This window comes from Sus scrofa, chromosome 15 (assembly GCF_000003025.6).
Source record: "Sus scrofa isolate TJ Tabasco breed Duroc chromosome 15, Sscrofa11.1, whole genome shotgun sequence".
Lineage (NCBI taxonomy): Eukaryota > Metazoa > Chordata > Mammalia > Artiodactyla > Suidae > Sus > Sus scrofa.
Window position 1 is genome coordinate 117,022,608 of NC_010457.5, and position 123,020 is coordinate 117,145,627.

Consider the following 123,020-nt stretch of genomic DNA (forward strand, 5'->3'; position numbering starts at 1 on the left):
CAGGGATTGACTCAAGCCACAGCAGTGGCAATGCCAGATCCTTAACCCACTGAGCCACCAGGGAAGTCTGGGATTTTAAATGAATACCAGGAACAATGGTATACCAAAAAATTAGATAACCTGGAGTTAGTGTGTTTTACTACAGAAATGAAAGGCTCTTGCAATAAATTAAAATCTATCTATGTGATACATGAAATTAATAGAACAAAGCATACAAACTGGGTGATCATCTCGATAGATAAAGAAAAAAATGTTGGACAAAATCCAAAATCTTTACATTATGAAAACACTGAGCAAACTAGGAAGAGATGGGAATTTCATCAGTTTGATTAAGAACATCTATAAAAAAAACCACTAGTATCATACTTAATGGTGAAAGACTGAATGCTTCCTCTCTAAGATCAAGATAAGGAAGTCTGCTCTTGCCATTTCAATTCAACTCTACTGGAGGTTCTAGCCGAGACAACAGGCAAAAAAAAAAAAGAAATAAAAAGCATCCAGACAGAAAGGAATAAGTAAAACTACCTCTATGCATATATATAATCTTATATGTAGAAAATCATGAGAGATCCACAGAAAAACTATTAAAGCTAATAAACAAGTTCAGCAAGGTTACAGGATATAAGATCAACATAAGAGCAGTTAGTTTTATTCTACAACAAACAATAAAAAAATCACAAAATGAGGTTAAGAAAATGCCATTCATAATAGCCTCAGAAAGAATAAAGTATAAAAAAACTTTAAAAAAATCATTGAAATAAATTAAAGAACTAAATAAATGAAAGACACACAACCCATGTTTATGAACTAGAAGACTTAATTGGTTAGGATGGCAAAACTTTCCAAATTAATCTACAGATTCCATACATTACCTATCAAAATTCCAGCTGCCTTTTTTCCAGAGACAACATGATCCTCAAATTAATATGGAAATGTAAGAAACACAGAACAGCCAAAGCAATCTTGAAAAGGAACAAAGTTGGAGACCTCATACTTCCCAACTTCCAAATTTACCACGAGTTTACAGTAAATCAAGGGAGACGGGATTAAGACGGCGGAATAGAAGGACTGGAGCTCAACTTCTCTCCTAAAAACAGCAAAATTCACAACTAAAGACTGAGCAATCTTCAACCAAATGGACTAGAAACCTTAAAAAAGATATCTTACTCCAGAAGAAAAAGAGGAGGCCACATCAAGAGGTAGGAGGGGCGATTTCGTGATATAAACAACCCCATACCTCCTGGGTGCAAAGCCCCACAGACTGGAAACTAACTGGTTCACAGAGAGAAACTCACCTACAGGAGTGAGAGTTCTGAGCCCACATCAAACTCTCACGTGCAGGGATCTGGCACAGGGAGAAAGAGCCCTCGGAGCATCTGGCAGTGAAGGCCAGCGGGGCTTGTGCGCAGGAGCTCCATAGGACTGGGGGAAACGGAGACCCCATTCTTAAAAGGCGCACACAGACTTTCACGTGCACTGGGTCCCAGGGCAAAGCAAAGTCTCCAAGGGAATCTGGGTCAAACCTGACCGCAGTTCTTGGAGGACATCCTGGGAAAACAGGGGTGAATGGGGCTTGTTGTGAAGGAGGGACATTGAAAGCAAAGCTCTCAGGAATATTCAGCAGCTGCCTTTCTCTGGAGGGGGCCATTTTGGGAAAACCTGGCCCCACCCATCAGTCAGTGCTGAGAAGCCCCAGGGCAAACAACAACCCAGGTGGGATCACAGCCCCGCCCCTCAGTAAACAGGCCACCTAAAGACCCTCAGGCACACAGCTGCCTCTAATCCCATCCAGAGACTAAGCCCCACCCACCAGAGGGATTAGAATCAGCTCCATCTACCAGGGGGCAGGCATCAGACCCTCCCATCAGGAAGCCTACACCAAGCCCCCATACTGACTTCAGCCACAGGGGGGCAGACACCAGAAGTAAGAGAGGCTACAACTCTATTATCTGTAAGAAGGTCACCACACCAAAAATCTATAAAAATGAAAAGACAGAGGACTATAACTCAGATGAGGGAGAAAGAAAAAACCCCAGTAAAACAGCTAAGCCATGAGGAGATTCTCAGCCTCCAGGAAAAAGACTTTAGACTGTTGATGCTGAAGAAGATGCAAGACATTGGAAATAAACTGGAGGCAAAGATGGATAACTTATAGGAAACACTGACCAAAGACATACAAGATATAAAACTTAAACAAGAAGAGATGCAAAATACAATAACTGAAATAAAAAATTCACTAGAAGCAGCTAACAGCAGAATACAGTAAATCAAGAAAGTGTGGTACTAACATAAGGCTAGTCTTATAGACTAAGGAATAAAATTGAGACCCCAGGGATAAACTTTTACATTTATGATCAACAGATTTTTGACAAGGGTGCCAACGATTCAATGGGAAAAGAACAATCTTCTCAACAGTTGGTGCTGGGATAACTGGATATTCACATGCAAAAAAAAATCAAGCAGGACACCTCACTAACACTATATATAAAAATTAACTAAAAACAGAGCATAGACCTAAATATAAGAGCAAAACTATAAAACCTCTAAATGGTAACAAAGGAGTAAATCTTCATGACCTCTGATTAGGTAATGGTTTATCAGATATAACAGTAAAACCACAAGTGACAAAAGAAAAATAAATAGATAAATCAGATATCAAAATTAAAAAAAGGATTTCTTTCAAAAGAAAGTGAAAAGACAATTCACAGAATTGGAGAAAATATTTGTAAATTGTATATTTGATAAGGGACTTTTATCTAGAAGATGTAAATAAATCTTACAGCTCAATAATAGAAAGACAAATAACCCAATTAAAAAATGGGTAACTAGAGATTATTATATTAAGTGAAGTATGTAAGAAAGACAAATATCTCATATTACTTATATTTGGAATCTAAAGTATGGCACAAATGAACCTATCTACAAAACAGAAAGACTCAGAGACATAGAGAACAGACTTGTGGTTATCAAGGGGGAAGGAGGAAGGAGTGGGATGGCCTGGGAGTTTGGGGGTTAGTAGATGCAAACTATTATATTTAGAATGTATAAGCAGTGACGTCCTGCTGTATAGCACAGGGAACTATATCCAGTCTCTTGGATAGACCATAATGGAAAATAATATAAGAATGGGATTGTATATTTATATGTATGACTGGGTCAGTTTGCTGTAAGCAGAAATTGGCACAACCATGTAAATCAACTATACTTTAAGAAATATATTTTAAAAATGGGCAAAGGAGATGAACAGACATTTCTCCAAAGACGATATACAAAATAGACAATAAGCGCAGTAAAAGATGTTTGACATCATTAGTCATCAGGGAAATACAGATCAAAACCAAAATGAGATGCCACCTCACACCCTCTAGGATGTCTAGAATCAAAAAGTCAGATAACACCTCCAAGGGTTGTGGAAGATGCGAAGTTATCGGAGCTCTCATATACTGCTGCTGGTAATGTAAAACGGTGCCAGCTCTTTGGGAAACATTCTGCACTTCCAAAAATGGTTAAACATGGAGTACCATATTACCCAGCAATTCCACTCTTAGGTATAGATCCAAGAGAAATGAAAATACATGTCCACACAAAAACCTGAACACAAAAGTTTAGAGCAGAATTTTTCATAATAGCCAAAAGCTGGAAACAACTCAAATATCCATCTACTGACGAATGGGTAAACAAAACGTGTTATATACATACAATGGAAATTATTCAGCCATTGAAAGGAATGAAGTACTGATAAATATATGGATGAACCTTGAAAGCATTATGCAAAGTGAAAGAAGCCAGTCACGAAAGACCACATATAATTCTATTTATGGAAAATGAACAGAATAAGCAAATTCATAGAAATGGAAAGTAGATTACTGTTTTCCAGGGGCAGGAGATAGGGCTAAAATAGATAATGAGTAAATAAGTTTTCTTCTAAGATAATGAAATGTTTTGAAATTTTATGGTGAGGATGATGGTTACATAACTCTGGATAAACTTTAAGAGAGGAAATTTTATAATATGTGAATTTTATTTCAGTAAAGCTGTTATTTTTTCAAGTAGTGAGCACCATAGGCATAAATACACAATTCGAATGAAGAAAATAAATTTTCAGAGCTATATTTAAATATTTCTATTTACATCAAATTGTTCATAATTTCTTTGCATCAACTATTAATCATGTTACACCAATATAAAATGTTTTAACTTTCTATGTTATTTTAACTTTCTATGTTATTTTAATTAGACTTAATGGTTTTCTGCTTGGAACCCTCAGTAGTGCTCTGATAACTAAAGCAAGAAATTTTGGTGTAGTCTTTGACCAATTACGACTTGGCAAACAACAACCAGAATTATTATTTGAGGCCAGCTTTAAAGTTTCCTTAATTTTCTTTGCATGAAAATGACCACATGAATACACTGTTTCTTTCACTGAGGTCACCAAACAAGTGCCAGGCCAAAAAGACAACCAACAAAACAAGAGTTCTGTTTAATGCATCATCCATAGAGAAGACAGCTATCAACTCTGACTATATTTTCATTAAATTTAAGTCCAGAACAGAGGACTAGCTTAGCAGGTGAATCAAGTTAAATTAAACTTGTATTCTTAACAACCAAAATAAAAAATCCACAATAATAACCTCTATAAAATACAAGTTTATCTCTCTCACATAAAAGAAATCTCAAGGTTGCAGCCTTGGATTGGTATAGTCTCTCCACAATGTCATCAGGAAACCAGATTTTTTTCAGCTTCCCACTCCATGATGTCTGGGTGTTATACTTGCCCACAAATCTATCCATTTTCAACAGTAAAATGAAAGAAGATAAGAAGGGTTCATCCAACATTTCTTGTGACTTATCATTGGTGCTTAATCACACAACAATCTGCAAAGGACACTTGGAAATGTAATCTTTGGGTTAGTATAGAAAGATCATCATTCTATACTAACAAAAGGGGAGAATGATTAATAAGAGGCAACCCCTAGAAATCTCTGCTGTGAAGAGTATGTGTCACAATGATCAAAATTTGGCAGCTCACCAAATCTAATCAAACAATAAGCATAAATAGTTTAGGTTTTTTCTTCCATTTTTATGTGCCGATAGTAATTATTCTTTAGCCATTTACAAATATATATTTTTCTAAAACTGTGTACCAGATCAAAAAGTCAGAATGTTCTCTGTATACAATGAGCTGTTTTGAATCATTAGGCCATGGGGAAGGATGTTTAGAAAAAACAAGTAACCATCTAAGTAATGGCAGAATCTGAAATAATTTATAGGATGCCATGACAATTTCTCACCAAACATGGAGACTCCCCCAACCCCTTCCTGGACTGAAGATGGTTGTAAATTCTTCCGTCCCTCCTTCAATTGAGATTTGGGCTCTATTTTCCCTCCCCTGCACCTGGGCTGGCCCTAGTATGTGCTTCTATCAATAGAATGCAGGAAAAGTGATGCTATAACTGCTAAGAGTAGGCCTCAAGAGATTTCTTTCATCCCTGCTTGACTACTACTTTCTTGGAAAGCCAGGTGACATAGTCTTAGAAGTCTAAGCCAAGACTAACTTGAGAGGCCATGTAGAGAAGAACCAAGACCCAAAGAGTTTGTGCAGCCAACGTGAGTGACCCAAACTGAATGGTCCAACCCAGTCCAAACTACAGATGTCTGCAGTCCCAGCTGACAGCATGTAGAACAGAACCATCCACGGGAGTCCAGTCAAGACACAGGTTCATGAAGTATGATACATTTTTGAAGCTATTAAGTCTTTCTCTGTAGTAATATGTAACTGACACATGTACCTTGCTGTGTTAGACTAGTGATAAAATACGATTTGTTTTCATCTGACTTATATTTCAAAAATGTGTTGTCTTTTTAAAATAATGATTCTTGGAGTTCTCCGGTGGCTCAGCAGGTCAAGGACCTGGTGCTGTCACTGCTAGGCCAGTGCTGTGGTGTAGGTTTGATCTCTGGCCTGGGAAATTCTGTATGCCACTGGTACGGCCAAAAAATAATAATAATATAATGATTCTTAAACTTGTTAAATCAGAAGGAAAAGACAATTTCTCCTCATGAATCAAAAACTATGCCTTCTCATCTTTAAATCCATATTGTCTTGGCCAATAGTACATTGGTCATCATGTAAATATTTATATAAGAAATGATGCATTTCAAGAGATACATATTTCTAATGTCAAAAGTAAATGGGGTATAAAGAAGGAAGACATTTTGAGAAGCAGCATAAAATATCAATAAAAGACATTCTTTTGGAAATTATTTTGAGCATTTTAAGGAGAATGACATCTATAGATGGAATGGTTTCCTTCCAAAAAAAAACCAATAAAAAGGAAAAAAGAAAATAATTTTTAATAATCTGTTAGTCATATTGAAATGACCTTTGGTTTCTGACTACTTTTGAGAACATGTTTTCTGTAAGGTTATGTAGAATTTTGCAAGTTTTAAAGTTCAGAGCCAAATTTCAAATCCACATGTTTTCACTTCTCTGTAAATAATAAAAATACATGCATTTTCTTTAGATACTTCTCTTGTGATTACTTTATGAATCCAATAGTCTTTATATTATTAAAGTTCCCCCTTTTCAATTCTTGAAGGTGATATTGAATCTATGCATGACTGAGAATCCAGTGTAAAGATTAATCTTGATTGCAATTTATGATTCTCTGATACCAGTAAGCATATATGATTATGAGGAACAGCTCAGGAACATATTCTTTATATTCTGTTGAGGTTAAGAAAAATATGAGGATTAGGAATAAAATGTTTTCATCTAAGAATATCTCCTTACTTAAGAACATAAATAGCCTCTTCAAGAAATAACTCACTACCTTATATGAAGGAAGGATAACAAATAATCTGAATTACTATCAGAACTGCATAATTGTTGTATCTTGGTATACAATAAAAGTACCGATGATTTAGATAGTCTAAAGCACTTTTTTAAAAATATCATTGATTTTATTTACCTTTAGTTACATGACTTCTATAAAATATTTCAAATTGAGATAGGTGGCTGATATTCTGACAATAATATTACAATTATTGCAATTCATTATCTTAAAACTAGAGAGCTTCTTCAGAAGTTATCCATCTCTAAAACATACCTATTCGATGTCAAAAACCCTTCCTGACAGCCAATAACTTCGTCTGCCTTAATCAGTGATTTTCTTCCCTTGATAAAAAAAACTGAAATTAGAAAGGCTAGTATGGTGTTAAAAGCCTCCTAAATTTTAATTCCTTTATAAAGGACCTAACAATTTGCACATGCATTATTATTTGATGTACAAACAACCCCATGAAATAGCCAAAGATGATTATTTTTGTGATACAGGTCAAGAAAAGATGACTGTGAAAAGCCTTGTCCAAGTCGACAGTTAGTAAATGGCCCGGTGGGAACTCTTTCCTAAACATCCAAGCTCCTGGTCTAATGCACTTGCTGCTACATCACGCCATTTCAGATCACGCAATATACTTTAACTTGAGGGATTGATGGCAGAACATACAACCACTGACTTAAAAAGGGAAGTGTGAATTTATTTTATGTGGTATTAGAAATTACAGAATATTGTAAAGGACAGGAACATAAAGTGTGGTTATTGTCAAAAAGAGCCTTTGCAAACACAGCGCCTCAGAAGAACATATATTTCCTTCCCATGTGTCTTTTGATTCACGTTTGCTTAGCTTACTCAGAAAAAAATAAATTTTTTACTACCACCTCCTCTGCAGAACCAGAATTGCTACAGAAGAGCAAAATGCATGCTATTCTTCCTCATAAATCAAAAATATAGCTGGCTAAATCCTGATTTCAGAGTCACCATTTTTGGCAATGATATATAACCCCAAAGAAATTTTCTTTTGTTACAAAAAGTGGATTCAGTGCTATGTTCTTAATATATAAAAATAAAAATAAATATTTGGCAAAATGTTACATTTGAACCCTGTTTGAGATACTTGAATTTGTTCTAATAGAGACAGAAATAATTGAAATCTTAAGTCATGGGTGTGAGAGCATGTTCTGATCTAAGAGTGGCAGTCATAGATCTTATTATCAGGAGATGGTGATTTAATTTCATAAATCCTTGACTTTTATGTGGCAGAAATATGTAGCAAAGCTCCAAGAAATTGAGAAACATTGCACTGGCCCAATCATGCCTAGCAATGATTTGAAATTAGATAAAGTAGAATCCTTCAAGCCACAGAGAATACCCTCTACATAAATATCAGGAGCTTCTGTATGATTGCATCAGCTCTTACCTTTATAATGGCAAAAACCTAGCAACTAAAGCCAGCAAATTCCATCAATGCCACAATGAAACTGGCTTGACTCATAACTACAGGATACAAATACGCCTATCTTCCTCCAAGGACAATGGAAACTCTTAAACCAGCAACAGTAAAGGCTGTTCCAGATTTTTTGGTGAAATCCAAAGACAGCCCAGCACTTAAACATTTCTCCAATTTTTTAAATGTTCTTTTTTCACTAAATGGGACAAAGTTTCCTCTTTTTCTCATTCTTTTGTTACTAGAACATTTTGCCTAATGAGCAAGAATCTTATCTGAAATGGCCTATCTTCTGAAGGGGTAAAAGGGAAATTTATCAGATCATAGGCAAAAGAAATATGTACAGGTCACTGTCCTTTCTCAAATGCAAGCATATTAAAATCATATTACCTTCATAGTTTAAAGCAGGTAGGGGAAAAACCAGAGTTACCTTTTTCAGCCAGGCTGTTTCCTAGCATTATAAGAAATTCACCATTAGTATAAACTTGGACATTATTCTTCATGGTTTATATGTCTGTTCTATCCATCTTGCAGTGGCACTCTTGAAGTTTCCTTTATTTCATCCATTAATTATATGGCTAAAAAATGTATGTACCCATTGTTTATCATCTTAGCTATAGTGCCATTTGAACTTTTTGAACAAAAATCGATATCATCAAAATTACCCTGTTTTAGAGTTACCATTTCCTTGTTTTAAATCAACCTCAGAAATGTGCTTGGCATAAATTTATCTGCATTTATCCTCAGATGAACTCAAGCTCTGTCAAATGAAAAGACACCAAAATGCCATCTGAATATAAGCTGAACATGCATCCAAGGTTAAATTAACCTTTGATTACATAATTGAGCAATGAAGCCTGGGCATTGAAAGTCCTTATTTTTCACTACATATCGATAAGGCTAATGAATTTGACTTTGCAGGGCAAATGTCAAGTAATCTACTGGATCATCTTGGCAAGGAGACTTCCAATTTGAAAAGTTCACTCCAAAAAAGAAGCAAGTGTGCAGTGGCCTGATGACAAGGGGACCCCTTCTGATGGCCACAAAGCCCCAAAGCACACAAGCCTTCCATCCTCTTGTCCTTGAGAGCAAAGATGATGCTATCAGTTCATTATCTACTAAATGGATGTTTTGTGGCTTATGTTTGCTTTCCCCATGGAAGTGAAGATAAACTGAAAAAACATTCGCATTCATTATTGTCTGGACTCAACTCATTTATGAGAAGGTTGGCCAAGGATAGATGATAAGCAGGCAGGTAATTCATTTCTCTGGCATTCAGGCCTAATATGGAGTCTTTGTTATTATTAATTCTGCTTAACCAACTAAAATAACTTAAGACCTGCATGTGACCTGTTTATATGTATGTATGTATGTGTGTGTATATATATATATACATATATATACACACACATATATATAATGTCATTTGCATACCATTCCTTTTTTTTTTTTTTTTTTTTTTTTTTGTGGCCGTGCCCACAGCACATGGAAGTTCCTGGGCTAGGAATCAAACCTGCACCACAGCAGTGACAAGACGGAGTCTTTAACTGTTAGGCTTCCAAGGAACACCTGCACACCATTCTTTTGCAAGGGTAAAGCTTATTTTTTTCCTTTTTTTTTTAGAGTCGTACCTGCGGCATATGGAAGTTCCCTGGCTAGGAGTCTAATAGGAGCTACAGTTGCCAGCCTATACCACAGCCACAGCAACATGGAATCTGAGCTCTGTCTGTGACCTGACCTACACCACAGCTCACAGCTATGCCAGACCGTTAACCCACTGAGCACGGCCAGGAATCAAACCGCATCCTCATGGATACTAGTTGGATTTGTTTCCACTGTGCCACAAGGGGATCTCCCAAGCTCATTTTTTCTATCTTAATATTTTAATGTAGCAGGAACATCAGTTTGTTCCCCTTTTTATATATATAATGATTTTTTCTCCATTATAGCTGGTTTACAGTATTCTGTCAATTTTCTACTGTACAGCATGGTGACCTAGTTACACATACATGTATACATTCTTTTTCTCACATTATCATGCTCCACTATAAGTGACCAGACATAGTTCCCTGTGCTACACAGCAGGATCTCATTGCTAATCCATTCCAAAGGCAATAGTCTACATCTATTAACCACAAGCTCCCCATCCATCCCACTCCCTCCCCTTCCCCCTTGGCTCTTTTCATCTTATTTCCCTTGACTTCTACTAAGTGTTGCTGCTCCTTAGGTTTTGCTGTTGGCTTTAGCTACTATTGCTCCAATTCTTCCCTAGTTTTGTGGTAGTTTGTTCTTTCTGCTGTGGCTTCTGCGACATGAGAAAACAGGCTTGAAACATTCAAGTTCTTTCACCAAAGCCATACAGATAGTTTCAGTCCTGTCGGGTTGAATCCAGATAATCTGACCAAAGGGTATGAATTTTATGTACTAACTCGGGCCTCCACAACATCGCTGAACCCAGAAAAGTGTTTGGTGCAAAGAATCAATCCCTGAGCTCACTGAAGCAACAACTCTAAGGAGAATAAACTTTGAAAAGCAGTGTGGGAATTCCTATTGTGGCTCAGTGGTTACGAACCTGACAAGCATCCTGCAGGTTCAATCCCTGGCCTTGCTCAGTGAGTTAAGGATCCAGTGTTGCCATGAGCTGTGGTGTAGGTTATAGATGAGGCTCGATCCTGCATTGCTGTGGCATAAAATGGGACAAAAATAATACTGAGGAAATGAAAGCTGTTGCAAGACTTGCTTAACACATATAAACCAATGAAAATGGTGTCTGATCATGGTAAGCATGCCACAAGAAAGCATTCACTGCTTTGATTACTATATAGTCCTGACTTTAAGGAGCTTATACAAGTGAGAACATGGTGTCTTTAATAAGAGTCAGAGGACCACTGTCTTTCACTAGTAAGTGGAAGTAAAGGGTTTGGTAATTTTCTGACAGCTACACTGAGTAAATGTTGAAGTAAAGCCCAAATTCTGGAGAGAAGCAGAGAGAGAGAAATTTTAAAAAGCTAATAATCCATAAGGTGAAAAAATAGCATTGCAATATATTAAAGTAGGTGAAACTGCTCACTTCATAAAAGTAGACAATTCCGAGAATCCTGTGAAACATATTTTGTTTGTTTGTTTGTTTCCCCCTCTTGGATGAAAAAGCTAGAAAATAACTGGGGAACATCAAAGCTCGGAATTTTTGAGACTGAATCCCATTGAACAGTCAATGAGGGGTAAAATACAGAGAAAGCAGGAGAATGGTGATATGGGTGGAATGGATGCAAAAAAAAAAGTTAGACAATGCAATTAGTCTTCTGTTAGGGTATAGGCCAGGGATAGAGGCAGAGACCTTTCTATTAAGGAAGACTATCAGAAATATCTAATGACAACATGCCGGAGGATAATGTGAGAAAAAGAATGTATATATGTGTGTGATTGGGTCACTGCTGTACAGTAGAAAATGACAGAACACTGTAAACTATAATGAAAAAAATAAAAATCATTATAAAAATTTTTAATAAAAAATAAATAAATAAAAATATCTAGTGACAGAATTGGTAAGAAGAAAACATTCAAACATAAAATAGTGAAAAATGACCAAAAAGAAAACCCTGAGGTCTAGTTCTGTAGCCTTTTAGTTTCCATGTGACATAACATTTTAAACAAGAAGACAACTGAAGCAATATGCTATTTTTAGCAATCCTTAGCATTACCTACACATGGAAATGATTTATAACAGAACAAAAATTTGGAAAAGGTTCAAAACAGGAGAAGGAAATGGCTCAGGATCAAGATGCTAATTCACAATTTCCTGACACTTGACACAAGCTGACAATGTTACTAGGGACGATCCCATCAAGGATGTGCTGAACTCTGGATTTTTTTGATGTTGTTCTACTGATTTTTTCCTTCAAAAATTTTTATATAATATTAAGATATTCCCCAGAGATAAATGCCTGATTATGAAATATCTATGGATTATTTACCATCCAAAGCGGGATAAAAGGTTAACTGCCCTTAACTCCAACAATGTACAGATACATTGAGAACTGAATGATTCTATTTTCCTACAGCTGAAAAGCCATAAAACCACAAGCTTACCTTTGAATGAAGATGTATAGCTTACCTACCAATTCTTAAGAAATTATGGTATAATATAAAAATGACATAAAGCAATTAGCATTAAGCTTCATTTTGCTAATTTTTTTCTTCTTCTTTCCTCAACCATGGTCCTAGGGAGACTGACAGACTCCCTATTTCATATTCTACCCTCCAAAATGTCCAGTTGGTCATCATCAATTGGCCTTATCTTTTTGCATCACTAACTGACAGTTTTCTCTTCTTACGCCCTTTTTTAAATCTCCATCACTTTCCCTATACCTGGATGGCTTTCATTTCATCTTAGGAGATCTCCCATGAATACTCCCTTTACTTTTTTTAGGCTCTAAGATTTACTAATGAAAGAAAAATGCGCCTGGGTGCAAAACATTCAGAAGGCTTACTGCTAAAAAGATTACCCATGAATATCACGGCAGTTTGTATATAAAATACTACAGATGGAATCAGTGAGCTTTTCTAGTCAAAGAATGATTCAGCCATTTAAAATCATCATTCAGGAGTTCCCGTCGTGGCGCAGTGGTTAACGAATCCGACTAGGAACCACGAGGTTGCGGGTTCGGTCCCTGCCCTTGCTCAGTGGGTTAACGATCCAGCGTTGCCGTGAGCTGTGGTGTAGGTTGCAGACGCGGCTCGGATCCCGCGTTGCTGTGGCTCTGGCGTAGGCCGGTGGCTACAGCTCCGATTCAACCCCTAGCCTGGGAACCTCCATATGCCGCGGGAGCAGCCCAAGAAATAGCAACAACAACAACAACAGACAAAAAGACAAATAAAATAAAATAAAATAAAATAAAATAAAATAAAATAAAATAAAATAAAATAAAATAAAATAAAATAAAATCATCATTCAAGGGCCCAAATCTCATTTGGGCAAGAAACTGTTTAACTAAGCTTGGTTAGCAAGTTGCTCCAAGTTCCAAATGACTAACCTGCCTTATTTTGTCAAACATTTCTTTCAAAGGACCAGACTAACTTTTGGCTTGGCCAGTAATTCTTAGGTGGCAATTGTTTTCCCTCAGAGTGGGGTTAAGGGGTGAATCCGTGTCTTCCTTCTTGTCTGTGTTCCCTCTGCAGGCACTGGGGTTCTACCCTCCTCCCGTCTACAAAGTCATTTCTGCTTTGAGGGTTACATTGGATTTTTTCAGTGTGATTTTCAGGCAGAGAAAGGGGCAGGCAATGGAGCAATGTCATTAACATATGTACTCATTCTTCTGAAACCCAGAAATTTTTCAAACATTACTCTAAAAGGGTCAGATCTTACCAGGTTCATCATGGAGAAAAATTATATTGTGAGTAGTTTTTCAAAGATGCCATAAAGTAGTGGGAGACGTAGGTTCAAACATTGGGATATAAATTTTAAAAACTAATAAAAATTCAAGAAAAATAAAAAGGGTAACGAAAAAGTAAATGCACCCACTGCAAATAAATTTGTGAGGGCAAGGAATATTTCCACAGCCATCATGGTGAAAACACTGAAAAGAGATTTAAGTTACCTATTAGGAAGATTTGAAGAAGAAAGGACATGGACTCTCAAACCATCTACCATAAGAGGAAATCAATAGATGTCGAGAATGGATGAATCAAGAGAATGCAGTGCATACACACTTACTAATGGAGAAGACAAATTCCAAAGTAAACTGCTGAAAGAGTGCAAAGTGATTGTTGCTGAGGAGAGACTGAGATAGAGGTTCAGGAGACCGATGCTTTTTTGCCTAAATCTTTTAGAACTATTTGACTTTTTAAACTATGTGCACAAATTACTTGGCTACAAAATGGAAACATTTTTTAAATGTCAACAATCCATTTATAAAGCCTTTCTTACGTTAAAAAAATAAAACCTTCTAACCACTACATCTGAATTCATAGAAAGCCAGCATGAATATTAAAAACATGCCTTTTTGGAGTTCCTGTTGTGGCGCAGTGGTTAACGAATCCGACTAGGAACCATGAGGTTGCGGGTTCGGTCCCTGCCCTTGCTCAGTGGGTTAACGATCCGGCGTTGCCGTGAGCTGTGGTGTAGGTTACAGACGCGGCTCGGATCCCGCGTTGCTGTGGCTCTGGCGTAGGCCGGTGGCTACAGCTCTGATTCGACCCCTAGCCTGGGAACCTCCATATGCCGCGGGAGCGGCCCAAGAAATAGCAACAACAACAACAACAAAGACAAAAAGGCCAAAAAAAAAAACCATGACTTTTTTTGAAAAGAAAAGATAGATGAAATAAATCTGGATAGCTTTAACTACTGTTTAAATCATCTTGAGATTAAATTTGCTAACTTAGCAAATTAAATACTGATAGCAAAAAGACAAAACAAAACAACAAAAAACAAACAAAAAACGTTATTTCCTATTCATGACTTCAGCAAGCTGCATTTCCTATTTCTGACTTTCTAACTAAAGGGGAAAAAAAACCTTCTAATAAAACATTGATAAAATGTCATTCTCTTAGAAGTATCACTCAGGGGGTATCAAAAATGTTTAGTGACTATCATGGGGAATATAATAAATTCATCTGATCCTAAGAGTGAATCCTAGAAAATTTTTAAAACATAATCTGTGTGTCCACAGCAAACACTGGTTGCTTCTTCTGCCAAGTCAGTTACCTGTGGCTGCGTGCAAGGTAGACTTCTGGATGTCCTGATACAGAAATGCCCACTAGGGTACAGATCTCTACCAAGGTGTTCTTCCTGAACAGGTAACGGGGCCCTGCCTTGCCAGATACAATACCTGTGCCATCATCTGTTTACTTGTTTGGCTCTCCCATTGGCGTATGAGCCCCTTGAGGGCTGTGGCCATGTCTTATTCACCTTAGCTTCTTCAAGAGAGCTACAAAGGCTGATATCCATAGTTTCCCCATAAATGGTTGATGAATTCATGCACAAATTAGCTAGTGAATCAGTATCAAACTCTCGTTCAACTTCCCTTGAAAATGTAAACCAGACCTATATTTTTAAAAATGAAAAGGATAAAATGCATATGTATAATTGCTAGTGAGTCTTTGCATAGCACTTTCAACAAGAGGATACGTAGTGAAAAAGTCAATTGCCTGCCCTTTGTGCTTCTGTCACATATCTGCAAAAGAAAGGTTAATAGAAAATAGCTTCAGACTTCGTTTACTTTTCAGAATATATTAATTTCTTTTTAAAATAAATTAAACTTCATACTTGTTAATTATTACTTCCATAGCCCAGAAAAATAATGTGAATTTACCACCAGGTGTCAGAACGTCAGCACTCAGAGAAAAAGGAAATAATTATTGTAGTGAGAAAAGTGATAATTTTAAGGCACATGCATCAACCATATTCTATAGCAAATTCTACATCCATGCTTTAAAAATGCATGTCTTGAGGAATCATATATATTATATAATTTTATATATATATATAAAGTTACATTTAGTTAAATATATACATGCACATTTTGCATTGCAATAGGTGCCTGAATCAGATTATAATTTCTAAATGGTGTGACTATATCAAAAATAAATTTCCAACAATAAATGGTGCCAAAGCTATAGCTTACAACTGTGGGAAGTGCAGGCATAAAAATCACCTCGAGAACTTTTCAAATGATATTCCTTCTTCCCACTTTCTCCTTGTCTGTGAGCTTTTTTTGGCCCCTTCAAGCCCCAGCTAGGAAGGCATGGCCTTCCAGTTGAGAAAAACTTCTACACTGAGCCCCAATTGTTGACCTGAATATGTCCTATACTTCCATATGCTGTGGGGAAAGCAACATACATATAAAGATTACTTACATTTTTCAGGCATGGTTCAGTTTAGTGATGGGAAGTACATCCAGATAAACCAACTTGACCAGTTGGTTGTGGCTGCTTGAAACAAGAACTGAGAAAAATTTTAAGGCTGTTTTTGGTCTTAAAAACAGATGTAGGGATTAGTAATGTCTGCTGAAGTAGAGGTGGGGCTGCAGCAGGAATGTGGCAGATGCCACCTCCCCTTTGAGATGTTCTAGACCAACTTAAATTAATTCAAGTGCAAGTCAGATTACAGGCTCCATAATAGCATGCTTTGGTCTTCTTAAAGAAGCAGCATACCCTGGAAGACAATGTGGGAGAAGTATTAGAATACATGTTTTATCAAATTTATTAATTAATTTAGTCTTTTTAGGGCCACACCTATAGCATATGGAACCTCCCAGACTAGAGGTCACATTGGAGCTGCAGCTGCAGGCCTACACCACAGCCACAGCAATGCAGGATCCGAGCCATGCCTATGACCTACACCACAGCTCACAGCAACGCCAGATCCTTAACTCACTGAGCAAGGCCAGGGCTCAAACCCGCATCCTCATGGATGTTAGTCAGGTTTGTTACTACTGCGCCACCATGGGAACTCCAAGGAAACATGCTTTTAATCTGGGTCCTGTGGATAACTAGCTACGTGATCCAAAGTTCTCCAGCCCATTCCCTCATCTTAATCCAAGAGTTCCTCACTGGAAAGATGACCCATAAGGCCTTTACTAAGAGACCTAAAACTCCTTTTCATCTTTTTTTTCCCTAATTAGTTTCTAACCATAAGAGTTGGAATGTTTTGAACCTTACATGTAAAGCCTCATCTCATGAAAATCATAGCAATCAAATGAGACTCATTTTCTATTTTTTTTTTAATTTTAAGCATAACTATAGGTCTTAATTTAAATATGTAGGGTGTGCACTGCATTTTATAAAGATGGTAATGATAGATGGTGACTTAGCTTGACATTTTAAAGAAAATCTCTCCCTTCTCCCAGGAACAAAATGTATTAAAAAGGTGTTTATACAGCTGGAATGAAAATAACCCAAATATTCAATAGCAAGAACGTGATAAATTATAATACATGATGTTGATAGGCTACTATAGAATGACAGGAAATTACATACAAGAATATTTGATTACATGGAAAAATATGGAAAGAAAAGTATAATCAGGGTTTAAATCCTTAGTTATAAAAGCAATGTGTGTGTGTGTGTGTGTGTGTGTGTGCGCGCGCTTGAATAGGAGAAAAGAATGTTAATAGTTGTTCTGATTGTGGATTAATTCAGTATTCCAAAGCCCAAGTAAATGAATAAAATTGAAGAGGGGAAAGAAGTGCTGGGCACTGTGGGAAACTGAAGCACACACATCTTTTCAATAGCATTTGATTGATTTTTTTTTTACACTCTGACAACCAAAATCAATTTGTCATTTTATTGTCACTGAATCTTGGGACTATTTGTACTTTGCAAATTTTCTACAGTAATTACATAATACTTCTGTACCAAGAGTTATTTAAAAATTCAAAGATAATCATACTGGTAAAATTCGGAAAAATATTCACATAAAAGTCTAGACCTGTATGTTTCATTGATGGAAGAATATTTTGGCAATATTATTTTAGCCAGCAGGCAATGGGGGGGCGATTTTGAGAAACATGTAGTATTAATAATAAAAATATAAGAATTTCGAAAATTATGAACTAAAGGTCGAAAAGTAATGTGTAAAGTAAGGTTATCCCAAAGTCATAGAGCAGAAGGGCCGAAGCGCCCAGAGGGAACTGTGATGCCTGCTGAGTGAAGCTTGGCCAGTTCTTTCTAAGGCTGATATATTAAGAGTGGAGGCCCAAGCAGTCATGGTACCCAAAGTAAATGCATTTAGGGAGGAAAGCTAAAGAAAATCTTAACTGATGAATAGGAGAGTCTACATAATTGGAGAAACGTCACTCATAGCTGGGGAGAGAATTCGGAGGTGAGAAATTACTCAGTCAGGTCCTAGATGTTAAGCTAACACCAGTAGAGTGAAGACAGGACAGCAGCCAGGACAATTCAGGACCAAGATGATCTGTGCTACTAAAAGGCACCTTTCAACGAGCTGCTTTTAGAGAGGCCTCTGATCCATCCTACTCTTACAGGTATTGGAAACTTCCTGTGAGGGCCTGTAAGGTGCTTCAGGGCTTTTATCCATCTTTACATGTGAGATGGATAGTATTTTCCCAACTTTATAATGGTAGACACAGGAGTTCCCGTCGTGGTGCAGTGGTTAACGAATCCGACTAGGAACCATGAGGTTGCGGGTTCGGTCCCTGCCCTTGCTTAGTGGGTCAACGATCCGGCGTTGCCGTGAGCTGTGGTGTAGGTTGCAGACGCGGCTCGGATCCCGAGTTGCTGTGGCTCTGGTGTAGGCCGGTGGCTACAGCTCCAATTCAACCCCTAGCCTGGGAACCTCCATATGCCGCAGGAGCGGCCCAAGAAATAGCAACAACAACAACAACAACAAAAATACAAAAGACAAAAAAAAATAATAATAATAATAATGGTAGACACAGTTAACTAAAGTAGTAAAGAGACGATAAAAAAATTCCTGGTCCAAGTGACTTCAAAGCATGTGCAACAGGTATGCCTTTCCTGGGTCTTTACTCCAATCTCCAAGCCTGAGATTAGTATTACTGACATTCTGAGTGGCCTGCACAGGCAAGCTGGAATATGGAGGCCAAGGGATTTCTTATCAGAGCTCGGGTATTAGTCACTAACCCTTTAAGCCAGGTCAGAGTCAGAACAATCTAGCACTTTCCTCACTTCTCCCACATTACCATTCTAATAAAAACTTGCAGGTATCAAAAGGTGCACACTATGCCTTAGAAAGCTACACAAATAATCAATAATTGAATATGCAGCTAAGTAGCCAAACATAGTACATATCAGTTGATGAGGAAAAATTTCAGAACTGCTTAGTTTTCAGGTATTAGTTGCTTTGATGTGTGTATCTTTGAAAAGGGTTTACTTATAATAAAGATATACATTAAGTTCACAATTTGTAATTCAGTTCCTCCTCACACAAAATAGTAGCTTATGATTATTAAATAAAAACAGCCTTATTTCCTGCCATATATAGAGACTAGAATAGACATTTGTGACTATAATGAGGCCCACAAACTTTTAGATTTTCTACCCCAAATCATGGAGGCAGTACAAGCTAATGTGTAATGTGGTCCCTGCTCTCTGCACCTTATTTCCACAGGAAACATCAAACCTTCCAAAACACAGTCATCATCTATGCAAAGATCATTTGATTGCTGAATTCACAAAGGAGGCTCAAAAGAAATCAAGACAAATGAAGTAAATAATAAGTATTATCTATGAAAATTTAAAGTACCTAACTCTTAGGTGAATCACTAACACTCTCACCCAGTGTTTATCCCTATGTCATCCATAATTCTAATATAATTCCTTTCTGGTTTCCTTTCCTCAACAAGTCAAAAAATTTTAAAAAATAGATAAGGTAAACTATTAATGGAAATAGATACATAAGTAGCAGCTGACAAGGGAAAAAGGAGAAAATAGCAAAACAAGTAGAACTAGAACTAGCAAACAGCCATGCATAACACTGTAGAAAAGCTACTAACCATCTGACTTCAACGGAACCATGAGAAGTCCCCGAGTGAGATGGTTCAAGATGGTGCTATAGGAAGAGGCTGAACTCACTTCCTCCCACAATACACAACATTTGGATCAATTCTGAGTAGAACCTGAGAAAAACTGAACATGTGCTCCACAACAAAAGATTAAAAGTACATCGAGATGAGTATGAGTGCAGAAAAACTCTCTTGCCAAAAACCTCACCCCACATATGGAGGCACACGACCAGGACGAATCTCACCAGGTAGGCATTTATCTTGGAGGAGCACAGGGTTGGAACCCCACATCAGGCACCCCAGCCTCTAGGAGCTAAACCAGAGAGATGAGCCCCCATAACATCCTGTTTGGGGAAAAAAAAAAAAAATGTGACTACATCCAAGGGTTACAAAGTGCTAGAGGAGACCAAGACGCCCCTTTAAGTAAAGGGTGAGACCGAGCTGAATAACAGCAGTTTGAAAAGTGCTGAGAGTATAGGTGAGAGATATCTGCAAATCTGAAAGCATCAGCTAGAGGGGCCAGGACAATGGAAACACTACCCAGAGATGGAGGTTTTGGCAGATGCCACTGTTGCACTACCCACCTAATGGAACTAGAGATAGTAGACTGAAATACAACCTGTCTTCCTTGTGAAAGATTTTTTTACCTAACTTGGAGCTTGAGGGCAGGATTCTCACACATGTAGAGATTAAAGAGGCGCTCACAGGGAATGTGCACAGGGAGATACCACCCTTGATCTCCTTACAGCTCAATAACATTCCCCATAAAAGAGCTTACACACTCATCAGGAGCCCTAATTTTTGCAACTGTTACCCAAGGAACTCCTCTAAATCCCTTTGGAACACTGACAGATATTGGCACACCCTCAACAACAGAGGGATATTAAAAATAAATCAGGCAGTGTAGAAACCATAAAGACTCCAGAGATAACCAAGAGCTAGAGCAGAGTTGAATGAGAAGAATTAGCTCTATATGAAGCCACTCCAAGACCAAGATAAGTAGTTTTGCCTAATACATAAAACAAACACAGGCATGAAAAGTGAGGAAGTAGGGAAATATGTTCCAACAGGACAAACAAGACAAGACCTCAGAAAAAGATCTTAATGATACAAAAATAATCTACCTGAAAAAAAAATACATAAAAGTAATGGTCATAAAGAGGCTCACTGAACTGAGGAAAATGAATGAACACACGGATAACTTCAGCAAAGAATTGGAAAATATGAGAGCCTATCACACTTGAAGAATACCATAAGTGAAATTAAAAATGCACCAAAAGGATTCACAGATTAGATGATAGAGAAGAACAGATCAGCAAAAGGCATCAGACAAAAAGCATAAAGAAAAGAATTTTTTAAAATGAGAATAGCTTAACAGAACCCTAGAACAACATAAAATGCACCAAAATTCACATTATAGGGATTGCATTAGTAGAAGTATGGGGCAGAAAATTTATTTGAAGAAATGATGGCTGAAAATTTCCCTAACATGAAGAAGAAATCAGACACCTAGGCCCAGGAAAGACAGAGTCAAAAAACATGATAAACCCAAAGAGGTCCACACCTAAACACATTACAATTAAAATGTAAAAAAAAAAAAAAAAAAAAAATTAAAGGAGAATTTTAAAAGCAGCAAGAAGAAAACCTAATTACACGTAAGAGAACTGCCATAAGACTGTCAGCAGACTTTTCAGCAGAAACTTCAGGCCAGAAGGGTGTGGAACACTGAAAGGTTAAAAACTCATAACCAAGAATATTCTGACAAGGTTATCAGTCTTTGGAACGAATTAGCAATTAGATCCTGCTGTGTAGAACTGGGAACTATGGTCACTTATGATGGAACATAATAATGTGAGAAAAAAGAATGTATACATGTATGTGTAATTGGGTCACCATGCTGTACAGTGGAAAATTGACAGAACACTGTAAATGAGCTATAATGGAAAAAAATAAAAATTATATAAAAAAAGAACTTAAGAAGTGATAATGAGTTTTACAAATAAGCAAAAGCTAAAGGAAGTCATACCACTAAAATGGCCTTAGAACAAATGTTAAGCAGAATGTTTTAAGTGAAAAAGACTGGGGTTCCCATCATGGCACAGTGAAAACAAATCCTACTAGGAACGATGAGATTGTAGGTTCGATCCCTGGCCTCGCTCAGTGGGTTAAGGATCCGGCATTGCTATGAGCTGTGGTGTAGGTTGCAGATGTTGCTAGGATCCTACAAAATAAACCAGAAGACTACCAACAAAATGGCAATAACTATATACCTATTAACAATTACTTAAAATGTAAATTAATTGAACATTCCAATCAAGAGATATAGGGTGGCTGAATGGATAAAAAACAAAAAAACACAAGACCCATCTATATGCTGTCTACAAGACACCTACTTCATATCTAAAGACACACACAAGGTGAAAGAGAAAGGATTTAAAAAAGAAAATGAAAAGAAAGTTTAGGTTGCAATACTTTTATCAGATAAGGTAGCCTTAGCCAAAACTGTAACAAAAGACATAAAAGGACATTACCTAATAACAAAGGAGTCAACCCAACAAGAGAATATGACATTGGAAAATATTTATGAACTATACAGAAGAGCACCTAAATACATAAAGCAAATATTAGCAAAACAAAACAAAACAACAAAAGAGGAAGAACTGACAGTAGTACAATAAAGAGACATTAATACCACACTTACATCAATGGATGGATTGCCCAGACAGAAAATCAGTAAGGAAACACTTGACCTTAAATGACACATTAGACAAAGTACATTTAAGAGATATACATACACAAAACACCCCATCCAAAAATTGTAGAACACACATTTTTTTCAAGGGCTCATGAGACATTTTCCAGGACAGATCATATGTTAGGCCATAAAACAAGTCTCAATAAATTTAAGAAGATTGAAATCATTATCAAGCTTCTCCAAATACAATAGTATAAAACTAGATCAATTACAAGAAGAAAACTGGAAAAAAAGAAAATGTGGAAACTAAACAACATGCTACTAAAAGTCAATCATCTAATAAAGAAATCAAAGAGGAAATTAAAATATATCTTGAATGAATAAATAGAAACACAACTTTCCAAAATCCGTGGGATGCAGCAAAAGTAGTTCTAAGAGGGAAGTTCAGATATACAGGCCTACTTCAAGAAACAAGAAAATTTTCAATAAACCATGTAATTTTAAACCCAAGAAACTAGAAAAGGGAGTTCTCTCCATGGCTCAGTGGTTAATGAACCCAACTAGCATCCGTGAGGATGAGCGTTCAATACCTGGCCTCACTCAGTGGGTTGGGGATCCAGCATTGCTGTGAGCTGTGGTGTAGGTTGCAAATGTTGCTAGGATCCTGCATTGCTGTAGCTGTGGCATAGGCCAGCAGCAGCAGCTCTGCTTCAACTCAGCATGGGAACTTCATACACCATGGGTGTGGCCCTAAAAATATTAAAAAATAATAATAATAAGGAAAGAAACTAGAAAAAGAAGAACAAACAAAAGCTCAACATTAGTAGAAAGAAGGAACTAATAAATATCAGAACAAAAAAAAACTGAAATTGAAACAAAAAAATAGAAAAGATCAATAAAACTACGTGAAAAGATAAACAAAATAGATAAATCTTTAGCCGATTCTTAAGGGGGGGGCAGAAAAAAGAGAAAGAGAAGTCAAATAAATAAAATCAGAAATGAAAGAGAATTTACAACTTATCCATTGAAATGCTAAAGATTATAAGAAACTACACAAAAAGTTGTACACCAAAAAAATCAGACAACCTAGAAGAAATGCCTAATTTTCTAGAAACACACAATCTTCCAAGACTAAATCATGAAGAAAGAGAAAATCTGAATATACTGATTACTAATAATGAAATTTTAACAGGAATTTTAAAACTCTCAACAAACAAAAGTCCAGGACAAGCCAACTTGACAGGGGAATTTTACCACAAATTTAAATAAGAGTTAATACCGTTCTCAAAATATTCCCAAAAGTTGAAAAGGAAGGAACACCACCAAAATCATTTTATGAAGTCAGCACTACCTTGATACCAAAACCAGACACCAGCCCTCCTGAGCCCCCACACACAAAGCAAACAAAAGTCAACAATACATTGAAAGGATCATATACCACGATGAAGCATAATGAAATGGGATCTATTGCAGGAATACAAAAATCTGCAAATCCATCAATGTGATATATCACATTAATAAAAACAAAGGATAAAAATCATATGATCAACTCAATAAATGCAGAAAAAAAAAAACTTGACAACATTCAACATCCATTCTTGAGAAAAATTTTCAATCAAGTGGGAATAGAGGGAACACATCCCAACATAATAAAAACTATATATGACAAACCCACAACTAACATCGTACTCACTGAGGAAAAGTTAAAAGCTTTTCCCCTAAGATCAGGAAGGAGACAAGGATGCCCACTATCGCCACTTTTGTTCAATGTAGTATTGAAAGTCCTAGTCACAGCAATCAGACAAGAAAAATAAATAAAAAGAATCCAAATTAGAAAAGGAGTAAAAACGTTACTGTTGGCAGATGACATGATACTATACACAGAAAATCCAAGAGACCACCAAAAAACCATTAGAATAATTAAATTTCATAAAATTGCAGGATGGGAGTTCCCGTCATGGCACAGTGGTTAAAGAATCCGACTAGGAACCATGAGGTTGCAGGTTCGATCCCTGGCCTTGCTCAGTGGGTTAAGGATCCGGCATTGCTGTGAGCTGTGGTGTAGGATGCAGACGTGGCTCGGACCCCGCGTTGCTGTGGCTCTGGTGTAGGCTGGCAGCTACAGCTCTAATTAGACCCCTAGCCTGGGAACCTCCATATGCCATGGGAGCAGCCCAAGAAATGGCAGAAAGACAAAAAAATAAATAAAAATAAAATTAAATAAAATTGCAGGATATAAAATATATAGAAATCAGTTACATACACTAAAAACAAGCTATAAGAGAAATTTAGAAAACAATCCCGTTTACAGTTTCATTTAAAAAAAAAAGAAAAAAAAATACCTAGGAATAAATCTAACCAAGGATATGAGAGATTGTACTCTGGAAGAATTTGAAGACAATACAAATAAATGGAAAAATATGCCATGCTCATGGATTGGAAGAATTACCATTGTTAAAATGTCCATACTACCCCAGGAAATCTATAGGTTTTATGCAATCCCCCATGGCATTTTTCACAGAACCAGAACTAAGAATCCTAAAATTTGTATGGAGCCACAAAAGACCCAAATAGCCAAAACAATCTTGAGAAAGAAGAACAAAGCTGGAGGCACCATAATCCTTGATTTTCAAAATATACTAAAGCTATAGTACTCAAAACAGTATGATACTGGCAAAAAAATAAACACAGGTAAATAGAACAGAGTCCAGAAATAACCAGGTATATATGGTCAATTAATCTATGACAAAAGAGGCAAGACTACACATTGGAGAAAATTCACTTTATTCAGTAAAGGTTATTGGGAAAACTAGACAGCTACATGCAAAAGAATGACACTGGACCACTCTCTTAAGCTATAGAGAAAAATTAATTCAAAATGTTTTAAAGACTTGAATGTAAGATCAGAAACCATAAAACTCCTAAAAGAAAAGATAGGCAGTAAGCTCTTTGACAATGTTCTTACCCATATTTTTTTGAGCCTCTCAGGGCAAGGAAGGGACACAGAAGCAAATATAAACAAATGGGACTTCATCAACCAAAATTTATTTTGCACAGCAAAGAAATCAACAAAATGAAAAGGCAACCTGCTGAATGGGAGAAGGTAAATCATATATTTGATAAGGAGTTAATATGCAAACTATAAAAAAACTTTTACAACCTAATAATCAAGAAAACAAAACAACCATACTTAAAAGTGGATAGAGGACCTAAAAAAAATATGGCCAACAGGCACAGGAAAAGAAGCTCACCATCACTAATCATAAAGGAAATGCAAATCAAAACCAAAATTAGATTTCACTTCACTCACCTGTCAGAATGGCAATTATCAAAAAGGCAAAAAAGAACAAGTGTTGGCGAGGATGTGGATAAAAAGGAATCCTCATACACTGTTGGTGGGAATGTAAACTGGTGCAACCACTATGAAGAACAGTGTGGAAATGCCTCAAAAATTTAAAAACAGTACCCATATAATCAGCAATCCTACTCCTGGTTATTTATCTAAAGAAAACAAAAACACTAATTTGAAAAGATATATACACTCCATTGTTCACTGCAGCATTATTTAAAATAGCCAAGATACAGAAACCACCTAAGTGCCCATCAATAGATTATGGATTAAAAAAAACATGGCCTATGGAGTTCCATTGTGGCTCAGTGGGTTAAGGACCTAATATTGTCTCCTAGAGGATGTGGGTTCAATCCCTGCCTGGCCTCACTCAGTGGATTAAGGATCCGGCATGACCATATGCTGAGGCACAGGTCGCAGATGTGGCTCAGATTTGTGGCTGTGGCAGAGGCCTCATCTGCAGCTTGGATTCAACCCCCAGCCCAGAAACTTCCAAAGGCCGCAAGTGCGGCCATTAAATGAACAAAAACAAAGATGTGGTATATATGTACTATGTATATATACAATATTAACAAAATCAGCTTTAAAAAAAGCATGAAATCTTGTCATTTGTGACAACATGGAGGGACCTAGAGGCTATTTATTTTGCTAAGTGAAATAAGTCGGACAGAGAAATTATATAAGATTTCACTTATATGTAGAACCTAAAATACAAAAGAGAAACAGATTCAGATACAGAAAACAAACTGATGGCTGCCAGAGGGGAAAGGGGTTAGGGGTGGGGGGCACGCAAAATTAGTGAAGGGGATTAAGAGGTACAGACCTGTGGTTATAAAATAAATCATGGGGATGTAATGTGCAACATAAAGAGAGTCAATAATATTGTAATAACTGCAGGGTGAAGAACAGTAACAAGAAGGTGACCGTTTTGAAATGCATATAAATATTGAATCATTACGATGTACATGCGAAACTAATATGATACTATTATGTTGATTAAAAAACAAGAAAAATCACTGTGTAATAGATGACACTCTTAATGATGATTCTAATACATCAAGGTTATATTCAAAAAATTTATTTAAGTACATAATATACTTTAGAAATACAGTGCTCAAAAAGATAAGCTTTTGAAAGATTTCCTAACAAGTCTTGCAGAGTCTCATTCTTCAAGAGTGTAGAATTAGCCACCTCTAGAAGAAACAGATACGGAAGCTCAGATAACTTTAATGATTTATGGTAAATAAAAATCAAACTTGAATCTATGATTGAAAAATGAAAATAATTACAATATATCTATACAGAAAACGTAAGTTCAAGAGCTTAACATCAATTAACTGCTGTCGAAATAAATACCTAAAATAACCAAAAATAAAACTGCTTAATAGTGGGAGACAAAATATGACGAGGAGGAGGAGGAAAAACCAAGAAAATGAATGAAGAAAGTGCGTAGCAACTCCCAAAAGTGTTTTGACAAACAGGAATTCAGATCAGAGGAACAAACACAAACCTGTCTATGAATATGACCAATGAAGCAATAGAAAGTGACTAAAAGTCAGTCATAAATAAAAAATGACAACCAAAAGCACAGAGAGTCTTAAATTATTTAATCCAAACATTATCTAACCCCTCAATTTGTTTGGTGCTATGTAGTTCATCATTCTCCAGTAGAAAGAAATGTGGGACAAACACATTACTGGTTGGAAAGAGTGTTCTGGAACTAACTCACCCTTGAAGGTCAGGGTCGGCAGTACCACTGTGTCCCCGTAACATATTTCTTTAGTATGGAAAATAAAATGTCAAAGAAGGAATTACAGTAAATTTTATTTTAAAATAATCAGCTGAATCTCAAACTTCAAATAAATGGATCTTAAAATGTTTATCCACTTCAGACTCTCCATATACTAATCTAGTGCACAGCTAACTTTTCCCTTTGGCCCAAAAGGGACCAAACTGGCAAGTATCTACAGTAACTCTCTTTCCATGTCTTTAATATTACAGGTACACTGACTCTTGAGGAAGATTAATAAAGAACTCTACTTCTTAGAAAATGTTTTAAAATGATCTACCCCTACCATCACAATTCACAAATAAAAACACTCAGATCAGAGTAACCTCCCCAGGTCTCCCTGTTCTCAGGTGATGTCGTGTCCACTACTCTGCAGCCTTAAAGGTCCTGGTATTATGAGTAAAGCCTTCTCACTCCTACCATTAGACATACTGTCACGGCCTTTTGTATCATCTGGACAAAATCTGTTCTAAATCAAGTAATCACCAACTTCTGTCTCCTATCAATCTAAAAATGAAAAAGAATTTACTGAAAAGAAATTAAGACTTTCGAAAAATCATTTTAGCAATACTTAGTAAGATCTAGCAGAAAGACTGCTTCTTAATTTATTTACAATTGACTTGACAATTTGTTAGTCTGATAAGTCCACCTAAGAAATACTGAAATTAAAATTTCTCTAAGTATGCATATATATACATATATATAAAATACACTATTAACACACCTATAGATTGATTAATAGGAAAATAAGGAGTTCCCGTCATGGCTCAGTGGTTAACGAATCCGACTAGGAACCATGAGGTTGCGGGTTCGATCCCTGCCCTTGCTCAGTGGGTTAAGGATCTGGCGTTGCTGTGAGCTGTGGTGTAGGTTGCAGACGCAGCTCAGATCCCACGTTGCTGTGGCTCTGGCGTAGGCCGGTGGCTACAGCTCTGATTAGACCCCTAGCCTGGGAACCTCCATATGCTGCGGGAGCAACCCAAGAAATGGCAAAAAGACAAAAAAAAAAAGAAAAGAAGAAGAAGAAGAAGAAAATACAATAAAACATGTGCCATGAGCCCAATGTCGATTTTCACCACCAAAGAATAATGTTAAGATTCAAATCATGATTTCCTGATTAACAGACAAGATTTTTTTTTTAATAGGATAAAAACGTAGGAACAGACATCCAAGTAATTATAAGTAGCTAAATAAACACAACTGTAGACAGGAGAAAAATTAAACACCTATGAAGGCACATTTAGACCAAGTAATGTTTTTTCATTATAATAAAGCCTGAATAAATTACTTGACAATAGTATTTGCTAACTAAAGGAAGGTAGTATTTTTGCTGGTCATAGGTGTGGATTTTTTTCATCAAAGAACATTAAAAGGTTGAGACATAATGATACCACTTTTATATTTAACCAACAGTTCTGATACCCTCTCATTTATCTTTGATAGCTGATTACATGAATAGAAAGACATGATAAATACATGCCAGTTTTAAAATGAAAAATCCTTTAAAGCAATCTCAGCATCTAAATGGTAAAGAGAGTATGAATTCCTAATCTGGCATACAGTTTTTGTTTTTGTTTTTTTAATTCAAGGGAAAAGAGTACATGAATGAGTCTACCTATTTGTAAAAATGTGAGTGATCAAAACAATGCAATCACTGGGTTCTCACACTCTGTGGGTTCAGTTTAAAATGTTCATCTGGTGTAGCATTCAGCTGTCAAGAGGGAGCAGCTCAAAGGACATCACACAATCTATAAACCAGCTGGAAGGAGCCATCCAGACTTTGCCCTGCCGAACTCTCTCTGGGCGATGATTAGACAAATCCTCATAGATGATATACTGCGTGCAGAAGCGCTGATCAGAATCAGGTTTGGCATGGTATGCGACTGTATTGATGGTTTGAGTCACATCACTGTCTGGCTTGGGCTTTCTACTGAGGATCTGGCCCCCAGCTGCAGTGACAAGCTTAATAAGGTTGTCCTTTGGATGGTGTTTGAAGGTTCCCCCAAAATAGAAGTAGCATCCATCAAACAGCTTTGGCAACTGAAATAACAAGAAAAATCTCGTTAAAAAGCAGACCAAAATATTTTAAAACACAGCATATGAATGAGGGCAATAAAAGTAATAGTTGCAAGCAGTTAACTAATTAATGAGGTGCTGGGACAAGCTGTATTTCAAGTAAACTATTTGGGTCAAGAAAAATACTTAATGCAAATAAAGCCTTCCTATTTATAATTTGTTCCCTAAGACTCAGGTCCTTTTCATTATTCTCACATTTTAGGTATGCTGGGCTGTGTGTGTGTCAGGGGTGGCGGGGGGGGGCGGGTGATACATACACCCAAAACCTATTCACCAACTTTCTTTTCTCAGAATGTTTATTCATACTTTGTGGGACTTTAAAACCCCAAGAATTCCTTCCTAGAGTATCTGAAATATGCTTCAGAAATACCAAGCTAAACTTAAATGTCAGAGTAACATCTTTTCCATGGAACTTTCCAATTCTGCCTATTCAAATTCAGGTCCTGTGTATTACCAAGCTAAGGTCTCTAAGGCAGCGATGTGGGAATGTGGCCTCCAGCATTCTAGAGATGTATGTATTCCTTGGAACACAATACAGTATAAAGACAAGTCTAGGGATCCAATTATCTATGAGACATACTCTGTGTGCTTCATAGAAAAAAGCTTCACAGTTCCCTTCAACAAAAATTTTTCTAATATACTTATATGTCAACAGGATAATGGAATATTACCCATTAAAACTGCAATATGTGGCAATAAAGACATGGTTAACTAAATCCAAGCAGCAGCTGTAAGTCTTCTTTCAAGCTATTTCCTGTATCTGGGACTTACTTCAGATTCTGAAAGGTTTATGAGAATGTTCAAGATGCCAAAAATCCATTAACAGTATGAAATTATTACTTTCTGGATTTTACTGCTCATTGTGATCTCTCGGAATCAAGTGCTTGAAATAAGCACAATTAAAATTTTAATCAGTCACCTGTACTTGTGGAACGGGCATGGGTTTTTCCTGATGGTAATAATAATAAGTTAGAATAAGAACAATGAAAGTGTATCAAAAGGAAAATACCAGCTGTTCTCTGTTGAGCCTGCTTCTCCTTGGCCCTTCAGGAATTTCATACTTTTCTTCCTGTTCACATTTTTTTCTTTGTAGACAAGCTTTCACCCCTGGCAAAAAAGCAAAGATAAAAGCAAAATAAGTATCAAGTGATCATTATTTCTTTCACATTGAAATTAAGCAATTTACCTAAGTGATTTTCTTCTTCGTGGCTGTTTTATGTATTTTTCTTAAATAGAAATATAAACCTTACTTTTGCCAAAACAAAATGTAATAAAACTAGTTTTCCATATAAAGAAAATGTAAGAAATCTTTCCTTTAGAGGAATGAGCAATAAAGTAGTACTAAACACTAATTTTAGTTTCTTTGCTAAAAGACTTAAATAGATAACACAATTTCATGTACAGGAATAAAAATCCAAATTTTATTTATAGCAATTATCAGGATTAAGGTCCCTCATTTAGTTCAGCCACAGTGATCTGACCTTGAAGTCTACCCTGCTCATGCCGGCAGTCCTACGTCTAATCTCCTGTTGGATAAAAAGTGATCTGACAGAAGGGAAAGTATTTGAGTGCAGAGCACCTAGCGAAGCTAGCCATATAACAGGGCACTTGTTAAACAGTAAGCAGAGTCTGGGCCATGTTTGGGATCTGACAGGTACACAATGAATTGCCAGTCGATGACTTGGTGACGATTTCAAATGCTTTAGAACTGCTTCAGCTGAGATGCTCCAAGAAGTTGCTTAATACACAAAAGTCAGAATGTTTTAATATCTGAATACTCTACCTCTCCAAAAGCAGAGCTCTGTCAATAGAGTCATTTTTTCTTAAATTGGGACTATTAATGAATATCCTAATTCAACCCTCAACCTTGGCATAGCTATAATTCCCTGTCATTTGATTCTTAATTTTTTGTTAGTTTTTCTTTTGTTTTAGTATCCCTTTCCCCAATGTTTTCAAAACAAGGATCATATTTAGCTAAGTCTGCTATGCTGAATCCTGTTCTCCTTTCTAACATCATAAATACAATGGTTTTATAAAAATTGCTGGGGCTTTGCTTCTAAAAAAATTAATTTCAAAAATATAATTTCCAGGAATTCCCTTGCAGTGCAATGGGTTAAGGATCAGCATTGTCACAGCAGTGGCTTGGGTCGCTGCTGTGACAAGGGTTCAATCCCTGGCCCAGGAACTTCAGCATGCCAGGGGTGCAGTCAAAAACATGTAATTTCTCATAACCACACACTGGGTAAAAAAGTACTAAAATATTAAGTTTACTGTATACTAAAAATGAGTCTCAAAATAAAAACTCTGAGAAGCTCCCGTTGTGGTGCAGCAGCAACAAATGCGACTAAGAACCATGAGGTTGTGGGTTTGATTCCTGGCCTCCCTCAGTGAGTTAAGGATCTGGTGTTGCAGTGAGCTATGGTGTAGGTCACAGATGCAGCTTGGATTCTGTGTTGCTGTAGCTGTAGCATAGGCCAGCAGCCTGAACCTCCAAATGGACCCCTAGCCTGGGAACCTCCATATGCTGCTGGTGCGACCCTAAAAAGCAAAAAAGCAAAAAAAAAAAAAAAAAAATTTAACTAGGTAAAAACCATACCAGAAACACCAACAGTGTGCTTGCATTACATCATACACTGGTTCTATGTTAAACATCAATACAAAAACATTAGCAATTTAGCCAAATCACTGACTTATTTCAAATTCAATTATTTTACATATAAATTATTACCTTTACTTTTTTTTCCACTTAAGACGTAGCCCACTTCCCCAACCTCCTTTTCCAATTATATCTGCATAATATTTATACTGGTATCTTTAGATGAATGTGTATGCCAGTATATAAAGCCAAGGACTGGGAGTTCTGGTTGTGGCATAGTAGAAATGAATCCGACCAGTAACCATAAGGTTGCAGGTTCAATCCCTGGCCTCGCTCAGTGGGTTAAGGATCTGGTGTTGCCATGACTATGGTGCAGGTCACGGACCCACCTAGGATTGCACATAACTGTGGCTATGGTAGGCCAGCAGCTACAGCTCCAATTAGACCCCTAGCCTGGGAATCTCCACATGCAGCCCTAAAAATAAAAAAACTAAATAAATAAATAAAGCCAAGGACTAAATACAAGCACTCCCTATGATATCTACTCTAACAAGCAGACAGTTAATATCTAATTATGGAAATAAATAAACGGGCTGTGCCTATGCTGGCTGCTTATCCATTTTATGGGTTTATTTGGTTGATTATTTAAACTATCAAAAAAAGCATACTAAAATGGTATTTATTGATCTTGGCAACGTGCCAGCATTTGTCAATCAACAGAATGTAGCCTTAACAGACACAAGAATGAGATAAGCATGGCCTTAACAGAAATGAGATGAGAGACACCAAGGGGGCAGCATGGCATTTCTAAGGGAAGATGCCAGTGCTTTTATAGTCTAAATATACCTCAAGTCATAAAACTTTTAGCTTTATAGCAGTTGTTTAGTAAATTTTTGAAAAGGGAGGCAGAAAAATCTAATGCTCTAATTACAATTACTGAGCTGAGTGATATTCTTCACTCTTCTGCTTTTCTCTTATTTCAAGTAACATTTTGCCAACTCTCTCTGCCACCTAATATCAACTAGGGGAGGAAAATATATCTTCAAATATATCTTCCTCTTCCCCCTGAAAACTAAGGAACAATTTCCAGGTCTATAACAACATGTTAGAATTCCTGTCATCGCATATAAAACATTGAGAATGTTTTGAAACTTGGGTGTGACAGTGAGTCCAAAAACTGTGATTCCAACGTCTACAAGGACCATTCAGATTATATAACAATTTGGGGACCCTTGTGTTAAGTGGTAGGAAGTTATGGAGACTGTAACAAACAGGAAAATGTACATCATACTTAAAGACAGAGAAATTAAATGGTTTCGCTGAACTAAACCACATAAATTGTTAGATATCTGGCCTTTAGATTGCCAATTTGAAACTACTGATGCTTCGTGTATCAACCTCCTCACCTCACAGATAAGGAAACTTAAATCCTAAGAGATTTAAATTGTTTTTCCCAAGTGACACAAGAGAGAAGACAACTCAGATATCCTCCAACTCCCAGATCAGTTTTTTCCATCTTTATTTAAAAAAAAAAATAATAAAGCATCTTAGGAAATGCTACGTATTTCCTACTCAGATTTAATATATTACATCTCTCCTATAATAAAGCACATAACCACTTAACAAATAAAGAAATATGAGACTCCTTATTTTTAAGTGATTAGCCAGAAAGTATACCAAAATGGCAAAAACTGCTGACTACCTTAGGGGTTGGGAGGGGAGAACAGGCATCTGGCTTTGTCCTCAGTGAATCAAAGAATCTGTTTAATTTGACTGATGCCAAAGTTGCTACTCTCTAATTTGTACCCTATGAATTTCAGAATGTTCACACTTCTCAGGAGACATTTACATTAATTAGAAATCCATATCAATTTCCTAGGAAACTTCTTTTGAGATAAACCAATAGACCTAATTTACTAAAACAAGAAAAGAATGAAGCACTTGAAACTTTCAGTAACTTAAATGGTGATACATTAACATCATCAATGAAATGAAAGAATCTGCCAACCAAAATATTACCTAATTAACAAACCTAAATAATAGACACTATTTTATTTTTTTTAATTTATTTTTTTTTAATTTTTTTATTTTTTTTTATAATTTTTTTTTATTTTCCCACTGTACAGCAAGGGGATCAGGTTATCCTTACATGTATACATTACAATTACATTTTTCCCCCACCCTTTCTTCTGTTGCAACATGAGTATCTAGACAAAGTTCTCAATGCTATTCAGCAGGATCTCCTTGTAAATCTATTCTAAGCTGTGTCTGATAAGCCCAAGCTCCCGATCCCTCCCACTCCCTCCCCCTCCCATCAGGCAGCCACAAGTCTCTTCTCCAAGTCCATGATTTTCTTTTCTGAGGAGATGTTCATTTGTGCTGGATATTAGATTCCAGTTATAAGTGATATCATATGGTATTTGTCTCTGTCTTTCTGGCTCATTTCACTCAGTATGAGAATCTCTAGTTCCATCCATGTTGCTGCAAATGGCATGATATCATTCTTTTTTATGGCTGAGTAGTATTCCATTGTGTCTATATACCACATCTTCCAAATCCAATCATCTGTCAAAGGACATTTGGGTTGTTTCCATGTCCTGGCTATTGTGAATAGTGCTGCAATGAACATGCGGGTGCACGTATCTCTTTTAAGTAGAGTTTTGTCCGGATAGATGTCCAAGATAGACACTATTTTAAGGTTAAAATTACTCAATATACATTACTTAAGCAAACTGCAGCAAGAACAGTTAAATCTATTTTCCAAATTAAAAAGACTATCACACACCAAGACACATCATAATAAAAATGGCAAAAGTTAGTGATAAAGAGAGGATCCTAAAGGCAGCAAGAGAAAAGCAGAATGTTACCTACAAGGGAACCCCCATAAGAATATCAGCTGATTTCTCTACAGAAACACTACAGGCCAGGAGGGAATGGCAAGAGATACTTAAAGTGCTAAAAGGAAAAAATATGCAACCTAGAATACTCTATCCAGCAAGACTATCATTTAAAATAGAAGGGGAAATAAAAAGTTTTTCCAACAAACACAAACTAAAAGAATACAGCAACACAAAACCCAGGTTAAAAGAAATACTGAAAGGACTTCTCTAAACCAAAAAGAAAGGAAGGAAAGGGAAGAAAAAAAGAAAAAAAGAAAAAAAAAAAAAAAAAAAAGAAGAAGAAGAGGAAGAACTAGGACTGAGGAAACCGCAATCAGAGAGCAGTCACTCAAATAAGCCAGCATACAGATTTAATCATGAACATGCTTCAAACAAAATAAAATTAAAAAAAAAAATAAAAAAGAGTCATCAAAACCATAAAATGTGGGCAAGGAATGTTAGGAAGTAAATAACCCTTTTTGTTTGTTTGTTTGTATGTTTCTCTTCTTAATTTTAATATAGTAATGAAGTGTTTGAACTTACAGGACCATCAGGCTAAAACACACAATTATAGGAAGGGGTTAGCATACTTAAAACACAGGGCAACCACAAGCCAAATATTGCATTTGCAAAAAATGGAAAAAAAAAAAAAAAAAAAAAAAAAGAAAGGAAGAATGGAGAACCACAGAATCAACTGGAACGCGAGGTGCAAATGGCAATAAATAATCATCTATCAATTATCACCTTAAATGTCAATGGACTGAATACCCCAATCAAAAGACACAGAGTGGCTGAGTGGATAAAAAGGCAAAAACCTTCAATATGCTGCCTACAAGAAAATCACCTTAGGACAAAGGATACATATAGATTGAAAGTGAAAGGGTGGGGAAAAATATTTCACACCAATAGACATGACAGAAAAGCAGGAGTCGCAACGCTCATATCAGACAAAATAGACTTTAAAACAAAAGACATAAAGAAAGACAAAGAAGGACACTACTTAATGATTAAGGGATCCATCCAAGGAGAGGATGTTACTATTGTCAACATATATGCCCCAAATACAGGAGCACCCAGATACATACAACAAATATTAACACACATAAAGGGAGATATTGATGAGAATACAATCATAGTAGGAGACCTTAATACCCCCCTCACATCAATGGACAGATCCTCTAGACAGAAAACCGATAAAGCAACAGAGATCCTAAAGGAAACAATAGAAAAGTTAGACTTCATTGATATCTTCAGGACACTACATCCAAAAAAAGCAGAATACACATTCTTCTCAAATGCTCATGGAACATTCTCAAGAATCGACCACATATTGGGACACAAAGCTAACCTCAATAAATTTAGGAGCGTAGAAATTATCTCAAGTATCTTCTCTGACCACAATGCCATGAAATTAGAAATCAACCATGGGAAAAGGAAAGAGAAAAAACCTACTCCATGGAGACTCAACAACATGCTACTAAAAAAGCAATGGGTCAATGAGGAAATCAAGAAGGAAATTAAAAACTACCTTGAAACAAATGATATTGAAGACACAACCTCTCAAAATCTATGGGATGCTGCGAAAGCAGTGCTCAGAGGGAAATTTATAGCAATCCAGGCCTTTCTCAAAAAAGAAGAAAGATCCCAAATTGACAACTTAACCCTCCACCTAAACGAATTAGAAAAAGAACACAAAAGGCCTAAAGTCAGCAGAAGGAAGGAAATTATAAAGATCAAAGAAGAAATCAATAAAATAGAGACTCAAAAAACAATAGAGAAAATTAATAAAACCAACAGCTGGTTCTTTGAAAAGGTGAACAAAATTGACAAACCCCTGGCCAGACTCACTAAAAAGAGGAGAGAAAGAACCCAAATAACCAAAATTATAAATGAAAAAGGAGAAATCACAACGGATACAGCAGAAATACAAAAAACCATAAGAGAATACTATGAACAACTCTACGGCAACAAGTTTGACAATCTGGAAGAAATGGACAATTTTCTAGAATCTTACAGCCTGCCAAAACTGAATCAAGCAGAAACAGACCAACTGAACAGACCGATCACTAGAAAGGAAATTGAAGAGGTCATAAAATACACTCCCTACAAATAAAAGTCCAGGACCAGATGGCTTCACAGGTGAATTTTACCAAACATATAAAGAGGAATTGGTGCCCATCCTCCTTAAACTCTTTCAAAAGGTGAAGAAGAAGGAATACTCCCAAAGACATTCTATGAGGCCACCATCACCCTCATTCCAAAACCAGACAGAGATACCACCAAAAAAGAACACTATCGCCCAGTATCATTGATGAATATAGATGCAAAAATTCTCAGCAAAATCTTAGCCAACCGAATCCAACAACATACAAAAAAATTACACACCATGACCAGGTTGGGTTCATCCCAGGTTCACAAGGATGGTTCAACATACGCAAATCAATCAGCATCATACACCACATTAACAAAAAAAAGTCAAAAATCATATGATCATCTCAACAGATGCAGAAAAAGCATTTGACAAAGTCAAACATCCATTCATGATCAAGACCCTCACCAAAGTGGGTATAGAGGGAACATTCCTGAATATAATCAAAGCCATTTATGATAAACCCACAGCAAATATAATCCTCAATGGGGAAAAACTGAAAGCCTTCTCACTCAAATCTGGAACAAGACAGGGATGCCCACTCTCACCACTGCTCTTCAACATAGTTTTGGAAGTCTAGCCACAGCAATTAGACAAACAAAAGAAATAAGATCAAACTGTCCCTGTATGCAGATGACAAGATACTATACATAGAAAACCCTAAGGACTCAACCCCAAAACTACTTGAACTAATTAATAAATTCAGCAAAGTAGCAGGATATAAGATTAACATTCAGAAGTCAGTTGCATTTCTGTATACCAGCAATGAAATATTAGAAAAGGAATACAAAAATACGATACCTTTTAAAATTGCACCTCACAAAATCAAATACCTCAGAATACACCTGACCAAGGAGGTAAAGGACCTATAGGCCGAGAACTATAAAACTTTAATCAAAGAAGTCAAAGAAGATGTAAAGAAATGGAAAGATATTCCATGTTCCTGGATTAGAAAAATCAATATTGGAAAAATGGCCATACTACCCAAAGCAATCTACAGATTCAATGCAATCCCTATCAAATTACCCATGACATTTTTCACAGAACTAGAACAAACAATCCAAACATTTATGTGGAACAACAAAAGACCCAGAATCGCCAAAGCAATCCTGAGAAACAAAAACCAAGCAGGAGGCATCACTCTCCCAGACTTCAAGAAATAGTACAAAGCCACAGTCATCAAAACAGTGTGGTACTGGTACCAAAACAGACAGACAGACCAATGGAACAGAATAGAGAACCCAGAAATAAACCCTGACACCTATGGTCAATTAATCTTTGACAAGGGAGGCAAGAACATCAAATGGGAAAAAGAAAGTCTATTCAGCAAGCATTGCTGGGAAACCTGGACAGCTGCATGCAGAGCAATGAAAAAAATAGAACACACCCTCACACCATGCACAAAAATAAACCCCAAATGGCTGAAAGACTTAAATATATAACAGGACACCATCAAACTCCTAGAAGAAAACATAGGCAAAACACTCTCTGACATCAACATCATGAATATTTTCTCAGGTCAATCTCCCAAAGCAATAGAAATTAGAGCAAAAATAAACCCATGGGACCTCATCAAACTGAAAAGCTTTTGCACAGCAAAGGAAACCAAAAAGAAAACAAAAAGACAACTTTCAGAATGGGAGAAAATAACTTCAAATGATGCAACTGACAAGGGCTTAATCTCTAGAATATATAAGCAACTTATACAATTCAACAGCAAAAAAACCAATCAATCAATGGAAAAATGGGCAAAAGACCTGAATAGACTGTTCTCCAAAGATATACAGATGGCCAACAAACACATGAAAAAATGCTCAACATCGCTGATTATAAGAGAAATGCAAATCAAAACTACCATGAGATACCACCTCACACCAGTCAGAATGGCCATCATTAATAAATCCACAAATAACAAGTGCTGGAGGGGGTGTGGAGAAAAGGGAACCCTCCTGCACTGCTGGTTGGAATGTCAACTGGTACAGCCACTATGGAGAACAGTTTGGAGATACCTTAGAAATCTATACATAGAACTTCCATATGACCCCACAATCCCTCTCTTGGACATCTATCCGGACAAAACTCTACTTAAAAGAGGCACATGCACCTGCATGTTCATTGCAGCCTATTCACAATAGCCAGGACATGGAAACAATCCAAATGTCCATCACAGATGATTGGATTTGGAAGATGTGGTATATAGACACAATGGAATACTACTCAGCCATAAAAAAGAATGACATCATGCCATTTGCAGCAACATGGATGGAACTAGAGAATCTCATCCTGAGCGAAATGAGCCAGAAGGACAAAGACAAATACCATATGATATCACTTATAACTGGAATCTAATATCCAGCACAAATGAACATCTCCTCAGAAAAGAAAATCATGGACTTGGAGAAGAGACTTGTGGCTGCCTGATGGGAGGGGGAGGGAGTGGGAGGGATCGGAAACTTGGGCTTATCAGACACAGCTTAGAATAAATTTACAAGGAGATCCTGCTGAATAGCATTGAGAACTTTGTCTAGATACTCATGTTGCAACAGAACAAAGGGTGGGGGAAAAAATGTAATTGTAATGTATACATGTAAGGATAACCTGATCCCCTTGCTGTACAGTGGGAAAATAAAAAAATAAAAAAAAAGTAAAAAAAAAAGACTATCAGAACTTTGACAACATTCCCAGTCATAAACTCCTCTGAAGTATAATATATACTAAAATCCTTAGTCTTAATAAAGATTTTAACCTAGGCCATTTTCCACCTATTTAAAGATACTTCCTAAAACTTAACCAAATTATATTTTGTATTTATAGTTAACAAAGTCCATATTATGCCATCATCTTCCAATAAAATATTTCAGCAGAAATGAATTCTTGTGAAGAAACAGGAAGCACATGTAAGACTACTAGTTAACCTCACTCATCAGTTAAAAATCTCCAAAGCGAAATGACTTCACATGAATGAGTTATATTATTTATATAAACATAGGAGATATCTGCACATGTCAGAAATAATACATACTTTAAAACTGTCAAGCCACTACCCTTGTAAAATGTATGCCTTCTATCATCTTTCTTTTACATGTTCTGATTTTGACCAAAGCCTTCATTTTGCAGAAACATAGGAGAGACTACCTATCTTATTAAAACTAAGATTCTTTTTAGCTTAGATGTATTCCTGATCATGTCTACTATTTCAGGTAAGCTTTCGTTTTGCCCTTATTTCATTACTTTTTTATAGAGAAGTAAGCAGCCCAATTCCCAAAGTACTGCTTAACTCAAAGTCATTAATTCAACGTCATTAAGGCAGCTCTGGCTACCTAAGCAAAGTCTGGAATCTGCATACTAATGCAGCTTATGAATTCTGAGATACAGCTTTTTTAATAGAGGCTGTATCATACAGAAATGTATTTCTTTACTTTAAATCTCTAGTAACCACTCTTGCCTCCTACCTCATAAAAGCACTTATTATCTATGGATATATATTTTCATTTTAGCCGCATGAACCACTGATGAGGTTAATTAATCTGTATTAAGCTTAGTCACTTTTCCTAGTTTTAGAAGTAAAAAAAGGATTATAAAAATGGGAGGGAAGAGGAAAAAAGGTTCCTGAACCCAGGACTACACACAAAGGATTACAGAATACAATGAAACAGGATAAAGCTTTAAAATGGAAATCTGTTAAATGCCCCAAAGTCCAAATGGGAAATTATCCCCCCAAGGAAAACCACAGAATGTGCTCATTCTCCTCCAAAATTACAGGAATAAATTAATTATTAAAGAATTATTATTCTTCTGGAACTACTAGCTATTTGTAACTGAATTAGCACTAAAAATCAGAAGTATCACTCTCAGTCAACACTAAAATATCCTTAAAAAAATTAAAATACAGAATCAAACATTCTATTTCAAAGTCAAAAATCCCAGTAAATATGTTATTAGATCCAAACTAGGCACTTATGTAACTGAAGAAAATCACACATTAGTAAAACAAATATTGAATATTCTGATTCTATTAAAAATGAACACCCAAGTTGTAAAAACAAAAGTAATGTTAAAATGCTTTTCTATTAGGCTTTTCCGTCTAATAGGCTGTAACATCACCAAACTTTAGAAAAAGGAAATCGTTTTTTAGAGGAAACATTCTACAAGGATGAGAAAAACAGAAAAACAACATTCACTCTCACAAAAAAGCCTGGAGTTCCCATCATGGCTCAGGGGTAATTAATGAGCAAAACTAGTATTCATAAGGACTTGGGTTCGATCCCTGGCCTTGTTCAGTGGTTAAGGAGCTGGCATTGCCGTGAACTGTGGTGTAGGTCACAGATGCGGCTTGGATCTGGCATTGCTATGGCTGTGGTGTAGGCCAACAGCTACAGCTCCAATTCCACCCTAGCCTGGGAACTTCCAAAGCCTTGGTTTGGCCCTAAGGAAAAAGGAAAAAAAAAAAAACTTTAGCCCAGTATCATAAAATTCACTGTGGAGTAAAGAGGGAAAGGAAAATAAAATGAAGGCTGTAAATGGAAAAAAAAAAAAAAAAAAGCTAAATATTCCTCTCATGCCATCATATACATGTAGATTTAGGATATGAACTATCACAGATCATTAGATTTTGTGTTTTGATATAAATACCATGTTTACTTTTGGCTACTTTTTAAGCCAATATTCTAATTACAAGCATTTTTTTTTACAATCATATTTATACATAAAAACATATTTCCTTATAGGATAGTAATACTAAATTTATCTTAATGCATATTGAGAGCAGGTCAAATTCTATCACAAAAATATCATAAAATTTGGGTATAAATTCTAAAATCTTGTATTTTGAATAATAATATGAAAATAATCCTTCTCTTAATAGATGTGGTTTTTAAAAACCCAAATGAGTGTTAACATCTGAAAATTTTTTGAATTTTCTTTGATTTTTTTTTTCTTTTTTTGCTTTTTAGGGCCACACCCACAGCATATGGAGATTCCCAGGTTAGGGGTCTAATCGAAGTTATAGTTGCCGGTTTGCTTCACAGCCACAACACCGCAAGATCTGAGCTGCATCTGTGACCTACACCACAAGCTCACAGCAACACTAGATAGTTAGCCCACTGAGCGAGGCCAGGGATCCAATCCGTATCCTCATGGATACTAGTAGGATTCGTTTCCGCCACACCACAATGGGAACTCCATCCCAAAATTTTCTTAATAAAATAATTTAAAAACTCATACTTGGTGTTTTTTGTCATATATTTAAAATTCAACTATTTATATAAGATTTTCACTCTTATTGGACAATAAGTATATTAAAATGTATCTGTTAGGTCTAAAAGTTATAAACAATCTGGTGTATCAGATTGAGGCAATATACACACACAGGTTATAATTTCCCTAATTAAGACTGCAACCCTTACCTACCCAATTAATTTTTGGAAAAGACCAAAAAGAGGATATAATTATTAGCAGAACTTGAAAATTTGAATTTCTTCCTTAAGAACTTGAATTTCATTTAAAGACATACATTGGCTGCTTTTTTTTTTTTGGCTTTTTAGGGCTACACCCATGGTAAATGAAAGTTCCCAAGCTAGGAGTCAAATCAGAGCCACATCTGCTGACCTACACCACAACCACAGCAGCACAGGATCTGAGCCACCTCTGTGAGCTACACCACAGCTCAGGGAAACGCCAGATCCTTAACCGACTGAACGAGGCCAGAGATCTAATCCACATCCTCATGGATACTAGTAGGATTCATTTCTGCTGAGCCCCACAAAGAGAACTCCCTAAAAAACATACATTGTTTTTAAAACTATTACAAACACAAAATACCCAGAATAGCCAAAGACATCCTGAAAAAGAAAAATGGAGCTGGAGGAATCAGGCTCCCTGATTTCAGACTCTACTACAAAGCAATAATCATCAAAACCATATGGTGCTGGCACAAAGATAGAAATACAGATCAGTGGAACAGGATAGAAAGCCCAGAATTAAACCCACACACCTATAGCCAACTAATCTATGACAAAGGAGGCAAGAATATACAATGGAGAAAGAACAGCTTGTTCAATAAGTGGTGCTGGGAAAACTGGACAGCCACATGGAAAAGAATGAAATTAGAACACTCCCTAACACCATACACAAAAATAAACTCCAAATGGATCAAAGACCTAGATATAACACCAGACACTATCAAACTCTTAGAGGAAAACATAGGCCAAACACTCTCCGACATAAACAACAGCAACATCTTCTCAGATCCACCTCTTAGAGTACTGACAATAAAAACAAAAACAAACAAATGGGACCCAATCAAACTTCAAAGTTTCTGCACTGCAAAGGAAACCCTAAACAAAACACAAAAAGACAACCCACATAATGGGAGAAAATCTTTGCAAGTGAGTCAACTGACAAGGGATTAATCTCCAAAATTTACAAACACCTTCTGCAGCTCCATACCAAAAAAACAAACAACCCCATCCAAAAATGGGAAGAAGATCTAAACAGACAGCTCTCCAAAGAAGACATACAGAGGCCCAAAAACACATGAAAAGATGTTCAACATCACTCATTATTAGAGAAATGCAAATCAAAACCACGATGAGGTGCCACCTTACACCAGCCAGAATGGCCATCATCCAAAAGGCTACAAACAATAAGTGCTGGAGAGGGTGTGGAGAAAAAGGAACCCTATAGTACACTGTTGGTGGGATTGTAAATTGGTGCAATCTCTGTGGACAACAGGATGGAGAGTCCTCAGAAAACTAAAAATAGAACTACCATTGGATCCAGCAATCCCACTCCTGGGCATCTATCCAGAGAAAACCATGACTCGCAGAGACACGTGTACTCCGATGTTCATTGCAGCACTATTTGCAATAGCCAAGACATGGAAACAACCTAAATGTCCATAGACAGAGGAGTGGATCAAGAAGATGTGGTACATACACACAGTGGAATATTACTCAGCCATTAAAAGGAATGAAATACCAGCATTTTTAGCAACATGGATGGACCTAGAAACTATCATGCTAAGTGAAGTCAGCCATACAATGAGACACCAACATCAAATGCTTTCACTGACATGTGGAATCTGAAAAAAGGACAGAATGAATTTCTTTGCAGAACAGATGCTGACTCACAGACATTGAAAAACTTATGGTCTCTAGAGGAGACAGTTTGGTGGTGGGGGGATGTGCTTGGGATGTGGGATGGAAATCCTGTGAAATTGGATTGTGATGATCATTGTACAACTACAAATGTGATAAATTTATTTGAGTAATAAAAAGAGAAAAAAAATAAAGTCAATATCCTTAAAAAAATAAAATAAAATATAATAAACTATTACAAACAAACCTCTAGGAACCAACCCACTGTTTTGATTGCTTCTTTGCCTGTACACACTCGTACATTTAGATAGTGCTGAAAGTGAAGATACAATTGTTTTATGCTTTTTTAAAATTTTAACATATTTGTTTCTTCATAATATTTTAGTCCTAATAATTTTCATGTAAATATAAATTTTTCAGAAAATACCTCTAAGGATTTCAGAATTTTCTTAATTCTCTCATATTTCTTACAATTAGAAATAACAATGCAAACAGTTTTTATTTTCTTTGTTCTGTATGACTTACTTGCTTGGGGTATATTCTCAGAAGTAGAAGTATTATTTCAAAAGATGTTCACTTTTTTTATTCTTAGACAATTTTTGGTAAAAGATTTCTATAAGCATGAAGTTGCTTAATCATTTCAGTTGACAGAAGTTTTCTGGAATATTTATTTTTTGATAATTAGCAAAATATGAGTAGAATAAAATTTACCTTTATTTTTAAAACTCCACAGCAATCTCAAAATCCATTTGAAAAGCAAAGTTCATTCATCTGATTATGAAGTTTTTTTATTAAATGATGGTGTAATGATTTCCTTTTAAAGGTTCCATCCTCCTCATTGAAAACTAGAAAAATAACACCCTATCTAGCCCTTCCTCTCTTCACAGACACATGTCCAGTATAAAATGTGTGGCACATTTGTACAGCAATTCCCTTAGGTCTTAAGGATTTCAAAACTTCTACAGCAGCAGTTTTACTTAAACTTAGCTGAGTGGGGAAGAGGAAGAGATTATCAAAGAAAAAAAGACAACCATCTGCTCTCCCCTTCACAAAGAGATGAGAAATGAAGAGGCAGAATTTAAAATTTTTTTAAAAAGACTAGGCTAGAATCAATTTTGAAAGCAGTGTACTGAAAGAACAGGTCAGTGGTAAAGTATATTCTGCCTTTTTGAAGGCTAGTTTAGTTTACATCTTTAGGATGCAGTTCAACCCTTTCATCCTCTAAGAGGTGAATCAAATGGCTTATTTATGTATATTCTGTCCTTTAGTCTAGTCACTTCTTTAATTACCAAAATTCACCCTATATGGGGATGGTTATTAGTTGCCTGTGAGAAATCTGCACCAAAACTAGGATTAAAGAAGAATCTCAGGAGTTCCCGTCGTGGCGCAGTGGTTAACGAATCCGACTAGGAACCATGAGGTTGCGGGTTCGATCCCTGCCCCTGCTAGTGGGTTAACGATCCGGTGTTGCCGTGAGCTGTGGTGTAGGTTGCAGACGCGGCTCGGATCCCGCGTTGCTGTGGCCCTGGCGTAGGCCGGTGGCTACAGCTCCGATTAGACCCCTAGCCTGGGAATCTCCATATGCCGCAAAAGTGGCCCAAAGAAATAGCAAAAAGACAAAAAAAAAAAAAAGAAGATTCTCAGGCACAAATTTAATATCAAGGGAGGAAGTATCCCATTTATATCTCCGGTTTCTATAAAATAAATATCATTCTATGAATATGATGAGACAAAATAGCTAGTACAACAGTACAATTATGGCCTATTCTTAGAATGTTCACACCAAGTTCATTAACTATGACACTATAAGATGCTCTCAATATATAATGCAGAAAAATAAGATATTAGCCAATTAAGCCAATTAGCCAATTAAGACACAACATGTTTAAACAGAAAACGTCTGTTTAAATAGTTAAATTTGGATCCAATGCACCCAAATTGTTTTACATAATTCTTTGCTAATTTGTTTAAATTTGTTTAATCTGTTAAATAAGTCAATTCTCTACAGAGAGAGTTTAGATGAAATTTCATCTTTATGTGGTTTGTGGGGAAAAAAAAAAACTATTAAAAGCTAATATTAAACTGTCTATGTAGTCCAGCCAGGAAAGGTTAATGGGTACTCTCAAACAGAAGATCTATTTTTATTTATTTATTTTTTGGCCCATGCCCACGGCATGCGGAAGTTCCTGGGCCAGGGATCTAATTCACACCAAAGCAGTTACTATGAGAACAGCAGATCCTTAATCCATCAAGCCACCAGGGAATTTCAAGATCTAGTTTTAGTAAGTCATAAATCGGAGTTCTCTCATGGCACAGTGGTTTAAGGATCCAGCATTGTCACTGAAGCAGCTGGGGTTGCTGCTGGAAGTGGGGTTTGATCCCTGACTCAGGAACTTCTCAATGCTGATGGCCCCCCCCAAAAAAAGTCATAAATCTTCATAATTAATTTTGAAAGCTTTGGTCCACCACAACATTCCTTAATATAAATGGTTTTCAACAAGTTTTGAATAGCTATGAACATTTTAAAAATCACACTAAGTTTCACCTGGCAAAAGGCACAGAAACCATAGAAAATATATATTGGGAAAGAAAATATTTAAGGATTCTTGCTTCTTTTTATAAATCCAGTGGCTATTTCAAGTAATTATCTCAAACCCTGAACCTATTTCTCTTCAGACTTTGTATTAGAAAATATGAGGATATGAACTTCAATAAAAGGTTCCATCCATCTTTTGTCCTAAAAGAACCATTGATATTAGAGTATGTTATTCACTACTGTGAGAATCACCAAATAGCACACTATTAAGTCAGCTTGAGTCCATCAGTGATTCTATAAAAATGACATGGCCAAGCCATTTAAGTGACAAAACTTCCATTTCTTAAAGAAGGCAGATTTTATGGAAATGAATCATGTAGTCTGTATATGTAACTAGATGCAAGTTCAGCAAATTCACAAGAACTAGACTTAAAAGCTAAGTGGTAAAATGCCTTAACATTCAAAATTTCACGTGGTTCTTTATTACTGAGACCTTATTATTATGAAAATCTATTCCTGCCTATAACTACTGGCAAGGTTTCTGGCACATGTTCAGTACAAAAACATCTATAATCATGGAACCATTTTAAGTCAATTTTTTAAACACTGAGGCCCAATAAAACTTGCCACAGATTTGAAAGGGAAATGAAGGCTCAAAAATAAGGGTGAGACATAAAAAGAAGCTTTTTTCTATGTAAATGGCCCATTAGTTCAGCTGCTTATCATATTCCTAAAAGTGGTCCTAATAGGAAGAGTCTAATGACAGATATTGATGAGACAGAGTGGCCTTGCTAGTCACAGCTGGATCAGACCAAATCAGGGCAGACTATCATCACAAGGAAAGTGGTAGCTGCATTTTATACAGACATGCATATCAACTGCTAAAAGGAAACTGTTTATAAACCAAGTTAATTTCAAACAACAGTTTAAATCAATAACACAATCAAGATTTTGATGAAATCAAGCATTTATACCATAAAACAAAGTTTTTTAAAAACTAATTCTAATCCATCATTTGTTTCTTAAAAATAAAGTTTCATTAAAAATACCATTCTTTTTTTTTTTTTAAGAATGTATACATGTATGTTTAACTGGGTCTCCTTGCTGTACTGGTAGAAAACTGACAGAACAGTATAAACCAGCTTTAATGGAAAAAATAAAAATCATTATTAAGAAAATACTATTCTTTTTTAAAATTTTTAATTTCAAATAATTATAGATTCACAGAAGGTTGCAGAGAAATGCACAGGGAGTCTCCACACACTCTTCCTCTAGTGTCCAGTGTTAACATCTTCCCCAACAGTAGCACAGTATCGAAAAACCAAGAATCTGACACTGATACAATCCAAAGAAGTTATTCAGATTTCACCAATTACACACGCACTCGTGTATGTGTGTGTGTAGATCTATGACATTTAGTCACATATGTAGACTTGTGTAACATAACGTCACTAAGATCAAGATACTCAACTGTATCCTAACGAGATTCCCTGTGAACCCCTCTACAGCCACCATTCTTTTACAAACAATTAGCAGAAAAGGAAAAGGTCATTCCCCTGTCTTATTTTAGCCGTCATATCAAAAGTAGATAATTTAATGATTTAGAAGTGAAAACTAACCCCGTATGCGCTTTCTTTTTATTTTAAGCCCTGGGTGAAACCAAGGTTAAAAAAACAAAACAAACAAAAAAAACAAGTAAAAGCTGGGAAGGTGAGAGGCAACCCCAAAAGTGGTGGTATTTGCCTAAGAACTAGAAGAGAATAAAGGGGAATACATTTTCATCAGAGGTTAGAGAATGGCTAGCATAACTGACCCAAACCAGGGAGTACAAAGTTTAAATTTCCAAACAGCTTCCTAAAATACCCATATTAGCTAAGAGAACAGAAGAGAAAGAATAAAAGTAAAGCGATAAACCTGTATCCATAGCTGTATATTTAAAACACGTATTTATTAAGTTAAATATACCATGTGATAGTAACATAGATTGCTTAAGCTTACATAATCTATTCATTCTTTATTAAAATGGTTGGTATTGCAGAACAAAAGATTTTGAAACCAGAACAAATCTGTGGCTATTTATTACTAAGAACATCTAAATGACAGCATAAATAGGACCTTTTTCAAAATGCAGTAACTAACCAGAGGTGAAAAACAAAAAGCATTAAGTTCCTTAAATAATTATTGGCAGCAGTACATTCTAAAAATGAAATGAGTCCAGTTAATTCCTACTTTAATTATCCCACATCCAATACTTACACTCAAATTTTAGAATCCAGCATCCACTGAGAATCCCAAGCATACATTTCAGGGTGCTTTGAACTGTATCACCAGGAACAACGACATGCGTTACTAGAATACAGAAAAAAACAAGAGAAACAGATATATAAACCAAAATAATTATTTAACTAATCTGCTCTTTAAAACCAGTCAGTCTACATTTTATAAACTTACACCTGAATTTTCTTCAAAGGCAACAATTTTTATATTTAGGTGTAAGACTTCTTTTACTTAGTTTCATTCTCTATTCTGGTCACCAACATGAAAATCAGATCATAAACCATAAATCTTAAAGCTATATTAACCAACATAAATTTTCCTTTTCTTTTTCAAATTATAACCAAAGAATTAAAGAGTTACAATTTATTCATCACTAACAACTCATAAAATTGCTCTTATGATATACTGTTCTGTCCTAAAATGGGTGCAAGCTTTAAACGTTACATTTTCTAACTCAATTATGTCTATAGAATAAATGTTGGAGAAGGTGTGAGAAAAGGGAACCCTCTTACCCTGATGGTATAATAGAAAACTGGTACAGCCACTATGAACAGTATGGCGGTTCCTCAAAAAAACAAAAAATAGAACTATCATATGATTCAGTAATCCCACTGCTTAGCATCTATCTGGAGAAAACCATAATTCAAAAAGATGCATGCACCCCAATGTTCACTGTAGCGCTATTTACAAAAGTCAGGACATGGAAGTAACCTAAATGTCCATCGATAGAGGAATGGATAAAAAAAAAAAAATGTGGGGAGTTCCCATCGTGGCGCAGTGGTTAACGAATCCAACTAGGAACCATGAGGTTGCGGGTTCGGTCCCTGCCCTTGCTCAGTGGGTTAACGATCTGGCGTTGCCGTGAGCTGTGGTGTAGGTTGCAGACGCGGCTCGGATCCCGCGTTGCTGTGGCTCTGGCGTAGGCCGGAGGCTACAGCTCCGATTCAACCCCTAGCCTGGGAACCTCCATATGCGTGGGAGCAGCCCAAGAAATGGCAAAAAGACAAAGAAAAAAAAAAATGTGGTATATGTATATAATATACTCAACCATAAAAAGAACAAAATAATGCCATTTACAGCAACATGGGTGGACCTAGAGATTATCATACTAAGTGAAGTTAGACAGTGAAAGACAAATACCATATGATAGCACTTACATGTGGAATCTAATAAAAGGGGTGGGGGGGAACAAATGAACTTATTTGCAGAACAGAGACTCACAGACTTTGAAAAAGAACCTATGAGTTGCCAAAAGGGACAGGTGGGGAGGGGGAGAGATGGACTAGGAATTTGGGATTGACATATGCACACTGATATATATAGAATGATTGGCCAACAGGGACCTGTCATACAGCACAGAGAAGTCTACCCAATATTTTATGATAATCTGTGTGGGCAAAGAATCTGAAAGAGAATGGATGTGTATATACATATAACTGAATCACTTTATTGTACAGCAGAATTATCACAACATTGTAAATCAACTATACTTCAATAAAACTAGAAAACTGAAAAAAAAGACTAAGTAGTTTATAACTATAAAAACATTTTAGAATTATTACCAAAGTATACAGTCATATCCCAAGGGTTAAAACATATAAATTATCAAGGGACTTCTACAACATAATTATCTATTTAAATATTTCTTCTACCATAAATAATAAATAAATAATCCTCACCTGCACTGTCAAACTCAGCACACTTTTTAGCCTTAAGCATTGCTGCAAGCTCACTGAGCATTTTCTGTTGTTCTGAAGAGAGCCCACTGCCTATAAGTACAAGAGGTCCATCCCTGCGCTGACCAGTGTTTACCTGTTAATGAAAGAGGAAATGCCACAGTGTTAAAAACATTTCAAGACTAGAGAAAGACGAAACTGACTTTCAATTGATACAAGCTTGGATTTCATTACTTAGTTTAATTTTGTTATTAATTCCCAATAATTTCCACTGACTCATCACTCAACACATTTGAATAACTGTTTTTCTATTTATTTACCCCCTCCCTCCAGCAAAACCCTACTTGGGATAGCTCTCTCTATACCCAGGGTATCTTGTTTCCTTGATTCTAAATTGGGTCTCTCTAGGGTTTTACAACTTCATTTTGTCACCTGTAAGCCTTTCTTCTTTTTCTTCTTTTTTTTTTTTTTTGCGTAACCTAAAAGACAATGATCAATTCTCTATCTCCCTCTCCCCACTAACTTATTTCAACAGAATTAAACTCAACTTTATCTGTTTAATTTAAACTGAGATTATATAAAAAATTAAAGACTACTAAGGCTTCTTTCTAGAACAACACTGATCTCAAAGACAGAAAACAAATTTTTTTTTTTTTTTTTTGGTCTTTTTGCCTTTTCTAGGGCCACTTCTGCGGCATATGGAGATTCCCAGGCTAGGGGTCCAATCGGAGCTGTAGCCACTGGCCTGTGCCAGAGCCACAGCAACGCGGGATCCGAGCCGTGTCTGCAACCTACACCACAGCTCACGGCAACGCCAGATCCTCAACCCACTGAGCAAGTCCAGGGACCAAACCTGCAACCTCATGGTTCCTAGTCGGATTCATTAACTGCTGAACCACAACAGGAACTCCAGAAAACAAAATTTTAATACTAATAGTTACTTCTCGAAACCAAGAAAATGAAAAAAGACAAGGGAATACCAAAGTTTGATTAGATCCACTGAGAGTAATAAATCAATGTTGCTTATGAAAAACAAAGTACTCTAACAGAGACTAATAATGTTTTCACTTTAATAGAAAGACTCAGAACTTACAGGAGACAAAAAAGACAAGAATAAAAAGAAGGCACCAATGGATACTGTTAAAGATTAGAAGGGAAAGATTCAAAGAAACAATGGAATAGAATTTTCAATAGCAGCCAACAGAAATTTAATAAATGAAACTGAAATGAGAGTTAGCCAAAAGCTACCTGATAAAAGAAAAGCAATGACTCAGCAGATAAGAAAGAAAAGGTAAATCAGCACTACTGTATTACAAATAAAAAGCTGAACACAATACTTTAATTTTCAAATACAAAGGGCCCCTCTACATGTATGGGTATATATGTATTCTGGACATCTGGGCTCTCAAAATTCTAAAGACTACGAGTAAAACACTGCAGGTATAATCACCAGTACAATTCAGCAACGAGATTGGAGAAAACTGATATGGAAATATCCACTTCACATATCTCAGCAGTGATAATTTATCTAGTCTAATGCCCTGCAAAATTACATGTAAATTGTTGGCTACATCTATAAACAGACACTTCATTCACTCAAAATACACTAAATAAGATTCTACTATGTATTAAGCAAGTATGTATTCGAGATTTTTTTAAAGATTTCTATTAAAAAAATTGAATGGTAATATTCAACACTTAAAAGTTCAGCTTCCTGAACTTCGCTAAGATTTAAGAGGCAAAGTTTTTACTGGGCGTGCTACACACACCCCCCACACACATACTTACATCACATTTCTGTCTACTTATCTTTCCTATTCACTAAATTATAAAATGAGGTAACCACGTCTAACCTAAACACTGTAAACATCCATAACATGAAAATAGTTCAGTCTACCTTATCAACCAATTACTATACAATGATAATATTTAAAAACAGTGTTTCAAATATACTTGTCAGTTATACAAATAAGTGCCATAAAAATATCTTTAAATGGAACACATTAATTTTCATTTTATGTAACTCCACTTGAGCTAATTTAGTTCTCTGCACAAAATAAAGAACGAAAAGATAATCAATTCTAAATAAAGTATATGAGACTATTTCCATCAACCTCAGGAAAGTACCAAAGTGGGTCAAGCATTTTCCTATCTAATTCTTAAATTTGAATAAAAAGAAAAAGAAACTGGCACTAATTTCTTAGAGTTAAGGAAAGCTATTTTAAAAATAAATAAAATAGGAGTTCCCGCGGTGGCTCAGTGGGTTAAGAACCAGACATGGTGTCCCTGAGAATGCAGGTTCCATCCATGGCCTAGCTCATAGGGTTAAGGATCCAACGCCACAAGCTATGACTTGGATCCACTGTGGCTGTGGTGTAGACCAGCAGCTGCAGCTCCAATTTGAACCCCTACCCAGGATCGTCCACACGCCGCAGGTACAACCATAAAAATAAATACATAAATACATAAATAAAAATAAAGCCAATAACTACCAAAGCCACATATCTGATTTAGGACAGGAGGCAGGAGTAGGGAGGCATTTGATTTAAAGAGGCAAAGGTCTCAGAACCAGGAGGCTAAAATGAAAGATGTTCAAAAAACATCCCAAAGGTTCAACACTTTGATTTCAAAGGAATTAGATACTGTGCACAGTGGCATTAAACAAACTCTTACTTAAGGAATCCTTAGACATGAAACTTTTTCTTTGAAAAATTAGTTATTTTGAATTTATCAAAAGTAGTGAGTTTATCAAAAACAGGGATTAAAAAACTATGGAAAGAATAAAAAGGATAAACATACTGGTCAAAAGAATCATGAGCAGCAAAGTCACAAAATGAACATGGTAACCAGCTTAAGTCTTTCAGTTGAGAAATTGCTTAGAAATTTAAAGTAGTAAACAGCCATTAAACTTTACTTGAAACCAAACCAAACCAAACCAAACAAAAAAAAAAAAAAAAAAAATCAAATCTCCTAAATGGGAAGAGACTTTCCAACCCCACCCCCTTTCGCCCTTCCCTGATTTCTGAGCTCTCTCCCCATTCACGACGGAAACTATAGATGGGGGCACACTTGCAAGGTTGACGTTTGAAGCAGGAGATAAGAGTTTTCTAAGGGTAACTTGTAGGGAGTAACTGTGACCGCCTCAAATTATAAATACCATAGATTGCCTCCTTATCTTAAAGGGCATCAACTACTACTCCACTGCCCTTACTAGACAGACAAGAAGTTGCTGAACGGTCCTAGATCTCAACTCAGCCTTTTCTGTCATTCCCCTTTCCACCTGTCTGAGTAGTTGCTAAGATATAGCAAGTCCACCATCTCTCTCTCTACAAGCCATCATTTTCTCTCCATTCCCTCTCACCCAACCACAACCTACACTTCCAGTCTTTTCCATTTCACACCTGGATTCCACCACCAGTCTTCCTCCTGGTCTATCCCCAACTCTCCCCTACAGAGTCCCATTCCACTTAGACACACGCTGAGGGTGCCCCACTAACTGGGGAAACGGAGTCTAAACTCTTCCTCAAGGAACTCAAGGTCTTTCACAATCTGATGCTAACCCAGCTCTTCACCTTCATTTCCTATTTTCCGCACCTCGTGCTCTTCTCACACTGAACTCTAGTTCTGAAAGTGTCTAAGGTCCTTTCTACCTCCTACTCTCTAAGCAGCTGGTCCTTAGATTTGGGCTGCCATTCCTTTTTGTATACCTGATTGCAGTGGGCAGTCAAAATCCATTCCTCACTAACAGAATCCTAATTTTGTTCAGGTACACACTTGCCAGGGACTGACCCTATCTTCAACCATGATGTATGTCAAAACTAACTATGTGGCCAGATATGGCCAGTAAGACATGAGGGGAGGGCCACTGGAAGGCTTCTGGGAAAGGTTTTAGTCCTTCTAACACTGGACACTGTCACATCTGGAATTGTGGCAACAATCATCCTGCAACCGCTAGATGGGTGATCAGTGAGGACAAAGCCACCAAGCCGAGGATGGCAAAGAAGAACAACAGAAAGAATTCCGATCTAGTGCAGCCACATCATTGTGAAACTAGCCGAATTAAGAGCTGTCCTCTATTGGGATTTTTATATAAGATAATATACTGTCTTAACGCATTTGAGTGAATGTATTCTGCTATTTGCGCCCAACAGCATTCTATTAGATACCTTGCTTAAAACTTTTACCTTTAAAAGCTTATTTAGACACCTTGTGCCCTTCTCTGGGAAGCTCTTCTGATCCTTCTGAAGTCATTTTCTTCCTTCTCTGTGATTCTACTGTACATTTCTGTGGCATCTATTATAAATTGATTACAGTGTGCAATAATTTTTCTTTTGCATCCATATTCCGTACTAAACTGTAGGTCCCTAAGGAACACGCAGTCTTTCCACAAGGCAGCAAGTGGCACCAACATCTGCTCTACTGCTAGAGTTGTATTAATGCTACAATTTCTCCACACTTCATATAACCGATCCAAAAGTTCTGTTGGCATTAACTCAAAAATATATGCTAAACTCCTTACCTCTCATGCTCTCCACTGCTACTATTTTAACCCAGGTCTTCTGGTATCTCTGTTCTGTCACAAACAGTCCCAAGTGATCTCCCTGCTTCCATTCTTGCTACCACCCCACATCTCTTGATTAGAAAGCAGCCAGAGTGAACTTTCTAAAGCATAAATCAAATCATTCCATTCCTTGCTTTAAATCCTTTAAATGGTTTCCCATTTCTCTTAGACATGTTCTAGTCACCAGCAGTAATGACCTTCTCTCTAACCTTCGAGCACACCAAGCGCATCCAGTGAAGGGCTTACGTACCTGCTGTTCCCTCTGCTTGCACACTTGTCCTCCTGATATTCACTTGGATGCTCCCTCACCAATACTCATGTTTCACACCTAGTATCAGTTTCTTAAAGGCTTTCCTCAATGACCCAGCTAAAATGGTGCCTTTTTTGGAGCCCACAAATTCCACTCTATTACATTCTACAGAATCTTCTTCAAAGCACTCATTTGTAAGTTTCTTAAATTACTTTATTTATATTAATTTACATATTCACTGTCTATTTCTTCCTTAGCTCTCAGTAGAATGTAAGCCTCCTGAGAACACGAGTTCTATCAGTCATATTCATTGCTATATGAACGGTGCCTATTGATTTATTCTGATTATGTCTTTTAATTCACAATAGCTAATACACAGGAAGTACTTAATAATTGGTGAGCAAAAGCAATTTGCTTAACTATAAATTTTTCCATTATGTTCATTTTATAACAGATTTCAATAAAATACATAGATCCCTAAGCTAAATCCATACTCACTGCTGAGCAATGGCTGGTTGATGATGATTCATCTTTCTCTGGCAGCAGCAATAGTGATTTCATATTTTCACTGTCTGTATAATCCACAGGCCGCAGACCAAATATGTTACTGGTAAAATAAATACAGATGGATGGAAGTAAATAAAATGTGTAATTTGATTCTTAACTAAATGAATATACTAGTGGAACAATTTTTTTCAACTTCCTTAATAATATATAATTTTTACTAAAATAAATGACTCAAGAATTCATGTAAGGCATAAGGATCAAGTTCCACAGCTGCTGAATTCAATAGAAAAAAGATATGAAATTTCAATATGACACCAAACCATTACAGAGAGTATTTTTAACTGAATGTATGTTTGTTACACATGAATTTTTTTTCACAACTCTGTTCTTCTATAGTCACATTCATATTGTTTCTGGCTGCACCTGCAGCATGCAGAAGTTCCAGGACCAGAGATTGAACTGGTGCCACAGCTGTGACCTGAGCCACAGCAGTGACAACACCAGTCCTTAACCCACTGCTACTATGGGGACACCCATATTCTTATTGTTAAATATACTTTCATAATCATGCTCACTAGGGGATGAGATGCTTTCAAATGCACATAAAAATCATTTACTGTAGCTAATATAGGGTCTATAGTCTATATAAAACAAGTACAGAAATTAGATAAATTCACAAGATGAGCTTACTGTAGCTAATATAGGGTCTATAGTCTATATAAAACAAGTACAGAAATTAGATAAATTCACAAGATGAGCATTTAGATCCACTAGAAGGAAAACTATGCCACATAACAAACAATTTAATAAAGTAGTAAACAGGGCACTTTTAAAATTAGTTTTAAGATGTGTGTACACTGTAACCTATAAACAGCCATCACAGAATAAACTGATGTGGTTTGGAGATGCTGATGCAGATTTCTTGGCAGGCCCTAATTCATGAGTCACAGAATATTACATTGCAAGAAACTTCAGAGACACAGTACAGCTCTGTTATTTCATAGATGAGAAAAAAAGAGAAAGGTTCCAATGACTTGACAAAGGCATTTTCCTTCCATTCATTTCAATAATTTTCCATATTGCCTATCATTTGCCTTTCAATAATAAGTAGATTGTTAGGGAGTTCCTATCATGGCTCAGTGGTTAACAAACCCGACTAGTATCCATGAGGATGCGGGTTCGATCCCTGGCCTTGCTTAGAGCGTTAAGGATCTGGTGTTGCCATGAGCTGTGGTGTAGGTCGCAGACGCGGCTCAGATCCCACGTTGCTATGACTGTGGTGTAGGCTGGCAGCTATACCTTCGATTTGACCCTAGCCTGGGAATCTCTATATGCCACGGGTGCAGCCTTAAAAAGACAAAAAGACCAAAAAAAAAAAAAAAAAAAAAGTAAAATTATTTTAATATATTATACCATGATAGGAAGTTTTCTAAAATGAACATTTCTTTTACAAGCTTCTACGGTTTTTAAGATTATGGTTTATCCATATACCGGCCATTAAAGTTCTTATAAAAAAGGCAATGTGTTAAATAAACAGGATATAAAATGATACATGGTTGAATATTTAAATCTGTATCAAATGTACAGCAAAAGATCTAGAAGAAACAGAGGGAAAAATAAAGGGAAGAGGAAGAGGCTAGACAACTCTGATGTTGCCTGGAGGGCACAGAGATGAGAGATGTGAGCTTCAACTGGGTTTAGAGACAAGGTCATTACTGACCTTGGAGAAAGCTGTTTTGATAGTATAGTAGGAAAAGAAAGTTAAAGGATTAAAGAAACAATGAACCACAGCGAATGTTTCTATAACGACTGCTATCCATGACTATTAGGTTCCATCACTCTTTCTTCTTGGCGAAGTGCCAGGTAAACAGTGAAATATTTGTATTCTCAGATTCCCCTTTATGCCCAGGTCCTGTAATGTGTAACCTTCTCCTGGCCACAGTTTTTCTCGAACCCAAAGTATAATCCAATCAATTGTATTTCAACTTTTTGATTTACAGTAAAATGACAAGAGTCATTGTACTGGAAGTTGGGTCTTCCCAAATTCCCATACATGTAAAGCGAACAGCTCAGTTTATTTCAAAAGGTAGCTGCTCTCTTCTGCTACATGTGATACTTCTCAGTTTCATTCTCTATTATGTCCATGTACCAAATACACAATTTTATCACATACATATATTGTATGACAATCAAAAGAGAATCAATATTCTAGATCTGAAACCAAGTGCAAAAATGAATAAACAACAAAAAAGTCACACTACCGGAGTTCCCATTGTGGCTCAGTGGTTAACGAATCCGACTAGGAACCATGAGGTTGCGGGTTTGATCCCTGGCCTTGCTCAATGGGTTAAGGATCCAGCGTTGCCGTGAGCTGTGGTACAGATCACAGACACAGTTCGGATCCTGCATTGCTGTGGCTCTGGCGTAGGCCAGTGGCTACAGCTCCAATTAGACCCCTAGCCTGGGAACCTCCATATGCTGTAGAAGCGGCCCTAGAAAAAGGCAAAAAGACAAAAAGACAAAAAGACAAAAAAAAAAAAAAAGTCACACTATATTCCACGAAAAAAAAAATCAATGCACACATAAGGACTTTTAAACAAAGACAAAAATAGATTTCTCCAAAGAAATAAAATTTAAGAGTCCAATCAAGTATAGTTTAATGCACAGTAACTCTAGCATAGTTTTTTTATACAAATAAAAGTTCACTGTGACATTAAAAAATGTTAAGTGAAAGTACTTCCCAAAGAAGCACCATCAGCTAGTTAGAACTTCAAATCAAAAAATAACCAATAAAACAATGGTTGTTGAACATGTAAGATGCTTTTACCATTCAAAGAACTGCTTCATAAAATGACTAGCAAAATCCTAATTTACACTTAGAGTCCTGACTACACAAAGCTTTACTACCTCATAAGATCTTTAAGCACGTGGTTTATCCACCTGGACTATGGACAGCTTCTGCTTAGACAAAATTCACTTAACCCTTAGTCCTCCTATATGGCTAATGAACTGGAGGATGGCACATAATAAATGCTAGAGATTCAGATACTCAGTTAACCCTTAGTCCTTCATCCTGGGAGATGGAGCCTGATAAATCCTGTCATAATGCTACTTTGTTGTGGACCATTGAAATTTGGAATTAGATACAAGTTTTTATGTGACACCTTCAAAAACCACAGCAAGAGAAGACAGGGCATATTAAGATTTCTCCGTTATTAAGTAGGTACAACAAGGTCACAACACTTTTTTTCTCATCATGATATATTTGAATGGAACAATACTTTGCTTACAGACGATGTGAAAAATTAATTTAAAATATATATACTTTGTTTTCTTTTTAAATAACAGAGAATACATGGAGGAAATATCCCAAGGGACTATCAATGTGACTATCAACTAAAGATAGGGATGTATCAATTATCCCCTCTCACTATATCAGAAAGAAATGTTTTCTGTTTGTTTGTTTTAGATTCACTGCAACAGGAGTTCCTGTTTTGACTCAGCAGGTTAAGAATCCCACCAATATCTATGAGGATGCAGGTTTGATCCCTGGCCTCATTCAGTGCACTAAGGATCCCGTACTGGGGCAAGCGGTGGCATAGGTCACAGATGCATCTTGGAACTGGCCTTGCTGGGCTGTGGCATAGACCAGCAGCTGCAGCTCCAATTCGATCCCTAGCCTGGGAACCGCCATATGCCACAGATGCAGCCACTTAAAAAAAAAAAAAAAAAAAAAAATTTACTGCAACACCATGGACTCAGGACAGACATCAATAATTTGCTACTAGAAGGTTACCCAGGAGCTTATAGGATGATTTTTTTCCTAAACGTCCTTAACTACACCATGTTCTCTATTTTCTAACATATTTTAACCTAAAATCTTAACCTTAAACTGGGCATTTTGGAGTGATACAGAGGCTTATAAAACAGTGTCCTTGACTGTAATCCTACTGAGGACAAACACTCATTCAACCAATAAAGTATAAACTAAGGCACAAGTAACAAGGTGAAACATGCGATGGATTTCAAAGGAGGTAAAAAAATACAATTAGCAAACAAAATGATCTCAAACTCAGACTGGAAACTAGAATTTAGTAGATGAGTGTCAAGGGCCTGCAAAGGGAATAAGCAATGTGATTGTTGAAATGGATGGAATCAATGGAAGAAAAGCCTTCGTCAAGGCTGAAAGCCTAGTCATTGTATGCTCCTATGTCAGAGCCAAATACAATACGGAAAATTGATGAAATAATCAGGTATGAAGCAATAGTCATTAGAGACAAAGACAGCTGTAAAAATGGATAGGTATACATGTCTACCAGTTAATCTATATGAGTCAATGAGACACCAATATAATTAAAAGTATATTCATAATATAAGAAAACATCAACACCTTCCCTGATGAATTTATACCTTCGTATGCACTATTTTTGGCAGTTCAGTTCTTTCAATGACCTATCAAAGAAAATCCTTTATAATTCAGTGAATTCGAATGATTATTTATAGATAATACACTTCCTCAATACTACATCATAAAAATTGGTAACTGAAACATTTTAAATAGTCACTGAGCAAGAAGGCATCTTTTTTATTCCAATCTTTTTCCCTGTTCCTTCACAACATAGCAAATTTTACCAGTTTTTTTTCCCTCTAACATATTCCTGCTCTATTCCTTTAGTTGTGATTTTAAATCATAATTTTGAAAATATTTCATATAAAACTTTTGACGATATGACTGAAGATTTTAACTTTACAACTTGACAGAAGACCTAAGTGCCCATAAGTTATTGCTTTTTACTATTGAAAAGCTACTAAGAAATATTGGAGGATCATTTTTACTGATACAGGTTACTAGTTTCAACATAAAAATGGCTATACACATATATAATATGGCCATACGTATATGTAATATACAAATAGCAGAACTAGTAATAGTCACTTATTTAATTATTAAATCTGTATACCCACAGAACAAGTTCATGTGTATACAGTCAGCCCTCCATTTCCATGGGTTTCACATCCACAGAATCAACAAAAATCAAATCAAAAACATTTTTTTTAAGTGTGGATTTTATTCTTTTTTTTTTTTTCAGTAAGTTCCAAAAAGCGAAACTTGAATTTGTCATGTGCTGGCCAACTATTTCTGTAGCATCACATTGTATTAGATATTGTAAGTAATCCAGAGATGAATTCATTTATATGGGAGGATGGGTGTAGGTTACATGCAAATACTCTGCCATTTTATATGAGACTTGAGCATTCAGATTTGCTATCTGTGGGGAGCCCTGGAGCCAATCCTCTGTGGATACCAAAGGACAACTGTGTACACATAGGTGGGAAGTTACAAACATCGCTTTGTAATCACTTGGCAAATAATCATTCACTCAAGTACTTCTAAGGACTCTTGTAGTCACTAAAGAGCCAATGAGATAAAAGGTCCTCGCAGAGCTCAGTGGGGCAAAAACAGCAGAAAGAAAATAAGGACTTAAAAGCCTGGTAAAGTTGCCCAGATGTGAAAGGTCAAAGAATAAAACTGATCCAGAAGTCCAATAAGAGTCTCCCAGCAGAGAGAAAAGTTTGTGTAAAGGTTAACTAGTGTGAATGAGAAACACTAAAAAAAGGAAAAAAGAGTAAGAAAGAAGAGACGAAGGAGGAGAGAGAGTTGAGGAAGAATACACAGGTAATGGGTGTTCTGGAAATGTAAGCTGTGATCAGGTGATGGAGGAACAATAGGATGGTACTGAAGAGGGGAACCTTCTCCTTAGGGCACAAGAAACCCTGACCAGGTCCCTAGATGGCTGTAAGCAGGAGGGATGGCAGCAATATAGCAGGGTGGCTGAGAGCTGGGTGACCTATAGAGTTAGACTGCCTGAAATTTAGATTCCAGCTCTGCCACTCAAGAGTTGTACAACTTTAGATTCAGATTTTACTTAACCTCCTATGCCTCTGTTTCCTTGTCTGTAAAAAGAGAGTACTACAACCTACTTTATATGATTGTTGTAAGGATGAAATGAATTAATGTATCAAAAGCATTTAGGACAGTGTCTGGCAGGAAGTAAGAGCTCAATAATTGCTTGCTCTTAATATTATTAGATTTGCACTTTGTGGCGACAGATACAAAATGAAGATAAAGGAACATAAGTTACATCTGGAGTGTTGACCTCATCTCTTCATTTTCCCCAATTTTATGATCCACTTCATGCTTGCTCTGTAATGACAATTTGGATGTACACTAAAAGAAGGATAGAAGCCTCGTTTCTTAGCAACATTAAAAAAAAAAAAAGAGCAGATTAGTTCCCACTGTGGCACAGTGGGTTAAGAATCTGACTGGAGTGGCTCAGGTCGCTGCAGAGGTGTGGGTTCAATCCCCAGTCCAGTACAATGATGGAGCCTTGCCGCAGCTGCGGTTTAGGTCACAGCTGTGGCTGGGATTCAATCTCTGGCCCAGGAACTTCCATACGCCTTAAGTGCAGCCATTCAAAAAAAAAAGGAGATTTTTGTTTTCCCATATGTTACAACATAAAGATAAAATGAATAAACTAGATGACTTTGAAAATTCTTTTCTACACTAGGATTCTTTTTGATCACTAAGGCTATTAAAAAGGAAGTACTTATTCAAGTGTGTATACCATGTCAGCTTTTTTTTTCCAGGTGTTTATCATTTCAGCTTTACCCCAAAGGCAGAGTTCAGAATACAGTCCAGTCCTTCAATGTCCTTTTCCTCTCAAGAGTGACAGAACAGACACCTGCCTACAACTGTGCCCAAGATGAGTTTCACCAACTAGTAGAAGGGGAAAAAGGAAAGATGAGCAAATGTAAACTAGCGCTTACACATACAGACCATTCGATCCCAAACACACCTGCAAAAAGCCATTTTTACTAATGAAAACGTATCATGCATGAGAGGACACCAAGATAGTCCATGATGGAATCCTTTATGAACAACTATGAAATTGCAAACTCATAGATTTTAATTGTTCAAGCCACTTGATTTGTGATGAAGCAGGAAAAAGCAGGAAATTCAAAGAGTAACATGTTTTTTTTAAAAGGTATAAAATATTGGAGTTGCCATCATGGCTCAGTGGTTAACGAATCTGACTAGGAACCATGAGGTTGCGGGTTCGATCCTTGGCCTTGTTCAGTGGGTTAGGGATCCTGCGTTGCTGTGGCTGTGGCATAGACCAGTGGCTACAGCTCCAGTTCAACCCCTAGCCGGGGAATCTCCATATGCCACGGGAGCGGCCCAAGAAATGGCAAAAAGACCAAAAAAATTAAAAGTATAAAATATAAATTATCTCTGTTATAGATTAATTTTTAAAAAACTAACCAGGGCAGTGGAACAATTAATAGGTCAAATGGTCCATATACTATTTTCTTATTAAAAATTCTACATCCTTGCAAAAAAAAACCTCTGCTAATAACAGACCAAGTACCAAATCTAAACTCCGTATTTTAATTAAAAAAAAAAAAAAAAAGCATATGATATGCTCCAAGCACTTAAAACTGTCCTGATGTGACTGGAAGATCTTTGTTTTAAATTCACACTGCAATGCACAAATGGCAGTAGTGAAGGAGAGCCAATGAGGCTTTGAACGGTTATCAACATAAGTATTTTAGGCAACAAAGAATACAGAAGATAGGAACTTTATTCTCATATCTGAAGTTAGAACTAATTTTCCTTCTTGGGTAATGACTCTTATTTCAGCCTTTACGAGATAAATTTCTCACGCAAAAATACAATTTGGAGTAAAATAATATGATATTCGAGTATAAGATGCATTTTAAAAATGTCAAAGTTTGCATAGCAAAAGCTCAAAGCACATAAGAAAGTATTCTAAGTAAAAGATGACTTTAAGAAAACACTAAGGGGAGGGTGGTCTGGTCACTGCTGTGGCACGGGTTCAAGCCCTGGCCCGGAAACTTCCTCATGCAGTGGGTGCGGCCCAAAAAACTAAAAGGACAACAACAACAACAAAAACAGTAAGGTACTAGGAATATTAAAATTAAATCCAATCAAAAGATAAAATCAGAAGTAGATATATATGGCCCCAGATAAAAGTGCAAAATAAGTAAACATTGTGTTTACAGTCCCAGGGACAATTTCAGGATAAATTTAATGGGATGACAAAAAGTCCATCTTCTCTTATTAATACATCAGTATTTTGAAGTGATAACTACCAGCAACAAAATTGAGGGACATATCCAAATATTATACAATATGAAAGTTATCAAAATAAATAATGTTATGTCAGGCTGGGGACAGGGGACTGGGAGTCAGGGTGGGAGGGGGGAATTACTTCTGCAAACTACGCCATTCTGCAAACTACGCCCCAGAGACCAGAAAAAGTGCAAAACATCCTGATTACTTTTCAGAAGGTGTAAGTATGATTTTTAATATCAAAATCTTAGGGTGAAAAAATGAAAAATAAAACAGCATTATAACATAACTACAGATGCAAAAGTCTTAAATAAAATTCTAAAAAACTAATGCAAAGAATTTGTCTAAAGGATAACAAAATATACCAAGTCCTGTTTAGCCATGAATGCAAAATGGTGTAATATTTTTAAAATGTGTTAATGACATCGACAGGCAAAAAGTCTTAAGATCTTCTCAAAATCATTTAATAAAATAAAATATAATCTTGTTTAAAATAGTAAAATAATTGTAAGGAAGATTTGTTTTACTTTTTTTAAGTTGAAGTATAGTTGATTTACAACGTGATGTTGGTTTCTGGTGTACAATAAAGTGGTTGAGAGACATTCTCTTCCATTACGGCTTATTATAGGATACTAAATACAGTTCCTTGTGCTCTAGAGTAGGACCTTGTTGTTTATCTATTTTATAAATAGTAGTCTGATTCTGTTAATCCCAAACTCCTAAATTATCTGTCCCCTACTCCCTTTCTCCTTTGGTAACCATAAGTTTCTTTTTTATGCCTGTGAGTCTATTTTTGCTTTATAAGTTCACTTGTATATTTTAGGTTCCGCATGTGAGTGGTATCATATGGTATTTGTCTTTCTTGTTTACTTAACTTAGTAGGATAATCTCTAAGTCCACCCATGTTGCTGCAAATGGCATTTTGTTCTTTTTAAATGGCTGAGTAATATTCCACTGTATAGATATGTCTTCTTTGTCCATCTGTCAATGGACACTTAGGTTGCTTCCATGTCTTGGCTATTGTAAATAGCACTGCTAAGAACATTGGGGTGCATGTATCTTTTCAAATTAAAAAGTTTTCTCCAGATATATGCCCAGGAGTGGAACTGTTGAATCATATAGCAATTCTAGTTTTTTTCTTTTTTTTTTTTCTTTTTCAGCCACACCCACAATATATGGAAGTTCCTGGGGCCAGGGATGGAAACCATGCCACACTGCAACCTACACCACAGCTGTGGCAATGCCAGATCCTTAACCCACAGCAGGGACTATTTTTCGATTTATGAGGAACCGCTAGACTGTTTTCCATAGTGGCTGCACCAGCTTACATTCCCATCAACAGTGTAGGAGGGTTCCCTTTTCTCCACACCTTCTCCAACATTTGTTATTTGAGACTTTTTAATGATCTTTACCTTTATATTGACTTGTAAACCTACAGTCAATATTTTTTAAAAACAAGAATAAACAGGGAGTTCCCGTCGTGGCGCAGTGGTTAACGAATCCAACTAGGAACCATGAGGTCGCGGGTTCGGTCCCTGCCCTTGCTCAGTGGGTTAAAGATCCGGCATTGCCGTGAGCTGTGGTGTAGGTTGCAGATGCGGCTCGGATCCCGCGTTGCTGTGGCTCTGGCGTAGGCCGGTGGCTACAGCTCTGATTCAACCCCTAGCCTGGGAACCTCCATATGCCACGGAAGCGGCCCAAGAGATAGCAACAACAACAACAACAACAACAAAAGACAAAAAGACAAAAAGACAAAAAAAAAAAAAAAAAAAAAAAAAAAAAGAATAAACAGAGCATGCCAACTATCACTAATATTTTTAAACATTGTTCTGGAAACTGTGGCAAACGCAGTTGGAACTAAAAGTTAGTAAATGATGGCTAGTATCTTTAGAATTTGGTGTTGGAGAGATATAAGAGAAACACACTTAAAATCAATAGCTTTCCTCTATATCAGGAATAATAGTTATATTTATTAACAGAATATCCTAGTTCACCAGGGCAACAAAAGAATCAAATATCTAGAAAAATCTCAATAAATAGCTGCATGTGTAGACACACACCACACACACACATAAAACAGATTAAAAACTTTATGAAGACATATAATGGAAAGCTTAAACAGAGAAACATACCATGGTCATTAGAAATCAACTTTATTAATCTACTATAACCTCATTTATCCTCTAGAAAGACTTTCATGACTTCCTTTAGTCATACTTCTCATTCTTATCTTAGATTTTCATAGAATCTTGGGGCACTGAACTATGAAGGCATGTACCACACTGTTCTGCAGCCTTTAACCTAACTGTTCACTCCCACTAGAATAGAATACAAGTACCAGGTAAAGCAACTGAGGAGATGAAATAAAGGGATGGAGAAGAGTACGAGCAAATCTAACAACATTTTATTGGAAACCCAGGAAAAGAAGGCATCTAAGTAGAAAGAAGACTGTAAGTTTGAGATACTGAAGAAGACTGCCGAAATGTCTGTCCTAGAGCTGAAGGATGCTTTTTACACAAGAATTCTCCTCACCTACAACTTCAATCAGTCAAAGTATCAAGTCTTAAAGAAGGGAGGGTAGAAGAATAGCTTTTACCCTTTCTGGTCCCTACCCTCTTCCAAGGATGGAAAGAGCCTAGTTGTGGTCCCTGAAAGAAGAGATACATTAAAAGATATAAAAAGCAGAGGAAAAAAAAAAAAAGAAAAGAAAAGAAAAAAAGCATGTTTGCCAACCCACGATTCCAGAGTCTGAGAGATTAATTTTGAGATATTAAAGCTTAAAAAAAACAAGAACTTCAGGCAAAGTAAGAGTGTAAGACTTCTATATAGTCTCCATGCCCTCCTTCCTGTGCTCTGCTTAAGAAAGGAAGAAGAAATTTCATCTACTCTCACCTATAAGTACATAAATCTAAAAAGACAATGTATAGAACACTGGCAGAAAGAAAAATAGACCTTAAAAATGTCAAGGTTAGAGGAATTACTTGGGTAGCCTTGATCCCATAAAAGGTAACGTGAATGCCCAATGAGCAAGAGACTAAGAATTCTGCCCAGGGAGCACACATCATTTTACTCCAGCATTTACCGGGAACCAGTTCCCCATCCTAGACAAGGTACAGCTTATGGAAACTTGGCTTTAGACATTTTCTCCACAATTACGGTGAAGTTGGGAGCAGAGGGAAGTTAATTCCTATTTTCATCTCATCAGCCCCTTTATCGAGTGAGGGAAAAATACACCATCTTTTTATTCAAACACTTACTAATTGACTCTACAAATAAATACAGGTACAGCCTACGTTAGGCACATGGCAGGGGCTGGAAGAGCAGGCATGCTCCCTGGTACAGAGCGCATCAACCTCATAAAACGAGAGCAGAGAGAAGCAGATACACTGCCACCTCTACTCTAGGACTGGGAGGCGGCACCACCTACAAAGGATTTGGGAAAGTCAGACAAAAATAAATGACATCTGGAGTTCCCATCGTGGCTCAGTGGTTAACGAATCTGACTAGGAACCATGAGATTGAGGGTTCGATCCCTGGCCTTGCTCAGTGGGTTAAGGATCCGGTGTTGCCGTGAGCTGTGGTGTAGGTTGTAGACGTGGCTCGGATCCCGCGTTGTTGTGGCTCTGGCTTAAACGGGTGGCTACAGCTCCAATTCAACCCCTAGCCTGGGAACCACCATATGCTGTGGGAGCGGCCCAAGAAATGGCAAAAAGACATAAATAAGTAAATTAATTAATTAATTAAATAACACCTAAGATGAAACCCAAAGAAGGCAAAGTTAACCATCGAAAATGAATGTTCCAGACAAAGGGAAAACAAATTTAAAGCCTAGAAGGCAAAACAGCTTAGCATAGTTTACAGAAATAAACATTTAAAGAGGCTGGTGAAAAAAAAATGCTGAAGGAGAAAAGGGAACAGGAGGAACCACGGAAAGACAGGGCTGGAGAGAGGAGGAGTGCCAGACCATCAGGCCTTACTAACCGAGTTTTGAAGCCTGACTTTTGCTTTAAAAACATTAAGAGGTGCCAGTGAAGGGTTCTGGCCAGAATTGAATATTTTGAGAGCTCTTGAGCTGCTGCATGAAAAGTAATCTGAAAATGAGACAAGTTAGGAAATGGTGAAGCCAAATCGTCAATGACAACTACCATAAAATAAAAGAGAAAGCAGAAAACACAAAAAATACGGAAGTATTTTTTATCAACAGTCCAGAAAGGAAGGAACAACGATGTTTAGAAAATAGCTCTCACCCTGTTATGCCTTGGATTAAATCCACTCTTGCATGTGCCCTACAGTTGTCTCACTGTCCTCTATCCAACATCATTCCCAACTTCTTTCATCAAATAAACCTTCCTTCCCTACTATCCTAACTGTATCAACCAGCTCTCCAACACAATAGCCACTTGGCATATGTCACTATTTACATTAATTAAAATACAATACACTTTAAATTTAGTTCCTCAGTAGCAAGAGCCAGATTTCAAGTGTTGAACAGTAACAGATGTCTAGGGGCTACTGAGTGCCCAGCACAAATACGGATCGTCTCCATCACTGCAGAAGGATCTATTGGACAGTGCTGGGCTACAGACACACCTAAATCTGCCTCTTCACCACATAAGCCAATTCAGCTGTCTGAGAAGGCAGGTGTGAAGGCAAACTCGCTGTCTCACGCCCACACCTTGTGTATTAATGAGCTTCACCATGTAGTGAAGAATCATGGTGTACAAACCATAAGACAGGCCCTGTGTTTTGGCTCATTAATCCTCACTATGCTCCGAAGAAATAGAAAAGCAGCAGTCATCACCCATGTTTTATAGGTGAGGACACCAAGGCACAGAAACTAACCTGCCTGAGGCTATAAAATCAATAATGGAGTCACAAATAAAAGCTGGAATCCCTAATACCCCGACCAGTGCTCCATTCATTAGAGTAGTCATGGCTGATTTAAGAACCCATGAAAGGAAACTACTCTGTTTTCACCTGACCCAAGCAACCACCTGCTCTATCAAATGGCTTGCTATACACACAAGAGGGTCAAATCTATTAGGTGTGTACAAACACACACACACACACACACACACACACACACAGACCCAATATAATATACATGTATGTTTATGTGTCTGTATGTAAAAAATAAATAAATAAACAGAAGATATGTATTCCCTGAGTTGCCCCAACTATCTCATCACATGTGATGGGAAATAAAGGATATTAAACACACTTACCAAAACTAACAGCACCAAGGTATAGTACATTTCTGCATTACTATTTTTCAGTTGCATTATGTTATATAATTACCTATAAAGAAAATCACAACCTAGAAGCTCTGCATTTCTGTAGTCCTTACTTGCCTCTGTGACCAGACCAAGTCCTGGTTTTTGTGTGCTCCTTTCAAAACTGCAGAAGCAATGGGGCACAGAGAGGCAATTCTTGCATTTTCATTTCAACTAGTTCATTAACTGAAAAGAGTAAAATAATACATAAGGAGACATGAACCAAGTTATAGATTCGTTTTTTACGGCAACATCCATGGCATATGGAAGTTCCCAAATCAGGAAGTGAATCGGCACCTCCACAGGGACCCGAGCTGCTGCAGTCAGATTCCTAACCTACTGTGCCACAGCAGAACCCCCCAAGCTACAGATTAAAGATATAAAATCCACATACGGGATTTGCTTGTGAATTCTCATGACAACAGCGATTTTTTTTTTTTGACCACACCCACAACATTTGGACGCTCCTGGGCCAGGGACTGAATCCAAGCCACAGCTGTGAACTACACCTGTTTCAGCAACCCTGGATCCTTAACCCACTGCACAGAGCTGGGGATAGAATGTGTGCTGCCACAGAGACAATACTGGATCCTTAACCTACTGCACCACAACGAGAACTCCAACAACAGCAATTTTAAAATGCTGCCACCAGCATTCACTAATGTGTCTCTGTGCTCTAATGCTGCAAAACAATTTACCCAGAGGTTCATTTGAATAATGTAAAAAAATCTAAGAAATAATAATGATGGCACTTGCCTAATGTCTGAATTCTTACATATTTTAACTGTGGTTATACTAAATATGCAGAAAAACAGAAGAATAGAATATTTGAAAACAATTTTAAAGCACTGGGAAGCATACAAAATAGTTACTTACATGCTCCTAATTCTTGCCTTATTAATAAGTATAACTCAATCTACAGAATATAAAAACTAAATGAATTTTTCCAGAAGGTCAAAGCTTCCAAAACTAATTTGACAACTGTTTCTGAATTAAAAAAGCAAACCTCTCCCAAATATGTAAGTACTGTAAAGGAAAAGGGCATGAATACTGATTTAAATCCAGACTATAATGGCCATGTTAACTTCATTTGCAGAAGACAATAGGGCCATCAACTTGGGCAGTAGTCTTTGCTTCATCGTAGCCCCTGAGTCAAAAATAAGTCATCAGGAAAAGTTTCTAAGTTAAACTACTTACACAGCATTCCTGGAGGCTCCGTAGGAAAGTAACAGCTTGACTATATCCACGTGCCCATTCTTCACTGCATCATGAAGGGGCGAGTCGTTCTGATACCCGGTGGTGTTCACCAAAGCCTTGTGCTGGAGCAACAACTCCACTACCTTCAGGTGCCCATGATTGCAGGCTTCGTGCTAATTAAAGAAAGAGGAGTGAGAAGCGTGATGAGGAAGAGCAATGAATAATATCATAACACAAGCACACTCTAGAAAAATAAATGTGAACATTAACCAGTAAATTGGTTCTTCCTAAATATTCACAGAGACCATAAGCTGTTGACAGAGAAAAAGCAACTATTAATAGTCTCTATGGTAAGATACATGGTAATCAAGACTTAAGCAATTCGTGGAAAAAGAGTTTTTCATTTGTGCCTTGGGTCAAGCACTCTTTTTTGAAAAGAAAATGTAGCTTTTAACCAATTATAGTTTCTAAATTGTTCTACAGTAAGAAATTTAAAACAATTAGAAAAAAATCACAGAAAATACTCAACAACCAGATCATGCATAAAATCTGAAATTCTTCAAGGCTGAATAGAATTCACTAAATCAGGTGCTTAGCTATATATAAGCTAAGTGGTGCACCCGGATGTACACGTAAGCACCCAAAAAAGCAAATATCCTAGAATGAATACAAGACAAGCCTCTCTATTTGCTGAAGCTACAGATTACTGTATGGCTGGTGCCAATGATAAGAGAAATCACACAGAGTAGGTGCTCAAAAGAACTTAATGAATGAATGACCTAACTGGTAACAATGGAATATTCCAAGATGCTTCACAAGCAAATGGTTCTTTATTTCTAATGACCTGCTAACAATGCCACTATGTTGTTTTCTAGTAAATCTCGGGCACACTGTGCTTTCTAAGCACATACACTCAATATTAACAGGCAATACACCACAGTAAATGTCTCTAAGTTTATTTCTAGGAGAAAGGAATAAACTAGGCATAAGATCCTCTAAATAACTCACAAACTTTTACTACACTTTGTTCTAGTGGCTTAAAAAGAAAAATGGACCTTTCTTCGAAAAGGTTAGCCACCCTATGGAATCCAAACAATAAAGTGATTCTGATCCGGACTAAACACTCCCAGTTTAAAAAACTAACAAGGACAAGTCATTCCATACAACGTTAAACCTTTTTTGCACCTAATACAGTGAGAATCTCCTAATTCCCATAAATTTGCAGTTCACAGAATAAGGGCATCCACCTCATCTCCTGACACTTCCAAGGCTACAGTCTAATCACACGCAGCACTTGTTCCCGTATATTTGGGCCATTCTTTTGTCAGACTATCCTTCGCAGTGTGTTCTTAGTAATAATAAGAAAGACTTTAAAAAATGTTTAGGAGTTCCCGTTGTGGCGCAGCGGAAATTAATCCAACCAGGAGCCATGACGTTGAGGGTTCCTGCCCTGGCCTCGCTTAGTGAGGTGTTAGGTTAAGGATCTGTGGTGTAGGTTGCAGAAGCGGCTTAGATCCTTCGCTGCTTTTCACTGTGGCTAGGCTGGCAGTTGTAGCTCCGATTGGACCCCTAGCCTGTGAACCTCCATATGCCAGGGGTGTGGCCCTAAAAGAAAAAAAAAAAGTTTAATGTGAGCAAAGATTTCTGCTGCCTCTGTATGTCTGCAAATGTGAGGGTGTGAGGATAAGTCAGATCTTCTGTAAGAATCACTGCCTTGTGATATGTTCTTAAACCTAGCTCCTCGGACCTCTCTTTGTTCCTAAAAATGTGGTTTCAATGACATGCCATGCTGAAAAACAGAGCCTGACGTCACTTGTAGCAGTTACCCCTCCAAAAATGAGCTAAATTCAGCAATAAGGTATGTATAGCTGGATTCCTAAATCTAGATGGAGTCAGTCAAAAGACAGCCTGTCACCATTGAAAAGCTAGATGAAAAATAATCATTTACGCTTGTTGAAAATATAAGTTCTTCAGATTACACAGATGGTGTCTATAGGGCAGAGGATTATATATAGACAACTACATAACTATAAACTAACTATAAAACATAAATAGAATGGTAATGAAAAATAAACAACTAGAAAACTACCAATGGCGTCCATCCAGCGTGGTCTTTAACATTCGGGTCGCTTCCATTCCCTAAGAGGTATTCAACAGAAGGTATGTCGCCCTAGTAGAACAATGAGAAAATAGAAAGAAATTAAAAATCGTCAAGGAAAGAAAAAAAATTAAGATTTCTGGATTTGTTTTTAAGATTTGGCCTTTTTGGGACTAGAATAAAATTTAAATCTTTTCTATGTTATTGCTCTTGCGTCAGTAAATCATATGTATGCATGAATTGTTCTGCGGTACCAAGTCATCAAAGTCATGCAAGTCCATCTCTGAATAGGAGTACAAAATCTCTGCTATTAGCAACCTGTTCCAAAATTCATTTCAAATGCCAAATAAAGGACACTAGCCAAAGATCAGCTGGTCATAATGAAATTTTTAAAGTCATAATTTCGTTTGTAAAAATATCATTTTTGAACATACATGAAAATGAAAACATCCTTTTTGAACATACATGATTGTTTAAAACTAAATTAAAGCCAAGAAGGCTGCTCAGTGAAACCACTGTTAAAAAGCCTAAACCACTGTCTTATTGGCAGTTAATCCACTTATCCTCAATACATTAATTTAGTTTATATTCACCTTAATTGCTCGAAGATAATTTTTAGGCAAAAGCAAGGGTTATTTTCTCTAAAAAGAACTGACAGCTTACTCTGAAAAAGGCTGAATAAATAAAAGTTACATATGCCAATGTTATGTTTTGAGAAGAGCTTCTTTAGGGAGAAGGAAAACTCTCTCCTGCCATTCCCACTCGCATCTTTTTTTTTTTTTTTCTTTTCTTTTTTGGCTGAACCCACAGCATATAGACGTTCCCAGACCAGAGATGGAACCCATGCCACAGCAGCAACCTGAGCCACAGCAATGACAATGCCAGATCCTTAACCTGCTGAGCCATCAGGGTAATCCCCCACTCTTTTGAAATGACTTTTTTCCCTATTGGCTTGCTAACGTATAAGTCATTAAGTCACTTAGTAACATTGATGCTTCCATTGGGTTGTTTTGGACTACCTCTCAAATACAGCACATCTTAAGATGGTAGCTTACTCAGTTTTCTTTAAAAAAAAAACAAACAAAAAAAAAACTCCACATATAACATATATTTTTAAGTTCCTAAATTGGCAAATATTTAGTTCCTCAAATATTCAATGAGCCTAAAAAACAAGAATTCTGCATCTTTCAAACCAATTGCCCCACTTCTAATAAAAAAATATTTCCCATGGTTTCTTCGAGGTGAAAATTCTACACCTTGAGTGCAAGCTAACATGTGTTTAAGACTTTTGCACTATATTTAAGTCAGTTCTGAATGAGCACAGGAACATCTGTCAAGATACTAGTTTGATTTTTTTTTTTTTTTTTTTTGTTTAAACAATCCTATCTATATTGGTACAGATGAACTGCCGGAACCACACACATTCCCAACCTTCACTGGAAGAGTCACATGGAACAGTCACACAGAGACAATCACAGTGACAATCTAGAAACTAAAAGCAGAAGCTCTTTTAAGGTTGCTAGACAGTGCTGTTTCCTTTCATGTCGCCTCTTCATATTATCAAAGGTGTCTGCTGTTAACATTTCACTCCCAGACTTCCCCTAAATGTATAGTTGATTTGCAAACTTCTTGCTTTTTATACCTGATCTGCTTTTTCCTCTCTAGTATTTAAAAGTTTGTCGTATTTTCTCCTTCTTCTTTCTGTAAATTTAATGTCATGCACATAAATAAAATTATGATAATTAGATAAGGTCCACTGTAACTGTGTGAGCTTGAACCAATATAAAGTTTCCGGAAATAAATTAACTTCTGCTGCTGATTTCTTTAAATTACTTTCTTCTCAAACAGAATAATTTCTGAGTTATAAGCACTCACTTTTAGGCTTCCCACAGCTTAAAAGAATAATTGAGATTCTCTTAAACCACAAGGGGGAAAAAAATCATCTTAGGAAAAGATATTTACTAAGGCTTATAAAAAAATTTAAACAGACTTGGTATTTTCAAAAAATACTTTAAAGGGTGAAAATAAGGGGGTATGTGTCACATTGAATTTTCTTACTGCTACCCTTTCATTCAAAGGAAATATTCTTCACACATTGGTGCATATGGCAGCAATATAAATTAATTTCCAAAGACAAATACACATATACACAAAGACTCTTTTTCCTTATATAGGTTAGTTCTTCTAAAATACTATTTCTATTAAGAAAAACATATCTTTATAAAAATAGTATAGGACATTACAATTAAGTACAATAATGATGACTTACCCAAAATGGTTAAGTTTTTTCCACATAAATGAACTAAACAGACCTAGATATAAGAACAGACACTATCAAACTCTTAGAGGAAAACATAGGCCAAACACTCTCTGACATAAACAACAGCAACATCTTCTCAGATCCACCGCTTAGAGTACTGACAATAAAAACAAAAATAAACAAATGGGACCTAATCAAACTTCAAAGTTTCTGCACAGCAAAGGAAACCCTAAACAAAACACAAAAAGACAATCCACAGAATGGGAGAAAATCTTTGCAAGTGAGTCAACTGACAAGGGATTAATCTCCAAAATTTACAAACACCTTCTGCAGCTCCATACCAAAAAAACAAACAACCACATCCAAAAATGGACAGAAGATCTAAACAGACAGTTCTCCAAAGAAGACATACAGAGGCCCAAAAACACATGAAAAGATGTTCAACATCACTCATTATTAGAGAAATGCAAATCAAAACCACGATGAGGTGCCACCTTACACCAGCCAGAATGGCCATCATCCAAAAGGCTACAAACAATAAGTGCTGGAGAGGGTTTGGAGAAAAAGGAACCCTGTTACACTGTTGGTGGGATTGTAAATTGGTGCAACCACCATGGAAAACAGGATGGAGAGTCCTCAGAAAACTAAAAATAGAACTCCATTTGATCCAGCAATCCCACTCCTGGGCATCTATCCAGAGAAAACCATGACTCGCAAAGACACGTGTACTCCGATGTTCATTGCAGCACTATTTGCAATAGCCAAGACATGGAAACAACCTAAATGTCCATAGACAGAGGAGTGGATCAAGAAGATGTGGTACATACACACAGTGGAATATTACTCAGCCATTAAAAGGAATAAATACCAGCATTTTTAGCAACATGGATGGACCTAGAAACTATCCTGCTAAGTGAAGTCAGCCATACAATGAGACACCAACATCAAATGCTTTCACTGACATGTGGAATCTAAAACAAGGACAGAATGAACTTCTTTGCAGAACAGATGCTGACTCACAGACTTTGAAAAACTTATGGTCTACAAAGGAGACTGTTTGGGGGGAGTAGGGGGATGCGCTGGGGTTGTGGGATGGAAATCCTATAAAATTGGATTGTGATGATCATTGTACAACTATAAATGTAATAAATTCATTGAGTAATAAAAAAAATGAACTAAACAGGTACCTAAAATTTCTCCTTCTTACAACTAGATGTTGTTTAAAAAAAAAAAAAAGTTTAATAGTCATCAGAAATGGAGCTCTAAAATAAATACTTCCCGGTGTCTTATTTACTTAATAAAATAATTTCACAGATGATTCAAACACCCCAGCCATTGTGGCAATAAGTTACTAGTGTTACGAATATGGTAGGTGACAAAGGGAAAAAGGGATACTGACTCCTAGAGGTGCTCCAGAAATTAAAACTTTAAAAAAGAGCACACATGCCAGTTGGCTTAAGTCCTTTGCTAATTTTTTTAGGAAGCTAGTATGGAGGATATGTAACAAGAGAGCCTTAGAGTAAAATGAATTACAAAGTCAAACCCCAAAGGATACTCCTCACAAGAGATTTTCTAAGAGATCCGCATCACCTTTGTTATGTTAAGCACATCATCATTTAGAAGCTGCCTTTAAAATATTATCCATTATGTCTGTACCTTAAATACATTACCATATCCCAATCTCAGGCCATTCTTCTATCTCTAATCGCTCAGTGCTGGAGTATAAATTATGAGTAATCATTACCATTGTAAGAATCTGTGCTAGAGAACCTTGGGCAGGTTTACACCAATATCGACAAATTCTCAAGAGAAATAACAGAGTAACAAATCAAAATTTTCTCTATGTATGACAAAATGTCAAGTGCTAAGATCTTTTTATTTTATTACATCAGAAGAGTTAACAATGAATGATGATCTTAGTTTCTTGTTAGGCATAAGACTTCCTCATAAAATTTCTCATTTGTAACATAATGTTCTCAGAATCACTCTAACCAAAGGTGTCATAGATATTCAAGTACAAACGTGGGGCATACAGAGGGCACAGTGGAGCTCAACTTTTGTTCAGGTTAAATGAGAATATTCGCAACACTGCAGACATAGGAAAACATATAAATAAGGAATTTAAGAATAATCCTGTCTAAGGTTTACGTTCAAATGGTGCTAAATGTCCAAAATCTAGCTGGCTGGCCTGTAAGCCCATGATCCTCAGGGAAAAAGGATTTGAGAATTAAAAACATAAACATTACCTGCTGATAATACAGTAACTGTCTATGTTCAGGCAGCCTGAATACTTAGGCAGTCTGGATATTTAATAGGAGCCTTCCATTGCTAAGTACGCAGCTTTTCAAGATAAATAAGGTAGCAGATGCTTTACATTAACCCAGAAGTCCCACTTCTAGGAATTCATCCTAAGGATATACCTGCTCACATAGGAAACAAAGACTGCTTTACTGCAGCACTGTTTATAAAAGCAAAAGAATGAAAACAGCCATCCATCACGGGACTGGTTAAATAATAAAAATTCATGGAACACTATGCTACTAGAACAATGTACAGAAAATATATACTAACATGGAAAGCATTTGCTTATATTTATATAAAGAAATCAAGAAAGGAGTTCCCATCGTGGCTCAGTGGTTAACAAACCCGACTAGTATCCATGAGGATGCAGGTTTGATCCCCGGCTTTGTTCAGTGGGTTAAAGATAGGTGTTGCCGTGAGCTGTGGTGTAGGTCACAGAAATGGCTTGGATACAGAGTTGCTGTGGCTGTGGCGTAGGCTGGTGGCTTCAGCTCTGATTCGACCCTTAGCCTGGGAACCTCCATATGCTGCAAGTGTGGCCCTAAAAAAAAAAAGTAATCAAGAAAGTAAGAAAGGGCTTGTCAGCAAGAGGGGTGGCTGGGGATAGAACTGGGAGTGAGACTGTCTCCCCAAAATAACTTCTACTCTTATTTTCAAAGCACGAAGTTATTACTCACATTTTGAAATTACATTTTAAATGGGGAATATAAATCACAGAGCCTAATTGAGGAGTCATATAATAAACAAAAAGCTAAAGAAATGTAAATACAAACAAAATAAGGTCATCATAGAAAAGAAATTCTGGGAATTCTGAAAAGATTCATTAAGAAAGTGAGATGAACCTTCTTTTTTCTTTTGTTTTTTTTTTAGAAGGTAAGATGGTAGCTAGATTTTGAAGGTTAGATACAAAAGACTGCGAGGGAAAGGGGAAAGATGCAGAGGAACAAATCTAAGAAGCAGAAAAAAAGTGCAAAGTATCAGTAGCATTAATAAATGCACCTGAATAATTCATAAGTTTAAAGTTCAGTATGTCAGAAGAGGGTTCAGATCACAGTTGAGTGAAAAAATCGTTCATTTATTCAACAAATATCAACGTACTACATGCCGGCCAATGTTCTAGACACTGAAGACAGAACAGTGAACAGACAACTTTGCTCTCATTTTAAAGACACAAAACAAAGAGATTTATAATAATAACATCAGGAAAAAATAATAGGGAAAAAAAACAAAACAAGCTAAGGGTATGGCAGAGACTGCTATTTTATATAAGTTCAGAAAAGTCACTGAAAAGGTGACATTTGGGCAGAGATGTGAAGAAGGACGAATGACATGGGGCTGTGTAGGTCATAAGGAGCACTGTGGATTTCATTTTAAGTGGGCCAGGAAGTTAAGGCTAGGGCAGCACAGAAAAAAGAAGTTCTGACTCTGATCAGATGACTTCTGGCTATTACACAGAGAACTCAGTGTAGGAAGAATAAAGGGACCATTCAGTATAGAAAGGGGTATGTATACCTGGTGAAAGGCTAATGGATTCATCTAATATATTACTGGTTTTCCTCCTTAATGTGGCATCATTCCAGAAAGCAACAGGTAGAAATTGAAGCAATCTACATTTAGGTATTAGTTTGAAAAATGGAAAAAAAATATTTATTTTTATGCTAGCTACTTATGTCTGTGAAACATTAATTACATTATAATATTATTATAACTTTTGTTATATACATAACACACACACATTATATAAATAAAACCAAGAAGACAAAAAATACAGTCTGATTTTTAAACTCATGCTTTTGCAAAAATCAGACTAAAATGTAACCAGAGCCAAATCCAAAAATTCAAGTTGTTCAAAGGATATGCAAAGCCTAGAGTGTAGTCATATTGTAGGTCCCCCCCTCTTATTGGCACCAGATGGATTCTACTTGCATCATTTACTGGAAGATAAAACAAGGGGGGAAAAAAAGAGTTGGAAGAAACTCACTTAAGTGCTTTTGCCTTTCTCCATGGAGAAATACAGGAATCCCTAGATTCAATGTTCACGCCATGTTCTTCCCAGATGTTTTATGTCACTCACCAGCTTTATGTTCAGGGGCCTCTAAACGGTTCTTTCCAGACCTCCCAAAGTTCCCTATCCATGCAAAAGATCCAACGGTTTCCCAGTGAATTTACTGAAAGATCATAAAAGCTATCCTAACTTAGTACTAAGCGTTCTCATATTTTCATAACACCTGCACAAATTCACAGACCAAAGTCTATAAAACTAAGGTGCCAGCTGCTACTCTCTATGTGTAAAATTTGGGTCAGTTTCAAAGATTAACCATTGCAAGTATACCTCATGGTTGACAAACAAAGCCAGGTTCAGAAAACAAACACTGTCTCATCACAGGTGTAGAGGCAATAAATAGTTAACTCAATGAACAGGTTAATAAAAGGAATGGCTAGCTGTGGGGCCCAGAGAAGTCCCTTTGTGGTGAACCACAAAAGCCATTTCTGTCAGTCAATTTTCCAGGTCATTGAATAAATATACAGACCACATCTTGATCCTTCCAGATTCTGGCGGTGCTCAGGATGAGTGCCAAACATACAGAGGCTTGTCACCTCTCACAGGGCCCCCGAGCTCTTAAACTAGGTAAAGACGTGTTGCCAGCAGTAACTTGGCAATTGTCTGTCAACATACATAAAGCATGAGAAGAACGGGTACGAAAAATGTTGAAAACTGAACAAGACCATATGGAATAGATAATAACAAAAGCGCTTGGCAAAGTTGAAGCTAAAATAAGGAAATAATGGTTTTCTCCTGCAAGGTCGTGCCCCTCAGGACCTGGTGCCACAGCTCTGATACGGTCCCTATGAATTTCTGCTTTTCTGGGTCACAGGAAGCATCACATCTGGTTGAGCTAATTATGTTAATAATCTTATGTCATTTTTCATAAGCTCCAAAGCAACTGTTTTATACTAGGTCTCATTCTGCAGTTGTATTTCAGACTCAGCATCCTACCTTAATTGAGGCGATATGGAGCAAAGTCTCCCCGCGATGATTTCTTTTCACAGCCGTAAGGCTACTGGGTGACAGCTTCACTGCTGAGGGGCTGGACATCATTCGTCTGTAACTTGGACTATTCAGTGTAGAAGGGGGCGTACCTGGTGAAAGGCTAATGGATTCATCTAATATATTACTGGTTTTCCTCCTTAACGTGGCACCACGTTTAAGCTTGTTTGAAGGTGGTGAAGAACATCCAGGCGATGGCACATTTTCGGAGAGCACTGTTTGCTTAACAGAATTTCCGCTGGTGCTCGGAATGCTGTTCCTACATCTCTTAGAAACGGGACTGGTAAGTCGGCTGCGGCACCCACGGTTCCCATTATGACGTGACGGCAAGGATTTCTTAGATTCATCTAAGACATTTTCACAGAGAGTCTTCTCAGGAGTCACTGCTTCATTCTTGCTCTCCATTTCTGGCGACTCTATATGCTCAGCCAGTGGTAAAGAGACTTCGGTGAAGCTTCCCAAACATTCAGATTCTGTTACAGAGCCGCTGGCTAGTAAGTCTATTTCGCCATTCATCTGCGGACTAGCAATAACAGATGGCTGGCTACAGAAGGACACCAGCTTTTCCTTAAACTCCTCTTTGGAGTCCAGTTTACCATCTTCTTTTTCTGCCTCTAAATTCCATTTCTGGTTGATTTCAGCTAAAGTCTTCTTTTTCTGTTTTTTTCTACATCTTGTGGAAGCCTTCTTAGCCCTCTCAGAAACATCCACTGGAGGGCTTGTAGAGACAAACTCATACAGGGAGGCCTGCTGGGCATTTTCATCATTTATCATAGGAGGATGGGTTTGCACCGAAACTTTACTCACAACATACCTGACCTTCTTACTTCGAGGACTAAACCACATTTTTATTGAATTCTTCTTATACTCTGCATCACTAAATAAACTTTTTCTAGATGTTTCTTCTTTCAAATCTGATAGGATAAAAGGAAAAGAAATCTGTTACATGAACTTAATCTCTTCCAACTTGAGCTCCCAAAGATTTTTGTTGACAGTTTCCTTAAGGTGTATCACCTTTTCTTGGGGTACCTCTTCCTCCCCCTCCCAGATTATGAACTCCCTGAGAGCAGATATTCTCATTCAACAAATATTTACCGAATCCTATTTTATTCTATACAATGTTCTAGGGGCTGGAGATACAGCAGAGAATAAAACATGAAACATACATTCCACGGGAAAAGACAAAATATACAAATAAATAAACAGAACATAGTCTGCTGTATGGTCGTGATAAGAGCCACAGGGAAAAGCTATACTAAATAAATAAAAAGATTGATAAGCAGATACGAGATTTAATAAGCAGCAGTCAAAAAAATTGACTTGTTAATTGATGCTTAATTTTTTTAAAAAGACTTTTGAAAACCAACCAGTATAATTCACTGTATCAACGAACTGAAAAGAAAACCATGCTATTTTTCCTCAACAGATATAGTTCGTTGACAAAGTATTCATTCATTATTTTTTAAAAGACTGAGCATCATGGACAGAAGGAAACATTTTCAACCTGATGAAGGACATCTGCAAAAACGTGCACCACCAGCACCACGCTGAATGAAGAAAGAATGAAACTATTTTGTCCTATTATCTCGTTCCTATCATCAAGAATAAGGCAGATTCAAAGAAGAGAAACGGATGGCTGACAGGCATATGAAAAAATGCTCAACATCACTAATTATTAGAGAAATACAAATCAAAACTACAATGAGGGGCCACCTCACCCCATTCAGAATGGCCATTATTAACAAGTCAACAAATAACAAATGCTGGAGAGGTGAGGAGAAAAAAAACTGTTGGTGGGAATGTAAATTGGTAGAACCACTACAGAAGAGTATGGAGGATGGAGGTACCTCAGTAAACTAAATATAGAGCTCCCTTATGATCCAGCAATTCCACTGCTGAGCATATACCTGGACAAAACTTTTATTTAAAAAGATACATGCACCCCTATAGTCATAGCAGCACTATTCACAATAGCCAAGACACGGAAACAACCTAAATGTCCATCAACAGATGAATGGATTAAGAAGATGTGGTATATACAAAATGGAACATTACTCAGCCATAAAAAAGACAAACTAATGCCATTTGCAGCAACAGGGATGTGAAGTAGCCAGAAAGAAAAAGACAAATACCATATGATATCACTTATTTGTAGAATCTAAAATACAGAACAGATGATCCTATCTAAAAAGAACAAACAAATAAAAAACAGAAACAGATCATGGCCAAGAAGAGCAGACCTGGGGTTCCCAAGGGGGAAAGGGAAGGGAGTGGGACGGATGGGCATTTTGGGGGCTTTCTGGATGCAAACAGTTATATTTGGAATGGATGGGCAATGGGATCCTACTGGACAGCACAGGGAAATGTGTGTGATTGGGTCACTTTGTTGTACAACAGAACTTGACAAAACATTGTAAATCAACTATACTTTAATAATAATAATAAAAAAAGGCAAAATGTCTACTCTCACCAACCCTATTCAACATCATACTGAAAGTTCTGGACACCACAGTAAAGTCAAGAAAAGATAAAAGGCACACAAATTGTAAAGGAAAATATGAAATTGTATCTATTCACAGCCGACTTGACTGACTTTATAGAATATTGCGCAAATAATCTTTTAAAAAATTAATAAAACAAAGTGACTTTAACAGAGTCATAGAATATAAGGTCAATAACAAGTTCAACTGCAAATGTATTTCTGTATACTAACAGTGAACAAACGTAAAATGAAAAATGAATTTTTTAAAAACTTTGGTACTATTAGAGTTCCCATTGTAGCACAGCAGGTTAAGGACCCAATGTTGTCTCCGTGAGAATACAGGTTCGATCCCTGTCCTCAGTCAGTGGGTTAAGGACCTGGCATTGTTACAACCTGCAGCATACATACGTCACTGGTGCCGCTCAGATCCAGTGTTGCTATGGCTATGGCACAGACCTTAGCTGCAGCTCCAATTCGACCCACTGGCCCAGGGAACTTTCATATGTCACAAGTACAGCCATAAAAAGAAAAAAAAAAAAAGCACTATGTATAATAGTACCAAAAAATATACTTAAGGATAAGTCTAACAAAAATATGTATAAGTTCTACTTGCTGGAAAATCATAAAATATATATGAAAGAAATTCTATACAAATTGTGATATACCATGTTCATGAACTAGAAGACTCCTTATTGTCAAGTCAAGTCTCCCAAAACAGATTTATGGACTATAACATAATCCCAATGAAATTCTAGTATGCTTTTTTTTTAAAAAAATAGACAATATAATTCCAAAGTTTACATGGAAAAGCAAAGGAACTATTATGTGGAAAGGCAGAAAACCTAAAATAGCCAACACAATATTCAAGAAGAACAAAATGGAAGGACTCATACTGCTTTCAACTTACTTCAGACAAAATGAATCTAAGGAATTAAAGATAATTGTCACAAGTTTTCAAGTATCAGCTAACATAACCTCAAGCTACATAAATAAAAAACAATGAGTGAATGAACTATAACTACATACTTGAAATATACTCGAATCCAGATACAAGAGTATGTATAATACCCAGAACTAATCTAATGTGTTAAGTCAGAACATGACCATCCCTACAGGGAAAGGAGGTAGGTGACTGGAAATGGGCAATGAGAGGGGTTTCTAGGGTACTCTTTATCCTTCCGGATGAGTTCCATCTGTAAAAATTCTTCAAACTATACATTTAGGATGTGTATAGTATGTACTTAAAATGAAAGTTTTTTAAAAAAAAATATTTATAACCAGGAATTAAAACACGAAGATTCAATAGAATTTTTAAAAAGAAAAGAGGAATTCCCATTGTGGCTCAGCAGGTTAAGAGCCTGACATTGTCTCTGTGAGGATGTGGGTTCAATTCCTGGCCTCACTCAATGGGTTAAGGATATGATATGGCCTCAAGCTGTGGTGCAGGTCACAGGTGTTGCCTGGATCCACCATTGCTGTGGCTCTAGTGTGGGCCGGCAGCTACACTTCAATTCCACCCCTAATGTGGAAACTTCCATGTGCCACAGGTGGGTGGGGGGTGGGTGGAGAGAGAGAGAGGGAGAAAGAGAGAGAGGGAGGAAGGAAGGAATCACTGTCCCTAAGTAGAAAGTGTGACATTTTGTGGGTAAGTACTCATGTCCAAATACCTTGCTGCTTCAGCTAAGGTCATTAAGGAAGGCCTCTCTGAGGAGCTCACTTCTGAACTGAGACCTAAATGACAAGAAGCAAGCAGCCACATAAGTAAGAATATAAGAAAGAGTTCCCCAAGGAGAAGAGCAAGTGCCAAGGTCCTAAGACGGGAACAAGTTTAGCCTATTCAGTGGACAGCAGGGCAGTGTGGCCGGAGCTTGGAGAAGGAGCAGAAAATGAGGGACATGAAGTCAGACAGTAAGCAGAAGCATTCAGGTTCTTGTGTGGGTACTTTTTATTCCACCAACCTCTGAAGTGAGAGGCACTGGGACTTTGCAGCCACTCCCCTAGTAATCATATACACACTAGAACTGCAAATGTGTAAGTGCAGCTCAGACCTTTTTCAACTCAGGCTCCAATATTCAACTGTCTACTTAACAACTCTACTTGCATGTCTACTTCCAGGATGTTCCTCACTTTGACATGACCAAAACCAGGCTCCAGATCATCCTCCCAAACCTGCTCCTCCTACAGCTTTTCCCATCTCAGTATACGGCACACCCATCCGTCCAGCTGCCTTAGGATAAAAAGCTTAAGAGCCAAACTTGCCTCTGCTTTCTCTCCCATACCCTGTATGCAAAATGCAAGTTCTATCAGTTCTACCTGAAAAATGCATCTAAAATCTGGCCACTTTTTATGCGTCCATTCCTGCCACCACAGCACCATCCTCTCTCACTATACTATTACCTACGCTCCTACATTCTTTCCTGATTTTGTCTTTGCCTCCTCCCCTCTACGTCAATTCTCAACATAGCACCCAGTGGTCCTTTTGTAATTGGTCAGATGATTCCACTAAAGCCCTCTGGAGACTTACAATATGACTCTGAATTAAAGTCGAAATTTTAGTCTACAAGGCTGGGAACAATGTGACCCTCCATTTCCTTCAGGATCCCCCCTTCTATCCTCCTCCTTCCTCCCATTCCAGCCACTGGGCCTCCCTGTTGCACCTCAAACACAAGGGGCATGCTTCTGCCTAAAAGCCTTCACATTTGCTAACCCTTTGCCTGGAGATTTCTTCTCCAAATATCTGCACGTTTACTCTCACCAACTACAGCTCATTGCTCAAATGTCACATTTTTGGTGAGAACATCACTGACAATTAACTTATAAACCCTCTCCTCCTACTTATTTTACTTATGTCTTTGTGTCTCATCTCCTCTTTCCATCAGAATAAAGATGCAGGAAGGCAGAAGTTTGTATCTCTATCCTGCCATATCCCCAGAGCCTGAACAGGGTTTAATACACATAATTAATATCTGCTGAATGAATGAAATGAATGAGATCATATAATCCAGGTAAAACAAGTGGGATCTCATTCAGATGCAATTTAGGAAGAATAATGTTTTATGCTAAAGAATGGTCACTATGGAGGAAAACCGTTTCAAGAATGGACACAGTGAACAGTTACATAGTTATCTGTCATCCACAGAAAGATTATGGTAGCTTTCATAAGCACTGTAGCAAAAGGCAAAACCTGTCAGATACAAAATCTGAAAGGCTACTAATTAACTAAACATATAGGCAGGGGAGAGACAATAGCATGCTTAAAGCCCAGTAGCAACATAGCACATAATATACCTAAGGAACTAAAAGAAAGCCAGTATACTTGCCCTACAGAGAGAAAAAAGGAAAAATATAAAGATGAAGACTAAAAAGCAAATAGCCAGACTGCAAATTCTTGCTGGCAGTGTTAAAGACTAAAGATACCCACACTAAGAGTACGATAAAATGCTCTATAGGAATCAGGTGGCACAACTACATCTGTGATTTTTAAAGATCCCTCTTGACTAGACTGTGGGAGAACAGGTTGGAAGAAGGCAAGAGTGGATGCAAGAAAAACCGTTAAGAAGCCAAAAGAGGAGTATAAGCAGAAGATAGCAGACTGGGAAGGTGATAGTAGAAAAAGAAAGAAGTAGATTATTTGAAAAATATTTAGGAGATAAGAGTTACAGGATTTGATGATGAAATGAATACAGGGAAAGAAGGTAACAAAAATAATTGCCGTTTCTACCTTAAACCACTGAATGCACCTAGAGAAGAAACACCGATATTGAGAGAGACAATCTGCCAGGAGTCCTGAGCAGCCCCACGCACAGGCTGGCAGGGTGTACCAAGGAGGCAGGGCCTTTTTACCCAGGCCACTTCTCAGGGCTGTGTCTGCAGCAAGCAACCCTGAAGGAGGGTGTAGTGTCTCCCCATGGGAAAAAAAGCAGGCTCATTTCTGCTTGCGAGAAAAAACAGTCAACTCTCACAAACTCAAATCTCCTTTCCTGTAGCACAACCCCCGTATGTGTAGGAATCCCAAGATGGGCACTTTGGCAATTAGCACCAAAGATGCAAAACTGCACTGAAGAATTTCAAAGGTAGTGTGATAAAATATCATAAATGTTACATCATATACTCTTTCACAAAGCAATTTCACCTCTAGTAAGCTGTCTTACAAAACATACAAAAAAATTTATTCATGTGCCTGCAAATAGGGATGTAGAAGTGTTAATTACAGCAATATGTGTAAAAGCACAAAGTAGGAAAATAGTGTTCATCAACTGGAAACCAGTTAACTACAGAGCATTTAAATTACAAAATCTTATGTAATCATTACACATCAACTAAAATGCAAAGACCATCTAGACACTTGTAAGTGTAATGCAATCCCACTTATGTTTAAAAATTCTATTGTGTTTATGTTCAAATATTGTCAAAAATTCATAAAAGAAAAACCAGGAATGTTAAACAATGAAAACAGTATCTCTGAAAAGATACTGTGCTTTTTGGTTGGGAGATAAATGGTAAAAGAGGACTTTCATATTTTACTCCTACACTTCTATACTGCTTAATCAGTTTCCAAGAGAATGTTCTCATATTTTTTTTGTCATATTTCTTATGTAAATTAAACAAATAAACAACAAAACTTGTATAAGGTTATACATCCAGATGGTGACAGACTGGCATTTGATTTCAAGTATGTTTTCACTAAGTAAACATTAAAAATTTTCACTACGTACACACTATATGTGACATTGTGATTTATAAGAAATGCGCTGGAGTTCCCACCATGGTGCAATAGCTCGGGATGCTGTGGAGATGCAGGTTTGATCTCTTGCCCAGTGCAGTAGGTTAAAGAATTTGGCGTTGCCTTAGCTGTGGCACCGCAGTTAGCATTCAATCCCTGGCCTAGGAACTTCCATATACTATGAGTGCAGCCTTTAAAAAAAAAAAAAAAAAAAAAATGTGTATTTGGTCTAGTCATTGTTCCACCACACAACTCCTAAAACCTTTGTTACTTTGTTTATGAACCTTAGAAGCATCTTTTGTTATATTTAGATGCGTTACCAGTTTCCAAAACAGCTCCAAAGAAAAAGATGAAATTGATGTCTTTTATTATTCATAACAAGCCCCTTCAATCAAATCTGAGTTAATGAAGTGACTTTTGGAAAGTCCCTAATAATGAAGGCTGGTTGCCAAGGGAACCAACATGGATTATAGGATTAAAACTTTCAATCCCATCCTCTGACCTACAGGAAGAGAAGAGGACAGAGGCTGAGACAATCACCAATGGCTAACGACTTAGTCAGTGGTACCTATGTAATGAAGCCTCCATAAAAACTCAAAAATAACAGGGGTGGCAATCTTCCAGGCTGGTGAACATGTGAAGGTGTTGGGACAGTAGCACACTCAGAGGCGACCCCCTGCCCCTTCCATATACCTCACCCTATGCATCTCTCCTGTCTGGCTGTTCCTGAAATATACCCTTTTATAATGAATCAGTAATCTGTCAAGTAAAATGTTTTCCTGAGTTCTCTGAGTCACTCCAGCAAATTACTCAAACCTGGGGAGTTCACGGGAGCCTCCAACCTATGGCCAGTCAGTGGGGAGCACAACCTGGACTTGAGACTGGATCTGATGGTAGACAACACTCAGCTGATGGTACAGAATGGCTTGATAAGTGGAAACCCACACATCTTACTGTACCTAACAGGAGTGTGAGTAGAGGAGACACAAAGAGAAACGAGTTTTTCTTTACTCGATATATAGTACAGTCTTTTGTATATACTGGTAATTTTTTGGATGGTAGTCTTTCCCGTTAACAGATGCTCCAGGAATAGTGAACAGTCAGTGTGCCTCCCACTCTCTGATCTTGGCAATGCTTCCGCCTAAAGTTCCCTTACTTTGTTTTTGCCTTTAACCCATTCGATTTTCTTTAAAAAAATATTACCATAAAATTCTCTTTTCTCACCCATTCAGATAGTAAGACCAATCCGGGTCAGCCCAGCACAGTGGTGAGCACATAAACGGAGCTCAGAAAATACTGCTGAATCAATGAATGAACTGTCTGACATTCTCTCTTAAATCTTGATAAGTATTTACATACCAGAGAGGCTTGAATCCATTTTAAGGGCTAAAGGAAACTTGAGGCTCACTAGTCCAACTCTCTCATTTTAAAGATGAAAGATTAAATTTAAGAGAAAGGAGAGGAGTTCCCATTGTGGCTCAGTGGTTCACGAATCCGTCTAGGAACCATGAGGTTGCGGGTTCAATCCCTGCCTTGCTCAGTGGGTTAGGATCCAGCGTTGCGGTGAGCTATGGTGTAGGCCAGCAGCTAGAGCCCTGATTAGACCCCTAGCCTGGGAACCTCCATATGCTGCAGGAGCAGCCCTAGAAAAGGCAAAAAGACCAAAAAAAAAAAAAAAAAAAAATTAAGAGAAAGGAGAGGGAAGGACTGTCTCCTAACTCCCAACACATACACTTCTCTGCACACAAACTGGATTATCAAGAGGCCATTTCAGGTACAATAAAAAAAACACCGGAAAGGCAGGGAAACTGGAACCACCACCACCACCACCTGACAGGATTTACAGTGACTAATTCACATTGCCTGATACTCATTCTCCAAATAAACAGAGATTTAACCAACAGGACAACTGGAATATGTTGTATCGGTCCTACTTTTAAAAAAGAGAAAAAAAAAAATATATCTAGATTGTTTTTCTCCTAAGAGGTCACTCCTCATTCAAGCTGAAGAGAACGCTGTGTGAAATTTTTCTTACATTGTGGAATCTAGTGAAAAATTTTAGTGAATCAAGTTCTAAACCGAAGTTACTTTAAGAAGAAAACCAATAGCCACTGATGCATCTTACTCCTAAGGATTAGTAACATCAACTGTGGAAGAAAGAAATGCTTCTTATGATACTAAGGGGTTACAGAAAATTGTCAAGTGTGTTATTCCTATGAAGCTTTCATACTTAAGAGATACAATGTAATTTTAATTTCATTTTTCTAATTGTTTTTGGGAATACATTTCAACATTTCTCATGTCTTAAAATATTAGCAAGAGAAAAGGAAGTTACAAAATATCTTATTTTTGAATTCCTTTTAGATATTCTTTATTCACACAGAACACTATTATCAGTTTAAAATTATTAATACACAAGAGTAATAAATTAAAATCTCAAATCTTCCCTAAAGTTCAAAATCTCATCTGTTTAGTCTTTCACCTCATGTTTCTGAAGTACAAAGTCCTAACTCTAGAAACAGATCTGCCAAGTAAAAGACAGCACTTTAAACAGATAACAAAAAATGAAAGAGTGGCTTTTGAAAAACAATTGGCGTTTATCTTCAGAAATTTCAGAGATATGATCCCTCCCAACCTAAAGAACTCAATCACAACTCACTCCACTCCAAAAAAGCTACCCCTTCCTCCGAGAAATGGAAAAGGGAAGCACTGCACTAAGTTGGTAAATGCTAAACCCAGCTGGAAAAGCAGTTATCAGATAAGAGCAGACCCTCTGACACCCTTTTAATGTCTGAACTGAACACCACCTGCTCTGAAAAGTGCTATTAGGACAGGGTCTTGGAAATAAAAACAGAGTGAGCAACCATTCACACGGAGACTATGTCTAAATTCTACTCGGTTCTCTGCAGTGAACAAGTAGGTTTCAAAACGAAGTTCGTTCTGACATAATCTCAAGTCTAGAGAAAAAGGTCAAAATGAAATGTTATCAGGATTACAAAGACCTAAAGGTTAATCTTCGGAGAGTTCATAAAAACCCGTACTTAATTTTTTTTTAATTTATTATTACGCACAGCTGATTACTAAACATAGCTGATGCCATTCTGAATTAAAACCGAGTCAAATTCTGGTTTTCAGTTCTTATAAAACTTAAAAAATGCAGAATTAGTCATTTTAAAGGAAAATTAAAGCTTTAGTAAGAATAACACAATCAACTAAAAAAGTCTAAATCTAAAAAAACATGATTTCAAACTCAGGAGCACATATTTCGTAACTTATAAAGGAGTAAATAAAGAGAGTATATATTCATGTAATTTATGTATACATAATAATTTCACTAATCACCCAGTAACAGATTTATTCAAGAAGATTGTAATTAGGTATCTTGTCCTAACTAATAAGCAAGAATCACAACAGAAAACATAATTTTAAGTTCTGGATTTTACACAGCACAACAAAGCTAAGACTGGAAAAAGCAAAAACACCACCACTGCTGGAACATAAATCATACTATTAACAGCTACAACAGTTTTTATGTGTGAATGCTTCTAAGCATGATAAATTACCATATTCGTTTCATGAAGAAAAATACTGGTCCTTCCTCTACATAGTAAATTTCTTAATGATGATATTTAAAAGAATTCTATTTTCTGGATTTAAATATTTCTGAGGCCACTACAAAACATCAAGGAATAGAGATGCGCACGTTGCTAAGGAGCTGCTTAGCCAAGTGTTTTTCTTAAAATTTAATAATAAGCTATAGAAAAGGGAGGCAATTAGAAAATGTGATTTAGCTATCATTAATCTACATCAAAGGATTATAATGATGTACATTGTGTGCCTTTCAAATTATTCTCTATTATAGGTTTCACAACAGAAGTTGAGAAATCTCTTTGACAAACTAGTCCCTTATTAAAAATCAAAGGAAAGTACTTTGCTACCATCTGTGCAACATTAACGCCTTCACTAAAGAATGATTATTTTGTAAGTTAAGAAGTATTCAGTTCTATTTAAAACAAAACAACAGCAACACAGCTATTCAAATGCTCATCTTCCTCTATTATAAAAAAGTCATCGCATATATGAAACACTATGTAATTCACTTCAGAAAGACAGCATCTCTCCTGAAAACCGAAAAGAAAATTGGGACCCTATGAAAGCGTAATCAAAGCATTTTTTTTTTATGTCACCAATACCAACATATGCTTCAGAGAAACTGACCAGCACCTGCAAAGTCTGGGGGAAGGGGAAGCAAGAGGAAATAAAAACTTACAAATTTAACTCCACTGGTAGAAAGCAGACTATGTTTTAAAGAATAAGGTAAAATTATCCATAAATGGTTGTCAGAAAAATTTATGACAGACAATCTCTTCTCTTTAAAGTACACTGAACCAGGAAAAATCTGTTCAAGTATTTAGAAGCTCATTTTAGAAAGTATTACTATAAATCAGGCTTCTTTATCTCCTGTATATCATATACTATGTCTATGATTTGACAAGTTCTTCCTAATTACCCACCTTAATTACAGTAATTATATATTTTATAGTAAATGAAAGTAACAAGGTTCATTTGGAAGATAAATTGTGAACTACAGGTTTAAAAGAATAAATAGAGAAAATGTGGGAGATGTCCAACCATCCCACTTAATTCATCATCTTCAACTTCTCACCGCTGAACAGAACCACATGATCTTGGGAGCTAGAACTTAGGGATCACTTACTCTAATACCTTTATTTTACAATGAAGATTATTTTCTAATTTCCTCATTATAATGAGAATCCAGCATTATTTGTCTCCAACTATTAAGTTCCCTCTACCTATTCACCTAGTTTGCCTTTTAACACTTTAGTTTTAGAATAACTTGTATGTAATAAACTAACATAAAGATATTTATGCATGAAATATAATGAGTAGATAAACTGTAAGGAAACAAAGGGATCTACAGAAAGAAAACACCTCAAAAGCCCTTCAAGGCTAGTTTGTTTGGGGGAACCCTGCAAGGAAAAGTTGATGATGATGCAACGTATAGTAAGTAGGGAAAGCTCTGTACCATAGAAATTACAGATCCAGATAAAAATTTATATTTCAATATGTTTGTATGCTAGACTTATGTTATGCTCTCTAAATGTAGCAAAGGAGGATGGTAACACTACAAAACAGATTACCGAAATCAGAATCTAAGAGTTTGTTTTAAAATTGGTTTAATTAAGTTTAGTCTCTAGGAGATGAATTAGTCTTAACACTGCCAATTCTTCTCCAACTCAACAAATAAAACAAATACTCATACTTCCAGCAAAAGCACTGTGTAAATGACAAAACAATAAACAAGAAACGGACGATATGACTACCCTGCATAACCCAAGCCCTCAATTTCCTCACCTACAGAATAAAGATCCTAAAATTCTGATTATATGTTAGCTAAACAATGAAAATACAAATCATCTTAATATAAGGAAAATGTTAAAGCAAGCACAGCTAAAGCCTAGTAATGAGGAATGTAATTATTATTCATTATAATATGGAAAATGAACACAAAATAGTCTTTGGAAAATGAATCACCACAATCCTCTCCCCAAATGCCATTTCTACTCTTTGATGAGAAAGAAAGCATTCCAAAAGGCCTCAGGTCCCATACAAAACTTTGTTCTCAACTCAGTAATTTTTGTAAATTTTTTTTTTCTTTCTCTTTTTAGGGCCACACGTGTGGCATATTGAAGTTCCCAGGCTAGGGGTCAAATCAGGGCTACAGCTGCCAACCTACACCACTGCCACAGCAACACAGGATCTCTGCTCCATCTGCAACCTACACCACAGCTCATGGCAACACCGAATTCTTAACCCACTAAGCGAAGCCAGGGATTGTACCCATACCCTCATAGATATTAGTCAGGTTCCTAACCCACTGAGCCATAATGGAAACTCTTTTAAATATCTTTTTAATGATGAAATATCAAGGCATTTCATATTCCACAGTCCATAAAATATGAAAACCATACTGACAATTCAAATATCACTAACTACAGTAAAATTCTTAAGGGGTCATCTAATTCTTTTTTGCACGTGGTACCCAGTAAGCCTAAATTGACTACAATTAATCCACTGAGGATTATTCTGCTCCCCCATTTATCACCATTAAAACATCACATTACTTGTTTATGGGTTAAACTGTGTCTCTCCCAAAATTCATATTTTGGAGTCCTAATACCATGCCTCAAAATGTGAACTTACTTGGAAACAGGGTCATTGACAATATAATTAGTAAAGATGAGGAAGGTGGGACTCTAATGCAATATGAATGGTGTTCTTACAAAAAAGGGAAATTTGACATAAACGTGCATACAAGAAGACCACCACATGAACATGAAGACTGCCTCTGACAAGTCCAGGAGTGAGGCCTGGAACACATCCTTCCCTCCTAGATCTTGAAATAATTTAATGCACCCACACCTTGATTTGGAACTTCTGGCCTCCAGAACTATGAGACAATAAACTTCCGTTGTTTAAGCCACTCGGTTTATGGTACGTTTTTACAGCAGCCCTAACAAGCTAGCTAATATATTACTATACAGCAACTGAAGAAAAATCAAAACATCATGACACCACAAACAAAGCAGCAACCGAACTTTCAATGCATGGCCAACATTCCTATCAGACCATGCATCTTTAAAAATCTGATGAAAGACACTTCACATAGCATGAGCATTTTTTATATTGTACACTTAACTCAAGAAGCTCATGACTCCTCCCCCACCCCAACACTCAACACTACTAAACGTGCACAGACTTTTTTGTCTTTTTAGGGCCGCATCCATGGCATATGGACGTTCCGGGCTAGGGGCCGAATCAAAGGTGTAGGTGCCTGCCTACACCACAGCCACAGCAACGCCACATCCTTAACCCACTGAGCAAGGTCAGGGATCAAACCTGCATCCTCATGGATACTAGTCGGGTTCATTACCACTGAGCCACAACAGGAACTCCTAAATATATATAGACTCCTGATTAAGAACTCCTGCTTTAATCAATGCTATTGGAGTGGAAAACACAGATGAACTTATACAAAACTGCTCCTCATTGTGCTTTTAAAGACATTTACTTTTTTTTTTTGTCTTTTTTAGGGTCGTACCTGTGGCATATGGAGGTTCCCAGGCTACGGGTATTGAGCTGTAGCCACCAGCCTACACCACAGCCACAGCAACGCAGGATTCGAGCAGCATCTGTGACCTACACCATAGCTCACAGCAACACCAGATCCTTAACCCACTGAGAGAGGCCAGGGATCAAACCCACAACCTCATGGTTCCTAATCGGATTCATTAACCACTGAGCCACAATGGGAACTCCTAAAACACTTTACTTTCTTTTTTTCTTTTTTTTTTTTTTTTTTTTTTTTTTTTTTTGTCTTTTTGCCTTTTTCTAAAGCTGTTCCCGTGGCATATGGAGGTTCCCAGGCTAGGGGTCAAATCAGAGCTGCAGCCGCTGGCCCACGCCAGAGCCACAGCAACACGGGATCTGAGCCACGTCTGTGACCTACACCACAGCTCACGGCAACACCAGATCCTTAACCCACTGAGCAAGGCCAGGGACCAAACCCGCAACCTCATGGTTCCTAGTCAGATTCGTTAACCACTGAGCCACGACAGGAACTCCCACTTTACTTTCTTTCCACAGCAATTAGTTATCAGTAGAAGGCACAATGGAAAGATATATAGTTAATATATAAAGTCTAGCAACAATCTGAAAAAGATTAAGCTCCAATAGACAGAAAAAAAGAATATTAGATTTTTGTTCTTTCAAAAATGTGCACATGTATTTAATTCATGGAAAAATGATACAAAGAATGTTGTATTCTATCTTGTGAAATTACATTTGAGTTTCAGGAAAAATCACCATGATTAGGGACAAAAATCACCTTTCCATATATATGATACAGAAATTATTATAACCATAAAAGTAGGTAGTATAGGTAGTGAAAGTCTTCTGCTCTTGGTACTAACTGCATATGTGACTCAGTTAAGACATTTAACTTCTCTGGACCCTGCTTTCTCATCTAATAAATAAGAGAGTCAGACTTAATTATCTCTAAGGTATCTGTCACCTCTCAAAATGATTCCTAACACTATAAACCTTAAAATCTGAAATACGTTACTCATATTCTACATACTTTATGTGATCATATGAATTTATCAGTTAGTTCTAATTCTAAAAGAGACAGTGATATTTCTCACCTGAAGAATCAGCGTCATGCAGCAAGTTTCGAAGCTTACTACAAAGCTGGATCATGCTGTCCAACTGTCTGTTTATCTTCACATCTTGTATCCAAGCGGGGGTGTAACACACTGGACATCCGGATCCAAAGCAGTCACTTATACAATTACTTTAAAAGGATTAAAAAACATAGATATCAACACATCCAGTAGAATCCAAATTTCAAAAAACAAACAAACAGTTTGAACAGAAGTAAGTGAAGAGAGGCTATTCTAACAATGGTCGATTACAAAATATTAGCTAAAACAGTGTTCTGGAAAGAGCATAACACACACACAGACACACAATCTAAATCTAAAGTTACTTATGTAATTTGTTATGAGGAGACTACACCTGGCCAGACAATAGTCTGCATAATTTTTCCCTGCAGATAAATCTACAGTTTCTAAAGAGTGAGAGTACAGAGGGAGATATAAACAAACATATCCTGTACCTAATGCATGCAAGCCATGCATTTCAACCTTTCCTACCCTAACCTCACACTATGCTTCATGGAATAACTAAAATTACTGCAAAGAGACAAGGAAAGTTTTCTTTTCTTCTGTTTTTATACGTATCTAAAGGCTTTAAAGCAGTTTTTGAGAAAACATCTTTGGTTCTTTCAGACACTTTTATAACCTGTAGACTCAAATTACTTTGGATTATCTGTCCAAGAGTTATAGTCTCATAATTCAAAGGGTTTTCCTAACTTTAGGGGTTATAAACCATTTGTGACTGATGAAGATGGATACAAGTTTTTGTTCATAATCCCCCCTGAAGCCTATTGTGAATTCTGAAATAAGAAAACTATAAACCTACTCCTTCCTTAGCTTCACCAGGGGGGCTGCAGCAGGACTGGGTCATATAGCAGTTATAAATACCACATTTCCAAAAACTACCCCCTTTTCGTGTGACCCACTCATATGCAGACTCAGATGACTCTTAAAACAGGAGCTCCCTCAGAAAAAGGCTGTGGTATTTACAATCCTTGTATTCTCAGATCCCAGCTTGATTCATGTCACAAGTAACTCAATACACGTTGTAAAATGAATTATAAGCCAGTGGCTGAGAGAGGCCTTCCAGATCACTGGGTCAAATTTCTTTAGCAAAGAAAGGAAATTTTTTGAGTTTGCTTATAGTTAAGAACTCTTAACTTGGAACCCCAACATATAAAACAGGTAAACTGACTCCTCAGGAGATTTAAATCATCAAACTTTTTTTTATATATTACTCAATGAATTTATTAAAGTTGTACAATGATATAGCATTTCCATTCCAAACCCCAGCATCCCCCCACACCCTAGCCTCTCTCTTTTGGAAACCCTAAGTTTTCAAAGTCTGTGAGTCAACATCTGTTCTGCAAAGAAGTTCATTCTGTCCTTTTTTCAGATTCCACATGTAAGTGATAGCATTTGAGGTTGGTGTCTCATTGTCTGACTGACTTCACTTAGCATGATAATTTCTAGGTCCATCCATGTTGCTAAAAATGCTGGTATTTCATTCCTTTTAATGGCTGAGTAATATTCCATTGTGTATATGTACCACATTTTCTGCATCCACTCTCTGTCGATGGACATTTAGTTGTTTCCATGTCTTGGCTATTACAAGTAATGCTGCAATGAACATCGGAGTACATGTTGCTTTTCACAGTCATGGTTTTCTCTGGATAGATGCCCAGGGATGGGATTGCAGATCAAATGGTAGTTCTATGTTTAATTTTCTGAGGAATCTCCATCCTGTTTTCCACACTGGTTGCACCAATTGACAATCCCACCAACAGTGTAACAGGGGTCCTTTTTCTCCACATCCTCTCCAGCACTTATTATGTATAGACTTTTTGATGATGGCCATTCTGGCTGGTGTAAAGTGGCACCTCAGAGTGGTTTTGATTTGCATTTCTCTAATAATGAGTGATGTTGAACATCTTTTCATGTGTTTTTTGGCCATCTTTCTGTCTTCTTTGGAGAATTGTCTGTTTAGATCTTCAGGCCATTTTTTTATTAAGTCATCAATTGTTGTACAATACTTATTTGAGGAATACCAGTGAAATATAGTCAAAATCCATTCATCAAAGAACCACCATCTTGGAGTTCCCGTCATGGCTCAGCGGAAACAAACCTGACTAGCATCCATGAGAACACACGTTCAATCCTTGGGCCTACTCAGTGGGTTAAGGATCTGGAGTTGCCATTAACTGTGGTGTAAGTTGCAGACTCGGCTCAGATCCCACGTTGCTGTGGCTGTGGTGTAGGCTGGCGAATGTAGCTCCAATTTAACCCCTAGCCTGAGACCCTCCATATGCTGCAGGTGCCACCATCTCACTCAGATGAGGAAAATGAGATCTAGTTAAGACACTTAACCAGCACCACACTAGTACTCAGATCAATCTATTCAATCTATTTTATATATTCTGTAATACATATGTCTTTTTTTCCTTTTCTTTTTCTTTTCAGGGAATCAGAGCTGCAGCTGCTGGCCTGTGCCACAACCACAGTAACACCAGATCTGAGCCATGTCTGCAACCTATAGCTCGTGGCAATGAAAGATTGTTAACCCACGGAGCGAGGCCAGGGATCAAACCCTCATCCTCGTGGATACTAGTCGGGTTCTTAACCCGATGAGCCACAGTGGAACTCCCTGTAATACATGTCTTAATGCTGTTATCAAATTATTTTGAATACATTAATCCAGAATTCTGGAGATATATGTTGGTTCTCAATAGATCTGCCTAACTCATTGAGCCAACATTTTCCAAATGACCAATGTGTGATGTTATAAAATCACTGAGCCAACATTTTCCAAATGACCAATGTGTGATATTATAAAATCATGTGGACAAAACAGCCATTCAAAGTACAAGATGAACCAGTGAAATTTAATATAACAAACATTCACCGATATAGCTTAGATTCCACACTGTAACAAATCTAAAGAAACTAGCACTTGACAAGTAGTGATAGAGTAGCAATGAAGAATATTCATAATTATTTTAAAAGGCTGTTAAAATACTCTTTTTAACAACTATAGATATGTAAAAGACCAGATTTTCTTCATATGCTTTAATCAGAACAACATTATCAAAACATTTTAAATACGTAGGTGGATATGAGAATCTGCTGGCTACTCACCAAAACAATACAGAGATTTGCAAGAACGTGAAAACAATGCCACTCTATTTTTAATTTGGCTTATAAAATAGTTATTTTCCCTAAAAAGCGTTACTTATGTCACTATGTAACAGATTTATTATTTTTAAATGTAGTCATATTTTTTAAAAAATCTTAGTTTTACATGGTAAATACACACATATATAATAAACAAAAGCCCTTTGGGTTCCTTAATTTTTTAAGAGGATAAAATGGCTGAGACCAAAAGTTTGGGTCTCCCTGCCACATGTCTTAAAGAAAGTTAATGGACTAGTTTTACGGACATGAAAGTATTCTGAAACTACCAGAACATGTCAATAAGATAAAAATCTGTTATCCCTCCAACCTCCCCTCGACTCTAGTGCTTCGGTTGCACTGGGACATATCAAAACCAACTTTTAAAGCTGCATGGGAGTTCCCGTCGTGGCACAGTGGTTAACGAATCCGACTAGGAACCATGAGGTTGCGGGTTCAATCCCTGCTCTTGCTCAGTGGGTTAACGATCCGGCGTTGCCGTGAGCTGTGGTGTAGGTTGCAGACGCGGCTGCGATCCAGTGTTGCTGTGGCTCTGGCATAGGCCGGTGGCTGCAGCTCCGATTTGACCCCTAGCCTGGGAACCTCCATATGCGCGGGAGCGGCCCAAGCAATAGAAAAAAGACAAAAAAAAAAAAAGCTGAATGGTATTTACTGCATTTCTCAGCAGCTTTACATAGCTACAAATCTGCAAAGAATACAAACAGCTGCCCTAATTCTTGGCATCATATAATAAAAACAAACCGGGAGTACACTGAAGGCACAGACGACCATTTTCTCTTTTAAATGTTCTCATCCCTGTCTTAATCTTTCATTAGCCATTTTAAGTCACAGACCCTTTTAGAATCCAATTAAAAGGTATGGAACACACACACACATGCTTTGCATACAATTTCATGGAATCTGTTATGCACCAGGAGATTTCTCACTAGTCTATTATATACAGTGAGTACATCCCCTGAAACAAAATAAATCTGCATGCCACAGATGGAGACAGGAAATGGACAAAATTTTAAAGAGATAATGGGAGACTTTGGAGGAGGTAGTATTTGAGCTGAAATGCAACTAATGGAAAGGTAGCCTCACAAAAATTTAGCAGAAGTACATACAGATGGAAGAAAGAGTAAGTGCAAAAGTCCTGGGGCAGGAGTGAGTTTGATGTGTTTAATGAACTAAGTCTGAGAGAATTGGATAGTGGCTTAGACCAAAGTATAAACAGTAGCACACAGAGAAAAAAGTGGGAAAATTCAAGATTTAGGGTACACTTTGAGGTGAAACTGACAAAGCTTAAGGATGGGGAAGAAGCAAAATGGCAATCAGGTATGACTAGCAGCTTTTGCTTTGAGTAAATTCGCTATCATTTATTCCGATAGCACCATTTATTGCTGTGAAGGTTATCAAGGAAAGAACTGGGCAAAGGCGAAGATGATCAACAGATCTGCTCTGAGCATATCAAGTCTGAAACCGCATTTCATCATTCACATGGAGGTATCAGGTTGGCAATAGATACTATTTCCTACCCCATCCTCCTGCTGGATGTGCCCTATGTAACAGATCTGTGTTTCTAGAAACAAATTGGGACCCCCAACAGTAACTACCTCCCACACATCCCTAACCCACTGAAGTCACACAGTAAACTATTTTCATATGTGTTTAAACTTCATATTGCAGTACGCTCATGCAAGGTAATCACATAGTCATAATTTGAAATAATTAAAAGACTGATTCAAAGAAGGATATATTAACTCTGTCTCACAGACAATTAAACTAAAACATTCACTCCTTTAATTGATTTCTCCTGAGTAAGAAATAAGATGATGAAAATCTAATATTCTAACCTCTAAGCCAGGGCTTTGATGGATACAATTTCAAATAACTGTTATGGCTTGAATTGTGTCCCTCCAAAAGATGCTTAAGTCTTAAACCCCAGGACCTGTGAATGCGACCTTATCTGGAAATAAGGTCTTCATAGATGACCACATTAAGATGAGATCATCAGGAGTTCCTGCTGTGGCTCAGTAGGTTAAAGACCTGGAATCGTCTCTGAGGATGCAGGTTCGATCCCTGGCCTTGCTCAGTGGGTTAAGGATCTGGCACAGCTGCAGCTGTAGCTCTGATTCGACCCCTGGCCCAGGAACTTCCATATGTCACAGGAGCAACTGTAAAAAGAAAAAAAGATGAGATCATCAGAGTAGGCCCTAATTCAATTTAATTGATAGTTGTATTAAAATAAAGAAATCTGGACACAGAGACAAACACACACATAAGGGAGAATGCCATGTGAACATGAAGGCTAAGATCAGAGTGATACATCTCCAAGCCAAGAAAAGCCGAAGATTTCCAGGAACCAAAGATTCTCCACCTCAAAGGTAGGAGAGAGGCCCAGGACAGATTTTCCCTCACAGCCCTCAGAAGGAACCAAACCTACTGACACCTCACTCTCAGCCTCCAGAACTGTGAGCATGTAAATGTCTGTTGCTCTGAGCCACCCAGCTTTGATACTTTGTTATGTCAGTCCTAGGAAAGTAATATAATAACAATAAGAATCAAACTTTCACAATTTGGAAAGTCTAGATACAAAAAAATAAGAATAAATAAGACATTTGAATTATGTAAGAGGTATTAATTTTTTTCCCCTAGCTTAGCAAAGCTACTTACTAAGTTTTCCATCTTTCAACAAATCATCCTCTTTGAGCTTTGAGTTTTCTGATTTGTAAATGAAGACAGTTAAAAAGATTAAAATGAGACAATGTACAGTGAGTTACCCTGCAGTCTATTAGTTAAACAACATAAGGTAATACTGGTATCAATATGATTACATGACTTATCTAGTAAAAATATAGTTGCACTATATATATGCGTGTGTGTGTGTGTGTGTATATCTATCATAAGCCATAATTACTTACCTACAGAAGATGTGCTCACATCCTCCTAAACACACAGGCTCCCTCAGAATATCAGTGCTGTTTGAAAAAAGGAAAACAATGAAAAATTAGGGCTTTTTTAATAAACATTTTTTACACAACAAATCCAAGGCCCAACACTACCATTTTTCTTTCTCAAAATAGAAGATACTAAGGGTGTATTCTTGAGGAGTTCCCTGGTGGGCTAGCAGTGGAGGAGTCAGTGCTGTCACTGCAGTGGCCTGGATTTGATCCCTTGTCTGGGAACTTGCGTGTGCTGTAGGGGGGAAGAAAAAGAAAAAAGGACGTATTTTTGAAAGACTGTTACTCACTGATTAAATATTGTATCATCACACATCTGCTGAATTCAAATAATAACTACTAAACCAGTGCAAATGATAACACTTTTTATATTGTATATACTGTGAAATCATAGAAAGAAGCAACTTAGTTCCGTCTCTCTGAACCTCTTACAAGTAAAACCGACCACTGGCTGCTGCTTTCAACCAAAGATTCAAAGGGGAGACCATAAATCTCAAAATGTGACTAACGCGTAGAATGACTATATAGTGCAGTGTCTAAATCAGAACATTTCTGAGAATGAAAGAGAGTGATAACTGGATAGGACAGTAGGTATAAACCAGGACTGCTCCAGAAAAATAGGACATCTGGTCACCTTGACTATGCGAATCTACGGTTTTCAATTTAAAAAAAAAAAAAAAAAAAATCAGTCTCCTGTTGTTGTTAAGTAGCCATCCATTTTTGACAGATGTCTTATCAAAATACATTCATTCAGTTTATAGAAAGTTGATTGGTTTATTCTTTAAAGCAACTGCAAATAGCTACCATCAGGTTGGCATTCTACAGACAATTACATATTCCCAGCACTGCCTATCAAAAAGCACCTGCTGTCAAACATATTCCAATAAAATTTTTAAAAAATTAAAAATTAAAAAAGCACCTGCCTTTTTTTAATCCTAAGAAGGTAATGGTACTTAACTAATAAACACAAATCAAGTCATTATAACTAGAGGGTGTAATGAGGCAAGAGCAAACAGGAAAAGAAAAGAGCAAACAGAAACAGTAAAAAAAAAAAAAAAAAAAAAAAAAAAAGAATTATTTTTGTGCTTGGTTTATTATACTAACCCCAGGTCCTTTAGGTATTTACACCACTATTATCCAATTACCTCTGTACACATACCACATGTCAATAAAAATAGTCTTCCACATTTCTCACAAGATCAAAAGTATCACACTGCATCATTTAATAGATATGAACGTTAAAGTGAAATTGAGCTTTCAAAAGAGTGCTAAAAACAGAGCACATCAACAATATTATTCTCAAGATATTGAAAATGGTGATCACTGACATTATACAACCCATCACTTTTTAAAAACTCACGATATCTTATTTTTCTACCACCCTACATAGAACATGGTCATAGGAGTTTCCATTGCGGCTTAGCAGAAATGAATCGGACTAGTATCCATGAGGACACAGGTTCAATCCCTGGCCTCCCTCAGTGGGTTTAGGAACCAGCATTGCTGTGAGCTGTGGTGTAGGTGGCAGATGTGGCTTGGATCCTGTGATGCTGTGGCTCTGGCATAGGCCAGCAGCTGCAGCTCCAATTAGACCCTAGCCTGGGAACCTCCATATGCTGCAGGTGCAACCCTAAAAAGACAAAAAAAAGAAAGAAAGAAAAAAGAATATGGTGATAAAAATATGACTTGTAGGAGTTCTCTTGCAGTGCAGCGGGTTTAAGGATCCGGTGTTGTCACTGCAGTGGCTCAGCTTTAATCTCTGGCCAGGGAACTTCTGCATGCCATAGGTGCAGCCAAAATACACATACACATACACACACACACGACTTGTAATGTGCCAACCACTTCTATGATCCTGGCAATGAAGATCTCTGCTACAATGCTCATGGTGGTCCTGTAATTTTTGTTCATTATTTGACCCATCAAACCTAACCTCCAATCTCCAAATTGTGCTGGATTCTACTTTATTATGAGCTCTGCCTCTGCAATCTCAAAAGCAGTATTATCTCCTCCTATCATAATATCCCCCTTCTTTTTTATCCCAACACCCTGACCAAACCTCCAAGCTAACTAGTTCAGAGTCTTCCTCACCACCGCCCTAATTCTGCTGACCTCTTAAGACACTCAAGGGCCCCACAGCCTACTCCTTCTGTGCCTGCTCTCAGGCTAAGAATAGCCATTATAAAAAGACAGAGAGATAAACAAACTGTCTCTATAAACTCACTTGGTAGTTTCCTCACCTTTGTATCTCCACCAAAGTGATATATTAGATGTTCTGTGAGTAAACAAAGCAAGGAGTAGATAATCACCAAGCTCAAAATCCCACTAACCGTACTGAAGCCAAACAGTGTGAGCTTTTAACCACTAGACTCATTCCTACCTCCTCACCGTGATCTTCCCCCTCCCTCCAGGCTCAGAGGGAAAGATCTCCATCAGTCATTCTTCCTTCTTAAAATGTGCTGCGAAATTTGTCCTTAGATTACTATAGCCATCCTTCCTCTTCCACCTGCATCTAAACATGCACAGGTAACCTCTCCTGCAACCTAAAAACAACCACTTTAGATCCTGAATCCACGCCACCTTCTGCCCCAGCCTGTCCCTTTCTTGCAGATAAAAGTTCTTAAGTAATGCTCTGCACCAGCAAACTCCATCTCCTTACCTTTCCAGCTTTAACTCCCACCACTGCGCTTACACTGTGCACCAAAGCCATTTTTTTCGTCCTCCTTCTTCCTCACCTCTCTGTGAAATAACACCAACCTCACCCTCTTTCCTAAAACTTTTCCTTCCACTGAGTTTTAGTTTTCTTATAGCATGTTTACATTTGCCTATTTCAGTGCTTCCTTAGCTGCTGCTTTTCCTATCTCTCGGTATACGCTTACCCCCAGGGTGCAGTCCACAGCCTCTGGTTTTCTCTGCGAATACCTGACTCGATGCCTTGATTCTGCTTCTAAACTTAAATTTCCTTCTCAAGATGGCTCTGAACGCTTTATCTAGAAGTCCTTATCCTTCACCCAGCAACAAGATGCTGCAGTGTACTTAGCAATGAATCTAGTATCTATGACTAATTGATCAGTTATACTAATTATTCTAATTACTAACCTAGAAAATATTTTGTATTGCTGTTAATAGATGAGAAAAGACACTGGGAGGGTGAATGAAAATTAGGTGCATGTGTGTGTGTGCTGGGGGTAGGAGCAGGAAGAGAAGTGTTAGAGCCAAAGCTGGAAGAGGGTGGTGCCAAGTTCAAAATAACTTTAATGCAAAAGCTCAAAGAACAGATACACTTACACAGAGGGTGGCACTGACCTCTGTCAAAACCAGACTTTCTGACAACTAGAGCTTAGCTAGAAGACACTTTGGAATAAAAGAATTCTTATTACAACCAGACAATATCTATCACAATTTTAAAGATACCAAACTTTAACTCAACTAATTCTACTGCCAGGAATTTATTCTTCAGATAATCTCAGACGCATGCTTGCAAAATTGAAATGTCAAAAGACTAAAGATATCTATGTAGCAAAGATACCAAAAGCTTCCAGAGATTAAGAAATAATAAAATGTCAGTTATATATATAATTTTTTTAAGGATTCAGAAGAGCATAAGACCTGGCAAGGGGTGACAAGGGATGTTGGGTCTTCATAGTAATGACTGAAAATTGTTTTGTACTTTGAATTCTTTATCCAGGCCTCTTCCTTAGTAGAAAGTCAATAGATAGCTGGTAATAAGAAAATCCATCTTGGAGTTCCCACTGTGGTGCAACAGCATCAGCAGCACAGTGGGTTAAGGATCCAGCGTTGCTGCAGCTGCAGCTTCCATCATAGCTGCAGCTCAGATCTGATCCCTGGCCTGGGAACTCCATGCTGCAGGGAGGAAAGGAGGGGAGGGGAGGAAAGGAAACCCATTTCTCAGAGTAGGAAGATAAAAGAAGTTAACAAATAATGTCTAGAATGGGGAAAGAAAAAAAAAAAGGCAAGAACTAGTAACAGAAACACATGTGGCAATGTGGAAGTTCTAGAATTAAAACAGATGAAAAGAGGTTGTATCTGGAGTATAGAACTCAAGGGTGATGAGGCATGTGGCAAAAATGTTTTCATTATACTTTTGGCCTATTAACGCTGTCAACTATGTTCACGTATAATTCCAATAAAAAATCTTAAATGTAATGGTACATGGACAGGGTATTCACTCCAGTACAGGTCTTGTGTTTATTATAGTACAAGACTGGAAACAATCTAAATGTTTACCTAGGAAATGAACCTCTTAAAGGATACACAAGAAACTGATCATGGTGTGTTCTTGAAGAAGATTCAGACCTGTCATTCATTTAACAAATATTTAATGACCATACCGTGTCCTTTGGCATATGCATGGATTACTTTTCAATATTAAAAAGTTCTTCACAATCTGCAAGCGAGGCAAACTTTGCCCTCACTGCTCCTCAACAAAAACGGCTCTTCAAGTTCCCACATGGCTCAGTGGGTTAAGGATTCAGTATTGTCACTGCAGAGGCTCAGGTCACTGCTATGGTGTGGGTTCAATCTCTGGAAACTTCCAGGTGCCCAGGGTACAGGCAAAAAAAAAAAAAAAAAAAACCCTGCTCTTATCAGTGTCTGTGATGTTTTTCAAACACCTTGTGTCCAATTCCAAGCCCACAAATGCTCAGACTATCCCCAGCCTAGAATACACTTCCTCCTCCCCAAAAACTACATCAAGCCTACACATCTTCCAATTACTGCCCAGGATGACATAATAAAATGACACTAAACAAAGAAGCACAGAAATTCCTAGAATTTGGTTTCCATGCCACCACTTAGGCAAAACCTGTACCCAGACATATACAGGACACAAAGTTGACTGTGTTATACTCTTTCCTTAGGAGCTTATAATCTAGATGGGTAATTTTGTGGTTAAAATATGGCTTAAGTACAAAATGCTCTACAAGTTCCACAGGTAGCATTCAGCTGAGGCTCTGGAAATCAATGTTGAAAACTAAATATTCTGAATTTTATCTGCCTGATTTCTTTTCTTTTTTCTTTTTTTTTTTCAAGTCTCCAAATAGACTGTTGTCCTACAGACAAGAGATCTTACTTTCATTTTTCTCTGAACTCCCCAACACACCATTACCTACCTAGCATGGTGCTATATATGAACAGCAGGCTCTCAATAAATCTTTGTGAGTGAACCAAGTGGAAGACTACAAACAAAAATGCATTTATATTAACAATTCTATTTTATCCTTTCCCTATTTTTTGTTTGATATACATTTATATTAGAAGGAAGAAAATCCAGAAGCATAAGACGACATTTGCACGGTAACAGGATTTCTATACCTTGAAAATTCAACTACTTTACTCTTTCCCTTCTACAGTCATATTCTGTTACTTTACATGCAGTTCACCTGAAAAGGTCGGTGCCGTCAGAGGAAGAACTAAGTAGGAAAAACAAACTTTTTTTTTTCTTTTCAGAAAAAGCTCCTATTGATATAAAATTTTCTTTACAGAGAAGGAAATAAAATTTAGTTAAGATTACACCATATTGAAGCAGACCAATTTCTTAAATGAATGGCTCCCTAAGCTTCCATGAGGTATCAACTGCTATTTACTATCAGGCAAGATAGCTACTACAGTGCTCTTACATTTTAGAAAATCCCCAAGCTATTTTTAAGTGTGGACCAATGCATTTAACATCAAAATTCAGAGCCTCCTGAAGCCAATTAAACAATTTGTCTTACCTACCTTGAGAATAAACAAAACTGTTAACAAGGGGTATGAATGACATGAAAGCATCTTATTTTATATAGTTTTTTTGCATGCCAGATTCAAGTAAATCACATGAGAAAAATAAGAATTCATGTCCAATTTTCAGTGTCAATAAAGACAGTATAAACCAATGTGTCACATATACCAAAAGTCAAAGGGGCAGCAGAATTCTAGTAATGACTAATTATATTAGAATGTCTATTATGAGCCAGAAAAGCCACCAAGAATATGTATACCCAACTCAAAGAGTTTTTTTTTTTAATTCTATCTTCTATTCCCTTCCCCCCAAAGCAAAACAGTATCTAAGTAACTGCTGATATTTCTGTCCTTAAAGCATAACCTCCTCTACCTGACGTTCAAACGCTGAGTTTCAAGGCTCAGACATGAGAGTTCGCCTTTATATCCTCTTCCTTGGCTCAATTCCGGAAGTATGCCTTCAATTACCATCTGTATGTAGATGACCTTCAAATCTGCACTCGCAGCCCGAACCCCAAACCTGTACAACAGCAGCGTCACCTATATGGCCATCTCCTAGGCAAGGGAGGACAGTACAAAAGGATGCTCCATGTGTGTGGAAAGTTTCTCTAGCCGTTACAAGCCCTATACAAGACCAGCTATGCTGTAGCCTGTAACAGGAATGTGCATGTCGTGGTTCTAGCTCTAAACCCCAGGACGAAAGACCTGCACCTTCTACCCACTGTTTCCTATCTATAATTATTTCCAAGAACCTATGGAAAATTCTTCTTTATGAAATGTGTAGCCTAACTGAAGGAGACAGGTGTCAAAGAATAAAAATACTACAAAAGTAAATAAAATTCCACAATTTGGAGGGACATATGAAACATGGACACCAATAACTTGTGCCCTCTTCTGTGTGTATGTCAAATTTCACTAAAAGTTTTAAACAATAATTTGCAACCAATAACACTAATAATTCTGGAATCTGGGAACATCCATTTTCTTCATTTTACAGATGAGGACACCGACCGGAGTTCCAGGAAAGTTAAACAAAAGACTCCCCTTAGGAAGGAACTATGTGAAACACATGAAATGCGTTGAGCTTTTAATCACTAGGATCTAAACAGGTCTTAACTCTGCCCATCTGACTCACTCCCCCTCTTTATTCCACATGCTTTCTAGCATCTGTTTATTTGCCGTAATTCTCCACCTGGCTCCATCTATCTATAAAAATCTACCCAAGCCGCAAATACAAAGTCCAGGAAGCTTTCCTCCACTGCCTTCACCCAAGTACCCTTCTCTGCATCCCCTTGGCTTTCATCATAATTTACCCTGAACTGTGTGTATACTTGATCCCTCACAGTTAAGCACAGGCTCCTTTTGGGCAGAAAGTCCCCGCGGCACCACCATTTAGGCAGTGCCTCAGTGATTGCTTGTTGTGCTAATGAAGAAGCGGCAGCAGAGCAAACTCTAGGGAATAATCATCCCATCAAAGGCTCAATGGCCTAGAAGAATGCCTCTGAACAATCCAAACTAAAGAAGAAAGACAAAAGCTGAAAGCTGGAGTCAGGAAATCTATCCTTTATTTTACAAGCATTCATAAAACACTTGGAACATAAGAGATACTGCTCTGAGTACCTTATAAATTTAACTCGTTTAATTTAAACAAAGCTATCAAGTAGAAACTACTAATAACGCTTTTGTCAGATGAAGAAAAGGAAGCGTACAAAAATGAAATAATTTGTCCAAAATCCCTGGGCCAAGATTTGAAGCCAGGGTCCAAAATCCATTCTCTTAACCACTAAGCTATACGGCCTCAAAATATAAGCGAAAACAATACAAATTATCTTTACTAGAACAAGGGGTAATTTAGAAAACTATCACCTATCTTTAAAAAAATCACAAAATTACTTTTTAATTTTTACCTAAAGATGATTAAAAAGTCAATAGAACAAGGACCTACTGTACAGCACAGAGAACTATATTCAATGTCCTATAATAAACCAAATGGAAAGGAATATGAAAGAGTATGAATACATGGATAATTCAATAACTTTCCCGAACACCAGAAACTAACTTAAGACTGTAAGTCAAACTATACTTCAATTAAGTCATTAGAACTCTGAACCACAACTGCAGTAAAAGCCAAAGCCCCCACCCCCAAAATATATTAAGAGGTACTTCATTATCTTAATTCACAAAATAGCGTCATAAGACACCCGAGCTTTTAATTCCAGCTCCTACTTCCTGCTTCCTTTAGAAACACATTATTCGCAGGCTTTCTGTAAGCCTCTCAAAAGATATGGTCTTCCTGTCTCATTTTTCCAAATCTTTAAATAGCTTCTATCTTGTTGGGAGGCTTGGACCTAAAACGAATGTCACATCTGCCCTGTGGAACAATTTCATCAGCTTCACCTTGGAGTCACACTTATGTTAAAGGTCAAGAAAGGATGTCCTTAATGGAGCCAATCCACCCTCACCCACAAGTGATGCTTGCTGCAAAACAAATCCAATGTGCTACACAGGACAGGTGACAGCTGGGAGCACAAGATGAATGACAGATGCAAGCTGAATGTGAGGGTAATTGGGGTAATCGCTAGCCCACTGGGTAAAACTTTGGAGCTCTGGAAAAAGGACATACTGACACACAATTTCAAATAATATAATGTTTCTCTAAATGATGGGTAGCAACATTCAAAGCAGACCATCGAGCAATGATGTCAGGCAGCTATTAGGCAAAGCACAGGCAGAAAGAACAGGGTTTTTCCCCCATGGGTAAAAATCAACTAGTCAAGCTTTACTCACTACAGACAATGGCAAATATACAGTGGCAGGGAGAGGAACATTAATCGTTTCTAAATACTAAACCCCATGTGATGTAAAATGTTACACCAAAAAAAGGGTTTTTAACCTTAAGACATTGTACCTGTTAAAACAGTTGGGCAAACTACTGACTATGCACCAAATCAAGCCAGTTGACTGTTTTTGTATATCCCTTGAGCCAAGAATTATTTTTACATTTTAAGGGTTGTTTTAAAAAAAAAACAAAAAAAAAACAAAAAACAAGGACACCGTTTGCAAGCAGCAAAGCTTAAAATATTTACCATTCAACCCTTAAGAAAAAAAGTTTGCAGAGCCCTATGTTAAAATGTGCAACCAAAGAAACAGCTGAGATTTAATCAGTGGTTAACATACTCATTAAAGAAAAAAAAAAAAATCACTGGAGTTCAACATCATTAACCAGCCAACAGGATGAGGTGTATGAAAAGTCTGAACCTAGTTACTGATGCCTACTTTCAGTTCTTTGGCTCTTATTGTCTGCTCACTTCAGTAGAAAACTGGAAAAATACTGGTAAGCGATAAAAGTTAAACTGGATTTATTAGATTTCCAGACAACCTAGATTATTTCTATAGATTATCTCTTTTGTCTCCCCCAAACCATTCAGCAAGCAGATTTCCATTTTTGTATTTTTATAAGACCCCTGTAATTAATCATTTATTCTAGGACAATCACTACACTGAACACTTTACATGTATGATTTCATTTAGTTTCTTCTCTCCCACTGAATGTTAGTTTCAAAAGGGCTGACATTTTTTATCTGCTTTGTTTACTAATGAATCTCCAATGCCTAGAATAGGGATTCAATAATTTTTTTTAATTATTAATGAAACTTCACAGGAGGATGAACTGAGCACTATTATCACTCAGATAAGGAAACTGAGGCACAGATAGGATGAATGACTGGGTCCATTCAACAGTGTCAAAAGCTGGAACCTGACCCCAGGCAGTCTGACTCTTAGAGTCTAGACCAAGCATCCTGCTGCTGTCCTAGTGCCTCCCATGCAGAAATGTGCTTAACTATTAAGGTGTGATTACAGTAACTAGCAGAGCCAGTTTTAAATTTCTTATTCTCAAGTGGATGACCCCTATGCAATGGGAAAACACAACTCAGAATAACTTCACGCACAAGTGCCGTTTTTCTAAGGAGTGTAATGATGACATTTTGTCACAGGTTTTAAAGTTTTTGTAACATAAAATATAAGCACAAAACTCTGTGTTAAGTCCTTTTCATTTTTAAAGAAAAAGCTATGTTTACTTATGCTTTATGTTTAAGTTCTGTAAGTCAGAAATGGGGTGGGGGGAGTGGAGGGATGGGATCAAAAGAAAGTCCAAAAAAAGAAATATGATAGAACAGCTACAAGCAGAAAGGAAACCTGCCAGAGTGGTACCGATGCAGAAATACTGAGCTGGGCACACAGCAGGTGCTCAATAAATGCTCTTGGAAGAAATGAAAAGTGAGATGAGCCCTTCTTGGGTTTTATAAACCTTCTTGATTTCTATACTAGAAAGAGCTACAGGAGGAGAAGCAAGGCATACCAGTCACGAAAATGATATCTTCAGATGGAATGAAAACCATGAACTGAAAGGATTCCCATGGTGTAACAGCATGAAGGGAAACAAGCAAAAAATAATATAGCATCTCTAAGAGTTGGAACTCCAAGCCATACGGTCTTCAATCAAATCAAGAGAATGTGAAATTGAATGAGAAATTGTTGGTGTCTATCACATTGCTATCATCAATCTACCCCCAACAAGGGTCCCCCCCGCACACTCTCCCCCCTCCCCAAATGCGGCTGCGACAGAGGAAAAGGTCAAAGGGGCTAGTTCGGCAAAGAGTGACAGCTGCTTCAAATTTATTGGGCCTCCTCACCCTTAACAGCCCTCGGCCTAACATTCTGGAATTACCGTGATCACAAGAATCAAGGGCCCTGTGAGCCTGCAGATGCCTCAGCCCTACACAGAAGAGCCTTCCAGCCTACTCTGGAGGTGGGATCAGGGATCCGATTTTTAGCCACACCTCTGAATGATTCGTAAGCGCGCTAAAGTTCAAAAACTACCGTGTTTGCTGAGTTTGGTGCAAAAAAAGGCTAGAAAGCCACCCAGAAAGAATGTGAATGGGGCCCAGAATGGGGATAACCAAAATCATTCCCCTGGGCAGATACTTATTCTGCTCGCCAGCCCAACTGCGGGACGAGAGTGAACGGAACAAACCGGAGTTTGAAAAGATCCCCGCACCCCCCCACCAAGACGGAGACAACCCCAGCCCCGCCGCGGCCCTCCCGGCAGCCCCCTAGAGGGTCGGTCTTTACCAACGCGAGCAGCGCAGCAGCTTCTCCAGCCGGGCGAGCGCGGCGCGGCTGTGGGCCCAGGCCCCGCGACCCGCCGGCTCCATGGAGGGCGCGGGATGAGGCTCGTTCCCGGAGCGGACCCTCGGCAGCCGGTTCCCCGGCATCGCCCCGCCCTAGGGGGAAAGGCTCCTTGGAAAGCCGAAGGCAGGGCTGACTCTAGCAATCACCGAGACTCCGCAAGCGGGCGACCCCACCCCAGGGCCCGACAGTTCCCGCGTTTCTGCCGGCGGGACGCCTAGGGGGCGGGGCGCGCGGAGTAGGGGGGCAGGGCCGAAACGCGCCAAAAGTGCCGGCGCGCGGGCCCGGGTGGGGCGGGGCCTCGGGCGGGGCGGGGCGGGGCGGGGCGGGGCCGCCGTAGGGCCCCTGCTGTCGGCTTGAAGGGGGGCGGGGCCGGAGCCTTTTCCGGGAGGGAGAAAAGCGAGCGCTTGGGTCAGTCTTTGCTTTCCTAGAGCAAGGATTTGAGAGACTCTTAGCCGAATTTAATCAAAGGAAAATCACAAACCGAGAAAGTTAGTTGAGCGTTTTCTAAAAGAAGTCCTGTTTCGACTACTGTTGAGGTTGGAAAAGCTTTGCTCGTGACACCGAAGATGCCATTCTTAACTCCTAAGAAGTAACTTTCTACTCCCAACCCAGGCTTTTCACTGACCTCCATATACACAGATAAAACCTAATACACGCCCCTTCACCTTCTTCAGCCAATTCACTGTCAATCCTTGCATTTTTATCCCAACTTACTCTCAAGTCTCCCTACTTCTCTGAACTCTGAACAGGTCCACTTACCTGATTTTGACCTGGGTTGTTCCCATAGCTTTCTAACTGGTATCCCGGTGTCAACTCAATTCCCTCCAATCCTTAAGCTACACTACAGCTATCGAAAACATTTCCACATAAACACATGGCCAATAGAAGCGGAACTATTACTAAAGATATGATAGGGGTTTTGTTGTTGTTGTTTTGTTTCTTTTGTCTTTTTGCCTTTTCTAGGGTCGCTCTGGAGACATATGGAGATTCCCAGGCTAGGGGTCTAATCCGAGCTGTGGCAACCGGCCTACGCCAGAGCCACAGCAACGTGGGATCTGAGCCGCGTCTGCAACCTACACCACAGCTCACAGCAATGCCAGATCCTTAACCCACTGAGCAAGGCCAGGGATCGAACCTGCAACCTTATGGTTCCTAGTCGGATTCGTTAACCACTGCGCCACGACGGGAATTCCATAATAGGGTATTTTAACAGACCTATTATGATAGCATGGGAAACTAACCAAATATGTATAAATATATATATGTGTATAAATATACATATATTTAAACTCAGAGGTAGCCAAAATGTTAATCCTTGATTTTTAACCATGTTCAGGCATTGCTTACTCTTTGCAGAGAACTCAAACTCTAGAAAACTTAGATGAACTTGGAGAGATGCTTTGGTATTTAATGGAGTTAGCTGGAGATTTCAGAAGTCAAGCAGTCCTACTCTAATCCCACTTCCTTCACTAAATAATTATGTAGTTTAAATCAAGTCTTAAGTTCTCTGAGCATTTATTTCCTTATCTGCAAAACGGGGATAATAGTGTTTATCCTGTAGATCTGTGGAATTATTAAATGAGATATGTGTAAAATCACCTGCATTAAGTACTCAAAATTAATATGAAGATGATCAATACTACAAATGCTTTACTTACCATAAACTGTCACCAATATTTTTATCAGGTGCTTTTTTTAAATTAGGATGTAATTTAACTGTAATCAGAGTAAAAGAAAATTTCGCATTTTGGTCATATGCTTTGAGAATCAAGCAATTGTTACTGGCCTGTATGTACAGTGCTATTAAATAAACTGTGAAGCAGGTGCAATGAGTTCTTTCTCCTATTAATTTCCTCTTTTCTTTCCTTCTACCTCTGCTCCACTAGCTCTCCCCAAGGCTCATGAAATTCTCCACAGCTGTTTGATGGTGGCCCTGATGAAGTGACAAGAGAATAAGCAATATTACTTGTCCATCTGCAACTTCCCCCTCCATTTCTTTCCTCCTAGCCCCGCAGTGTTACAGCTCAGACGGCAGATACTTTGCTTTTGGTGAAAATAGGTTATGTGTTTTTGAACCAACTCTTCCTCTCGGTCCTGGATCCTGAATTTGAAGAGACAATTCTTTCTCCCATGCCCATTAAGTGTGCAGGTAAAAGATGGACAATCCAGGATGAGGTACACCAAAGATGTGTGAAATTCTGGAATTCTGCTCCCCAAGAAAACCTCCCCAGGGAAATCCAGTCCATCTATAGGGTCCTGGTAAAGCCTTAACATAGGGTGTCAACAACATCCTCTCTCCACTTTAAAAAAGGACTAAGTGGGAGTTTCCGTTGTGGCTCAGCAGTAACCAACCTGACTAGTATCCATGAGGATGTGGGTTTAGTCCCTGGCCTTGCTCAGTGGGTTAAAGATCCAGCATTGTCATGAGCTTTGGTGTAGGTTGCAGATATGGCTCAGATCCCGCCTTGCTGTGGCTGTGGTGTAGGCCAGCAGCTGCAGCTCTGATTCAACCCCTAGCCTGGTAGCTTCCATATGCCACAGGTGCAGCCCTAAAGAAAAAAAAAAAAAAAATCAAAAGACATACATAAAATAAAAAAGGCTAAATGGTGTCTTATTTCCCTTTCCATTTCCCTGCAAGGACCTCCTGAGTCCATCAAAGTTTAGGCTTGTTCCATTTCACTCCTAGTCTATCTTCCTCCTCTTTCAATTAAGCAGCATTCCCCAGAATCTTTGACTTCCAAAAGTACTCATCCTACCCCAACATACCACTCCAGTCCCAGGGGAATACTGCAACCCAGAAATTGGCTTGCTTTAGCCCACTTATCCATTCTTCTCACTCCATACCCACCCCCCCATCACTTTGATTACCATCTGTAATTCTTCTATAGTCCAAAGGCATCTCTGGCCTGGATCTCTTACCCAATTTTCAGGTTCACTATAAGGATTTGTGGAAAACAGTCTAAATGCTAATTTTGTTCTTCTGTTGTGTTGTGAAATATTTTACAAGTAGTAAAGCTTCTTCATATTCACTTGGGTAAACATATATAACAAGCAAAATGGGACAAGCGTAATATCCAGTCTCTTGGCCTGTGGAATGTGAAGCTTTCTCACAAATTCAGCATGTACACTAATTCTTCTCTGGCTTTTAATTATGGTGTCATGCAGTGAAATCAACCACAACAATTCTTTTGAGTGAATTCTCTTTGACAGATATAAATTTTATTTGCAAGGACCTCTGTGAAACCTAGAATTCCCCCCAGAAAATGCAGTTTGAAAACAACTGATGAAGAGCCATTGAATGTGGTAATCAGTGGAGTGGAACAAACCTCCACAGCCTCTTGGAGTGTGGTGTCTGCTCTCCACATTTGACTGAGCTAGCCTCGTTACGTGGAAATGCTATTAACCTAAGTTAGAGTCATAAGCTCTGTGCCATTTTTTTCTGGAATCCAATGTGGCATAATGATTAAGTGCCATAGAGCTCAGGAGTCAAGCATAACTGGGTTATAAACCAAGCCCTGCCATTTCCTAGAATTGCACCCATGAGCCAATTGTTTAACCTGTCTTGGAACTTAGTTTCATCTTTTCTAAATGCATGATTAATATATGCCAACCTCACATTTGTAGGTTGTTGTGAGAAGGGAATAACAAACTATGAAACTGTTCTAAACCAGGAATGCAGCACAACCAATGCAAATCCCTTCTCAATGGACTGTTCTGAACTTTAATACATATATTAAAGCTTAACTCGCAGTGAGTGCAAAACACATTTTCCTATCTTAAGAACTAGTTTTAGCATTGTTAAGTTAGGAGTTCCCGTCGTGGCACAGTGGTTAACGAATCAGACTAGGAACCATGAGGTTGCGGGTTCCATCCCTGGCCTTGCTTGGCGGGTTAAGGATCCGGCGTTGCTGTAAGCTGCGGTGTAGATTGCAGACACAGCTCGAATCCCTCGTTTCTGTAGCTGTGGTGTAGGCTGGTCGCTACAGCTCTGATTAGACCCCTAGCCTGGGAACTTCCATATGGCATGGGAAGCAGCCCTAGAAAAGGCAAAAAGACAAAAAAAAAAAAAAAAAGAATTGTTAAGTTACACTAAGCCGGTTATGCTTGCTTTAAAATTCTCTTATGAAAGAGTACATCTTCTGAGCAAGATGGAGCTGCTCATTCTGTGATTATGGAACAGAGATATTTGTCATAGCTATTCCTTTGCAAATATAATGCAATAACTCTAAAAGGAAATTTCAATTCTGCTTAAAAATCATTATCTCTTTTTAGTATTATAAATGAAGTATCAGAGTTCCTGCTGTGGGGAAACAGGATTGACAGCATCTCGGGAGTACTGGGATGCAGGTTTGATTCCCAGCCTTGTGCAGTGGGTTAAGGATCTGGCATTGCGGGAGTGAGTGGGAGGGATCGGGAGCTTGGACTTATCAGACAAAACTTAGAATAGATATACAAGGAGATCCTGCTGAATAGCATTGAGAACTTTGTCTAGATACTCATGCTGCAACAGAACAAAGGGTGGGGGGAAAAATGTAATTGTAATGTACACATGTAAGGATAACCTGATCCCCTTGCTGTACAGTGGGAAAATAAAAAAATTTAAAAAAAAAAAAAAAAAAAAGGATCTGGCATTGCTGCAGCTGCTCCGCAGGTCGAAAATGCTGCTCAGATCTGATCCCTGGCCTGGGAACTCCATATGCTGTGGAGTAGCCAAAAAGGAAAAAAAAAAAAAAAAATTTTAAGAAAAAAAAAGGAGTTCCTGTCATGGCTCAGCAGGAGCGAATCTGACTAGCATCCATGAAGTCACAGGTTCCATTCCTGGCCTCGCTCAGTGGGTTAAGGATCCGGTGTTTCTGTGAGCTGTAGTGTAGGTTGCAAATGAGGCTCAGATCAGAGCTGCTATTGCTGAGGCTGTGGCATAGCCCTGAGGCTACAGCTCCAATTCAACCCCTAGCCTGGGAACTTCCATAAGCCTCGGGTGTGGCCCTAAAGAGACAAAAATAAATAAATAAATAAAAATAAAGTTAAATTTTAAAAAAATGAGGCATCTACTAGCTTCCTAACCTCACCCTTGGCATGGTGTTAGGACCTGATAATGAAAATCCTTATAGTTTTTGTTCGATTAACTTGGATATCTTTTATTTACAATATTTTGTTCCTCGTTTAACAGCAAAAAAAAACCCTCAGCAATTAAAAAGTAGTTTTGTCCTGTGTAAATAGACAGCTTATATGAAGCAAACAAAACAGTACAGCCAAAACTAATCAGAATCCACCACCTACAGATGCCATATGATGAATGTGAATCCCTCTTGATCAGTACAGTTTTTGTTTTTTGCTTTTTAAGGCCACACCCGCAGCCTGTAGAGGTTCCCAGGCTAGGGGTCGAATCGGAGCTACAGCTGCCAGTCAACACCACAGCCACAGCAACGCAGGATCCAAGCCGCATCTGTGGCCTACACCACAGCTTACAGCAACCCTGGATGCTTAACTCACTGAGCAAGGCCAAGTATCAAACCGGCAACCTCATTGTTACTAGTTGGATTCCTTTCTGTTGAGCCACAACAGGAACTCCGAGATTGGTATATATAATTCTACAACTCTGTTCTGATCAAGTTAGTGGCTGCAGTCTCTGAGTTGCATATATGTAGACACAGTCTCAATGTCATGTGGACCTTGGCATTTACTAAAAAATTACCTAAGTCTCTAGAAGCATCTAGATATTTTGAAATGGTTTTTGAAAGGGTGTTAACCCCATTCTCGTGGATGCTGGCCAAGTTTCTGTCACAGGATCAAAAGTAACTAGTCTAAGGACATAGTTACATTAATATGTCCCCGCAGCAGTGGTTTTAAAGGTTTTGGTGTCTTCCGTGTTTCCTCATCATTTATCAAACTCAGTCTGACACAGATATTTCACTGGTCATTGTTTTTTGTTCAACAGACTTCAGAGTTCAGCCCATTCCACTGCCTTTTATTGCTTGCAGTTTTTAAAGAGACACCTCAGTAGAAACCCCCTTTTTTCTGAACAGTGTAATTACTGAAGCACATAAAGTGGTTATAGCAGGAATTTATCACTTTCAGGTGGAAATACTCCCAGCCAAATAAAAGATAGAGTAGGAACGCCAGAAGCAATTTATAACAGGCTCACTGACATTTTGTGTTGAGAAGCTCTACCACTGAATAAGCATCAAGTCATAAATCTCTGTAAACGTGATTAAAGCAAGCAAGTTATTCTTTGAGGGGGCACTACAATAAAAGAATGTTGTGATGCAAAGCAGGAAAATTCTGTTGACAAAAATCACCAAAAACAGCTGTCAGTAAAATTTACTAACGGCTTATTTTAAATTCTGTTGAAATCCAGCTGCTGTTTGTTTGCACATAAGATGATCATCTAGGAAATGAGCATTGGCCCTAGTTTGGGTTCATTGTGTTTTAAAATTATGTAATTGGTTTAATCAAAATTCATACAATAATTTAAATTTCTTTCCAAGGACAGGTGAAAGGTAACCAGCATATTTAAGTATGACTTGGACACAGCATGTGTTCAATAAAGAGGGAAGTAAATGAGTGAATGACTATATACCATTGTCCCTGAAAGCAATGACCAATTACAAAGTACATTTCAGCTTTACTTTTTTTCCTTTCTCATCTGCTATTTTGCAAATTATGCCTTGTTCATATTGGATTCACTTTGCTGGTATTGATAATAAACCTTAATAGCCCTTCCATGATACATTTTAGAGTTTAGAACACTGAATTAAAATTTAGTTACTACTGTAAAGTCAAGTCTGTAAGAGAAAGTTTATTAAATCTCTCCGCAATGTTTTTGCATATGCCTTCTTTTAGTTGCTTTTCTCACTATCTCAACTATCTCAAAAGATAGCTTATATATTTTTTCATCTGTGAAGTTGGGATAATAAAAAACACCTCATCGCTGTTGTACAGTAAAGTAAGCTAATACTCTTAGCAAAGTCCTTGGTACATAGTAAGGTTTTTTGTTTGTTTTGTTTTTGGCTGCACCTGCAGCATATGGAAGTTCCTGGGCCAGGGATCAAATTTGAACTGCAACTGCAACCTACTCCGCACCTGTAGCAACGCTGGATCCTTATCCCATTGCATAGGGCCAGAAATCAAACCTGCACCACCAGAGACAACACTGGATCATTAACCCACTGCACCACAGTGCAGTGGAAACTCTGTAGTAAGTTCTTAATAAGTGCTATCACTTATTACTGTATAAAAACTCTAGGTTCAAAAATAAGAATAAATTTGTTTTTAGGTAATAAGAATCACAATATCCTCTTGGATATTCAACAAGACAGGAATCCAGTGTGTTTCAACTTTTAAAAATATCTGCCCTACCCCCAGCCTCAAAATACCAAATATATATGCCACTTTTGGTGTTGACTGAGAAATTGGCAAGTTGCATCAAACCAAAAAACATCATCTTAAAATTAACTGTAACAATACTTTTCATTCTTTAGCCAGACATATACAATGATAATCTTACCTTTACCTGAATTACTCAGATCATTGAGAAAAATAGACAGTCATTCCTTGGCGTGGCTGGAGGTGGGTGGTTCCAGGACCCACCACAATACCAAAATCCAAGGATACTCAAGTTCATGTAGGCCTCTATATCAGCAGTTTCCATTTTTGGGGATTCAGCACAGCCTTGGATCATATATTAACTTCGTGATCCACAATGGGTTGAATCCAAGGATGTGCATTCCAAAGATATGGAAAGCCAACTGTATATTTATTGAAAAAATTCCACATATAAGTGCACATTTCAAACACCCATTGTCCAACGGTCAACTGTTCAAGGGTCCATTGGGTTCATATTTCCACAAAGAGGAGTTCCCGTCATGGTACACTGGTTAATGAATTTGACTAGGAACCATGAGGTTGCAGGTTTGATCCCTGCCCTTGCTCAGTGGGTTAAGGATCCTGCGTTGCCGTGAGCTGTGGTGTAGGTCGCAGACACAGCCTGGATCCCAAGTTGCTGTGGCTCTGACTACATCTCCAATTGGAAGCCTGGCCTGGGAACCTCCATATGCCGAGGGAGAGGCCCTAGAAAAGACTATATATATATATATATATATATTTCCACAAAGAGTCTAATAATGTAGACATATATAATCCTAACAATCACCCAATGTTACATACATCATTCTCTGCCCAGTGGGCAGAAGAGGGAAAGGGGCTTCAGATTGTTTAGGAACCATCCCAAGGACACACAGCTTACAAATGGCAGAACAAGGAAAGAGATCCAGGTCTGCCTGACTTCAAAGCCCAAGTTTTAGGCACCTACATAACCTAGTTTTAATAGAGTTTAGCTTCCAAGGACTTTAAGTCCAAATCTGTTTAAATAACAGTGTACTGATTTTCAGCACAATTATGCATTGTAAGATTATAGTTTAACTTGTAGTCTCTCCCTTCAGAGAATTTACTGTCTACAGGCAAGACTAATACAAGAAATACAACTAATATGATACAAGACATTATAATAAAGTGTTTGGTTATGTGATGTACATGTAAGTATCACAAAAGATCAGGGAAGAGAATGCCTAAAATTGCTTAGGAGTTCCCGTCGTGGCTCAGTGATTAACAAATCCGACTAGGAACCATGAGGTTGTGGGTTCGACCCCTGGCCTTGCTCAGTGGGTTAAGGATCCGGCGTTGCCATGAGCTGTGGTGTAGGTTGCAGATGCGGCTTGGATCCCACGTTGCTGTGGCTCTGGAGTAGGCCGGCGGCTACAGCTCCGATTGGACCCCTAGCCTGGGAACCTCCATGTGCCGCAGAAGCGGCCCTAGAAATGGCAAAAAGACAAAATAATAATAATAATAATAATAAAATTGCCTAAAAAAGGAGTCCCTGCTGTTGCGAAATGGGATCAGCAACACCTCTAGAGTGCTGGAACACAGGTTTGATCCTCAGCCCAGCACAGTGGGTTAAGGATCCAGCATGGCCACAGCTTCAGCATAGGTCACAATTTCAGCTGGGGTCTGATCCCTGGCCCAGGAACTCCATATGCACTGAGGTGGCCAAAAAGAAAAAAAGAAAAGAAATGCTTAAGGAAGACCGGAGTGATCATGGATGGTTTTATGGAAGAAGTGAAAGCAGAGTTGTCTTGGAAAACAGAGGTTTGAAGCAGTGGAAAAGGAGGAAGATTCATCTGCAGTAAACACAAAGATGCAAATGACAGGGGAATGTTGGCATCAGGTTGACTAGAGCAAAGAAATTAGATTGAAAAAGATGAAATAACAGTTTTTTGTAGGGCAAAACTGGTAAGGTAACAGCAATTTCATCTGACTCAACCTATTACATATTAGATAGTGGTAATTACAGCTAGTATCTAGCTGAATGAAAAAAGGAACTTCTAGAATTTGAGGAAGAATCAGTGAAAAGTCACTTTCTTGAGAGGAAAGCCAGCAGGAGTCAACAAATAATGGCTGAGATTACTATTTGCTCATTTATGCAGTGGAAGAGAGATCTGGAAATGGGTTGCTTAGATAGTCAAAGAAAAGCAACAGTCTAATCACAGCAAATATAGTAAAATTAAAGGAGTGAATATTTTATTTTTTTAACCTTCCTTTTCAGGGCAACATGAGCCTGAGAACAAACATTAAGTCACATTATTAACAATCCACAGTTACATAGTTTTATAATCCACCAGTGATGTGTGGTAGTTGGCTTATACTCACAAGAGCCAGTATTAAATGAATAGGAATTTTTCTTGCTATTTCTTAAGCATAGGCATTATTAAAAACCACATTGTGTAGACTTAAAATTAAATAAGTTATTTCTTAAAACAAAACTAATAAATATTTAAAACTCATCACTTCTATATGTTTTACTACATTTTCTTTTATCTGTCCTCTTGATGTGAATTAAATTATTTTTAAATGTCTATGATGGACATGCTATAGTATATTTCTTGCCAGTTCCTTGTTCAGTAACACCACCTTGGTAGTT

General features: G+C 37.6%; 1 protein-coding gene across 1 annotated transcript; it reads right to left on the minus strand.

The window, feature by feature from the left end:
- On the minus strand, window positions 26,876-113,282 carry BARD1 (BRCA1 associated RING domain 1). The gene is made up of 11 exons (XM_021075146.1): window positions 112,985-113,282; window positions 102,074-102,130; window positions 95,970-96,118; window positions 80,489-81,453; window positions 72,921-73,001; window positions 70,832-71,004; window positions 56,198-56,306; window positions 50,892-51,024; window positions 49,192-49,284; window positions 30,688-30,785; window positions 26,876-29,642 (listed from the first exon to the last, which is right to left on the minus strand). The coding sequence occupies exons 1-11, from the start codon at window positions 113,125-113,127 to the stop codon at window positions 29,310-29,312; spliced, it is 2,334 nt and encodes a 777-aa protein (XP_020930805.1). The 5' UTR covers window positions 113,128-113,282; the 3' UTR covers window positions 26,876-29,309.

Coding starts and splice junctions, on each gene's coding strand:
- BARD1 (XM_021075146.1), bottom strand. CDS start 113,127: ATGCCGGGGAACCGGCTGCCGAGGGTCCGCTCCGGGAACGAGCCTCAT. Junction 71,005..72,920: donor ACGCTGGATGGACGCCATTG/GTAGTTTTCTAG, acceptor TTCTTTAATTAG/CACGAAGCCTGCAATCATGG. Junction 29,643..30,687: donor GGCTCAACAGAGAACAGCTG/GTATTTTCCTTT, acceptor TTGTTATTTCAG/TTGCCAAAGCTGTTTGATGG.